Raw genomic sequence first — 142797 nt, 5'->3', positions numbered from 1 at the left:
ATTCTAGCAAAGACGAGCAGAGGAACAATGGACTGGTGCGACTCATAAGAGGCCCCTACATGTTCAGGGTCAATGTCTCTCCATCAGGTCGCAGCAGAAGGAACCTCCAAAAATGAGAGCGATCGCTATCCCACCAAGATAATTTTACCCAATTTTGAGATACCCGCAGCATCCTCGGTGACTTAAAACTCTTCTCTGTTACCATGGAAAGAGGGAGAAATGGTCACACCAAGGATATAGAATCAACGTACCCCGAAATGCCCTTTGGCCCTTAGTTTCCTAAGTGAAGCTAGACCAGGAAAATACATCTCTCTGCCCTGTCTCCCCTTTCTGCTCACTCCTGCTCCCGACGACTGACAGTTCCGAAGTCCGCACTCGGAGCACGTGGACCGGGTCTCTCTGCTGAAAGGACCCGCTGGAGCTGTTCCGCTGGTTCGACGCGGTTTTCCCGGTCACTGTGCTCTTCGTTCTGTCGCCTCTGTCTTTGACCTTGACACGTAATGGATAAGAACTGCACAAGATGGTTAGAGGCAAATAGAACAGTGCCATCGGAGGCTGAAAAACACAGCATCCCAGCTGAAGACAGATATGATTTCTCCAGATATTCCCCGCAGACCTACGGCGATGGCAAGGCTGTCCTCGACACTACACTGCCGATCAGCTTGCTTTTTAATTTTGGTTCTTTCTAGAGGTCTCGACCACGCCAAGCTTGTTGTGGAGTTATATATGGTATTTTCCAAGTATTTCTTTCTGTCAGTATGCAATGACTCTGCACTTCATCTGTCATCTAGAGAACTCTGTCTTGGGGTTAATTTTGCATGATACTCTTCATCACGTGTAGAAGAGACTGTAAAAGTTTGAGGTAATTTTTTTACATAGAGTAAATCCTTGAAACTTTTTTTTCCAATGTGCTGTTATGAAAACACTCAGAATGTGTCCATTCCCGTGCCAATAAGAATATTAACTCTCTGGCAGTTATTGAATACAGTCTCTGAAGAATTGTATCTATTCTATGTAGTTATTAAGCAACTTCCAAATATAATTTAATAAATGATGGGGTGATCCAAATACAAAACACTTCATGTCGAATGTCGGTCGATTGGCATTTGTCAATCAGGAAAGCTTCGTTGTTCGACCAACCCGCTTCTCTGGGGAATGCTCGACACGGAATTTAAACGTCCACGTCTCGTTCAGTACCATTACAAACACACTTAAGACCGTCGAAGCGCTTGCAAGAGTTCATTATAAATTTATGGTACAGCTGTGTTGCCAAAGGTGGAGAGTGAGCGGATAGACCAGAGTGGTCCCCAGGTCGGAACCTAATTTATAGAGTTTTCCAGAAGGACAACCCTCTGCAGTGGGGAAAATGAGCCAGGGATTCTGAAACACATGGGGGCTACTCAGTCACTGGTTAACCCTTCACACAGTGGGAAGTCCTTGACTCTCAAGGTCACGTGCTTTCTTGTGCCTTCTGACGTGCCTGGAGAGACAGCAGACAGCTATGACTCAAAGCATCGAGAGCTCTGTGCAATTTGAGTTTCTGCGTTTTCTTTTCTGCTCAGTTTTGTTTGGCCTCAGTGACCCAGATGTCACCAAGCACTAGCTTTCAAATCTCATTTTAAAATGTTCTCCATCCATCCATCCACCCATCCACCCATCCATCAAACATTAGTTGGCACCGCTCTGTTTAAGCCACTGTGTGTTAGGTGTTATAGATTTTACCATAATGTAGGAGACCGCTGAAGAGAGTATAATTCTTAGTTTACAAACTCAAATAAAAAAATTTAAAGTTGTATTCCCTTATTCTCTTTAAAGCCTTCATCCCCTCAAGCTAAAAGATAATTCGGCTTCAGTCATTCCTAGCTACGACACAGAGGGGAAGTTGGAGAAAACGTCTTACTGTGTTTTATTACATGGTCTAACAGACTTTTCGTAGCCAAACCTCATATTATTTTTTGGTACTCCGTATATAGAATGCTTGAATGCCAACTTTGGTGGTTGTCCTATGGAGCTAAATGAAGTACAGGAGACAGCAAACTAAGAAATCAAAGATTTGATTACTAACCACTCCATGACACATTTCATTTATTTGCCATTCGCTGGGCACAGAAAATACAAAGATAAAATAAACATCCCTCCGAGAACCCGAGGCCGCATTCTTGTCACTGATGGAGCTTCTGTCATCACAGTTATTAAATATTTTCTGAACACTTCTGTGTGCCTCTTGCAATTGAAGCAAATGAAAATGTTCAAAGGTTTCTCAAATTCTTGTAGTCTCAACTCTTAAAAACCTGACATCATTACAACAGCTCTGACCACTTCTCAACTATGTCAAATAAAAGTAAATTTACGGACAGAAAACATGCATCCACCTACAATTTTCCTAAGGATATATAGTTATTATTTTATTCCTTATATATTTCTGAGTTTTCCAAGTGTTCTATAATAAACATTCATTCGGACAAAAATATTTAAACTAGATTAGATATATTTAATTACTTTTAAAAAGGAGAAAGCACCTTTAATAAAATGGGCTCTTATTCAGACTTTCCAATGGGCCATTCTTAGGAAGTGGTGTTAATTGGAGCTTAAAGGCAGGAACCTGGCTTTCTTGCGACCTACACCCCGAAATGGCATGAACCAATTCGGTAGCCTTAAGCTCTTCCCTCAACCTTTTATTTCATTCTTTGTAAAGAGAGGATAATAGCCAGTCTTGGGGAATTACATAGGCAAATTAGCTTAGGTTTGTGAAGTGTTTCAAAGATGAGTTCCTGTATTAAATTGCTTTGTGATTTTTGGTATGATTTAAAGAAATAATGAGGATGGTAATTAATTAAGAGTCGATATTCTTTTGGTAAAAGAAAATAGAACTTAATATATAGACTAACAGCTTGGATGGAGGCAAAATGGCGTGGTGCCTAAGAGCGGGCATGATTGAAAATAAAAGCCTGTTGAAAATAGCGATGTGTCTTTTCTCCAGGCCCCACACGGTTGGTTGGTTCTTTTAAAAAAAAAAAACTGTTTTAATGTGTTTTTGAGGTTGAATGGGAATTGGGGAATCTCAGATGAAAAACAATAGTTTTTGCAATATTAAATAAAATGTGAATAGGATGGAGGAAAAATCCTAGAAAATCGAGAAACGATTTTAATGTAAGCCTCTTCCACGTGAGGTAGCAAACCGACAGCGTAACGTCATTTAAGTAAGTGTCTTTCTGCAGATCGAAAATAAAATTCCCCAAACCTGACTCAACCTAAATTTAACTGAGTGAAAGTGATGGTATTTTTGTAATTTCCGAGGCTTGAGAAATTAATGGACTAGACTGAAATACCGATTCAAGTCGAATGATTTTAAAATAACTTCTAGAAGCAAGTGTTACCGATTTTTATCTTTAAAAATTATTTGCTTGTAGCAGTTGAAGAGAGTACGGTCCTATCACAATCCTATGTAATTTGAAAATATATTAGAGAAAAAAAACATGATTTTTGCATCATCTAAAGTAAACGCAAAGAAACAATACGGAGCTGGGGAAGGAGGCGGGTAGCTCCTCTTTAAGGGTAGAGGGGCCTTCTGAAATGCTGACAAAAGGCCTGTTTAATTGTTTAAGAAAGTAGATGATGTCTTTGATTTCTTTTGAGGAACCCAAGTTCGAAACCAGTAGTGAACATGTGGTTTGTGTTGAGTTTATGTCAATGTGATTCGTTCCAGGTCTTATATCTCTAACTGCCCTATTCCTATCAACGCCAGACGGTGAGGGGGATAAAGTCAGAAGCTCGGCCTGTCACAGTAGAATGTAGTACACAGGACGTTCTGTGACCTTGCCCGTGCCCCGCCGTGATACCATGTCCTTGCCTTAATCCTCATCCCTCCTAATGTGCAAGTGAACTTGTCTCGGGCTGAGCTATTGCTGTAGAAGTACAGAGCTGTCAAAGGCAATTTTTATAAAGCCGAGTGTCACCTTCCAGACCCAAACCCTGAGACTCGGCCCCAAACTGGCCCCGCATTTTCACATGCTCCCACCTGCACCGAAAGAGACTTGCTGCTCATTAGAAAGGATCAGGGAGGGTCTGCCTTGCAACTTCTGGCTCTAATTTTGTTCTTTTGGACTTTAGCTTGACCCTTCCAGGAGTTCCTTCCAGTTTTACAATTTTTTTGACCTTGCTCTGCCATTTTAATGAACAGTGAGTGGAAACATAACTCGGTGTTAGGAAGTGTTATTCACATGTTTGCTGAAGATACTACTTACGTTGCTCTTTTAGCTATGTCAGAAAAGAACACAGTTTTTCAAAGGTCACAGTGCATGTCGAGAGCGTCTGCTTCATTTCAAGAACGTGAACCAGATACTCCTTGTTTGATGTTCTCTGTCAGCAATGTCCCCGTCAATGAAAATAAAAGAAAAATGTAAGTATGGGAGAAAAGTTCGTTTCCATGATTTCTTGTAGTTCTTGCTACCGAGTGCCTGTCTAGGATATAGACTTTTGGTCAGCTACTCATTAAAGAACGGGTCATTATTAGGTAATGGATATTGATAATAGTAAAAGATTAAGTGTTGAGATAATATTAGGGAGCAGGAGGAGGTGTATTTTAATAACCTAACATCTTTAACACTTAAGCATTTATGCTAAAGAGCTTGACCATCTGAGATTTCTGTCTTATCTTCCTCAGAGTATTTTTTTATATGTTTTCCATAAGCAAATGAATTTGAATAGCAAGTTAAAACTGAATCGAACTCTGGAAATTATTCGCACTTTTTTTAAATCACTAACTCTCACAAACTAATAGACTCCCTAGGAAGTTGGTTGTGAAGTTGAAGAGTATAATGGTTCAGTTGCCTGAGTAAAATTCAGAGAGGACTAGGGGCCCTCAGTGTTAACGTTAGCTCTCGGTTTCAGAAGAGAAAGCTCACTTACAATAGCTCAAAGACACGATCCTTTAGACTCTACCATGCACCTTATGAAATCCTTTAATGTCATGATCACATAGTCCTACAAATGCATCCACTGGCTACAGATGGCAAAAGAGTTGAGATTCTGGGGCTTTCCATTTAATTTAGCTTCAGGAAGCATTTTTTAAAGCCAAACTAAGCATTGTGCCTTACCTGTCCTGAGCACACTCGTTGAAGTGTTGACCACAAGTCTGGAGGCCGTACACTTCTCTTTGTCTTCTGCAAAAGAAGGATTAGCGTATGCCCACCAAACTTTTATCCACACCTAAGAAAAGCTGACCTTGGCAAGGGGGACTGCATAGAGTTTACATTTGTCATTTTAGTGCCATAGTTACCCATGTGCATTATTGCATATTACTAACATTTGCCTCTGTCTCCATTGACTTCCAGCCACGTGACCCTTCTCTCCCTCTCTCCCTCCCCGTGTAACTCGTAGTGGACAAACTACGAATAAAGTGAGAGGCTGCCCATGATTAAAGTCTTCGAGATTTTTCCCAAGTAAACAGTATGAACCATTCTTGGAGAAAGTACAGTACTATCACAAACATATACAATCTGAAAAGATATGTGCACCCCTGTGTTCACTGCAGTATTTACCTACAATAGCCAAGATATAGAGGCAACCTGGGTATTTACTGACAGATGAAAGCATAGAGAAGATATGGCACATACATGCAAGGGAATACTACTCAGCCATGAAAAGGGTGAAATCTTACCATTTGCAACAACGTGGAAGGACCTTGAGGGTATTATGCTAAGTGAGTCAGATGGAGAAAGACAAATACCGTAGGATTTCACTTATGCGTGGAATCTTAAAAACAAACAAACAAACAAATGAATAAACAAAATAAAACAGAAGTATTCCCATATATACAGAGAACAAGCTGAGATTTGCCAAAAGGGCGGGGGTGGGTGAATTTTTTTTTATAAAAAGCACAGGCTGATGTACTGTTGCCTCAGGGAGCTGCGGAGAAGGCTGTAGCTCCAACCTCCACTCCCCAAAAGAAAGAATGTGGGGAGAAGGCAGCTCGAGTAGTACGGGAGCTTCTATGGAAGAGAAGAGGTTAAAAAAAACAGAACCAAATTCTAGTTAGAGTGAGCTGTTCCTCAGAGATCTCTACACTTTACTCGTGAACGACTGTGCGACATCTATCTAATTCTTGTTCAAAACGCTCTTTGTTCATGGAAATCGCTTCGTGCAGTCAAAGCAGAGTGGCGACACTGCGTTCGCTGCTCAGCAGCCGCTTTCATGTTAAAGCCACTTGCGCATAACGGGGGAGACGTGGTCTGATGCATCGAGGAGACCTCCGGTTTGGATGTAAAGGTGACACAGAGGACGCGTCCAGATTGAGGGATTCAGAGGGGCAAAGACAGGAAGGAAGGAACGAAGACCCACGAAGACCCACGACCCACGTGAGCCCAGGAGCAGATGCCCCTGAGGGAAGCAGAAGGTGCGGGAGGGCCACTTAGACCCAGCGCCAGAAGGGCTGTGGCTCCAGGCACAGCAACGCGTGAACGCTTCGAAGGGCCTTCCCGTCCGGTGTTTCTAATCACCGTTTGTGAGAGTCGAATCGAAGGATGGATGGAAGAAGCGCTTGCCATCTATCTACTGGATGAAGAGACCGCTGGGACAGATGAGCCCCCCTCGCTGTTCCGTTCCCCTGACGTTCTTACGCTCGACCGTGAGGAAGCTGTGCTCCCTCAGCTTCTGAGAAGTTTATTGGGTCTCATCGAGCAGGAAGGCAAAGCGCAATTCCAGAAGACGTGGTGTCTGGGGGGAGAAACCTGATGACAGCCAGGAAGAAGGGTAGACGAGGAGATGCAAACCCATTACATCAAGTACTGTAGTTACTGAAATTGCTTCCTATTGCCTGGAGGGAAAATGGGAGAGAATTTACTTTTAAAGCGATAAAAAAAAAACTTGCCTAAATCTGGTTTTAATTACCCGATCTAATGAATGATTTACCTCTGAAAGACCATTCCCATTGGCTCACCGTGGAATCAAACATAACAAAAAAGTCTAATCACTGCTTTTCTACATGATCGAGCAATATTTATTGGATCGAAGTAAATACAGAAGAACACAAAACGGCATAATAAACATTTTCCAGAGTGTGTCACTTCATCTAGTGAGGAACAATTTGTCTACTCCAATAGTAAGAAATAGTTGACTGTCATGTTTTTACAGAAGGAGAGGTTCCACTTTGGTGTTTTAACACTTTTAGAGATCAAGAGTTTGAAGGTGAGTGACAGAGAAAGCAAGACAAATTATTAGTAGCTTTGCACAGAATTAATAGAACCTTAGGTCACCTCTTTACCGGTGCAGGATGGAAGAGAATTTTAAACTCATCGTACACTTTACATTTTGCGAGGTTTTAATTAGCAAAGAAACTCAGCTTCGAAACTTTCTTCAGCAAGTTAAGTATACCGTTAATTATGAACTAGAAAAACAGATGTGGACGGTGGTTTTTAAATGTCTAGTCGATATCTTTTATGGGTGCTGTGATTTGTGTAATTTAATACAGGAATAAGACACATTTATTGAAAATTACGCTATTCGAATAAGCGTCTATGCGATTTTACACCTATAGTCCTTCAAATCGAGGGTACTTTTAGACCAAAAAAGTCAATATGCACGTACCTGGTTAGTAAAACCGAATATTGAGTTGTATATTTGTGCACGTGAAAGTATATATTTTACATTTTACGAACTTCTTTGAAACCAGGTGACTTAATAAAGACAGCCCGAGGGAATGCCGGCAGCTTGGCGGCCGGCTGCGACCGAGGACAGAACCCTGCTTGTGTGGAGTTTGGCAAGGAAGCGCCTCCCGGTTTCCCCTGCGAAGGCGGAGAGCAGAGGTGGGGACTGGGGTAGGATGTGCGAAGCCGGCAAGATTTAAGGAAGAGCAGCCCCGAGACGCACGTGAGGCCCCGGAGTCTGGACCAGTAGGGATCCGCTGACTTCTGTACCTGTTTCATTTAGTTTCTGTGGCACCTCAAAATTCCTAGGGAGGTTTATTTTGAGACTCCGACTGTTTGACTATGAACGCAGAATTTCCTTTTCCTAAGAAAACACCGTCGATCTGTCCAGCGTTCAGCAAGAGTTTCACGCCACTTCCTGAATTTGACATCAAAATTTGCCGGCATCTCTGCAAAGTTTGGGGGAGCACTGGCAGACACGGCAGGAGTCTTGGCTGGGTTTCTCTAGGTTTAGAACTTAATGTGGATTTATTAAATCCACAAGCTTAAAGATGGGCTTCGGCAATTTAGAAAAGAGATGAAAGATGGAAGTTATATTATTCTGACGATAGCTTTATTAAAAATCCATCAATGTTAACATTTATTACATGAGAAATGTACTCATGCAGTGTGTTTGGTTTAAATCCTTTCTCGAATCTTTATTACCAGATTAACTCCACAAAGATATTGCATTTTACAAATTCCAAGAGATTAAAAGGAGGCCATCAGACTGGAGAAAGAAATGCAATATAACTTGACACTTGTTTTTCCTAGAGGATCAGATTTTCAAAGGGATCTTTTTGGTTAAGTATCATTAGTTACTTAGGCTTAATATCAGGATCCATATTACTAGCCACATTATGATGGCCTGAAAGAGTTAATATGTCTTTGAAACGCAAATAGTTCAGTGCCTTTTTATTGGCAGCGCCTGATAAATGGTCCCCAGTGGGCTTTAAAATCTTATTATATTGTTCTCACCACATTCTTTGGAGACAGGTGATTATGGCCCACTGTCAATTATACTTAAGCGATGGAAGGCGAGGGTAGCGGGAAACTGAGGTTCTGAGTTGTATGGCAGCCGCAGCAAACTAATACAATGAGGGAAAGAATTAAAATAGAGACATAAAAACTTCCTGATTCCAGCAATGTGCTGGAGTTACTGATTTTTCGAATCCAAGGGTATCTTAGAGGTGAACGAGCCCAATTCCCTCGCTCTGCCACTGAGGACACGGAGCTGCAGAGAAAAATCTGCAGCGCACAGGAGGCACGTCCAAGACCCGCCCGTCCCCAGCCCACTGCCCTCCATCACTTCCCAAGCTGGAGGAGAGAAAGTAGCCATCACCAGAGTCCCGGAAAACCGCAAGTAAAACAGACAAGATAGATGAGTGTGTCTGATGTTCAGATGAGAGAAAGATCAAGAAGAGCATCGGAGAGGAAGGAGGGTGTGTGCATGTGCGTGTGATTTTATCTGTTTTGCTTTATTTTGGGGGGTTTGAAGGATAAACAAAACTGGTAGGTAGAGTGGTGAGAGGAAGTGCGGCCAGGCCAGCGGGAGCACCCTGGGAGGAGGCGCGAAAGGTATGCTTGGAAAAGGGGAGGGATCCGTTTGATTGACGGATAGGGTTCCTGTGGAGGTTTTGCAGTCAGTGAATCTGGAAAGGTGGCAGAGGCCACGCTGTCAAGACTCAGAGCTCGGGGAAGGCGGGCCACGCTGCACGCTAAGTGACATTAGGCCTTGCTGGTTGGGGGAATTTGTTTGATTTGGGGCCCAGGTGTCCCATCCGCCAGGACTCATCACTCTGGTCCCCGGCAGGAGGTATGCGCTGCCGGGCACTTCAGATTCGATCATAACGGCATCTGGGAACCACCTCATTTTCTGCTCACTTTTCATTCCTCCAACCTTGCTGTTTGAGTGACTGCGTGTGTGCTTACACACACACGTGCAAGAAGCCCCCAAGGGTTACGCATTCGTTCAAAAAGTGTCAGTCTGCTCGAGCTGCCCTCATGCTTCTCTGAGCACTGGCATGCCATGAAAACCGCCACAGGAAAGTGAACCACAGTTCTCAAGGCGACATGTTTTTTTGACACAGCATTTGTCACTTCCATCACTCCCCAGAGGTAGATGGGTTCTTGAAGGGGACTGTATCTACTTACCCCCGTACTTCTCTAAGGGGAAAGTCTTCAAATACGTTTTACATTGTGCAAATGCTCATTAACAGCCATTTTTACTGCATGTGCATTAAGAGTTTTTGCAATGTTAATGCACAAATTTTATGCTTAGCGTACTGTCCTCGCAAGCCTTCCTTACAAGCCATTTAGACCAGGCGGCAGTTTCTGCAGAATGACGGAGCCTTATTTTTTTATTTATCTGTGTAGGGTTATCACAAGATGAGGTGTTAACAACTTTATGGTACTTTAAGTTGCTGTGTGAGGAAAATGACTCATTTCTGAACCAAAGGCTAACCAACTTGAGGTAAAGCAATGACATTTGCTCTTTAAAAATTACTACTCGGTCCTGCCTCCCACCTCCCTAACCCCAAGTTGTCAAAGATTTCACAGATATATTATTTCATTCTCATTTTTTTCCCAGACTTTTATAGTAATTTTTTTTAAAGAAAATACACGGATCAACTTAAACCGAAAAATTTAATCTTGTGTCAATAATTGCATTTGAACATACAGTTCTTAAGGCCAAATAGTTTTCTAGACGTATTATCTCCATTGTGACTTGCACACTAGTGCATGATGTTTTTAAGGATCCTATTATTGCTCTGTGGAGTTATGTGCCCCTAGTACTTGCATCTAATTCAAATTAAAATAGTTCACGAATAACTGAGAATCGATTTAGTCCCAAATGTTTATCTTTAAGTTACAGATGTTTTCTTTCTTCATTTTTTTCTGCCTTAAATGTATTAGATTCCTTTTTAACTTTACAATCGGAGTTAAATAAATCAACGATTCCATTGGGAAAATTGTGGACTTTCACCAGCTGCAAGCTTCACTGCGTCAGTAAATTTATGTTTATTCTGTAGTAAAACAATAGTGCATGGCCCTGGCCTGAATTCACAGCTAAAATGTGATCTGTTTAATTGGGCAAGTTCAGCCTGAGGTCCTTCTGCCCTGCACAAAATGGTGCTCTGGCAGCGTATGGTTCTAACAGACCTCCGAGAGTGAGTTATGGTTCTGTGCTCAAACTGGGAATATCCACAAGATTGTCGGGAAAGTAATACCCCAATTGGGGGCACTTTATCTTTTTACAATGGGATATTTAATTTTACTGGCCTACGACTATTTGTCAAAGAGGCAAAAAAAAAAAAATGGTTTTTTTCAAAATGGTCCTTTGCTCTTGTTTTCCAAGGTAATTAGTGTAATAACGCTTCAGTTTCTTTGGGTAGAAGTGATTTAAAACTGTCAGAGGAGTTTTAAAGAAAGTTAAGGCTATATTCAGGTTAACGAATCATGTTTGTGTTGGGGGCTTGGGTTCTCTCCCATGCTCTCGGTCAAGTGTTTCTCAGATAGATTGAATATAGAACGTGGACTTACAAATTAGGCACACCCTCTTTAAAAGGCTTTAAGCACCAAGTGTATATGTTTCGTTTGCATTGACTAGAAAGAGAAAGGAACTGACGTTTTTTGGAGCACCCGCTATAAACAGACACGGTACTCCATGTTACAAATACTAACTCATTCAATGTTCTTTCTCTATATCTCTCTATTTTATAAATACATATATGTATATATCCCCATTTAGTAAAAGAGGAAACCGATGTTCAGACGTCAAATAATTTTTCAATGTGGAACTGGAAGCTAAAGCAAATTCTTCCTGGCTCCAAAGTCTATCCTTTTTTTCTTTCATTTTTATTTTTTTAAGTTATATGAGTAATAAAAAAGCCATTCTTCTCGTAAAAATCTAGAATCTTCTGGCTAAAGCAAAAGCCTCTGTAAAAACCACCTTTGATCCTGGGCCCTCCATCCCTCCTCTGAGATACACAGATCGTATGCATTTAATGTGTTTTTTTTTCAGATCTTTAAAATCTTTTACTTACGTGTATGTACCAATAAAAATGTATAGCATCATTTGGTGCGTTTTATTACTTTTCACATAAGTAATACGTTGCCCACATCTATGTTCAAGTCGCTTCTCTCACTCAACATCCTGTATCTGAGATACTCATCTTGAGACACACGGATCTAGGTCATTCATTTTAACTGCTCTCTCCATCTGCGACGTGATCATATTTGAATGTGTTACTGCAATTCCAGTGAACATTGCAACAACATTTTTTCACAATTATCCTCGAGCGTACGTGCTAGTGTTTCCGTAGGGGTGGGAACCTCTAAGCAGAACTGCTGGGTTAAAGAGTAGGTAGGTGCATCTTAGGTTAAACAGATATGGTTCGATTTCTCCCCAAAGTGCACCCCCTAGTTTATCCTTGCACAAACAGTGTGTGAGAGCACCCATCTCCCCATACCTCACCAACTCTGGGGACTGGGTCCAGCTTTAGAATTTTTTGCCTAACTGATGGGATTTAAAATGCTAGCTCACTGTCGCTTCAATCTGTCTTTCTCTCATTACTATGGAAGGTGACCATCCTTCCAATGGCCACTTGTATTTTTACTCCTATTATTTACGTTTTCATTTTTGTCCATTTTTCTTTTAGGTATTTGTCTTTTTTCTTAATGATATGTTGTCTGTTACCTATATTGCAAATAGTTTTCTTTGGCCATAGTTTGTCTTTTAATCTCGTAAGGATTTCTTGAGTTGTTTAGAAATTTTCAATTCTAATGAGGTCCATCGTATCAATGTTTTACATAAAAAATTTATTCTTCGAGAAGGGTTTCTCCACTCCAAGGTCATGGAGATATCTTTTATATTTTCTCCTAGTAATTTTAAAGTTTTTGTTTTTATACATAACGTTAAATGATGGTACAAAGTACTGACTGAAATCTTTCCTGTCTCTTGAGGTGAGCAAATCCAGCAAGGCTAGCAGTGGAGACAGATCCTTGTTGAGAGCGAAGTTACTAATTTCTCCAAGGCTGAGTTCAAAGAGGTTCTGGTCCTTGGTGTAAGATTCTCAGCCTGAGCCCAGGTGCCAGTAGAGCTAACCTGCGTGGACAGCCTTTAACGAGAGAAAGGAGGGGGAATTCGTAAAGGTAGAGTCTCTGCTGCAAAGTGTTCCGCATGCTCACAAGTATGCCATTTTGTTTTTGTGGAAAAAGAGATGTCTACTGGATTTTAAGGGTGTGCTTTAACGTAAAAACGAGAGCCAATTTCTTGTCCACAGACTTCCCATTTGCCACGTCAATATCTAGAATTACAGGTATAAATCGATATTTTAAATGACTTTTGAAGTTTTATAAACCGGAATGTTGTAAAGTTATTAATTTTGGTTTGTCATTGTTTACTGTATCATCGCTGCAACCTAGTTTTACTTCTCTCCTTCCTGGATTACATCTTTCAGATCCTTTTGGAGTCTGGGGAATAATAAATCCAGGTATTGCGAATCCACATATTTTTGAAAATATCATTATTGGCTTTCCGGTTTGAGTGATAGTTGGGTTGCATATAAAATTCTATGTTCATTTCTCTGTTGTTTTCCTTTACTGGTTATTGGTTTTAAGATTTTGCTTCTTTGCCTTGCTTTGTCCAGTGTCTCTAATGAGAGGACTCGTGAGCATCTGATTCCTTACCTTGGAGTTTTGTCTTCTGTTCCTCTCAGTAGTTTTCCTTTGTTGATTGCCTCCTGAGTCTAACTGTGACATGTGGAGGTGCTAAACGGGCCTTTTCAATCTGACATTTTATGGCATTCAGAAGATCGTCTTATTAGCTACTGACCAAATAGCTCTCTTTACTGAGGCTCTTTATGGTAATAATATGGGGAAGAAGATTTTAGAGGTTTCATTTTAAAATTTTAGTCATGAGACAGGTACAATAATACAAGACTTGCTACTTTACAAATAAAGGACAATTGAATCCAAATTGTGTTTCTGGGAGATGGAGTAGGTTATGGTTACCTGCTCAGATGGCCAAAGCTTTTTACTAATATTTATCAAGACTTTGATTTTACATTTGTCCTAGTTTCCAAATAGCTCCTTTCCTCCCCCTTCTGTTGAGAATCATCTCCCTAAAGTTGGCCTTTCCAAGAGATGGCTCTCAGGTCCCAGAGAAGACATAATAGGGAAATTATCTCAAAGGTGCAGAGAAGGGATGTAAGTTTTCTCCAGGAAGGAGTTTTGGTACATAGTTGCCTATTATTAGAAGTCTGGGGTAATTACTATGTAAATGTTCCTTCTTTTTCTTAAGCGCAAGAGAGTTCTATTTCCAACGTCTTGATCTTTCACAATCTCTGAAGTCTGAATGATGTCAAGTGGCCAAGTTGCCCACCAACTGCGTTTTCTTCAATGTGCTTCTTCACACCCGGGAGAAGATTTCCAACTACGACTGAAATAAAAAGATTCCTATATTCTAGATTTAGAGCTGAGTGTCTTTGGCTTCAGAATGTTTTCTTTCCTTCTGGGTACATAGTTTCTTTTTAGTTTAGGAGAGAAAGCCTCTTCTACCCCAAAAGTATCTACCAGGTTCTGAACATCAGCTTCTAATTAGGCTGACTTCTGAACTTGGTGCTCCTTAAAAACTTGTCCTTTCAAATATCTTATTATCAGTTTTCAGCAAGGATAAACAGAAAATACCCCTGGCAGTACTGAACTCCTTTTTAAATTATTTTTTTTTCTTTTTTCTTTTAAACCAAAGGTATATATCTATTCAGTGACTTGAGACCAAAACAATAATCCTTTTATGACTTATTCATGGATGCAAGAGGTATACCCAAAGAGGGTATAAAAATGCAGTCCTCCCAAGATCCAGAGCTGCTCCCAAGGATGAAAAGGCAAAAAAAGGCAATCTCACTAAGAGCCGTTGGGAATTGGTAGGACACTAGCCTCAAAAGGGGTTCAACCTACATCGCTGTCTGGACACATTTTGGTTGAGCCACCTGTACACGTAAGAACCAACAACCTGCAAAGCCTGAGGGGCAGAAAGCCAAGCCAAGTTCTCAGAACGCAAAACGAGACAAACAGAATGGCAATAGCTGTTCCTGGGAGGGAAAAGATCGATGACCGATGGACACCCCTACCCTGAATTCACAAGAGTCACAATTCAAATAAGTAATTCTTACAAGTGTTATTCTCCAGCTCATCTGAATTTGGAAATGAAAGGGCAAAGTGAAATTTTACCTCCGTCTCACAACTGGGCACTACAGACAGCGGTCCGGGGGAGCTGACTTTGGTAAAAGTTCTTACCCTTCATCGGCTTCTGCCGGCTCTTTCAAGACCCCACTGTGAAATGAATTAGACGAGGAGGCCGTGAGACTGAGGTGGCTTTAATGCCCTGGCAGTCTACGTAAGCGAACCCAAATCGAAGCCTGTAAATGCATCTAGGTTATAAAATCAAAGCGCTAAGGACAAGTAGTCACAAATAGCCAACTAGGCTTTAACTAAAGCCATAGCGAATTTTCTCACTTTGCTTCTGCCTTCGCTCTATACGTCTCTCCCTAGCTGCTATCGGTGGGGCGTTCCCCCGCACTTCCGGTTTGGTGCTGCCTAATTTGAATCCACTTTTGCTCAAACTCTTAAACATTTTAATATGCCTCAGTTTATCTTTTAACCCCGTCTGCAGACTTATGAGCTATTGGGGTATCCCATGAAGTCCCTTCCTTGTCACTGAAATTGTAGGAGAGGAAAAATAGTTTTCCTCTGCCCTTCTGAATTCTTGGCTGAGACCTCTAAAAATAAAAGATAGATTAAGAAGAGAGAGAGAGAGAAAAAAAAACAAAACAAGTTTATTCACATGCATACCTGATGTACACATGGGAGACTTCCAGGAAGACCAAATAACTCTCCAGATGGCCCAAGCCTCCCCTTAAATACCATTTTCAGCTAAAGACAAAAGAAAAATGCTAAAGGAGGGAGAAGCCAGTTATGGGAGGTGCCCAGGAAAAGTGGGGTAAAGAGTAGGGTTTGTAATGCACATTCAAGTCACTGCCTTCTCTGCTAATAAGTTCCTCGTGGCTTAGAGTCACCCTTTTCTTCGTGGCACCAAGAGGGAGACATCTTACAAATGGAGACACCCTTTATAAATATAAATCTCCTCTGCAGAAGCGTAACTTCTACTGTGTCGGAGCTTCTCGAGTCTTCTGTTTCTCAACAACAATCAGCTCAAAATAATTCTTTATGCCAAAAAGGCATATCTGGGGGTGGCATATTCCGCTGCCCTTCAGTGGTAAAAAGTCAAAGGCAGCTGTGAACTACTGAGAAATCGTCGTCATAAATCATTAGAGAAATGACACGAGAATGGTAGAAATCGTGCATCAGCATCCAGTCTATGCCGTCTGCAAGCGGACTGCGTGTACGGCCATGCAAGAAGGGCGCAGCTCAGCCCAGAGGGCGCCACGCGGTTGCACTGATGGAGACGTGACTGAGGTCCATGGCGGGGGTGGAATGCATGACCTGCCTCCCCCTGCACTGCAGCGCTATCCTAGATAAATAAAGATATAAAATGTAAGACACAGTATCTGCCTTCAAAGGCCTTAAAATCTAATTAGGTCGATATAAGAAACACACACACATGCACACACACCCCCCTAACAATGTAAGCTAGTGACTGTTAAGTGCCAAATGAATGAACAGATGACAAAAACTATGGCTATATACAAATATAAAAGCAGGAGGCATCACTTCCAGCTGTGGCGATCAGAAATGGCTTCGTGGAAAAGTCGGTCGATAGGTAGGACTGTGAAGGACAGTAACGTTAAATCAGAAAGCAGTGAAGACGGCATCTTAGGCGGTGTAAGCATATTTGGGGGTGGCATATTACACGTGGAACGTGTAAGCGCAATGCTGAGTCAGGTATGAATGAGTTGGAGGGAAGAGAGAGTAAGTGAATTTGATCGAATGGGAGATCCTAAAAGAATAATGGGCGGGGGGTGGAAACAGGTTGTGGATGACCTTTGACTTTGGGATGAGGATTTCGGAATATCCAACTGGTATGTGGACTTATTCAAGCTATTGGAAAAAGGGACTGAGGGACTATATTAATCCAGCAGTGATGTCTGCGAAGCAGTCAAGCGAGGAGAAGCTAGTGTGGTGACACTATACACATATCGTGATGGTCAGATGAGGGGCTACACTGTGCATGGTGCCAGCGATATGGGAAGAGGCAGGACAAGAATGAAACACATCTAAGTCCAAGGCATCTGGCAGGCAGGCCGGCCGCATTTCAGGGGCAGGTGCTGGCAGAATTCCTCTCACCATGAGAAAGCCAGAGCGATGAACTATATTGGAGTTGTGTCAACAAAGGTCTAAAGTAAACTTTTGGCTCATGCACTCAGTGAAAAAAAAAATAAAGCCAGTTTTTCTTTTAGTTCAATTTAGTTACTTTCTATTTGTCTCCTGTCTATTCTTAGAGCCAGTGGTAGAATCATACAATTGCAACTAAATATATTACATGGGTCAAAAAGACTCTTAATATAGGCAATATAGCTTTTTCAGATTTTACATTAGAGCTGATTGTCACTTGGAATATTATTAGGTTAGGAAATATTTATTCTTTGAAAAAAATGATATTGGTATGAATAGTTTTGAATGAATAAAGCACCCTATTGGATGTATTCTTTAAAATAAGTTAAAACCCTACAAAGCTAGTTGAATAACGACTTTTTTTTTAATTGAATTTGCTATATTATGGTTTTTAATGTCTTCCTTTTAAAAGTTTCACGGCTGCTATGTAATCATAAGCATAAGAAATATTTTGCTTATCCTACAATCATTTTTAATTTCATGGGCCAAATTCTCCCCTCAGATGTATTTTTTATAACTCCCACTGAAGTGGAAATCTAGTTAGACTATGTGAGGGCAAATATTAGAATCGCATTTGCAAAGATATTGACTTTTCCTGATTCACGTTTTATTGAGAAATGGGTCATTTAAATTGGCTGGGATTATTTGTAATAAGTATTTGAACTTGACGCCATTTAAGACATATTGGGAAAAAGAAGAAAAATAATGTTTTACTGCAAGTTGCCACTTTTCAAATTTTGACTTTTATTTCCTGTGAAAAAAATGTAAAACCGGAGAATTAAACACCTCCACATTTTCCCCTACTGAGCTCGAAAGTTAAAAGCATTACAACTGCATGAGTAAAATATTTTTTACAGCACATAATAACACTGAGCTGCAGGAGGCTGGCAGGAAAAGGGAAGGAAGAGAGAGGGGCGAAAGAGGGAAATATCTGTGAAATATCGGGCCCAGGAATCCACAATAAATGAACCAAATAGTTTTAAGATTAACTCATAGTATTTCATCTCTACATTCTCCTTGTGAAAACTCTTACGAAGATTTCAAACGGTTCTGTTTTTTGGGTGTTGACGTTAATGATCTTTTCTAAATTTTAGAATAATAGAGTGTATGTACCCAGACAAAATTCAGTCCCGTGTAGACACAGTTCTGCAGGGGACACGCTTATTGTGTGTTGTCCACTTTGGGCACCAGACATACGATAGCAAAGCGCAGGTCGAGATCATTCACTTCTGCTGTTGAGGTTTCATTAATTTTGGAGGAACTCTTTTAGTATCGAATGAAAGATTTGTTTCAGATGACATTTGTTTCAGTGTCATCTTCTCAGTGAGGACCTCTGCAGCGTATTCCTCGTACCGGCCTAGGATTCGCTGTGTCCGATGTACCTCGTCCCCCACGGGTGCTGGGTTCCAGTGCTTGTCCCAGTCCCTGACCCGGTGTGTGAAGAATCAGAGTTCCGGCCCTCGGAACTCCTCTTCGGTGTCTGCCAGGTTTCGTGTGTTCCTCAGAACGGTTCTTTCAGGAACCCCAGGCCCGACCCTGCTTAGCTTCCGAGATCAGACGGGATCGGGCTTGTTCAGGGTGGTGTGGCTGTAGACATATGTGATTTTTTAAAAAGTCTTTTTGCTTCCTTCTGGTCTAAGGTTCTTTATGGTAAAATTTTGCACAAACGTTCAGAACTGATGACTCGAGGAACTTGCAGAATGCCAATTTTTTCTTCACAGCTACATAGTGACTTTCAATAAAGAGAGACTAATAATCGAATTCCTCAAAGAGAACAGCGATGCACGGGCTAGCTGGATTATAATTTACAGAGGAAACGTCTGACCCGCTGGTATAAGAGAATCCGTTATTTTTGCCATATTTGATTATTCAATATTTTTAGTATCTTTTCTCCAGAGAATACACCTGTCACACAGCCAAAAGTTTTCCAATTTGGTTTCTCAGGTTTGACAAGTTTCTTATAACAAAAGATTTAAGATACCTTCAGGGCGCTCAGTAACTTTCAGAAAAATATATCGTTTCTTATTTTGGTCATATATGTGATTTAAATACTACACTTCACAAGTTAGGTTTGGATATAAAAGCTTGAGATCTATAGACCTATTTCAGTGACAGAAAATTTCGTTGGTGTGTTAGAAATAAGTGACATCATACTGTTGCTTAAGTACAAAGACTTTTAAAATAAAGTAAATCAGTGTTAGGGAACATAATTTTCTCAAACTTGCCTTAGAGGCCGACTAAAAATCAACATTCTTCATTTATATGTCAAATTCTATTAATAGGGTACTTGCTTACAACTGGAAATAATAGAGACATTCTAAAATTAATGATCTTCAAACAATGATAATTTGCTACAATTATACACTCGGCATAATGGGATGGAGTGAGGAGCTTCTCTTTCTGATGATGAAATACTGCGTGAAACTTCAAGCTGCCCAACATACAAAGGAAGAAGCAGTTGGTAGAGAGGAAGACCCCCGTTCGACAGGGAATTACATCGTTGGTTGTGTGTGTGCCCCTTTTCATTGAAAGGTCACCAAGAATCAGCACTTAAGTGTCGTATTTACTTGAAATAACACTTTCTAAGGAAAAATGCTGGTTCTTGCCTCTATGCTAAATAATTAGTAGCACATAATAATTATTATTATTTTAGTTTAAATAATAATAATGAATAATTAGTAGCACATAATAATTATTATTATTTTAGTTTTGGAGTATAGAGGAAATGCTCACTTAAGATTATTCCTTACTCATTTGGAATAGTGTATTAAGAAGGTGCTTTAAAAAAAATAATAGTTAAGTTCTGTAGTCACCAATAGAATAAACTGTGAGCTTTTGGCAACATAGGAATATTGGTATTGCTTTTGGTTAATTACTGATTTTTTTTTAACGTTATCATTTCTGTAAATGAAAAGTCTGAGGAGAAGCGTAGCTGTGGTTATAAGTAGGCCAAGCCGTGAACTATCTGCCAGATTCAGAGACACGTTCTGGAAAGGCAGGGCCTGATCTTACAGCCCCTCTAGATAGCCTCGGAGGATCGCATGAGGCCGTCTTCTCTTAGACACAGTTGATGGACTAAACTGGAGCATCTGACCATGACCTTGGCTAATCAAATTTTCTTCCCAGTTTTACAGGAGGAATTGGAGAGAGGGGGAGAGAGCAGGAGAGCTCCATCTGTCCTGGAGCCACCGCTAAGCCTCAAGGGAAGTGTCACTGGGAAGTAAGCCCGTCTGAGTCAGCTGGATCTCGAATCAAGGGCAGTTGGGCTCAGCCAGCCCCGAGCGTGAATTACCCCCATCACTTCGTGGCTGTATGAAATTGCCTATGATCAAGCGCGTCTCTGAGACCGTGCCCTTGTGTGTAAAATGGGGCTGAGAAATCGTACTTAACAGGGCCGTTATGGGAGGACTGTCAGGGTTTTAAGATAATAGGTCCCAAGAATCCTGACCGGTTTCTGGAATATGCGAGGCTCAATACACATAACTATTACCTTTGTCTCCTCCTCTAGCTTCCTGTTACCCCGGAGTCAGAGCTGTACGGACGGAGCTGACCCTGGGGTGAGGCGACCGCTGATTTCTACCTCGGCTTTCCTTGTTATAACATTACTCACTCCGGTCTCAACAACTTGTAGGTTCCTTCTCACTAAAGGCTGTTACAACTCTTCTCTGGTTCTGCAGACAAGCCTTTGGTGGCATCTCTTAACACCAAGAGACTAAGGAAGACTGAACGTGCAGACTTTTTCAGGTTTCGGGGGCACCTTTTCATGCTATTGTGGAATCCTCGCTAAAGAGAGGTGGTTTCAGAGCCAAAATCCAACTCTCAATTTTATTTTCAAGGATTTATCTCTTTTTTTAGTCACATCAAATAAATCTTTATTCTTTTATGTTCAGGAAAGTTGGTTTTATATTCATCTACTACCAAATCCTTCTCACTCTCAGGAAACTAAAGACAAATAAACCTGTTTTTTTTTTTTTTCCTATTGGGCTTTTTATTCTACCATGCCAGCTGGAAAGAGTTATTGATAAGAGTTATTAGAAATAAGAGTTATTAGAAATCGACAGTATACGTGGTAAAATAATTAATACAGAATTATAACTCAAATCTTACCTGTAATGAAAAAACCAGGTCTGTATCAGTACACGGATTTGAATTCGATAATTACAGTTTGCTTTAGGCATATCAATCACAAATATTGCCTCCAAAAGTAAATTTAAAAGTAAGGAGAAATGTGTTTGGAGTCATTTCTCTACGTCAAGACAGTGCAATGTTTTCTAGAATATGTAACTCGGGTGCATGGTAATACTTTAATGTCAATATTTCGATTTTCTTACTTATTTTTTAAGACTGGTTTTAAACTCTTGATATAAAGCAGACTTTTAATTTCCCATTTTTCAGAGATAATATTGAGCTTTTGGCAACATAGGAATATAGGTCCAACAGAGATAATAGGTCACTTTCTAGCTTTTCAAGTTTTAAGAGATGACTCATTACATCGCCACTGTCTTACAGGCTTCAAAATCAAATTTCCGGTCACTGTAGCATTTTGATTTGGCAAACACATATCCGTTTTTTATGTGTTGTAACAGAGATTATTATTAAGAGCTTTTTATTACTGGTTGCCACGTTTTCGGTAGATATTCAGCACACTCCATCAAAGAGATAAAAAGAACATTGCATGCTTTAATAAAACATACTGTTTGCTTCATAGCAAAATCTGACAGAGATTCATAAAAGATCTAGAAAGTTTCTCTGCTTATTACTTTCAGATTTATCTTACAAACTTATTTTTTACTGTTTCCTCATTGATAAAGATGTCTACATTCAGAAAGATGAGCATTCTCAAGCTGGTCACTTTGCTCCCCAGAAACACAGCACACAACCAAAAAGGAGATATGCCACAGCAAGGGTCACCAGTGAAGGGGGACCATGTCAGGAAACATTGCTTTCTCTTTCTAGAGACCAAAAGTGGTGGGAACTTCTGTTCTCAAAGAGACATGGCAGACTGAGAAGACATTTGACTGAGAAGCCAGTGTGGCTTGAGGGCCACAGCCGAAAGACCAAGTCTGACAAAAGACTGAGTCCCCTGGGGAGGATGCCCTGGGTCACCCTCCGGATAGTGGTCTGGTTCCGGCTGGGCCCAGCGTTCTGGTCTGGCTTGCTTTTAGCACTGGAAAATTTTTGAGACACACAAGTGAATTCTAGGCTCATCATTGACTAGTTTGAAAATCTCAGCTTCAAAATTGACTTTTAATCAGTAAATATTTATTGAAAACCTACTATGTGTTTTGAGGTCATCTAATTTCAAATTCACCCAAACTTTGTGTTTTTGTATTGATTCATTTCCCCTGACAAGAAAGTTGCATTAATATCTTCAGTGGTGAGTCAAGATACAAAAACTCAGAATGATTAAGGCATTGTTCCTCTCACCCCTGGCAAAGCCTCCCTTAAATATTTCAGAAAGCAGATCATTTATTCTATTCTTTAAAATCTCCAAATATTGCTATGATATGATTTTCTTCACAGTGCTTTTTTAAAAAACAAAACAAACAAACAAACCAAAAAACAACAAAAAAAACTTTTTTCAAACTTTAATAAAGTTCCTCTACTTATGAAATTAGCAACTATTTGTCTCCAGGCTTTCCTTAACCCTAAAGAAACAAGAATCATTTCCATGGTGTTTGTGTGTTGTTAAAAACAGGACAGGCGCAAAATGGAATCACTTCTGCTGAGCCCCACAGAGACTACTTAATATGGCTTCAGCTCTCCTGAAAGCGAATCTTAAACCAGTCCGTCAGGATTGTCTGATCAGCACCAGAGAGGTCAATTGCCTGATAGACCCTTGCCATACCCTAAAGGAAAGTAACCTTGCAGTAACTTGCTGCCTAGTATAACCTCCTTGTTCCGCTCCCTTCTTCCCGTAAAGTCTTTCATTTCGTAAAGTTCCCCTGAGCTCCTTTCTGTCTGCTGGACTAGAAGCTGCCTGATTCATGGATGGTTGAATAAAGCCAGTAAGATCTGAAAAATTTATTCAAGTTAAATCTTTTTAAAGTGTGGACTTTAATTTTGCCAAAATTACTATTATTATTTTAGGAGTTTATATAGAACATTAAATATTTATCATCAATGGTTTCCAAGAAAAGACCCCGGATAGAAAATTATCAAGAGGAAGAGTAGAAAGCTCGCGGTCGTCGTGAAGGATGAAACAGCCTTTAAGTTCCTTAGAGGACACTGCAATACCTACTAACACAGTTAAAACCACTGAAACAAGACGTGGCATTTTTTTCACCGCTGTGATAGTGGATTCCATTGTTTGGTTGTTCCCTCCCACGTCCCCCGCCTCCACTGCGGAATGTTGGAAAACTCTATAATCTGATGATTTTCATGCAGGAGAGGACTAAGGAAGAGTGTGTTTTGGGACTTGTAAGAACTTCCCAGGGTTGGCACCATAAAAGAACTAGTTTCTACTCCACTTAAATAGGACTGAAATAGTTCTCGATAAAGTTTGAAACGACTAGGACTGGATTAGTCGCACGGGGCGGACACCCCTTTTCTCTGAACTTTAGACAACAAACTTATGGTCCCCTGTGACTTCAGTCCTCTGTCAGAGAGGCATGGAAGCGGCAACGTTGCATAACTCAGAAGCGAGGGGACCCGCATTCCCAGCCCCGGGCCGTTCCCAGCGGCGGGCAGCGAGCCTGCTTTCCAGCCTGCAACTTGGCGGACGCCCCGAGCTGTGTCCACCCGGTTCGCCTGCGAGGAGCGAAATCCCGGCCTGGGACTCGCAGGCGGGGACAGGGCTGGGGCCGAGGGGCCCGGCCGGGGGTCCGCCTGCCCGGGGCTGCGCGCCGGGGCGCGGGTCCGAGCCCCGACCCTGAGCCCGAACCCCGACCCGGGGCCTATCAGCGCGCGGCGGCCCGGGCGGCTCCGGGCCGGGCCGGGGCCGGGCCGGGACGAGGAGGGGCTGAGCCGCGGGGGATCCGGAATCGGCGGGAGGCGGGGATTCCGGGAGCAGAGCTCCATTTCCTCCTTCCCGCCGGCCTCGCCCCTCGGCCGGCACCCCGATCCCGATGGGCCGCGTCGCGGGGCGCTGAGCGGGAGGATGCTGGGCATGTACGTGCCCGACAGGTTCTCCCTGAAGTCGTCCCGCGTGCAGGACGGGATGGGGCTCTACACGGCCCGCAGAGTCACGAAGGTGGGTGACCGGGGCGCCCCTCGCGCCAGCCGCTCCCGCGGGGGGCGGGGGGCCGGACTCTGCGGGGTGGCCTGCGCCCCGGCGACAGCGCCACGTCAGGACCGGCCTGCGCCCCGGTCCCGGCGCTCCCCGCACCACCCCCTCCACCCGCAGGAAGCGGCCCTGGAGAGCCCTGCTCCATGATGGGGGGCCGGGCGGCGGGGTCCCCCACCGCCTGCTTCTCCCCCACCCCGCCCCCGTGGGGACGAAGTAACGTGGCTGCGTCGCCTCGCCGGCCCTGCGGGCGGGGACGGCCCAGCGCGAGGCTCCGCGCCGGCCTCGGCGTCCCCTTCCTCCCTCTTGGGATTCTGGGAGGTGCCACCTTGACGATCTTTGCCCTCTCCTCTCGAGAAGCCTCTGGACTTTCCACCTGCCCAGGTCTCTCCTTCCAGACAGTCAGAAGCAGGGGAGCAGGGAGCACGTGGCGCGAACGGCCTGCAGGCGCTGGATGCTGAGAGCAAAGGCCTAGGAGGAGAGATGCCTAAAACACTCCAAACTCCGGGATCTGATGAGCGTCGCGTTGAGGGCTTTCTCGGGATAGTACACTCTGGCATCACGGAGGCCTCGGTGTGGGGCTGCTGCGGGGCTGCGGGAGTGGGGTGGCGGGTGGGGGGCGGGAGCCGCTGTTTCCTGGGCAGGTGCTTTGCGCAGGGTGGTCCTTGGTACCTCACCTACACTAGTGTCGTGAGCACGCCACCCCCCCCATGCCCCTGAGAACAGTGCTAATCCTCGTGCAAGAAAGAGATGCAGAGACCGAAGTGCTGCAAACTCCAGTTTCCTGCCGACTTAGTGAGTCAGGCTTCAAACCCGTGGCTTCTGGGTCCAAAGCTGGCGCGTTCTTTCCAGCTTCCCAGCGCCCATGCCCACCCCACTCCCTTAACAGATACTTTTAAAAATGGAGCTTTGGACAAGAGCAGGCTTGTGAAGTAACGTATGCTGTGAAGAGGGTCACGGGATGCACCAGAGACAGCAGGATGCCTTTCCTCTGATTGTAAATCTCCCCTCGTGAAAGAGGGGGCTGGACAAGGGCCTCAGAGGGCTTCATGGACAACCTGACCTATCAGCAGCCCCTGGGGCAAAACTGGAAAATGCAAGCCCCTTGTTCACTTTCAGAGGGGAGTCTGGAAGAATGCTCAGAGGTGCACACCAAGCATAAGGACTTTATCTGAGTTGGAGGTGTTCCGAACAGATGCTTTTGCCAAATGGATAAATGTTAAACTCAACATTTCTTTCAAAGCAGGAGTTGAAATGCTGCTCTTGATTCTTTCTCACAAGACACGAAAATTCCCAAGTGGATTTTTCTCGCAGGTCTCAGGCCTAAATGTAATTACTTAAAAATTAAGCAGAGTTCTTAAACGCCACTTTGCTTAATGTTATTAAAAGTAATACTGTAAAAAGTTGTACAAATATTAGAATTATTACAGAATTCCTATCTTTGTCCCTGTATTTAGGTTTTTAGAAACAGCTGGCCAGTGTACTTTCTTTTTATATATTTATTAATTCCAACTTATTCCCCCATATTTGATTATTTGGAAGTTTTTATTATTTGGGGGCAAAGAATAAACAGCTTCCAAAATAATACATTATTGCATCTTCCTATTGCCAGACTAAATAGCCACTTATCTTTTCCTAGCTCCTGTAACTTCAATATTTAAAACATTTTCATCCGCATCACATCTGGCACGCCTACCTATATTTCAGGTGAAAATGCAGATGTGCGCAGAAAATCCAAATGACATTCTATGAGTGAGTGACACAGTTATGATCACACGATACTCAATCATAAGGCTGCTGATCTATGACCTTGAAGTCGGTTTCGGCTGCTGTGCCTTCCAGAGGCCGAGGACAAAACTGAAGGTGGATCCAGCGTTTAGCTGAATGGTTAGGCTAACGCTGAGTATCCCCAGGCATCCATGTGTCCCCTACCTGTTTGCATAGTGTCTTGATCCTTAACTATTTCCCTAAATTGCCATAAATCAAGAGGTCTGAGAAGAGAGTATTTCAGCAGTTAAATCAAGGGCCTTACTTAAAAATTTTCACGTTCTCCATCCTAAACAGATTTGGGACTATATCACTTTAGATATATGTTGGACATCACCAATGTTTCCTCGCACTTTTAAAACACGCGTGTTCGTATAGCACTTGCTTAAAAAACGATCGCAATTCGAGCCATCTGTTGATTTCGAACACAGAGAATCTAATCCAGACTCGCACAGAGGCTGGGGGATCTTGCTAGAAACTCCACTCCCGCTATGCTCACCACGTTGATTTAGGGTTTCCTTACCAATGGGATGCCTGAAATCCTTCTGTGCAGCTTTCCCCAGAGTTGGGTCCTGGCAGCAGAATTGCTGAATTCCTAGACTCCACTTAGTCCTACGAAGCTCTTCTTGGCCGTTATCCTTTTTTGCAGACTTGTTGCCTCTCATTTGGGGGTGGGGCGGTATAAAATCCACATAGAGACGAGAAGAAAAGAAAAAGGCTTCCTCTTCTTTTGTTGCCATTATGGAAATTAGAGGTTGGATGAGGAGGGTCATCTGGTAGCTATTTCTGGACGAGCCCTGAGTTGTTCTCAGGAGAGAGAGTGGATGCGAATCTGTTGGGAAGCCCTTGAGCTGAAGAGGGAGGCCTGCGTCCATTCACAGTGATACACGTTGCAATTTGCTAGTGAAAAGAATAATAAAATGGACACTTTTCATGCCATGTGCCAGGCCCTTTGCCATGTGTTCTCTCTTGAACGCAGTGTAACGAATGCCTCGAATGCCTTGATAAAGACCTGGAATTCTAGGGTACAAAGTATTATGCAGATTCAAAGAATATTAGTTACTCAGAGCTAGAGTAGGCTCCCTTATCCATGGGGGGGTATGGTTCCCAGACGCCCCAAGGATGCGGATGCCTGAAATCTCGGATTTTACTGAACCTCGTACATACTATGTTTTTTCCTGCACATACCTATGATCAAGTTTAATTGATAAATTAAGCGATTTCACAGATAGAAGATTTGTTCTTACCGTAGGGGAGATCTCAGCAACCTTAGCATCGGACTTTCCTCCGTACTGAGTGGCGAACTCTCACCTTTCACTTGAAGGAGCTTCCGGCTTCTCTTTGGCACGTCCGAAGCGCCAGCGTCACCACGCTCGTGCTTTGGGGCCGTCGTGAAGTAAAATGACGGTGCCTTGACCACAAACCCCCCACACCCCACAGTCCACCCGATCCCCCAGACGCTGCTACGTGGCTCTGGGCGGGGAGCGTGCGCAGCGTGGGCAGCGTGGACACAGTGGAGAAAGGGAGGAGTCACTTCCGGGGCGGGGCAGGGGAGGACTCGCGAGATTTCACCACGCTCCTCAGAATGGCGCGGATTTAAAAATGTAGGATTTGTTTATTTCTGGAATTTTCCATTTCGTGGCAGGAAAACGAAACCAAGGATGAGGGGGACTACTGACGACTGCTCGGTGGGTGGCGGTGTTTGACACTGATCTTGAACCCGGAAGGTGGAAAGGTAAACCGGGAGGTTCTTCGAGGCTCCCAGATCCTGTGACTTTGTGGAAAGCGTTCAGGCGGGAAACGTGCTTTGATCACGGTCTTCCCTCCCTTCGGCTGAATCACAGGCCGTTGGCTCTTCTCTCTGACTTCTAGTCATACGTGGCAGGCGCTGTGCGGGGCTCTGCGGCCCCCCTGGTGAGCAAAACTGGCAGTGAGCAAGTCAAAAAGGAGGATTTCCAAGATCATTTAGGCACCTATATATGGGTTGACTTCGCTAGGCACCACATTGGGTGAGGGAATTGCAGAATTTCAGTGATGTTTGCCTGGTCGGAGAGGCTGGCCAGTGTGACATATCAAGGCACTGCTGGGGTGACGAAGAAGAAGCAGGGACCAGCGACGATGCCGACTTCAGGGAGCCTGTGCTGTTAATCAGGTCGGATGGAGTGGAATGGTTTGTAGGTAGCATCTTTGGCAGTGGAACAGAAGCAAGGCTTTAAGGGCCAGCCCTTGGGACAGACCTTCCTTCAGACCAGGGAGTTTTTTAGACATTTCCACCTCGAGCAGAGGAGTCCATGGGCAGCCCGGAACTGTCACATGCGGCCGGTCGCACGTATGAAGGCTGGGCTTTCTCTTCACTCTGCGTATGTTACTCACTCATAGATGTTATTTTACCGTACGAGGGCCTTCGAAGGTTTATTGTTAGCCCCAGTTTACAGATTACGCACTTGCTCCGTTATTATGTCTCGTCAAAATTTTGCCACGGCCTTTGTGTCGACCTTTCAGATCTTTCTGCTTTGCAGTTCATTCTTCCTTAGCTGGCCAAAACCTTAGCTGAACTTCAGATACTCAGTTATCTTCCTGTATCTCTAGAAGCCCTTTAACTTGTATACCCTGCGACTAAAAGGAAAGCTAAAGAAAGCTAAAAAGGAGGTAACTAAATATAAATGAAATAAGATATTATGTCTCTCCCAGATTTCTGGCCCCCTAATCCCAGCGGAAGTAGCAGAGGGGCATTGCTAAGGCCCAGGTGAACTGAACCGGATACATATCCCAGCTACAGTGAGCTGACCCCTTTGGGTCTGCTCTGTTCCTGGCCCCCTTCCCTCTCAACCCTGTGCTTTTTGCCCATGGGGCTCCCGAGTGATGCCCTGTGTCGATGAGCCCTCGAACAGCACCCTACTCTCTGCTCTTCTCATGAGCAAATGCAGGTTTCTGGTTCTGACTGGCCAGATATTCTAGATCTTATCCACAGCTGCTTGTCAGGCGCGACTTACTGACTGCACAGGGTATGAGTTTCCTGTTACTGCTGTAACGAATTATTACAAGCTTAGTGGCCTATAACAACACAAATTTGTTATATTATGGTTCTGGAGAATATAAATCTGACACGGAGTGGGCAGGCTGGTTCCTCCTGGAGGCTCTAAAGAGAGTTTACGTCTTTGCTTTTCCCAGTGTCCCGGACGCTGCCCGTGTTCCTTGCTCATGGTCCCACATCGCTCCAGTATCACTCACACCTCCTTCTCTGACCCTGACCCTCCTGCCTCCTCTTCCAAAGACCCTTGTGAGGACTTTGGGTCCACCCACATCATCCATCCAGGGTAATCTCAAAATCCCTAATGTAATCCCATCCGCAAAGTCTCTTTTACCTCTTAAGGTGATACACCCGCAAGTTCTGGGGATTAGAATGTGACCTTTTTTTGGAAGGCTGCTATTCATCCCACCAGGCCTCCAAAGTCAAATTCTTCCTTGCCTGGAGCACGTGAGACATTTTACGATGACCACCTGGGGTGAGTCCTTGCTCATATACTGGTCCCGATAAAATGGACCCACTGCTTCCATATCGACGAACTTCTGCCCTGCTTTTAGTATTGATTCTGGCCCTATTCATGCAGTAAAGCCCGGGCGAGCTGTTCCTTAACAAAGAGGAAGAGAAAGTGTGCATGCGAGACCTAGAATAGGGAGGAGTAGATCCTGATAGTGTTCTCAGTGGCGCTGTTGAAAAGACCTTCGGGAGTAATCTAATTTGCACACTCGTTCTACACGTGAAGACACTGAAGCCCAGTGAATCTTTGCGGGAGTCTTGCAGCTAATAATCCCTCAATTCCGACTCCCTCTCTTGCAAACCAAGGCAGACACCTTGATGAGGGGTTCGTAGTCAAAACATTTGCTGAGGCAAAATCTCAAGTGAAAACACCTGAAATAAAGAGTTAAGTCTGAGTTTGTGAAAATACAATAAACAAAAAAAAAAAAGAAAAAAAGAAAAAAGGCAGGATGGGTAGAGTTAGAAAAACATGGGAGAGAGGAAACCTAAAAAGAAAAGTCAGTAAAAACAGAGGAAAACTCATACAGTATGTATAAATGTAATGCCAGAAGACTCGATTTGGGGGAATAAGGCGTTTTGTTGGTCAGCTTAGAAAGTGACTCATGAAGAAACAATGGCTGTTTGTGCTAGGGCTGAAATTCTGATGTTTGCTTGTAATTCCTGGTGGGCGATGATAACTAATCTAGAAACATAATCAGAGGGAGGGTAGTGACCGTCGGAGCCTGCCACATGTGCTCTCTCTTTTCTGTGTTCACACGTTTACACTCGATGCAGCTTTGTACATCCTGGTGTTACTACTGATTTTAAAAAGATGTATAACTATTTCGCCTAAATTAATTGTTCTTCAGAAACTTCATATTTGGGGGTGTGTGTATGTGAGAGAGAGAGATAATAACAGCTACAGTTAATTCTTTAAAGTAATATTTATTGAACAACTAGACTTGTTAGGCACTGGGCTAGTTGCTAGTGACAGCGGGGTCAGTGACATTGGTGACAGCCACTGGGTGCATTGCACGGTCCGTATTTAAGCCCTACCGCAAGCCTGCGAGGGGGCCATTGTTATCCTTGTTTTATAGATGAGAGAACTAATTTTGAGGAAGGTTAGATCAGTAAGAAGCGGACGAATCAGAATTGGAACTCAGATCATTCCATCAATCCTTTTCACTGCAAACCCAACAGATTCTTTTCTCTATGCTGATAAAATGCTGTATCTATATGCTCATATATCACAGATAGAGACACCCACTTATGCACTTTGAAAAAATTATTTTACAAAAATGAGAAAAGAGTAAACTCATTTCGTCACCTAGCATTTCTCATTTGACAGTGTCTTGTGGAAATCCCTCAGGGTAATTTACTTTGGCTCAATTTATTATCTTTAGAGACTGAGTATATTCCGTGCTGTGGTTATGTGTAATTTTTCTTTATTCAAGTCTTGTTGCACCCAGTTCTTCAGTAGGTGGCCCTGTCCATCCCGACCAAGCAGGGGAGGTCTAGGCAGTGACTCAAAGGGTGGGAGGCAAGTAGCCTTGCATTTTTGCGGGGCAAGAACCTTCTAGGCAGCAGCCAGAGCAAAGGCCCTAGGATGGATGGGCTTTGCCTTTTGCGGTCCAGGACAAGGAGGCCGGCGAGGCTGGAATGGGGTGAACGAGGGGGCTGAGTCCAGGGGAGGGGGTGGGAGAAGAGCCACAGGTCCTGGGGCCTTTCTGGCCACCGTGAAGACGTGAGCGTTGCTGGGAGTGAGTGGGGAGCCGTGGCAGGGCTTCGTGCGTAGGAGTGTCGGCTCTGACTTGACTTTATCGAGGACCACTCTGACTGGGGCACGTGTTCACGCTGGGAGGCTTGGCAGGGTCCTGCTGCAGCGTTTCAAGTGAGAGACGGTGCCAGCCTTTATCAGGGTGGTGGCAATGCTGGCGGCGTACTGTGACCACAGCGGGGACAGAATATGCTGCTGCGATGTGGGCGAAGAGAGGATAGGATGAAGGATATTCCGAGGATGTTAGTTTGAGAAATTGGAAGGATGAGATTTTCCGGTTGATGACTCGGCCCGTCGGAGAGGCAGCCTCACCCCACCCACTTGCCTGCACGGGACGGTAGGTCGCTTTGCTGGAGTAGCTGAGGGTTGAGTTTAAGGGGAGAAGATGCTGCATTCGGGTCACGATATGCCCGGAATCTCTTCTTCTTTGCAACCCTCATGCATTTCCCTTTTCAAATTTATTTTATTCGCGATGCATTTCATAAAGAGCAATTCTGTCATATCCTGGGCACGCACGTACTTCTTTTAACCTCCAACATCTGTCGTATCAGCTGAGAGTCATAGAGACACTTGCAGTGATTAAACCTTGGGAATCATCTTTTCCCTATAACGGGAAGTTAGCAGGTGGGCATTGGCTGCTATCAGTTCAATGGTCGGAAAGGTCTGGATGGAAGTCTGCAATTTTCTTGGCCTCAGGATGGCTGCGTTAGCTCCGGCTCACATGCTGTTCTTCCAGGTGGAGCGCAAGGGGGAGTAATCGAGGCATTAGGGTGTGCCTACCAGCCGCCTTGGCGCTCAGCTCGGAGCTTTTGTGGTGGATCCGCAGTACGGTGATTTCTGCCTGCGGGTTCTTAGCTGTCTTTTCTGCCTTCACGAGAGCGGGTAAAGGTAGTTTTCTAGCTGGATACGTTAGCACTCTGGACAAAGTCGGTGTCTAGCACTAAGGAGGATGGACGTAGGGACGCAGCGTGTCTCTGCTGGGCAGTCACAGTAGGGAAGGAAGATTGGGTATTTTTTCAGAGCTGCATGTTTTCAGAAAAGTACTTTCTCGAAGGCCTGATTGTGCCGCAAGAGCGCACGTATGCCCAGCAGTTTAATGCTGGGATGTAATTGTGTTCTAAGCGGGACTCCAGCCTCCTTCTGTGAAAAACCATCCTCGCTTCACATACAGATGACTCAACTGCAGATCGATTCACTTTAACATAATTTATTTCATCTCTATGTATATTTTTTATTTGCTGAACCATTTCAAAGTAAATTATAGACTTTATGACAATTCACTTCTCGATATTTCAGCATAAGGACATTCTCCTAAACAGCCATCATATCGTAAGGTCCGACAGAAATCACGGTAATTCCCTAATGTCTTCCAATTCCAGCCCGCATTCACGTTATTGCGATGGCCTCCAGCACGTTGTTATAGCTGTTTGGTTTTGAACCAGGATCCCATCATGGGCCACCTATCACGTTTGGTTACGTCTGTTAAATCTCTTTCAATGGCCTCCCTCATCCCATTCCCTTTTCTAGAGTAACAGATTTTCTACAGCGATCAGATGGTTGTAGAGTGTCTCACAATCTGATTGTTTCCTCGTGGCTTTTATATTTAATGTGTTTCTCTATCTTCTGCATTTCTTTTAACCTGGAAGTTAGATACAGGTTATCTAACTTTTTAAAAAAAATTGTTTTTACGCACTGACACTGTGCATTAAACATTTCTCCTCATCCTCGGAATACGTTCTACCTGGAAGTGGATCATGCAGTTTTAGTAGTGGGAACAGGCAGGAACGCAGGGGGCAAACGCCACCTGTGCTTTTGCAGGCGGCGCTGATGCCCCAGGTGCTGGGTGAGAGCCGGGCCTGGGGAAGAGGTCCGTGCATGCTGGCCCGCCCCTCCGCCTCTGGGGAGTTCTGCAAATGCTCCTCACCCTCTCTGGAAGACCTTGGGGCACAAAGGCCGAGGATGGTTTACTCCACACTGCCTCTTAGCAGGGGTACAGCCTACCTGGTCTCCCCACCGTTCCCAAAGCCAGCACTGTTGGGTGTGCCTTTCCCACTGTCAGGGTGCTTTGTGCTTAACCGCCCACCTGTGAGCTGACGTCGAGTGAGTATCTGCTTCGCCGTATCAGCCTTTTGCCTAATGGTTTCAGCATCCGTGGAGAATCCTTGCCCGAGACAGTTATATCGTTAGGGTCTTCGAAATGGCGATTTCACTCAGATAGTCCTCCGTTTCTTTTAAGCTAGCACGCCTCTGTAGAGAGGACTCTTGCTGCTGTCTGCTATCCCAAACTCGGGCTCTGAGGAGAAGGTGGGACCCAGACTAACTTCTTCCTCTTTACTGGTTTCACTAAGCTGTTATCTTCTAGTGATGGCGAGTGAGGTTTTTGAAAACAAAATTTTCTTCTCACCCTGTCTGACTATCATTCTGGACTTAAGAATTTGCTAATGTGTTTCCATCCATTACGCTCTTATTCTCTTTGCTTCTCAAATTGTTCTAAGTTTGGTCCGTGGGAAGAAATCTTAGACATCGACGAATCCCAATCCCTAAGTTTTACAGGTGAGGAGACTAAAGTTCAGCCATTGGCGACAGCCTAATCGTCACAGCTAATTCACGGCAGTGCGAGGGTCGGGATCCAGATCTCTCGAGGCCTCGGCCGGTGCTTTCCCACTCTTCCGAGAGAGATTTGCAGTAAATCTTGCTTTCAACTTCTCACTATTAATATTTAGCAAAATGAGAGAAAATGGCCCATGTTCGCAGCCGTTCATCTTGTTATTGTTGTTTATTAGAAGTTATCGTCTAACAGTGGGCGGCAAATCGAACGGATTTTGTTTCGTGCGGAGACGGCGAAGAAGCCCCACTGCAGACCGGGCATCCCGCTGGCCTGAGAGCGGAGTGTGGCTTGGACAGTTCGGTGTCTGCAGGTGGAATTTGTCTTGGAGTCACTTTTTGTTTGACCTGCTCAGAAATCTGAAAACTAGGACGTCATTGCCCATAGAGAACAGTCACGCTCTCGCACCGTAACCTGAGTCGTTGGCCTCCCTGAAATGCCTGCAGCTGCCCGGCAGCGTTCAGGCGGGGTGAAAACCTGTGTAAGCCGGCGTGCGCGTCCCCCGCCCAGCCCGCCTCCAGCCCGCTCCCCGACGTGTCCCTCACGCATCTGTTGCGGGATGTCTGGTGTCATGCTGCTTCCTGCCTAACTGGGACGCATTTGAGCGTGTGGCCCTGGGGAGGGTCCTGCCATGAAACCACAGACCGAGGCGCTAGCACTAAGGTGGGCACACGTGAAAGGCGAGGAGACGGTAGAGCCCGCTGTGCTCCCGCTGCTGTGAGGTTTGAGGTCCTCTGCAGCTTCATCACAGGAAGTGAAACCCGCGATGGCAGGAAGTCAGCTGGAAAGTTTTGGAATTTGAGGTATCGGTTCCCTCCCTATCATGAATTATGAACCTCACCTTAGTTGTTCAATATGTTTATTACACACGTGTACGTGTAATTTATATTGTAATCATGAAAGTTTTTCATTTTCGTAGGCCCAAAATGGTCGAATATAGACAATTTCATATGGTTCAACTGAAAGAAAAATATTATACATATATGTATATATAAAATATATATATGATACGTGCTTCAGGTTTTCCTTTCGTATGGATGTTACCAGAACAGATTCGAAGCCCCCAAGGCAGAAGACGCTTATCGTCAGGTTAGAACTTCCACAGGAAGTGGTTAGTGAACAGAGCAGTGTGTACAACACAACTCTAATTGTAAGGAAGTGCAGTTTGCGTAGTAGGAGCCACAGTGAACACAGGTTTGGAGGAGGGCGTGGGGCGGGTAGCGGGACCTGGGGCTCTGAGGGGCAGCCTCAGCGAGAGCGGGTCTAGTGGGTATAAAATCGTCGTCTAAAGCCAAACATAAATTGCTTTCATCATGCTCAGCGTTTCTTACCGCAAATGCTGTGGGCAATTAGGAGTCGGCGCTTCACATTTTTGTAATCTTGCAGCCACAGAAACTCAGATTTGTTCGATCGGCTTATTCTGACACACTCACGAGTGTGCTGCGGCGGAGGGCCAGGTGTGCCTGTGCGTTTGCCTCTCCGTGTGTGTTTTCAAGTCAGTGGTTTTCACACTGGGTGGCAACCCATGGGCGCACAGCAAAATTAACTTATTGGGTCAAAACCAGTATCTTAAAATGAGCGATTAAGATGGAGTAGAAAATATGGAGGTGCATCGTCCAGAGAAAGGGTCGTATTGTTTCAGGAAATTTATATTTTAGTTTTATACGTGTGCATTCCTGTGTGTAAACGTGACTATGCTAGGCTGAGATGCGAAATGCGTTTCTTACTCTGGGTTGAGGAAAAAAATGGAAAGTTGGATTTCTTAATAGTTTGGTAGTTTGACTTTATGGCAGAGTGATCGGTCTCTGTGAATAACGAGGCTTTACAGCCGCCGTGCTGGTTTCTCATTCTGGACCCTCAAAGCCGTGAGTCCTCTGTGATCTCACCAGGCCCGCGTCCAAGCGGGCATCTGTGCGGATCCTGGGGCACTCATTTGGGTTTCTAGCTCTTCTTTTTCAGTCCTTGGAACACCGCCCAGTTGATCGCTTTGTTTTTTCCCTCCAAGTTTGCGCTGACCAGCGGGGCAGGTCAGTCGCGTTGGAACTCGTGTGCTCAGATCGTTACCTTCTGCAGTCGTGGATAAAGGCCGAAACGGGGCCGAGCACAGTGAAAAGCTGACCCGCGTGCGTCAGCATCGGGCCCTCGAGTTCACTGCCGGAAGCACCTGTTCCCTGCCGTGTCTCCCGGGTTGGCTTTGACACCAGGGTGTCGGGTTCTTCATTCCGTCCAGCGGTCCGTGTGGGGAGTGGCCGCTGGAAGCGTGGCACGGCTGGCGACGTGACTAAAGGTTGTCAGCAGGAAGTGAGGAGACAATCGTGTGCCCGCCTGGCCCTGCGTCCCGCGGTCATTCGTCAGGGTTTCGAGTGGCCTCGCGGGGAAGGGGACAGTGCCCACGCTCTGCACTCAGAACGAGCCACTGGTCCCCCGTCCTTTCTCTGGTCTTTGCTAGGTGACCGACCTCAATTCAGTCAATAATTAAATCTCTCGGAGTCCCAGTTTCCCTCACTGTGAAGTGGGGACATCCTCACATCAGATGACTTGGAGCGTGGCACAGAGGAGTTGAGTAAATACTCCCTTCCCGCTTCCTTCGTCCTCAGCAGCTTTCGTGACCTGCCGTCCGATACTGAGAAGGCCCCACGTTGATGTGAGAAGTGACTCCCTTTGTTGTGGCTTTGGGGGCATCTTGGGGGCTGTCGTGTCTGCGTGGGGAGTGACTCTGAGAGCCCAGTGTCAGCACGAAGCGGCTGGTGACGCCTGGAGGGATCCAGAAGCAGAGCCGGCCTCCACCCTCTCTGAAATCTGCTCCCTGAGCTTGGTTCCGGTGCCTCTGCGCTACTGTGAGCGGCGGCCTCCCTGCCTCTCTCGCATGCTGGTGCTGGGGTGTGGGTGATGATCTGGACCCGAGCCATCTCTGGAGTGTCTTCTGCCCCCGAGTTAACATCGAAGACCAGATCTTGTGGCTCTGCCATTATCCCTGGCCCCTCAGAGCCTCTTCTCCTCATCTGTAGGATGGGGGGCTGGGTGAGCTCCTTGTAATTCCTTTAAGCTTTCCCAGTTTTCCGTTCCCAGGAGCTGGGTTTTCCGTTATTCATTAAGTAATTTATTTTCCTCGTAAGGTTCTAGAAGTAACATGGTGTTCATCAAAAGTCCCCTGGGGATTGGGTGGCTTCGGCGGCATCTTCAGTGGCTCCCCCACCTCCTCGTGATGGGAAGGTGCTACTGAAGGCCCGGCGTGGCCAGCTGGGAGAGCGCTGGCCGGGGCCGGCTCCCTCGCACACACTTCTGCAGAACGCCTGGCCACGCAGACGGACCCCACTCGACCTGCTGTCTCTCCAGCCCCTGTGGCGGTGGCCTTGGTGAGAAAGGTGTCGCCTCTCCCTTCGCCCTGCCTCAGGGGTTCCCGTGGGGCCAACTGCAGGGGACAGCCCCGCCTGCAATACAGACACCAGCGGTCCTCACCTGGGCACTCGTGGAATGTGCAACACCCCACGTCCCCCTGCCAAAGTCTGATGTTGCTAAGTCCAGGATTCCGAATTTGAAATTCTCCTGCAGGCGGGCTGCAGAGCGGGCACCTTGAGAGAGGCTGGTCTCCAGTGTGCCCCCTCGGCCGTGTGAACCATTGGCAGCAGAATTTAAATGTTATTTATGAACGGTCTTCCTCTGACAAGGGCACGCTACTTTTGTGTTCATCTCTGGGAGGGATTATGATTTGTATGGGAACCAGATGGTTTTTAGCCTGGTGGGCTTGTCTCTCAAGCCAGGCAGAACTCGATGCTTGTCATTTTAGGACCACTCGCTAGAGATGGCAGTGGGTCGAAACCTGTCAGTACGCTGTTTAGAGCCCTGTCGGAATCTGAGCAATAAGCCATTTCATCCTTGGGCTCTTTAATTCTGGATTCAGGCTCTTAGGCTAAAAGCAGATTAGGTTGGATGTTAACTATGTAAATATTTTGTGTTGTATCAATTCGTTGATATTTTAAATGTGTCTCAATTATTGGGCATGATAATTTAGAGGAAAAAAATTTTCCAGAAGAGAAATAACAGTTTATTTTGGTGACTTTGTTGTGGTCCTAACCCTTTTTCAATATAATCATCGCTTCCCAGGGTGAAAAGTTTGGACCGTTTGCTGGAGAGAAGAGGAAGCCCGAAGACTTGGATGAAAACGTGGATTACAGGCTGATGTGGGAGGTGAGGGCGCGATTGCCATTTTACGTATTGAAAATGTGTCTCGTGATACCATTTAGTGCTTTTACAAGACGCGTTAATACATATTGATTCCAGTTGACTCTTTAAGCATCGACATCTTTCCATTTTAAGGAACCAGAATAACTTGAAAGGTTAGCATCCAAAAAAAATAGTGTTGAAATATCTTCCTAGTCAATTCTTCTAGAACTCTAAAGTTTATATAGTTTATCACTGAAAAAGAAGTTTTTCATACATAAGGATGTTTGGATTGCAAAATAAGCATGTTCTTTTACTGGACTGAGAATTTCAATTTCTGTGAATGAAATTATACTTTACCTTTTATTTCTCAATTGTAGTTTTCATTATTTAAAAAATAATTAATTGTAGTTTTAATTATTTAAAAAAATAAAACTACATATTTAAAAATGTAGTTTTAATTGTAGTTTTAATTCCTCTTAAGGAGGTGTGGTCTTGTAAGGTTCTAGAAGTAACATGGTGTGAGACACACAAAGTGAGTTGAGGGCAGTCTGCTTTACCTGCCTGACCCTGACTTAATGGCATCTAAAAAGTTTTACATTTGTGTTTCTAAATCTATCCCCTTGAAGGCTCATGAGGAAAACTGTTTTTTTGTTTGTTTGTTTGTTTGTTTTTACATAAGGCAGTGGAATTACCAGGGCGGGTGGTCATTATAACCTACCAGATAGCTGCATATTACAAATGTGCAATATCAAATTATTATACTTTATTTTTGTCAGCGGAAAAGATTTTGAACTTCTGGGTAAATAACATGTTTTCAGAAATATAGCTACTAAAATATATGATGAGATGATGTGTAGGTGTTTTTGTATGAATTGTGAAATCTCCTACAGTTATAGTAAGTTATTGTTTCAAAATAAATGAACATGTGTACATTTACCATGATATTGAACTAGGTGAGTTGGGGCCCCTTATGTAATTGGACTTTAAAAACAGTCCATATAGATTGTTTTGGGAAACTTCCTTTCCAGCCCCCAGTCCCCAGGTCGCTTACACCCTGGCGATGCTTCCTAGTTAATAACTCCTCTCTCCTGGGTTCTCACCAAGGCGGGACAGGTAGGAGCCAGGTGAAGATTCAAATGTCTGCCTCGTGTTTCGAGCATACCGTAGCTCTGCAAGTTCATGGCTCCAGAAAAGCTGGATTGGAGGATGTGACAGATCCTAGGCCAGAATGCGGGCCTCCCACGCCGCTCCTTAACTCTTGACCTTTGTCCCTTGTGTGGCAAGAGTTGGGTCTGTAGAGTGGATTCTGGATAGATTTGCACGTCAACTGCGTAGAAAATTATGGCCTGACTTACTTGGAGGACACCAGAGGTGAGCCTGGAGAGGGGTCTGGGGAGGGACCTGGGGAGGGAGGGACCAATGGTGTTGGGTGAAAACAGTATTCTTAAGAGAAAAAAAAAAAATTTTGACCCCTAACTCATCTCATATATAAAAAATTACTTTAATCATTGTAAATGTACACATGTAAGATAAAAACAATAATAAACCTTTAGGAGAAAACGTAGGAGAATAATACCTTCATGATCTTAGAATGGGTGGAGGGTTCTTTAATAATAAGCAGTCAGCGCTGTAAAGGGGAAAACAATACACTGGAGACCTGACTGTTCATCGGAACATACCACGAAAGGGATGAGAAGCGAGCGGCAGAGCGGAAAGGCGTTCGTAACACCCTTGTCTGAAAAAGGGTTTGTATCCGAAATAAATTAAGAACTATGAAGCGATAGAAGAAAAGGAAAGAAAAACGGGCAAAACACGCGAACAGGCGCGTCACACCAGAAGACGTCCGCACGGCCGATGACCACGAAGGACGCTCAGCTTCGTCACCTGGGAAATGCAGACCAGCGGCCGAAGGCCATCGAAGGGACTCTGCAGCCTGCTGGGCTGTGCTCACCCCTGGAGGAGAGCCCTGAGCATGCCGGGTGGAGAGCAGGCTGCGGGAGGCGGGCGTCGCGTCCGGCCCGTGCTCCAGGAGCGATTCGGTGGTGGCCTGAGCCGTGGGGTTGGTGACAATGGCTGGCTTCTGCTCGTATGTCATGGGCAGTAACTCACACCAGTGGGGCTTGCCGATGGATTGTGTGTTGAAAGAGACAAGTCCAGAATGGCTGAAATGTCTGGCCTGGGTGGCAGGTGGTGACGTTTCTGAGACAGGGCAGTTGGAGAGAGAGCGAAGGGGGTGGCAGACCGGGGTGGGGGACCACTTCCTCCGCAGCGACCTTTTGGAGGCAAGGCGTGGTCAAACTCATTGTCACTCCTCAGGTCTTAGCACCGTATCTAGAACGTAAATATAATCGGATAATAGTACGGTTCATTTCAGACTCCATATTTAATAACCCACTCATACTCAGTAAACACACTGCGTATATGTATGTTATTTTTACCTCTGGCATTCTTAGGACATATGTAATTTAAAGGTTCAAAAAAAGAGAAAACTTATCAGTTCCCTTAGTATTTTAATACCTTGGGGTTTTTCTGCTTCGTAGACGTTTTTCTTTGTCGTGAAGATGGTGATTTGACTGGAATTTGGTTTTCAGAGAAGCTGATTGGTTGGATATCACACTGGACGTTTTCTTTAGCTGTTTCCCTCTCTTTTTGCAGTTCTGTGATTACAGCTCTTCTGCTCTTTGGGAACTTGATTCAGCCCCAAGTTTCCAATGTGTTTTATTTTTGGAAGAAATGTTTCCAATTGTTTAAAACCTTTTATTTCCCTTGACTGTTTATGGAAGTCCTTTTAGGTGTTTGCAACAAAGAAGTCTCTTCACCAAATGTTTCTCTTTCGCAGATGATAACGTTTTGTTTTAGTTTCCAAATGGAATCACTTAGTGTAGACACACGATAGTGGAAAAGTACCACCTAGGAAGCCCGGTGGAACGCCGGGAACCCTAACGCCACGTCACGGTCCACCCTCCTGGCTCTAGACCTCTAGCCGGGGCTGAAGCAAAGCAGTTGAACGTCACCTGTCTTTTGGAAGTTCTGCTTTGGGTATGTGGTTGTCTTTCCTCTGCTTTTCACAGAGCGGGCTCCTACCTGAGTGTGTCAGCCAACTCCTGGCCATTCAGCCAAACCTCAGATATGCTTCCAAGCATGTTAGGAATCCAGGCTCACTAAGTTGGTTAGGAAAAAGGAAAACCAACAGTATCAGCAGTATCGGAGCGCTTCACCACGTTTGTGGTTCTGGTCAGAGCTTACGGCGCTGTAGGAATTTTATCAAATAGCTGCATTTGGCTGCAAACAATGGCAACTCCAACTCACTTACAGAATGAGGACATTATGTCAAATAAGAGGAAATTCAACAGTCGGGCAGGCTTCAGGGATGGTTGTTTAGTTAGCGTGGTGACATTACCCCATGCTCTTTCCACCTCTCTGCTCTGCCAGCCGTGGTAGTGGCCTAGTCCTCAAGCCGGTGGCAGGCAGCGGGCAGGGTCGGACAAGTAGTGTCCACAGCGCACACGGACTCCCCCTTCTGTAGCAGAAATCCCCTCGCATGTCACATAGTCATTTTTGAACTGGCTGACGATGAGGTTGCTTTGCCCAGGCGGGATCATTAAATGGTTAAAAATTAAGTACATACTGCGAAAGATATGTCGATTTACCTTTAAAAAGCTCTGAAATTGGCTCGTGGAAATACCTGTCGGAAGGGTTGCGACTCGTGAGTTCTTACGAAGTGGCGATGGCGGGGGTTGTCTGGAGTTGGGCGGAGGGTTGTGGCACCTGAAGTGGATCGCTGTGTCTCTCAGCACGCGTGAGCCGGGGAAGCTGGGAGGTCCTCGGGGTGCGGGGTGCGTGGCCCTCCGTGCGCCCTGTTCAGCGGATGCTGTCTCCTGCGTTCACCTCGTGCTCTGGGAGACAGAACCGCACAAGCAAACACTTCGTGTTATGTCCTTGTGTATCGGTCACATTAGAACCAACTGACATTTGGAAACAAGGGTAGCAGAAGAAACTATACGCGTTTGGAATAGTGATGGGTTTTTAGCTTTACGAAATAGCGCTTTAAAAACATCTTGGCTTTGATCACTTATCCAGCGCAGCATGGTGCCTGCCCGTTAAGTGACTGTTCTCTGCAAAAGGAAATGTCGGGAAGCATTATCCTGTCTAAGGAGTAGCTCCCAAGATGTTCGCCCGGTGTCCCCTGCCCCTTCTCCCCTTCTTACTGACCGCTTCGTCCGGCCACTCCCCCTGCCCTTCCACTCCTCACATCCCTACCTTTTTCTTTGGGATCTAATGTCGGCTCTGCCCCAGAGACCCCGCCGGCGCCCCACAGCTGCTCTGCCGGGGCCTGGAGAGGACGGATGGTTTCAGGGTCGGCCTCCGAGGCGTTTGACGAGCTGTGACTGGCTGACTCTGGCTTGGAAGGAGCCCCGCTCTCTAATTCCATACCCGCCGAGGGCTGCAGGCCCTGTGCAGCCGCGGTCACCCTCAGCACGGTGCCCCTGCAGTGTCTGGCTACGGGGCAGGAAAGGGGGGGGTCCATGCTAATCATTGGGGCGATGGCTAGGATTTCAGAACCGTATGAAATAATAACAGTAGTAATAAGCAATCGTGTCTTCTTCCTGATTTTAATATCGTGCGTATGTGTTTCAGCTTTAAATATATTGGCTTTGATTTACATTGCCTATGGTTTTCACATTAAAACGATATCTTTTTTTTTTATTTTTAGTGAGCTGAGAGTTTTTATCAGGAAGGGGGTTGAGAAGTGACACCAGTCAAATAGGCTTAAAATGAGGTTTCGTCTGCTTTTTCCTTCTCTTGTGAATCTGAAGCAGAAATCCCATTTTAAATTGTACACATTTAATCTAGTTCATCTAAAAAGTAAAGGCAGAAAGAACAGATAACATTTCACTTCTGCTTCCTGCTCCCACTTGGTCGATATGGGATTAAGTCATCATTATAGACTTCACTTAATCATCCGCTTCAATAATAGCATTTTTACTATTGGGATTTTTGAGTTCCCGATTTTGATTACTTGGTCCATTGATTGGGAAAAATCTTCATTAATGAAAATGACCTTCAATCCGGGTAAAACTTTTATAAAGTGTATAACATTGTATATAGCATACATCATAGCCTGAGATGCCCAAGTTGCTAATAAAAAAGCATCTATTTAATTTAGTTCATCTCTCCAGTCCCAGAAAAGTATATACTTGGGTGCTGGAAAAAAAAAAAATAGCTGTTCTTGCAGAAACTGTGCGTTACATTTTTGAGACATTTGGAAAGGCTGCAAACGCTGGATGCTCGTGGGGAAAGCAGTTTGAGTTCTGTCCAACACGCTTTCAATGGTTATTTAAGCCCAGGAGGGTCCCGTGGACATAGCAGGTGTGATTTGGGTGAAACGTTTGACAGTGGCTGTCATAACTTAGTGCATGAGATGGAGAAATGACGGCTGAGGCGTTATATAGTTATATAGTAAATGCAGTTAAACGGATTGACGGGTGGTTGCCCACTTATAGCCAGAGTGTTGTTGGATTTTAATTAAAACGTAAGGTCTCTCTTGGCTCTTCTTGTTAAACATATTTATCAAAGATTCATGAAAATCGAGTACATACTTAATTGAACCCAAGGTACATAAGAGCTGGGGTTGGAGTCAGGCATAGGTAATATTTTTTTTCCACTTTTTTTATTGTGGTAAAAAAACATTTAAAAATTGACCATCTTAATCTTTTTTGAAGGGTACAGTTTAGTAGTGTTAAGCATATTCACCTTGTTTTGAAGCAGATCTCCAGAATTTTTTCATCTTGCAAATCTGAAACTACACCCCTTGAACAAAACTCTTTTCCCCCGTTAAGTCCCAGAGCTGTTTAACCACCAATCCGCTTCTGTTGCTGTGGATTTGACGACTCCAGACTCCTCGTGTCCACGTATATGACCGACGTTAGACCATAGCCAGGTCCACACACTGAACACTTAACATACAGAAGAAGTGTCCGTCCCTGGCTGCCCACGCTCCCTGCGCCGGGACAGAGCGAATCAGTCTCCCCTCGGGAAGAGTCTGGAACTCTAGCTGTCCTGACTGCCGGGAAGCCACGTGGGAGAATTCTCATGAGCTGCACTCGCTTTCCAGAGTGTCACCAACTGTCGCAAGATCTGACCTCTCTACCTTTCTCCCCTAACCCTTCTGTAGTTTACACGTCGCCCCCACTGTGTGCCTTTGCTCTGTTTGCTCGTCACGTCACTTGCTCCGTCCAGTCCCCTCCTTCCTCCCCTAGATTCACCCTCTCTTCCTGTCCTTGCTCGCTCCCCCTGCCCCCCAAACTGTGCCATCTCCCCGCACAGCGCTCCTGTGCAGAGCGCGGCCGGCCTTTTCTGCCCGGTAGCCCGTGCTTCGCGTAGCCGAGCTCGAGCGTTTGCCACGACCTCAGAAGCATCGGTCCCACAGATTCCAGGTCTCATGGTGTTGACACGAGGGATTTTTTTTTTTAAATAGGGCAAAGACGTTCTGACATACCTTGTTCTGTCTCCACATTTACTTGCCTTTTATTTACTTGCCTTTTAGGTGGGTTTTTTTTTTTTTTTTTGTATTTATGCTAGTCTCCTGATGCCAACCATCTGTGGATTCTCTAATATAGCAACACAGGCTGTGTTTGTATTCAGGGTAGTTTACATTTTTGTTTGCCAAGACCTTTTCCTGTTATTATGCAGTAAATTAAACGTGAGAAAAACAGGCCGGCTGGAAGTCTTGGAGCAGCTTGATTTGTTTGTATGAGTCTATGAGCTGTTGCGTGGTTGCTTAGTTTTTGGTCTGTTTTAGTAACAAATTGGAGTGCTAATTTATGTTTAATATAAAAAATTGCATTTAATGAATTTTTTTCTAAATTTCGATCTGGTATTTTCTGCAAGTCAGAAAACCCTGGCATGCGTGTCTCTGCTTTATGCACACTGGAGGCTTTCCAAACTCTGCCGAAAACGTGCATGAAGTCCTACCTGAGGAACTCCGCGTTTTTATTTTATGTAAAGATTAATCTTCACGGACTTGCATAAATCCTGTTTAACGATTTGGCCTATAATTTTCTTACTGTATGATAAATGAGTACTCTGAAAGTACTTTATTCTTGGAAGAATTTTTGGGACAGCTTAGATAATTAATGTTTTGATGTGCATATTTGTTTACCTTTTAACTTTTGGTTAATGAATCATTTTTTTTTTTTTAAATCTTCCCTTCTGACAGGCCTTAGAGATTGAGTGATACACACACATATACTTTTGTCGGTACTTAAGATGGTAATTTTGTGTTTTACAAATCTCAGACATTTTAAAACCCATAGGAGGGCTGCGTGGACCTACTGTCCAGGGCGTTGCGTGTTGTCTCCAGTTTGCGTAGCCATGTGTAGGTTGCAGGTGGCCTGAAGAGGAATATGTTGTATTATGTGTGGGAGAGGCTGCACATCTTAGTGTCACATGCCCTGTTTTGAATCTGCGGGCTTCACTTCCAGGTCAGAGAGTGTGGGAGTACTTCTCCATGGGGCACACCGTCTCCGTAGGCACTGTGTGCTGGGAGGCGCTTCAGAGAGTGCCTGCTGTCATGCACGGTAAGGATGTCTGCAGCAGGTAAATTAGCACGTTTGTCTTGAATTCCGTGGCATTGCACTTTTTCTGGGTACCATTGCCAGAGTACCTGCCATCATTCTAATAAACATATCTCCTCTCTCTGGAGAGAAAAGACTCTAATAGGTTGTCTGATTGCTCGTTTTAACCTTTACAGTCACAGACACTCACCTGGAAATCTGAAATCCTCAAAGCTCAGAAAACCAAATTTCTTTTTTTTTTTTCTTTTTTAATAACTTATTTAGCAGCAAAACCTGACTTGAACTTAGGTGAGGCTATTTGTAGCCTTTTGCTTTTATCCCACTTAGCACAATTATTCGTACACCGAGTTACAGAAATACGATGTATTATGGGATGGCGTTCCAAGCCCTGTAGAAATGTTCTGTAAACACCGTATGTGCACCACATTTCACTTCTAAAATTTAAAAAACGTCAGCTTCCCAAAACATCTGGTTACAGAATTGTGATATTTTATAGGAATACTTCCAACGCTTGTTTAGGAAAACGCCGAAGAACTATAGATATTTCCGTAGGAGAGAACCGTTAAAGATCAAGGTGATAGGGTAATGAAGCATGAGCAAAGCTGGAGGTTTTAGGGTCAGCAAGGGGCTCTGTGGATAAAGTGAAACATCAAGTACGTTCACGAGTCACGCCCGGTAACACCTACGTGCACAAGTGGTCCCGCCGCCCAGGAGGTCATTACCGCGGAGTCTCAGCCTTGCGTGCCTGTCAGCCAGCCAATGCCTTTGGGAGGCAAAGTCATGGGGCCAGTGAGCTGGCAATGGTACCCAATATTGGGGTCTTCGTATGTGTACAGGGCAAGTTTTTCTTACTCTTGTGCTAACAGCTGCCAGTAAAGTGAGACCAAAGAAGGTGTTTCTGTCACTTGTAATCTTAGATGACTTATCTTAAAAGGCAGTTTGTTGCAAAATTAAAAACACTCCTTCAGGGAAAGCCCTAGATTTGTCAGCACACTTTCAAGAACTCAAACCGATATTACCTAATACCTTTTGAGTGTCAATTTCCCTGCCTTCTCTCTATTGTGTTCTACATCTGTATTTTCAATGCCTTCTTATGCCTTTATGAGGTGAAAAAGCAATCGGAAAATATTTATGGTCAATAGTTTCCTTATGTGTTAAATTCTTGATATAAGTTCGATATCTCTATACACTAGTGAACGTATACTTAGGCAGCTCTGTAATAAATGCAAAAAAATTATAAGACGTAATTTAAGGTTTAAGATTTAGAGAAAACTGATGAAAAGAGAAAGGTAGAAACATTTTTTTAAATTTTATAAGGAGAACTGATTGTCTCTGTAACCCAAGATTTAGAATTAAAAATTAAGAAGAATATGTATTAGGTGCCTTTCCTATTCTTTTCCTCCCTTTCCTTCATTGAATATGAGACTAAATTCCTTAGGTGAAACATACGTTTATGTTATATTTAAGGACATTTGCGGTTTTTAAACGTAATTAACATGATTTAGGTTACAAATCGTCATTCGTCATCTCATGTAAAGTGACAGAAGCGAGACGTGAGGACCCCCCGGTTCTGTGGCTTCGAGGGGCTGGGATTTGTCATAACCCAGAGGAGCTCGGAAGCAGATTCCCACGCAGAGCCCGCCCCATAACCCGAAGCAGAGAACCCGGTCAGGCTGTCCAGACGTCCCACCTGACCCATGACGAGATAGGAAGCGGTATCATTTCAAGGTGTTCTGTTTGTGCTAACTTTTGTCAAAACCTAACCTTGGTCTTGGTGCAAGGAGTGGGGTATTAACTGTCCGCTGTCGCCCGTGACAAATTACCACAAACTTAGTGGCTCAGGACAACACCCTTGTTCCATAAGCTGTAGCGGGCCGTCCGGGTGGGTTGGCTGCTTATAGGTCTTACAGGTTGTAGGTCTTACTGCTTATAGGTCTTACTGCTTATAGGTCTTACAGGTGCTGGCGGGCTGGAGTCTTATCTGGAGGCCTTGAGGGTCAGTTTGCTTCCAGGCTCCTTCCAATGGTTGGTTGAATTCAATTCCTTGAGGCTGTAGGACTGACGTCCTCGTTCTACTGGTGGCTGTTGGACAGAAACTGCTTCAGTCCCTAAGTCCCCGGGGGCCCCTGCCAGGCTGCCTGTGGCCATCCATCTCCGCGGTGTCGAACCCCCCTCATGTCAGGCCCTCCTTGGTGCTTTGCAGCTGTCTGACCTCTGCTCACGGGCCGGAGAAAACTCAGCTTCTAAACAGTGTGCATGACTAATTAGTCTCCCCAAGAATAATCTCCCTTTACACCGGGATGGCAGGGGTGACATTATGTCATGCTCAGAGGCTCTACCCAATCAAACAGGAGGGCATTCCACGAGGGCTAGTCTCAGAAACCTGCTCACTGGTGGCTCCTAGCGCCCGAGGGGGACAGTGTGGTGGCTCTGGGATCCGATCATCTTGGTTCGAAGCCTTGCTCCAATACCGATCTAGCCGTGAGACCTCAGATACGTCATTTATTCCGTTTGTGCCTCCGTTTCCTTATCTCTTAAAGGTGGTTACCATGTCGCACTTTGTTTTGAGGAGTGAATTATATAACATGTGTAAAGGTGCTTCTTCGTAAAGTGTGCCCAACGTGCAATAATCAGTAACGTTGGCTGTTATTACTATTATCATTTGTTCTTTAAAGCAAAATTCTTTTCTTTGATGCTCCCGCTTTCGTAGAATGAGACGAAATGGGAAGCCCGTGTTCGGGGAAGGGAACGCGACGCCGACCTGCAAGGCCGCCTCTCGCCCCGATGGAATCGGGCTCCTGGGCGCTGGCCAGCCCGCCCGAGGGCCGGGAAAATTCCCTGCCTTCTTTTTCGCTTGCCTGTAACCTAAATATTCTTTAAATTTCGTGTCTGTGTTCCTTCCTCTAGTTCCCTTAAATGGGCCCCTCCGTCCGGCTGCGTGTGCCTTGGAGCCGTACCTTCCACAGGTTGCTCTGTGTGATTTTTCTCCTTCGATTCCCTACTTTTCAGATATTATGCACCAACTTCAGAGCAAGGCTTCTGAGTCAACCCTTCTCACCCTCATCTTTCATCTTCTCCTTAACTCTGTTTTTCGATTTAATTTAAAAGGACTTTTCTTTTTAGATTTCCTCGTGTCTGTCGGGAGCTTTTTATAACTTCCGTGACGGTCACTTTTTACTCCGGTCCCTCCTCAGGGACGGGCACCGTTCGCTGCTTTGCCCCCTGTGCGCTAAATGCATTTGAAATGAACGCACTTCGCGGTGTACCCACTTGACAATCATCATGCATTGCTTTGTGGGGTTGCTTGGTTTGTGTTTTTTTTTTTTAAGAAAATTGTGTTTTCTGTTTCTTCTTGACTACTGAAGATGATCAGTCAAGGGACTGCATGCTAGAATTTCCTCTGTAGCTTTTCGGGGTACATTTTTCAGTAACTCATACAGATGTTTGGTACATGTTCAGCGGAAGTTAACTGACAGCTCGTGATGGCATTGAGAGTCCTTCACCACAGGCCTGTGATTTTGGGTGGTTTTGAGAAGGGAAAGGGTAAGCCTTACTCCTTGGCAAATATTTGGTTGCTTCGGGGGCATTCTTAGCCCAAGGTAACCCATTCGTTCCTGTGTGGAGGTACATACATTTTGAAGCTGTGAATGAGGAGGATACAATTAATTTAACTGGGTTGGTCAGATTCCATCTTAATAGCTGTATAAAAACTCCGTATTAAGGAAAAATCTGAAAACACAGTGCTGACAGCAGTGGAATTTGGGTTAGAACAAAGGAAAAGTGGATTTCTAAGAAATTTTTTTCTTCCCTGTGGACTGTCCAGTGATTCGTTATTCAGAGTTTCTGTAACTTTTGCCCAGAAGTTTTCAGGTACAAGGCACCTGCTTTTAAAAACACCATTGAAACCTTGATCTTTGGATTTTGGAGATTATTATTATATATATTATATAATTTAATATATAATTATATATTATATAATTTAATATATAATATAATTATATATATTTTTATATCTTATTGCTTTATATGTATATATATGATCAACTCTCAAAAGATTTCATATCATGACTCTTATAGAAATTTGAAGGGCTATCAGTGGAATAGAAATTAAAACTACTTAAGAGGACAGAGCTGGAGTTGATGGCATTCGTCACAGAGCAACACGTTTGAATTTGGCAGAAGGGACAGTGTCTGTTCAGCTGAAAGGGCCCCTGGATTGGCCCCCGCCTTGTCAGGCGCCTGTTCCCAGCAGCAGGTGTTCCAGCAGAGGCCATTTGCCTCTGTGTCTGGATTTGAATAGCGGTGTTTAGGTGGCCTTCATGTTTGTTCCTTGAAAGAGTCGACGTGGCGGACAAACGGTGCGTGTGTTCCCAGCCGTGCCGCTGGAAGCGGTGTTCGTCTTTCGGGAGACTGGTGGCCACTGGGAGCCCCGGTTTCCCCAGATTTTAGGTCTGTTGAAGGAGCAGCAACCAGGGCACGAAGCCGAACCAGCAGGAGCCACGGAGGACGTGGTGGGCACTTTCTGTCGGACAGATCGCGACATAAAGAACTGTCATCTTATTCCATTTGATGCTTGCACGGTTTCTGCGAGGTCACGGGGCAGAGACCCTCATCCCCATGGGAGAGGTCAAGAGACCGGGGCCAAGCTCAGGGAGAGGACACAGGTCACCCAAAGTGGTACAGTCAGGGCTGGGGTGACCTCTGGCTTTTCGATTCTAGTGCAGCATTTTAGCCACTCCGGAGTGTAGTCCTGGGGTCCTTGCAGCTTGAGACGCTTAGGGCACTAATTGTTTGTAATGAGAAAGAGACTGTTTTCTCTTCAGTCCTTTAAAGTTATTTCACCTCGTGTGTATTATGTAATGGTTGCTATTCAGTAAAGAGACAGGAATCTGTAAAAACCCGTCTTCTCTCGTCTGCCTTCCCCTCTGAAGATGGGCGAATCCATGGGTCGGAATTATTACGGAGTATGGGGGCAGATAATAGACATGCTCGTGGTGTGTGTGTGTGTGTGTGTGTGTGTGTGTGTGTGTGTGTGTGTTTGTAAGCAGCAAAGCAACAAGAATTTTAGACAGAATCCTTTGAAAAATCAACAGGAATAAACCACGCCCTTCGCTTAGAAAACACAGGTCCCAACAGTTCCGAGGGCTGGTCCTTGCTGTTTTCTGAAAGTGTGCCTCTCTCTGGTTTAAATCTGACAGCGCCAAGCTGTGAGACTCGCTTACTGGAGTTTCTGTGCTCCTGAAGATATTCCGGAGTCTGGTTAATCACACACCGAGCCTGGGCATCTGGCCTCAAGTCAGTTAAAAACAGTTGCAGAAAGAATGCCTGTAGTTTAAATATGAAAATATGATGATTTATTCTCTAAACACATCTATACTCTAAGTCAGTTAAAACGTGATTAAAACTACTTTCTTTGAAAAGCTTTGTTGGCAGAAAGGGAAATATATTTTCTTTAATAAGTAGATCATGCAACATAACATATTGTGACTTCTCATTATGGACATCACTGCTACATTTTTTGGAACTGACTATATTTCTCTACCATTCAGTTTTACCGTATGTTAAATAAAATTCTGTGGGGTACATTTCGCCATGTCTGGGGACAAATCTGGTGGATTGGCTTTGCCCCCGGAACCCCAATGGCCTGTAGGTAGTGAGTGAAAGATTGCTCAGGCCTTCGAAATAATGGAAGGAAAATAACAAAGTAACAGCATATACCCTTCTCCTGTGAACTTAACATCCAAATATGAACTTCTCTGTCTCTCTGTCCATCCAATTGAATGAGGAAAATGTTTACATTTAAGAACATTTGTATCGATTACCTATTTCCATTTCTTCCCTTTCATTTACCTTCAAACTGTCCAGCAACAGGGCTGAGGCAGAGGAAAGGGCTCTCCAGCTCTCCGCAGAGGCCAGTTATCCTTCAGGGAGAGTAAATAAAGTCACGATGCACGTTCGGGGTTCCCCGGCAGCCACAGTCACAAACTGTTTCTATGGACAAGCGGAGCAGGCAGCAGTGCCACGAGAAAGAACAATTTCTCAGAACTGAAATTTAAAACCTGGAGCTGTCGCGGGAGTCCACGCAGTCCCCGGGACCTGCCGTCGGGGAAGACGGTGACGGGTTAACCCGCGGAGCCCCTCGGTGGGAGCGGATGGCATCCCTTCTCCTGCCCAGCCGAGGCCGCCGAAGCCGGGCGTTCGCTACCCAGTGTCAAGGTCTCCGGTGTGTCTGACGCTGGGAAGTCTTTCTCCAGAGATGTGAAACGCGACGGAGGTTTCTCTGTGACGTGTCGTGGCAGCCACGGTTGACCGGGGCACGCGTGTTTGTTCCCTGCGTGTTCCCGCTTCTCCCCAGGCCCTGCAGCCCCAGCCGTTTCGATTGCTCAGTATTAGTCTGTGCCTCGCTCTCCTGTCCTGCCCAGGAGACCTGTGCACTTTCTGGTAGCCTGTTACCTTCTCACACCTTGTTCCGGCCTAGGAGACGTGCGCCATCTTATACTAAAACTCTCACGGCATCTGTCATCTCTCACGCATCCCGATTTGCATGCTGTGTTCTCATGACAGCACTGCCGCCGGCAGTGGTATACTGTGCGTTAATTTTTTTTTTTTAAGTATTTTGTTCATGAACAGAGCCGCTGCCCATTTATTTTATTCCGAACACTTTTACCCAAATGACTTTCAAGTTCCTGCACGGCCTTTGCTGGTGCCTGTTTTCTCCATGTTCAGGTGGCTGGTCGCCTCCCCGACTACAGCATTTCGCTGAAGCTGTCGGATTATCTGCTCACAGGCCTGGTATCTCCCTACCCTGACCTCAGCATCCTCCTCACGGAAATGTCTGGAAGAGACGCCCAGAGATAACCTAACCCACCCTTTCTCTCTCCAGAGAGACCACATCCAAAAACGCCAGACAGATGGCTATTATTAAGTCTCCATTTATCTGTTTTATTATGATACCCAACCCCGAGGTAATAAGTGGAACATTTTTAAAGTCTCGCGAATAAAGAAGATTCAAAATTCCTCTTAGCAACGTGTTCCAGCAACTAACTAACCTTTGCCGCCAAAGTGTATTTTTTGGTTCCTGTTTCTTATGTGGGAAATTCTTGCCTTCCAAATACCATCTTCTTGTATTTGAATTTTTGTGGAAACGATGTGTATTGGTTACTGTCTACTGAGAATCTCTTCCGCACGCCTGGGCCTGTGATGCAGTCAGACCGCCTCAGTTCCAAACTTTGTCTGATCTGCACAGGCTTCCTAAGCCAGTTCCACAAAAAATGTCACCTACGGTGGGAAAGCAAAAGAAACCCTCATGTGACGATGAAAACCATCACGCATCGATGTAGCCATTCACATTGCTGTGACTCTGCCACTTTATATTAGATGGCAGTTATCACTGTATAGGCACTCGGCAGGTTCTAGTCTCTGGCAAATGCTACCGACATCACTTTTCACGTGTCCAGGACAATGTGTGACCATGGATCTGTCCCTTTTTCCAGACTGAAGATGAATAGTATAGACTATAAGTCACTGCTGATTTTATTTTGATCCTGAACCCTGAGGTATTTGTTGAGCGAACGCATGATTGTCCAGATATTTCATGAAAATAGATACCTTATGGGGCCGGTCGTGCTTTATTTTATAAAATAAAATTTTGGAAATCTGAACTTTGTTTTTCCCGTACCCCAGGTCTGCCAGGTGCATTTAGAGTCTTTACCTTTGCGATACTGGCATTGGAGATCTGGAGAGCTAACCAGTCATTGCCTTCCTGGGTTCAAGACGAATATCGACACGAAACGAGTATTGGGTGCAGACTGGCAGATGTTCCATTAAACGGAGCAGGTGCCCGGTGCCCTGCCAGGCAGGGGTTTGGAGAAGCCGGGTCTGAAGCACCGCCTGCTCCTTCAGTGGTGTCCCCTCCCTCTAGTTGGGGGTTGAGTAGATCTGACCACGAGGGCCCAGGGCGTGAAACCAAGACTGAGAGCCCACTGTCTTTCTCAGCAAGCCACGGGCAGGCCGAGAAGAGGCAAGATGGAAGTTGTTATATTCATCCACTAGGTACACATGTGAAGTTACGGCCCAATAGATGTCAGATTCCACTGCCTGGGCCAGCAGATTCTCACGTGGAAACACTTCAGCGAGCAGGTGGTGGGGGAGTAGATCAAAAAGGTTGTTCTGGCTCCACCCCCCTTCCCCACTGGGGCACCAGACAGTACCAGCATCTTCAGTGGGAAAAAGAGCATGGACGGGCTGCAATTAGGGTTTTCCCCTGAACGATTGTAGTCGTGACACATACGTGTTAAGATTTACCTACACAGAAATAATCTTGACCAGAAAAGGGCTGTCAACACAGAACGTTTCTGAGAGTCGATGGCAGTTGTGAGTCATCGACACATCTGCCAAATGGAACAGTCGGCTCTGTACGTGTGTTTTCAGGGAAGAAGGGGTGTCTATTCGACACTCCTTAAGAAGAAAGGTCTATGCTTACAGAAAAACGCCGTGTTTAACCTCGATGTCATTCGTGCGGCAGGTCCTGCCTTCGCGGGTGGACTCAGAGCCCTTTGCCTTCCAGGTCCGTGGCAGCGAAGGGGAAGTGCTGTACATTCTGGATGCCACCAACCCACGACACTCCAACTGGCTGCGCTTCGTCCACGAGGCCCCGTCGCAGGAGCAGAAGAACTTGGCAGCCATCCAGGTGGGTCCTTCGCTTCCTGCTGGTGCTGTGCTCCGTGAGGGGAGTGAACCAACTTCTAACCGTACTCCCTGTTTTGACATCGGCTCCCTGATGACCTGCTTCAAAAGCAGTGACCAACTCATCAAAGCAGAGACATCGTATCTCGGTGGCCTACGCAGGCCAGGGCAAGCCTTGCGATAAAGTGACACCAGATCGCTCGCTCTGTGAGAGTTCTCGAGGGGATGGCTTACGTGGCCTGATATTGTCTTTGGCAGGTCTATGTGTCAGGCACTTTTAATTCATCCTGTGACTGTTTATTGATAGTTTTTTAATTTGATGGGTTACTTGGCTCCTAGTGCAATATTCTAGTGTTATGATTTGGGAGCAGCTTTGTGGAGAAAGTTTACTGGGGTACATTCCCACAGCTGAACTTTGAGCTTCTTGAGGGTAGTGTCTTAGTCAGGGTTCCCCAGAGAAACAGAACCAGTAGGATGTCTCTCTGTCTGTCTGTCTGTCTACCTGCCTGCCTAGAGACAGAGAGACACCCAGAGAGATTTATCACAGGGGATTGGCTAATGCAGTTTGGAGGCTGGCAAGTCCCAAAACTGCAGGCGGCTATGGAACCAGGAAAGGCTAACGGCCCTCTTCAAACGTTGTCAGGCCAGAAAAACAGATGTTCCAGCTGGAAGGCCATCAGGCAGGAGAATCCTCACCTACTCAGGGTCACACTTCATTCTGTTTTTGTCTTCACCTGTTTGGACAAGGCCCACCACATGGCTGTACCCCAGGCATCTGTTTAAACGTTAAACTCATGCACAAACACCCTCACGGAAACACCCTCTGTAATCCTGGAACAGCTACCTGGGCTCCCTGTGGCCTCGTCAAATTGTCTCGTTTGGTCAGGATGAATGAAAGCTGACTCTTTCTTCTTTCTTCTTTTTTAATGTGTAGACATTCATTTTTTCAAGTACTTCGTATTTTTGTCACTTCCTGAGGCCTGCTCATCTCACAGGCTCTTGAGTTATGTCATAATTTGAATTCACAGACTCAGTTTAAGTGTTTCTTTGTAAACGTTACTGGTATCGGATTTGCCTAGAGCGCTGTGGCGTTTGCTTTGGCCCTCCGTTTTGTGGGTTCTTTATTTTCGTGTCTCAGAGAATATTATTATATTTAAACTCGATTCTTTCCTCCTCAGGCACAAGTCACGCGTTCCGGCTTTTCTCAAGTTCCTTTAGTTTGAGAAGTGTCTTCCTGTTGGCTGTTGTTTCTGGAGCGTCAACTGCTCTGTCCACTGCCCCAGACTTTCTGGGCGTCGAGTGCTGAGCTCTGAGTTTCCCTCAGGCTCCCTCGGGTTGCCCTTGTTTATGAGTTTTCTTTGTGCGTTTTGCTTGTGATGACCCCCTTAGAGAGCGGGATGCTGTGTCAGGAAGTGTTCGTCTCCATCTTTGATCAACCGCATTGGGTCCTCTCTGCTTTTTTTTTTTTTTTAATTCATTATATGGCAGCCTCCAACACGTCTCTCCTTTTTAGTGACCACAGTCCTTAAGACTTAAGCAGATGACGTTCATTCAGCACGCCCAGTGCCATACTTTTCTTCCTCTATATCAACTGCATTTCTTTCTTTGAAAGAAAATAGGCATCTACAGAAGACAAGGGATGCATCTTTGATGCTTTAAGAGATTATTGTTTGATTGTTTGACCCAAGGGGGTGGGGCAGTGGCATGAGGACAGGCTCCATAAATGAGTTAGAGGCTCAGTGAAGTTTCTCATTCAAATTCGAGTGGAATCTCCGTCTGCTGGGAGGTGCTGCCAGAGGCTTGGGGCGGAAGCCAGCACCGGAGTGTCTAGCCCTTTGCTAGGAGAGGGGTGGCGCTCTCGGTGGCCGTGATCCCGCACCGAGCACACCGTGGGTCTCTGTGAGCTCCCTCAAGGTACCATTTTTCGTACCTGCACAGTAGCCGGAGTAGCGGATTGCTCAGGGTTCAGACATCACAGCTGACCCTGGGGGCAGAGAGCACAATGCTTGAGTCGCATGGCGGACTGTGGTCGGGCCTCGGATCGACGAGGACGATCTCCGGAGGATCCTGCTCCAGAGACACCGAGCTGGTCAGAGGAGGCCGCAGTGTTTCCCGCATCTCGTTAGGAGTCGCTCGCAGTCCAAATGGCCTCTGAAGTTTGGGGCATCAGGAAATTTTTTATTTGAGCCGTCTGTCCCAAGAGTGGAGTAAATGAGAACCATTTGTGGCTATGTGGCTTTCTTGGTGGAAAACGTCGATACTGGGTCCAATTTTTTTATTTGGACGAGGGATTAAGAATTTGAGGTCTGTTTTGGCAGAGGATCGCAACTCCTTTTTGGAGACTCGATTAGATTTCTAGTTCTGCAACTTATTTGGTTTTGGAAAATTTGCTTTGGAAACGATGCTTTAAGTATCTGAATTATCGAAGAAGGATCTCGTAAGCGAACAGTTGTTCCTGCAGGCACACAGTTCAGAATAATCGGGCGAACTTCTAAAAACTACTTCGACCTCAATCAGAAAATTCTAAATTCAATGTGGCTTAAAATTTAAATTCGATGTGAATGATGTGGCTTAAAACCCAAATAATCTTTAAGTTCTATGAGAAATGGGTGATTCTTATTACATGTTCATTTTGCTACAGTGAAGGAAAAATGTACATGTAATATTCGAAAAGATATTTGATCCCAGTGTTTCGCAGGCTTCCAAAAGTTTCTGGTCTTTTGTGATAGGAAACTATTCGTTTAAATACAGAATTTTGTCACTTAAATTTGGAACTGAGTTCTTTGGACATTTCGGGGACAGAGTGTGACATCTCATGTTCTTGAGGGTATTTTTCCAGATGTGACTTCTCTGGGGATTTTTGCAAAATATCATCGGCGTGAATGAAAAGGTGGCTTGGTGTTCTAAGGAAAAGGACCAGATGGAAGAACAGTTGAGTCATCGTCCACCTCATTAGCGGGGTCAGGCTGTGGGATGGTCTAAAGCCGAGAGGGTCCTGGGCCCTGGGCCCTGGGCCGGGCTCGTGGCATCCACACAGCTCCGCCCCAGTGCCGAGTCGGTTTGGGCCCCCGCTGCCGGGAAAGCTCTTTTATTGCGTGTCATTTGCTCTCCCCGCGGTGTCTCCTGCGAGGACAGGGCCTTAGGCCGTTTTTCCCGGAGTCTTCCCTGGCGACACGACATTTCGGTTTGGCTCCAAAGAGAGCTGCGGTGTTTCTGAGCAGGACGGGACTTTCTCCATCTTCGTCCTGGATCCACAGACTTATCGAATAGCGTTAACGCAGAATGCAGATGGTGGTGGTGCCGACCCATCGAACGACAAAAGAAACGGCAGAAGGATTTTTCACTTTGCCCCAAATTAGAAATAGTTTTCTCTCATTCTGCTGGTTTCTTCTTATTGGGTTTATACAAGTGGTATTTCTACGATATTTTCTAGAATCTGTCTCTTATAGAATCGTAAGCTACAACTGTCTAGTGATTTTCTTCGATAATTCTATAAAAATATCAGTTAAATAACTTGTGGATCCATCTTTCAATGGGTTACCTTCCAGTAAAGTACGTATTTGTCTTTTATTAGGGTAAAAGTTTAAAGTAAAATTATAAGCATTTGGTCCTAGGAGGTTTTAAATACGAGTCTTATTGTGGCCATGCGTCCCTGTGGGGAGTAGAGCGTTTGATTATTTATCAGTCTATTATTTTTATTCAGGTTGTAGTTTATTGGCAAATGTGTAAGTATAGAAATAAACTCTTACTGGTTTATAGCCACAAAGATTTATTTCTCGTTCACACCAGCATGGGCCACCGAAGGCTGCAACCCTTTTCCCAGCTGATGTCTGAGCCAGGTGATGTCTGAAGGAGCAGATCTGATCAAGGGACGTGCATTTCCCTGGCAGAGCGGGGAAGAGCGGTGGCCCAAACGTGTGGCGACTCTTACGGCTTCCCCTTAGACGTGGTTCGCTTTGCTTCTCGTCGCGTCCTGTGGGTCAGGGGTGGCACTCGGAGCCAGGTGGCAGCTCGGACAGCCCTCCGGCTGGGAGGGGGCGGGTCCGCTGGGATGTGCTCTGACGTTCCAGCTATGGGTCGTGTTCAAGAGCCTTGGTTTTATTGTTGGGATAATATTAATAGGGATCCATCCGTGTACCATACTGCGGAATGACGTTTTTCCCGATTATCGGCTTTGTCTTTTGAGCGCTGTAGATGTTGACATACATGTCGGGACTGATTCAGGGTTTTCGTAAAGAAGAGTTAAGTGAGAGGTTATTACATATGAAACTCTTACTTGCTATTTCAATGTATTTTCTTTTCTCTAATTCATCATTCGTCTCCTTCTTCTGTCGAGTATCGAGTGGGAACCCAAACCCCTCCCCACCCCGACACTGGTCTGGATTGTTTGAGTTTCTAAGCCCAGCAACTGCTTTGAAGATGGTCTCCTTTTGTGTTGATTACCAATTCGTCATTGCAGTCAGACAGGCTGGAATTTTTTTTTTTTGCAATTTACTACCTGTTCAATACAATGAATTGTGCCTTTGCCAATTTCACAGTCGTGGTTTTTCTTACATCATCCACATGTGGACAACAGCCTGCTAACAACTAAAGAAAAACTAAGTTTTGTGTGTCAACGGTAATTGGAAAATAAAAGTATATATATTAAAAACAAAAACAAAAACCTGTTATGGACAGACGAAGCTGAAATGCCAAATCACTCATGGCCTCTTCTGGAGTTATATTTATTTGCACACAGAGTCGGTTAGTATTTTTTTGTAAAACAAGAGACAGTTACTTCTCCTGTTTTGAAATATCGGTACTGAATGAACCTCCATTGTGTGAGCTCGTGCAATCCACCTTAGCTGAGGCGTAGTCGTTGAGAAGGGACACGGGACCAATCGTCAGAGAAAGCTGTGCTTTGGAAGTGACGCTGGATGTCGAAGGTCGCTGGGAAGTTTAAAAAACAGACACACCTCCTAGATATCCTGGGGCAGATGTTTTAAGATAGTGCAGATTCAGAAAGGTTTGCGTGGCTGCATTTGGTCCTGACCTTGCCCCAGTGCAGAAGCAGTCCCGTGGATAAAATCTCACCAGCGACGGCTTACCTTATTCTCCGTCATTCTCTTTCAGAGAAGAGGCCCTGGAACAGGGCTGGGAAGGAAAGCCATGAGCACATCAGCCTGTGTGTGTCCCTCCCTTCAGACGTGTAAGCCAGGCTCTCTGACGAGGACGAGTTAGGCTCACTCGTGATTGAATCCAGCTCTGGAAGGAATGAGATAACACAGCCCAAGTCCGTGGCTTTACAGACGAAATACAAGTTCCAGAGACGATAAGAGACTTGGCCAAGGTGACGGAGCCCAAGAGTGAGACAACCAAAGCCAGGAGAGCACTGTCCGACTCCTCATTGCCCTTCCCCTCGCATGTTAGCTGTGAGTGGCTGCTCTGAGATGAACGCCAGCTGCAGAGTCACTGGACTTTTAAGTTGCCCCCGTGTGAGGTCGAGGCAGCCTAGTAAATAATAGGGCCGAAAAAAGGAAATTATTTTGTGAGTCACTGGAAAGTAAATAGAAAGAATAAAAAATTACATGGAGACACATTCCCTTTCAGCTTGTAGATGCATTGGGTTCTTTTAGGCTCATTTGGAAAATATGTTAGTAAAATTGAACTTGTAGCTGCGTAGAATTCTCCTTCGTTTCTGACTTAGCCGTGCGGGTTCTTCTCGTGGTTCTAGTTCTGGCCTCGGGTATCGGACTGGCTCGAGGGTTTGTTGTGTGCGATCTCTACAATTTGCTTATCATCTCTGAGCCTCAGTTTCCCCATGCGTAAAACGTGGGCTGGTCAGAGGGGTTCTCGCCGAGGGTGGGCCCCACTGCTAACCGTCTCCCGTGGGCCTGCTGTCTACTAGGCGTGCCCTATATATTCGGTATTATTTCACCCTCAGGAGACTCTTCGACGTAGGTGCTACTGACCCCATTTGAGAGACAGGGTAACTGGGACTCAGAGAACGTAAGGTGACCTTTCCCAAGGATACGTAGCTATGATGCGTGTGCTTGGGTCCCAGTCAAGTCTGTCTGACTCCACGTACCTGAGATTTCCATCCACACCTGGGGCGTTGCCATGGAGGTCTGATAATGGTACGCGAAACACGTTTAGCAAAACGCAGAGTGCAACATCGATGAGATTCGTTATTTCTCCTCAGTGTTCTTGGCCCTTTGTTAGAAATTAGCAATACGGTCCAAGGCATGACTGAGTCTAGGGATATTGTATTTTCTGCCTTGTGGATGAGGAGACTGAGCCTCCAGAGATAAGGAAGATGCCCACGTAGGCAGAGCTCTGCCAGCTCTAGACTGGTTCTAGCGCCCGCCTCCCGGCTGCCTCTGCCTATCGCTCCCCGGGCCCGGATCCCCGCCCAGGTGCAGGGGTTGGGGTTCCAGGGCCCACGGACTGATTCTCCACCAGTGCGTAAGGGACCCTGGTGAGCTAAGATTAGGTTAGTGGTGTGGGAGGAGATCGTGAGGTTGATGATAGTATTTTTTAAGGCCATTTACGTAAAGTTAGCCACTCCAGATCCATGACGGTTGCATACGACTGTACTCATGTGGCAGCCCTTCTACGCTCCCGGTGTTCAGAAACGGTTGTTTTGGTGCCTACGAGTTTTGGCGGAGCCTCTGCCTCAGGGTGCTGCTCTCTGGTGGCCGTCCCACACGGCACGGCCTCCCACGCTCCTGTGAACCATGCCAGCTGGATTACTGCTTTTTCTCCCAGATTTGTTTATCTTTATTCCATAAATTTGTTTGGAAAACCCTGATAAGATATTCAGTGAAGCTCTTGTGTTTATAAATGCGCCTGTAAATCTGAATTTCATAACATGCGACGTTACCAGAATGATGAGTCTAATAAAATCTAAGTCACTCCACTTTTTCCCAGCTTTATTTAAAGAAACAGATCAGAATTCTACGATGCTTTCCTTATCAGCATGCACTGGCTATCCAAAGGAGGAGCTCTGCAAGTATTTTATGATCTAAAATAACTTTTTTTGAGGAGTTGGGATTATGAGCGAGTCTGATTTTGCAGATTGGTTTGAGAATAGTAATTAACTTTAAAAAAATGGTGAGTCGACTGGTATTCTTGGGCACCTGAGTGAAGACCAACCCCTAAAACATAAATGCAGATTGACACTTTTACGAAGGATCTGTGCTCACTAACCCACGAACCCAACGACCGACTCGGAATGTTAAAATAGACATCCAGGCTGGAGTGTGTCAGGTCGTTGGTAGCAAGCTAAGGACAACAGGGACTTGATGACTGGTCCAAGTGTTAGGTCAAAGGGCTGGAGGCGGGCTGGGATGAGCCTGCAGGTGGGGCCAGTCATTGCAGAGGGGTCCAGAGACTATGAATCTGTCAGGTTGTGACATGGGGAGGTTTTGAAGAAGGAGAATGATATAAGGAAGAATGCTGGGCGATTATATCGGGTAAGCGTTGGCAACGAACTATTGTGGTAGCAAATGAAAAGGAAGAGACTCTGGCTCTGGGTGGCAGTAGGAATTACATGTCGAAAGATGTCTAGATAGCTCCCTTAAATAAATAGATTGGAGTAATGTGTAATGACACGCCCCTTATCACATTTGTGGCGTGTAGATAAAGCATGTAGTTGGTCCTTGGACCCCACGATGCTGTCATTACTTTTAGCAAATTGAAGCTTTAACTGGTATATTAAAATTTTCTTTTCTTATAGAGCCCTTAAATAGGCATTCTGTGATTGTAGTTTAAGTTAATGTCATGTTTTAAAATTAAAACTTGCTGTCTTTTCCTGGTGCTATGAGGCCTTCGCAAAATTATTGGCTAATAATGCTAGAAAGATGTTTCAGTGAACTTTCTCGGATATTGATCAGATAAGTACTAAGATGTATGGTTGCATTCTGAAATCCTCATTCGCTGAGTTCCTTGCTGCTCTGGGCCACTCTCTCAGCAGGCGGTGTGCAAACCCTGGGGAGTAACCGCTTCTGAGTGATTTAAAAGGAGAGCCCTTCTTCGCGGAGTGTCTGCATGGCGTTTTCTTTGTTTTGTTGTATGGATCGTGGAGATGTCGATTCAGGGTTCTTAATTAGACAGGACATCATGAGTTTCTGAGGGATGAGATTCAAAAACTTCCAGGAATGCTCTAAATATTTCGGGAATCTCCTCGAATGAACTGTCGCCAATGGCTAGATTTGCTTCAGAGCTTTGAACTTCTGAATCAGGCCTCCCTGACGTGGTGTTTGATGAACATGATGATCGTTTCTGTTTCTTCCATGGAATTTTCTAGTATATGTTTTTAAAATTACCAAGTAATCTGTTTGTTGGGGGGAAAAAAGTCTAAAACAGTATCGAATATAGCCTATCCCTTCTCCCAGCCTCAAAACGGGGACCGCGTAACCGTTCGATGCGTGTTTTTCCCGTTTTTCCCGGGAGCTGTGCTCGCGTGTGCACGCATCACGCATGCACACACTTGTTTCGCATTCGTTACCCTTTGTCTGAGCCCCCCTTTACCTCGTCTCACCTCGTCGCCCTCCCCCGTCTCCCCGTCCTTAACACGAGAGCCGAAGAGGCAGAGAGGCTGTGTGCCGCGTGCCGGGCGTGACTGCATCCCGGGCCCGGCGGAGCTCGCGGTCCGTGTCCTTGCCCGGGTTCAGCGATCCAGGCTTCGCTTGCCTTTGTCCTCGGCAGCCACACTTGGAGTCCGCCCGTAACAGGTCCTCGGCGACGTGGGAGATGGCAGTTGTGGGTGTTTCTGCGGGACGGTCGCTAGCAGCCCCAGTTCTGGCTGCCCCAGGGCTTGGCCTCAGCCCACAGGGACTTTCCGTGCCAGATGATTCCGAGAGCGAAGTCCCCGGTGTCCTTGGGAAGAAGCACCCCTCTTCCGTGTCGGCGATGGGTCGAGTTCTTCTGCATTAGTTATCTATCAGCAACCCTATCTGCTATCTACCGTCTAGAATTTTCTGAAATGTTTTGGTGTGTTGGCGGAATTTTTCTTTCCTTCTCTCTCCTGTTATTTTACTGGGATTTAGGTGCCTGTGATGATGTAGTCAGTGCCGTGAGTCGCCTGGATGTCTAGTCCAACTCTTTCTTTTTTTGGTCCAGCTTTTGAGAACTTCTTTCAAGGTTCATTTGCAGTTTCTTTGGTTTCTACTGTAACTCGAAAGTTCTTTTTTTCTTCCAGTCTCGCATTTAATGTTATTCACAATGACATTGTTAGTATCTCATTGCTCTCTAGTTGTGGAAGCGACGACACTCTTTCTTGACAAAGCACTTTTCGACCGTATTTGTGGGCCTTGAGATGTGACTACATTTAGGCCAATTAGTGATGCGAGAGTCACCTTTAGAAATTTAAATAATTATTGTTATTTGATACGTGTAAGTGTCATTGTCTATAATATCTATTTGTTAGTTTCCTTTTTCAGTATCCAGGCTGGTTGGACATGTACAAAAAGTAACAGTGACTTTTTATGGGCGCGTGGTCCTGACAGTATCTTAAAGTGACTTCTTAATTCTTATCAGGAATAAATGAATGGTTCAGCAGTTTTTTTTAATTATCAACATATATTCATCATACAATCTTTTTTTTTTTTTTAATTTTGCCTCAGGAAGGAGAAAACATTTTCTATTTGGCGGTCGACGACATAGAGACAGATACGGAGCTGCTGATCGGCTGCCTGGACAGCGACATGGAGGCCGAGGAGGACGAGCAGCCAACGACGACGGCGAAGGGAGAAGAGGAAGGTAAAGGTGCTCGAGGACCGTCCACACCTGGCAGTGCAGGTGCTCCCTCCCGTCGGGGAGCTGAGGGCGCGGGAGCCGCAGGAGCGTGTCGTTTGAGCTGTAGTCGCGTTTAGGGCTTCTCCCAGAGCTGGCTTCGTCAGCACCGCTGTCAGAGGGGGTCCAGCGATGTGCCCACCTTTCTTCCAGCGGGATGAGTGTGCTGGGCATGGGCGGCAGGTGTGCCCCCCGCGACTGCCAAGGTCACAGGCAGCTCCTCGCTCTCTGTAGGGCAGCGGGTGGAGCTGGTGTGAGGGCTTTTCCGCTAGCCCTGAATCTGCCTTGCGACGGGGCCTGGGGCCTGTCGCTGCCTCTGAGACTGTGCCTGCTCGCCGGCACGTGGGGAGGCAGGGCGGAGCCTGTCTCGCACTGCTGCTGGGCCTCTCTCTTGTCTGAGACTCTTGGAGAACCTGGAGCTTCTGGAAGTCTTTCTGTTCTGAGCACAGAGGCCTGGCGGATTTCTGGATTGTCCTAGGTAGGGAGTGATGAACTGACGAGGGCCACAGGTCGGACCTGCTTACACCAGTCCTGTGATCCAGGAGACAGATCGCCCTCGTTTGTCGTCCGCTGGGGAGTAATCCATCGTCACTGTGCCCCAGCTCTGTTCCGTTGTGTTTTACTCCTGATGGGGAATGTGATGTCATAGGTCTCCACCTACTGTAACAGGCCGATACTTACTTCGGGGTGTTTTCGCACTTTGGTTAGCAAGGCCACTTCGAAAGTGACGCCGGTTTCCTTACTCACCATGCTGGTAATGTTTTTTTGTATGAATTTCCTCTTCTGACTGTACGTCCTTGGCGGGAAAGAGTGAGCAGCCTCAGCCCTGCCGTCCGGTGCTTCTGTTTCTTGATTTTCGCTGGATCGTTGAAGGGGACGATGAGGGCAGCTGTCTGTCCTGTTTTTCACATACGCATGACACTGGGACGTCAGATATTGCGTGATGGGCATTGTTTTTGTGTTTTTCTGTGTTTTCTTTGTTTTCGTGTTTATTTTTTCCTCTCCAGGGCATTGTTGTTGTCCATTATTTTAGCTTAAAATTTCCTACTTATTACCACCCCGGTTTTTCTTTAGTTAACAAAATATCAATTTCCAATGTTTTCGTAAAAAGAATCCACAGAAGCTTAAATACATTTTAAAACATACAATTTAGGTACCTACATTGGTGCTATTTTTGTTTTAGAATTTGGGATTTTGTTTATGAAAACAAGAAACGAAACCCAAAACCAAAACCACCTAAAAACCAGCAAAAGAAAACGGGAAGCCCCAGAACAATGGAGAGTTTTGTTAAATGAGTTACGGCGCCTAAAGGTTTTTTTTTTTGTTTGTTTTTTGTTTAAACATTTGACTCGAGACAATGTTAAATGGAAAAAAAGGGCAGCGAGTAACATTGCATGCGAGTGTGATCACAGAAGTAGCTCTTCCGTGGCTGAGCACGTGTGCATGCACGAAGCACAGGCCGGGGGCCGCCGGAGGACGGCCGTGGTTGCTTCATTATGGGGTTGCGGGTGATTTTTACTTTTTTTCATATTTTCTGCATTTTCAAAATCGAATCGTATTCGATAATCAGGAAGAAAATACGTCATTTAAATAGCACGCGGGGTAATCTGGGGAGAGCCGTGACAGTCCGGCTGGGGCGGGGGGCCTCCCCACACCGGCCGCCCTGAGCGCGGACCCGGGTCTTTTCTCGCACTTACATGACAACCCCCCGATGATTCGATACAGTTCTCCCAGGCTGCTTTTGCCTCTTCGTGCTGCCAAAAGTGAACTTAAGGCGACCCATTTCAGGGAAAATTTTTGCTTTCCAGTTTGACATTTGTAAAAGCTCATTGAAGTGAAGACTTAACTTTATAAGGTAGATTAAAAATAGATTTTGTATTAATTTGGTAGGACACAAGTGAAATGATTTAAAAAATAATGTATTTCTCTCTAATAACACTTCCTATTTTTTTTTTTATAGAGAACACTATTAATATCGTAGAGACAGTAAGAATTTACTTACCTGATACCATTACACACAAGTCATTTGATTTTAAAACGAGGAGAAAACTGAGCAGTTCGTGGCTCTTAACTTTTGTCTCATGGGTCTGTGTCCTGTTAAATGTGCAGATGGCTTTGGCTGTGATGAGGACTACGCCTGTCCGCAGTGCGAGTGCAGCTTTACCAGCGAGGAGATCCTTGCCGAGCACCTTCAGACGCTGCACCAGACGCCCACCGAGGAGAAGGGGTTCAAGTGCAAGCACTGTGGGAAGAAGTTCCCGGTGAAGCAGGCTTTGCAGAGACAGTGCGTGCAGTAAAGAACGTCTTTAACGTTATGAGCTAACATTCTGTTTAACGATCGCATTTGGTTTCTAACCCGTGTATGTGAGGCAGTCACGGACGGAAGGTTCAAGCGTCTACGCTTTTCATTGCCATTAACTCTTCTGTTCTTCGTAAAGCATGCCGGCTTTTGAAACATTCCGAGGAGCCGTTTAACAATTAAACATGGCTCATGCTAATCAGTCATTGTCCCCTTGATAACTTGCTGTTAAATATCAAGCCCATTGGTTTACTGATCTGAAATTCAGATATGCATCATTTAGCGGGTGCTTCGAGGTGACAGATCGAGTTTCAGCTGTCATGTCATAGTCCCTCGGAAATCAGTGAAAGGAAAGTTTAGGAGATGGAGGGTGTTCCGGGTATAAGGAACCGGGGCCGTGTTGAGAGGCACTGTTTACTTCACAGCAGTGTTGGAGGAGTCGTTTAAAGATGCATGTGTCTAGGATGTGACGATAAGGTGCAGTAAACGATCCCACGCGTTGCTCTGTGCCCTGTGTTATTTAAGTATTTATGTTAACAATACATAGTATTCTTTTATTGAAGCACCTCACAGGATCATGAATTATTCAAAGCAAGAAATCTGTAAACGTATTTTTAACAGAATGTCACTTCGCGTATGAGCAAGAAGTCTTTAACACAGACTTAATGTTACGTTTTTGATTCATTAAAGGTTCCGAAATACGTGAAATCTCATATTGAGACTTTTGCCACATGTTATATACATCTACTTTTGCTTGTGAAATTGGAGAGGAAAAATTTCTGCTCAAAACTTAAAAATGTTTAATTTTTATAACAACGAGCGATTGAACGTTTGGAAATTCTATCGTAGGCTCTTAAAACAAGCAAGGGCTATATACTCTTTAGTGAATAGGCTTCGGAACTACACTCCGGTCAGCTTTTATTGAATTTAATACGATATATTCTGCACCGAAGATACTTTCGCTGAGCCAGGTCTTGCAGTTAAGTTAGGTAACTACTAAAACGTGTAAAGGGCGAGAGAGGGAATGAAGAGAGAGGTCACGAGCACGACTTCATTCCACGTGAGACGTTTTCGGACGTTTTCCTCTCGGGTCTCCAGCCTCCCTTCCCTTTCTTCCGTTTCCCCAGCGTCCTCCAGTGCCCGGCGAAAACCGGTCGGCAGGATTCCTCGTGGAGCTCGCAGCGCTCCGCGTGCAGCTCCCCCTTCAGTTCCGCGTCCAGGTGTGGCATCGCGTGTTTGGATGGCAGTTATGTGACAGTGGGTCCCGTGGGGGCAGGCATGCTTTCGGGCTCCTTGGTTGGTTTCGCGTCCCTGGCTGCAGGACGCGAATGCTTTCCTCCGCACCTGCCCAGGTAACGCACGCGGGACCCTGACTCCTCAGCAGGGAGCGTGCGTTACGAAAGCCCGCCGGGCAGCGACGCCAGAGCCTCCTCGGTGCGTCTTCACCTGCCTCCCCCTGTCCCCTTCTCCCTGCCGCCCTGTAGCTGCGAGCAGCATCAGGAGGCCGGCCGGAGCAGAGCCAGGTTCGTGTGCAAGGCCGACAGCTGCGGGAAGAGGCTGAAGAGCAAGGACGCCCTGAGGAGACACCAGGAAAACGTCCACGCAGGTGAGACATCGCTGCGGGTCGCGGGCGGGCTCCCCGCCCCCAGGCTGCGGCATGGGTTCCCTTCTTGCTGGTGGGGACGGGGGGAGGCACGTGCCTCCCCACCGCAGCCGCGCGCGTGAGCGGGCCGGGCGGCGTCCTTCCTCTGAGCACCGCCGCGACGTCCGGGGGCTTCCCGCAGCATCCGTCGTTTCCCTGGCTGTGGGTTCACCGTGACCGCAGGCCCGAGCCGGAATCTGGTTGCGCTTGGTCGTCAGGTGCACGAAGAACGAATGTTTTTACATAATAAGTTTAATGTTTCGGCATATGAAATTTCCCTGCCAGTCGCTGCATTCGAAAACTACGAAGGGACGGCCTTCTGCCTTGATATTTTTACAGTAAGAGTCTATTTCTTAATGCTTATATTTCTCCTATATTGGAGAAAATTACTGGCTACTTTTTGACCTAGGAATTGAATGTTTGGATTAATAAAGCAGATACTAATTGAATTCTTTTTATGGCTGGATGGACAGTTCAACAAACAAAATGTGGCTGCCATTTCGACTTCATCTGGTTGGCACGTGGTCAACGTATTTTAGTTTAGGGAGCGAAGCCGTTGCACAGAGGTGAACAGATGGCTGTGTTGACAGAGCTGGCTTTTTATTTCCTCCGAGTCTTTTCCTTCAAGGAGGTGGGGTTCACAGAGCGCCCACCCCCTCCTGTAGCAATACTCTCCTCGTGTGGTTCCCTTGCCCTCGGCTTCTGGGGAATGGGGGGAACCGTGTCTCTCTGGATACGAGAAAAGCGGATTTATTTTTCTCTCATCTCGTTTATTCTCACGTTCAGAAGGAAAAGATAATTGATCCTCAGCTTCTGTATTCCGTGTTTGACCATTGTCCCCAAAGTGCCTACTTTCATGCTAACGTGACAGGAGCCGGTATAGCGCGACCGCTGGTCCCACTTCGCGCAGCGGGTTCGGGCTGCCCGTTTAGCGTGACAGCTCTGGGTGTGGAAGGCATGGCCCCGGGAAACGCGGCTTCAGGCTGGCGCCCGACCCTCGGACTTGACTGTGTTCTGATTTCTCCCTTTCCTTTTGGAGAACGTTTGGCCGATTTAGGGAAGGTGGCGTTTTTGTGTGTTAATTGTACGTGGGCCTCCCCTGTGCTGGCCAAGATCAGGCATAACTTCTTGACAGACCCGTCTTCATCGTTTCTTTTTTAAGCTGTTATGTCTAAAACGCTGTTCTTCATTTTCTCTGCCTTTGTCTGCAGTGTCTTGTAACAGATCTGTCGTGTCATTTTTAAAGTTAACTTTGCTGCACTAAGTGAAAACCCAGATGCTCGCTGAAGCTGTCTCTGGAAACCTGCATTCTCGCTCGCTGGGTTTGTGGACGTCAGGCTGTGCTCTGAGCATCAAGAAGCATCGAGGCTTCTTGTAGTTGGCCGTGGATATTGTGATGTTACTCATTCTGGAAGCTCATGGTGATTTTGTAGGAAATAATTGAAGGAAGTTTCTTATTTTTCTGCGGTGTGGATTATATAACGTGTGAAGCTTACCGCTCTCGGCCAGTCCCACGCCTGTCGCTGGGGTTCCACACAATCTATCTCTGTTCGTCACCGCTTTCTGGCTTCTCCCTTTCCTCGGGGACCTGCACAGCCTTCGGGGAGGGAATGGTCCGCATTCAGAAGAGCGACGTTCACACATGTGGCTGCGGAACCGTTTATAAGGTATTCTGGGAAAGAGAAGGTCTCGCTTTCCCACCGACGATGACGCATGTGCCCAGTTAGTGGTGTGAATCGATAGTGCTGAGGAGAGAGAGGCCGAATTTTTAGATGCACGGCACATTTTCCCGTCGAAACTGAGTGACACGTGTTGCGTAGGTTTTCCGAGCAGCTCCGGGTTGTCCTTCACCCGCGGTGTGCTGGGACGCACGGTGTCCGAGTGACTACATTTTCAGAACAGCTGTGTCGTCTCCTGCATCACCTCCCTTTCTTTGTAAGTTATGTGTCCCGCATATTTTCGAGGGTCGAATCTGAAAGTCAAATATCAGATCGCCCTGAATATAGAAAACTAAATTAGTATAAAGTCTAGTTATGGCTTTGGCGGTGCCGTTGTTCTTGAACTTGGGGAACCTTCACAGTTACACAGGACGCAGAGCGAAGGGACCGACTTCCTGAACCCACTTCCCATCTTTCCCGTTTGCTTGGATTCTGTGGACGCTGACTGCGAGGTTTTGTATTTCCGGGAAATCGCATTTATGTGCGTTCTCAGGGGATGATCATCAACTCTCCCCCTATTTCCTCTCTGAGGAGCTAGGGCTCCAGTTCCAGGATGAAGAACAGAAGATGGGAGGAGGAGAGAAACACCTAGAAACACTGAATCTGAAATGCTGTATCTCCTCTTAAGATTCTCATTTAAATCATGGTGGCGTTTCGTTTCTGTTTCAGGAGATCCGAAGAGAAAGCTGGTATGCTCGGTGTGCAGTAAGGAGTGTTCTTCGCCATCGAGCCTGCAGGAACATAGAAAGGTCAGTAAGGTAAAGGCGGAGCTGCTTTCAGTCATTTATGGTGTCTGCCACGTAAATGTTTAGCAGATTTTTTATATTGTAAAGAAAGGCCTTTGTCATTAATTTAAATACGAACGTACTCTAAAATGCAAGACTGATACGGAGAAGAATAAACTCTTGCAAAAGAATGTTTTGTGTTATTGTTTACAGTTAGTGGAAATATTTCTTCGAGGCAAAGGGTCACCTAAGTGCTTCACCTGCAACACCTCACCTGGTTTCGAGCTTGCCGTTTGCTCAGGAAGTATCAGTCAGTGAGGAAACCATGTATTTTTGTGTGTTTGTAATATGCTCTACAGTGGCATTTAGCTATTAACATGGATGCAGGTAATAGCTAACTCTGGTGAAACAGACAAAGCTCTATTATTCTAAAGAGCTAAATGAGATGTCCAGGTATGTCAGAGTGTTAATAGCAGAAACAAATTATTATATTGGGAGACGATAAACTTGGTATATTTTATAACAAGTATAAAACTTACTAAGTAATTATTTTAATGTGAAAAGTAAATATGAAAAGTAAATGGCAATTATTAACTCTAAAAACATTAGCAACTGGTTAATAGAATTTACAGTAGTATAGAATTGAAATAGAATTTAGATTTTCATTCATGTCATGGCAGAGTCCAAAGTAATTCATACTACATTATTACATTATTTCGACAAAGATGATATATAATACATAAATGATTATTTCCTACTTCTACATATTGTTTTTTCAGAGTATCTAGGAGCATGCAGTGTTTTCTTTTAGTGATTTAATACCAAAGGTACTAGTGAAAGTCAAATTTCACTTTTGTCGTGTTTTGTAAAATGAATTTTGTCCCTTTATTTGTATGTCAATGTATTCCAAAGTAACTCGACAGGTCTTAAAATTCATGTCATAGTCAGTCTAATAGCTCTAGCCATGTGCTGTGGACTTATCGCATACCATGCGGAACAGTTACACGGCTGTGTTAAGGTGTCTGTGGTTGTCTCCTGATGTTGAGGGATTTTGATATTTAGCACTAGACTGAGAGTCAGGATAGCGGGTGTCTTCCTGTCCCTAGCCCTCCATGTAATATTGGGCCTCTGTTTGTTTTCTCACTTATTTATTTATTTTTCTTTTTAAAATTATTATTTTATTTTTCAGTTGCAGTTGGCATACAATATCATATTAGTTTCAGGCGTACAACACAGTGATTAGACATTTATATAACTTACCCTGATAAATCTAGTACCTGTCCGACACCAAACATGGTTATTACAATATTACTGACTATATTCCCTCTGCTGTACTTTACATCCCCAGGACTACCTTGTAACTACCAATTTCTAGTTCTTCATCCCTTCCCCTTTTCCACCCCCCCAACTTCTAAATTGCTGATTCAATTATCTACTTCATCTAACCTACTGTTGATTCCCTCTAATATAGTCTTTATTTCAGTTACTGTAGTCTTCATTTCTGACTTGTTCTTTTTTATGTTTTCTATCTATCTCCATTTTTATATTGCCTGTTTGTTGAAGTTTTCACTGAGATCATTAAGTGTCCTTATAACCTTGAACTCTGTATCTGGTAGGTTGCTTGTCTCCATTTTGTTTAGTTCTTTTTCTGGAGCTTTGTTCTGTTCTTTCATTTCAGACATGTTTTTGGTCTTCCCATTTTGGCTACCTTCCTGTGTGTGTTTCTATGTATTAGGTCTCCCAGTCTTAGTAGAGTGGCCTTATGTAGTAGGTGTCCTGTGGGACCCAGTGGTACAGTATCCCTGGTCACCTGAGCCATGTGCTCCAGGTGTGTCCCTCATGTGGGTTGTGTGTGCCCTCCTGTTGTAGTTGGGCCTTGTTTGCTGTTTGCACATCAGTGGGAGGGACTGACCCCCAGGCTGATTGGTTGTGAGAACTTTCTGGTGGAGCCTTTGTGCAAGGGGTGACCCTGTGGAGCAGGCTTTGCTTTAGCAGGGCTCTGGGGCCTGCCCAGTCTGCCCTTTGGATGTGTCATCCTTGGACGAGGCCCCGGATGGTGCTCTGGCTTGGTCCAAAACCAGCCACTGAGCGTGCAGGCCCTAGGGGCTCCTGGGAGGGGCCCCACCACAGGCCAAGTTCAGCTGCAGCTTGTGGCTCCCCTGGGGCCAACTGGCATGAGCCACCAAGCAATCCGCAGATGGCTGCCACCTGCGCTGGGTCTAGAAGTGCCTGGGAGAGGCTAAGCTGCCAACCAAGGCCAGCTGCCACGAGTGCTGGGCTTGGTGCTGCTCAGCAAGTGGCACGGGCACGCCAAAGCCAGATGCTGCCTGTTTGGGGTTTGTGAACATTTGAGAGATTTTAGGAAAGTCCACAGTATGAGCCAAGACAAGTTATTTCTATGGAAAAGCCACTGGAAGTGGCTCAGGTGGGCCTGCAGGTTGGGTACGGTGGGGTCTCAGAGAATCATTAGGGCAATACAACCCGTGTCAGCCAGGTCGATGGAGACTCAGATATGGCGGCTGCCTGGGTCTTCCCACTGGGAGGTGGGAGGGCTCAACAAAGGAGTGATGGGCTCCACTAGCATTTCTCTCTGGGAGGAAGCCACCCCTCCAGCCCTGGCCATGCAGCCGGACCACTCAATTCTTCCCCGTGTGTCCCTGGCACCTTCGAGCTGCCGCCCCAGCCCTGGAGCTCGGAGCAAGTGAGTCTGTCAGCAGTAAGTCCATGCACGGGCCCTTGAAGAGGAGCATCTGGGACTCCAGCCTCCCTCCATTTCTCTCAGCCGCCATCCCCACTGTTTTTAACAGCTAGAAGTTGTAGGGACATTTCTTCCTGGCACTAGAACCCTGGACTGGGGAGCCCAGTGTAGGGTGGGACCCCTCTCTCAGAAGGGACCTCTGCAGCTGAGATAGCCGTCCTGATTTTTAACCGCCACACGTGGATGTGGGACTAGCTCATTCTGCATCTCTGCCCCTCCTATCAGTCTTGAGGTGGCCTCTTCTGCATGTCCTCAGCTGTAGAACTTCGGTTCAGCTACACTTCAGTTTATTCTCGATGATAGTTTACTTGTAATGCTGATGTGGTTGTGAGAGGAGGCAAGCACAGTGTTTTGCTACTTCTCCATCTTGACCAGAAATCTTGTTTTCTCATTTATTAAATGTGACATTGAACTGACCAGTGCTTTTTTATTTCTTCTCTGTCATGCAACTCTTTTTTTTTTCCAGTTTCCAAATGGTTATTTTATAAAATCGTTTAAAAATATGGAATACGTCAACAATTTGCGTGTAATTCTTGCGTGGGGGCCATGCTAATTTTCTCTGTATAAATCCAGCTTTAGTACATGTGCTGTGGAAAGTATCCTCTTTTCCATTTATTTTCTTAGTAATATACGACCTTTTTTTTCTCGGTAGATCTAAATCCTACCTGGTGGTGGTGGAGCGTGGCACCTAAGTTGTCTCTGCATAATATTAACAACTGATTTGCTCACGCCGTCTAGTCATATACATCTAATGTCTAATAGAGTTTGGTTGCAGTATTTCATCTTGCCAGTAGATGGTGCTTTATGACGATGACAGATTACATTATAGTCTAGCATAGAATCCTACATTATTATGTACTAGCCTACATTCTAGTACCATATATTATGATACTTCTTGGAAATTATTTAATTTGGGGCTTCAAATTTAAGTTATTACCCTCCAGATCAATGTATAAAGCTGGACATTTTACAAAATGTGCTTCACTTAGCATTAAGCTTAAGTAAATATAGTATTACCTATCATTTTCATTTTATTCTGATTGATTTATTAAACCTTTTTAGGAGTTTTGAAAATAGCTTCATCTTGGTTATTCATTATAAATAAGATATTTGGTGCAAAAATGCTTTCGTGCCCAGTAAATGCTGTATCTTATAATTTAGGGAGTATCCATTCACTTCGACCTTTAAATATTTCATGTTTCAGAAGCCATGAGAGTTAGGGAGTGAACAAATATGAATACTATTCTGCAGTATTTTATTTAACAGTTGCCATTTTGCCTACGTATCAATAATTTTAAAAATTATATACGCTGATTAAAATTTAATATTAAAAATGAAAAAAGTGAAATGCGTTTCATTTATGTGTGGCTGAGAAGGCCTATTATCTTTTCTAGAGTATCTTGTTATAAAAGTTATGTATTAGGTATTACAAAAACAGAGTTTAAGAACATAAACCTGTTCTTACTATCTTTAAATGAACATCGCACGTCATGCCATTGTTCCTCCAGTGTAGGTATTCAGCCGAAGCCACCGTGAGGGTCTTTGATGATTAAAAAGGCTGCCTTTAAATTGCCTCAGGCTGACGACAGTCTTTCTTCAGCCCCGCGTGGTACTTGCCTTCTGAGTGCTTGTGCGGATCCCACGGGCTTCCCGTGGGACTATGGGAACTCAGGACTCCACATATCCCTGATCACAAGAGATCCACTGCCGCTGGGCAGGGGTGTGAGTGCCATGAGGGGAAGGATGTCTTTCTGCTTCTGCCCTGTTTGTCTACCTTTCTCCTGCTTTTGGCGGCTGAGTTTACAGACTCACCAGGAGTCAGCTCTGACTCAGGCAGAAGGCAGGTCGGCAGCCCCTCACCCACCATTAGGCTGGGCATAGAACTGAGGCACAGACTGCTCACCTGGGTGCCGTCAGCCTCGCAGCAGGTTCTGTTTCCCTGTCCGGTCCCCTCTTTTCGTGGTCACTTAGATCAAGGGGCTACTTACCAGGAGACAGCCCTGTCTCCCCCTCGTTGCCCATCCCCACTGCTGTCCCAGGCCGGGCCTTCTGCCTTGGCCTGTCACTGTGTAAGGGCCCGAGTTGTTCTTCTGTTCGCCGTGGGTAGCCTCAGCGTCCTGGCTCCCCGCAGATGGGCCTTTGCTGGTCTGCGATTTAGTGTTGTTAGCTCTACGTTTAACGAGGTCGAAGCAAAAAACAGGACTTCACCAAAGCCATTTTTAAATCTTCAGCAAAACAGTGTGATGCTCTTGTTCCTTGGGGCGATCGGTGCCTCTAAAGCAGGGCTTCAGGCGGGACGATCCTCTGGGGACGCTGTGCATTGATTTCGCTGTACACCGGCCTCACACTTCTCATGCCGCCTCTCCAGTTTCCCAGATGTCATGTCTGGGAGGGAAAGAACCAAACTTAAGATTCAGTTCTAATTTTTATATTAGCCAGTTCTTTGCTAAAGTTATCCTCCCCTTATTCTGTTTGTTTGTTTGTTTGTTTATTTTCTTTTTGTCATGTTCCTGTTGTGTTAGAGGTTTACTGTGAGCTAAGTGTTTTTTAGGATCACGTATCTTCTTTTATTTAATGTTTTGTTCTGTACTATGTACAGTTAAGTTTAAGATACTATCGAAAGGAACATTATTACCTGTAGCTTACATATTTCCACTTCTATAAATGTGTGTGTAACAGAAAATATGAATGTATACTAGTATAATTTTTTAGAGTACGAATTTAATATGTACTAAATAAGTCAGCAGTATTATATATTTCAACTGTGCAGTCATATATTTTTAAATATGTTTTTCACTAGGTAACTTATGTTTATTGCAACTTCACTTCATATAGAATAGTATGAACAAATTAGGGCTGAATTATAATATATAGGTTGCATAGTGCAATAACAACTTTCCACATGTTAATACTTTTACTCTGAGCTCTGATTTATTTGGCTTTGACAGCCAATTTAACTGTCAATTTAACTTTTTTGCAGATTCATGAGATATTTGATTGTCAAGAATGTATGAAGAAATTTATTTCCGCCAATCAGCTCAAACGTCACATGATCACCCACTCAGGTAAAATGCACTTTTTTTTCATTTATATTGAAGTCACTACAAAAGATTCACTTTGTCATTTTCAGGAGCTCTCAGAGTAGTTATCAGGAGACCTGGCTATTAATTTTAGCTTGGCCGTTAACTAGCTGTGTGATTTCAAATAAGTTACTTAACAGTGTATTTATTAAAGAGCAAAGGTGTCCGGACTAAATAATTTAGAAGATTTTCAAAGCCAAGTTTCCTTTCAAGCTCCTCCTTGAGCCTCAGTTTCTGTATTCTTAATCTGTGAAATCGGATACCGGTTCCTACCCTTCAAAACTGCTGCGAAGGTTAAATGAGCTCATTTATGTGCTGTTTCAGCAGAGGCTCTGACACTGAGTTGGGGTCTACAGTTACAGCGCCTGCATTCTGGGTGCTTTTACGTGTCAGTAAGGTACTGATAAACGTTAGTGAGAAGTTTATAAATACGTTTTGAAAACGTAAATTTTTAAAACCATAGTTTCATTTTAAGAAATAGGTCTGTTATACAGATTTAAAAAGAAAACAGCTCTGAAAATAATTTCTGCTTTATGCTCTCTTTTAGAGTTTAGCATGTCTATAATTTGAGGCCATTGAAGTCAGAATGTTTTCGAATATCCATTTTGGTTGGTGATAGATAATAGATATTTTGGCAAATGAAAATAGGAAGTCAAAACAGGCAGCCTGCAGATAAGCTTTGCTTGAAACAAACAGTATTTTTTTTAATCTAGTTGTCAGCGTTACATGAATGTTGTATAAATGTGGGTTTGACACAATGACTAAGTGTGTAGTTTCTGCAGATAATTGGACGTCTGCCTGTGTGGGGTCCACTCGACTGAGCAGGGGGCAGGTCTGTCGTTCACGTCTGTCCCCGTGGGGCCACTCTTGGCGTTCAGAGTTGCGACCCTGACATAAGCTCACCCCTATCGGTCCCTAAAGAACAAGCTCGCATTTCCTTCGTGACTAAGCTCACACACCTAACATAGACGGCTTGGGCAGGAGATGTTTTCAGTTGTTTCTGAATGTTTTAGTCGACTTATCCATAAGAAGCAACATGAGGTAGGGCCGTTTCTCTTTATCCTTCACTTTATATAGATATGAGATTGTCTCCACTCATTTTTCACAGAGAAACGACCCTATAATTGTGAGATTTGTAATAAATCTTTCAAGAGGCTCGACCAAGTGGGCGCCCACAAAGTCATACACAGCGAAGACAAACCTTACAAATGCAAGCTCTGTGGGAAGGGCTTTGCCCACAGAAACGTGTACAAGAATCACAAGAAGGTAAAAGCTTATGAATATTGTCACTTTTTCCCCCTGCTGATTTGCTGACTTGATTTCCAATTGTTTACCTTTTAAGGAAGTTTCCATCCATCTGGGCAGGTTGTACCTGGGAGAATTACAGAAGATCTTGCTCTGACTTTGACCCCTCCCTCAGGCCATGACCCCGCGGCCCTCTGTCCACCATGCTCTGTGAAAACCGCCCTCCTCACAGGCCGAGTGCCACGTAGTGTTCCCAGCACCGTGTGGCTGCGGGCTTTATTCTCTTCCTTCTCTCTGTGAAGTTTGACACACTCGTTCACGTTCCATTTTGGAAATTCTCTTCATCTGTGGTGTCACTGCAGTTGGCAGTGCTGGATCTCCTGCCAGTGCCTCTGGACACTTGGGTGCCCCACCCCACCAGGAGTTTTATCCCGGATGCTGTGGCCGGACCACGTCCGTGTTCTCTGTGTCAACTGTATCCTCGCGGATGCTGTGGCCGGACCACGTCCGTGTTCTCTGTCAACTGCATCCATGACTTTTGCTGTCAACTCTACTGATGAATTCTCAGTGATTTATTCTTTTTAATCTCAAGTTTCAGATCCACATTTATTACTCATTTGATACATAACGCAGCATCATTTTGTCCTGATGAATTTAGCAGGTCCCACAATGGCCTTTCATTCTTTTTTGCCCCAGATAATCTGTCTCCTGGAGTTTCCTATTTCTGTTAATGACCAGACCACAGAATGATGCCTGCTTCTCTCTGAGGTCTGGGCTCCTTTCTGAAACTGGAAAGTAGTTCTCGGAGATCCTGCGCTCCTCATCGCCACTGTCACAGTCCCCATCCTGCTGACTGTTCATCTTCGTCACGTTGATACCCATCTGGCGAGGCTGCTGGTTTCTTGTCATTTCCCACTTCAGTCCCTCCTACCAGATAAACAGCCCCCAAACACAACTCCAGTGCCGCTCTCGTGTCTAATATCATGAGCGGGTTTTCAATGCCCGCGCGAGTCGTGGTAAGCACGCCTCACCCCGTCTGCAGAGTCTCTGCACCGCGACCTCTACCCGCCCTTCAGGTTTCCGCCCTTCCGTCCATTCTGTGTCGCCTCACGCAGCTGGACATCTGCCTTCATGCGGGTGGCCTCCGTACTTCCCCTTCCTCTTTTCTCCTAGGACTCTCTTCAAGGCATCTCTTCGTCTTCCCTATGGTTTCCGTTTGCATTTCCTACGCGTTACCTTTACTCCGGCTCTTGTGTTAGTTTTTATCTTACCTACTTTGAGTATGTAAAATGTCTGAGTCAAATTCATAAATTCTGTCCACAGAGATTCAGCCTCTTAGAGATATATGTTAAAATGTATGTGTGATGCGATAAATGTTTTCTTATTAATTTTGGTTGACACGTTTTCGCATGCTATTAAGTAACATGTATATAAAATCTTATAAAATAACTTGTTTTCTTACATGGACTATTCCACTGGAATTATAGTCATTTCAATATTTGTTGGGGCTTTTCAGAGACAACTCTTTTGAAATCATTTAAAAAGTTAGGATATCGATTTTGGATTCAGTCTAAAATGGGGGAGGAAAAAGGCGGATTTACCAAAGAATGGACAGGGTGGACTGCTACCGTCTCGAGTCGCCTCTGCCCGGTTTCTTGCTGGCCTCCCCTGCGTCTAACCCAAGCATCGTGTGTTCGGGGCGCGCTCACTGCTGCCGCGTGGGACCGCTCGGCTGTGAACTGCCCTGGCTGGCTTCCTGCTCCGTCCTTGCAACAATCTCGCTTCTTTCTTTGAGGAAACTGATCTGCCCACGTTTCCGAGTTTTTCGCAGTTTGGCTTAGGTGATGCGCCACGTGGGAATGTGGCACAGGGATTTTGCACCATCTCTCACACTTCGGGCCATAAATCATATGAAAGTAATAACGATGTCTTGGGAAGGATGGAAATAGCGGTGCCCATAATTTCCAAAGTGGAAAGCGCATTCAATCCTTCTCCTTAGACAGATGTGCTGCTGACTGTGTGAGGAGCCCAGCGTGTGTCTGGTATGGTTACGGGAAAGGTCCGAAATGGTCTCTAAGGGTTATGTGAAAGAAAGCCAATCAACTTGTTTTTCTGTCATTATTCATTAATGGCCAGTTAGGGATACGTAAGGAAATCGGAAGAAAACCACCGAGAGTCAGACTGATCTTTAGCATGACCAGAGGTTGTTATTTTAAATAAATCAATTTCAGTTCTTTTTTTTGTTTTTTGATTATGTAACTTAGGCATTTTGATTATACTGATTTGATTTATTTGGGGGTCAATTCTTTTGATGTTTAGATTCGCTTGATAAGGGAATACTATTTTTTTATTGCGATTATCTCATATGTGAAATTTTAAAAGAGCGCTTTCTGTTTCTAAAACTTAATTCCTTGTTTCATCCCTTTGCCAGTTATATAGGCTCAAAAGGTCAAAATTAGTTTTCCTTCTCCCCAGTCCTTTCTGACAATTATTTGACCAGATCGGTAGTTCTTTTTAGGATCTAGCTAAAATAAAAATTGGGTATGCGGATCCGAGTAGACTTCGATGCTTTAAATCACAGTTGGACAGACGTTTCAGAACCACAGAGACAGAAACGGCTCAGTTAGTCTCCGCCCTCCACTCGGTGTCCTGTCGGATCTAACGCAAAGCCCAGCTGAGGTGAAGTGTGCCTCCTGCTGCAGGCGGCAGGTCGAGATGGCCTGACCCGTCCTGGATTCCGGGGCTGGCAATGCTCGCTTGATGGCGGAAGCGAGTACAGAGGGCTTTTGTCCTGACAAAGTCATAAGCCAGCTCCTGGGGAACAGAGGTGTGTCTATTCAAATAAAGAACTCTTTTTTTTTGACCCTTTACACGACCTTCCAGAGGCAAACTTTAAAGACCTACGAGGCACTGCAGTCACAGCCTGTCCTGGAATGGTCCCACTGCGCTTCCTGTGTCAGCAGCTCACCCAGCGACTTCCACAGCCTGGGCCGTGGCTGCCTTATGGGTCTGAAGTCAATTTATGGGGTCATGCACAGCTATTAAGAATAGAGCAGAAAGTGTAAGAATAAGGGCCATTTAATGAAATAATGCGGGTCCGTGTGTATTTGTGTGCGTACACACGTGTTGGATTTTGTTGTAAAACGTATTTCTTTGGTCATGGTCCAACAATTTGAAAGACACTGCAGGACAGACTTTGACCAGGTGAAATTTTATTAGACCTTAAAAGAAAGGACAGACCTTTCTCTAAGTAAATCATGGATTAAGTTCTAAACCATAATATATGGCATGAGTTTTACAGAGTAAAAAAAAAAAAAAAAAGAAGTCCTTGAAAATCTCTTAGGAAGGTGCCAATTTGGAGTCTAAAAGACAGTCATGCAATAATTCCATCGCAGACACTTTTTCCTTCAAATTTGCATCAGCTTTCACTTCTACGCTCTAGGTGAAGCAGTAGGTGGTTCCTTGAAGGTGCCGTGTTCAGAATCACTTATCTCTGTATTCTAGAAGCACATTCGCAGCGGTGAGATGCTCACTTTTCAGTGGCAGACATCTTCTGAGTAGATAAATCCATGAAAAGATTATCCCCCCAGAATAAGATTTCAGGTTCTTCGTTAAACAGCGGTCGTGACGTGAGAAAGGGTCGCTTCTGAATCTGCGTCTGCGGTGTCCGCGGCCACATTCGCAGTCCTGCTTTGTCACGCTTGCTTTCCTGACTTCGTGACGGTGTTAGTGATCAGGGGTGCACTGGCAAATCACCGCATCCTTTCCGCACCAACCCAGTGGATTAGCCTGAGAGAGCTAAGTGCTTATGTAAAACTTATTCGAACACACTGCATTGTTCTCATATTCTACTATTCTGAACGCTTTCCTGGCTCCAAGACGAATGTTTGGCTTGGAGCTCGCTGCCAGGTCAGAAATTCCCTCTCATTCTCTGACTAATAGAGGAGCCTCCCTCCCAGCTCCCTCCTGCCCGCCCCCCATGCCGCCCACCCCCAAATACGAATTCCAGAGCCATGGCAAAGAATGTACCTCTTGGTGTTTGTCTGAACCACGTGGCTGCTTCAGAGCCCCCTTCATGCCCAGCCTGTTGGCACAGGCCTGGCCCCCAACGCTCTCGCCTCTAAATCTTGCTCTCTGCCTTAGCGCTTCAGCCCCGAGCTCTGCTCCCAGCCCACCGGGCATGGAACTTCTCCTTTGCCCTCCTGACTGGGGTTCCCGCCCGGCCCGGGGTTTCCGAAGCCACTCACGTCACCGGCCCGGTGGAGCGCGCACCCCCGGCTCTCACAGCCGCGAAGGGAAATGTTGGAAGAGAGGGAGGGGAGGTCTCTTTATTTTTAATTTAATTACAGTTTTTTGGCTTTTTTTTTTCCTTTGCGTAGACATAAGAATAAATCCTGAAAATCACACAGGAACACATGGTAATCAGTTATGCAGCCGAGGTTACAATCCCTGTCACTGGCCACTGTCTCCGTCCTGCCACAGGTCCAGTCCCCTCCCCCGGGAATACTCTGGGCTTTCTCGAATGCATTAGAAACTGGGCACGTTATTTGTCCAAATAATTTGGTTAATTATTACCACATCGACCACTGCATTCAAAGGCTGGCCACCCCGGTACCCAGAGGGTATTGTCATCCTCTGCAGGGCCTTTGGCATCGTCACTGTGAGGAATGGGTTGGAGCAGGGAGGTGAGAAATGAGAAGCTGAGGGCAGAGGTTGCTGGCAGAGCTGGGTAGGTGGGGGTGGGAACCGGGGAAGGTGACCCCTGGAAAGGGAGCGTGAGAGAGAGTCCAAAGTGTGGGACCCAAGGGGAATTTTCCGTGTGAAATGCTGCAGCTTTCGAGGTACCTCCTTCATGGCCCTAGGAAAGTCTCCCGGAGCTCCCGCCCCTCGCCCTGATTCTGTGTGAGAGGAAGTTCTTTTGGGTGGAGCCGGGAGAGAAGTACAAGGTTTCACCTGCCCGTCCCGGAGTTAAGGATATTCAGATGTACGGGGTTGTGTGACTCAAGTGTCCTTCAGGAAGGAACGTCTCTGCTTTGACGTCGTGACTTGGAGACTTACGTTCCGCCTGAGACGTGCTCGTGGGTGCTTGCTGTCCGTTTTTCTGTTGGACTGTTTAGACGTTCCCTCACTTATTTCTAGGAGCTCTGTAGATATTATGAATATTAATTCTGTGCTATTTTCGTTTCTGGTATTTGCCCCGTCTATCAACTTGCATCTTTTGAATAAAGAAGTTTTACATTTTTATGTTTTCAGATATGAGGTGAATTAGGAGTTTTGTGGCCCCCGAGTCTTGGCTTCTGAGTTTTTCTTGTTCCAAGATTAGGTAGATATTCATCAATGTTTTCAAAAGTCACATGAGTTTCTTTTTTTTTAATTAGTATTTTAATCCATCAAGAATTTATTTTGGGGTATGGAATGAGATACCGTTTCATAAAACCACGGCTATCACATTGTTGAATTTCTCTCATAGAAATCTGTTTTTGGACTCCATTCTGTTCCATTTAATTTCTGTTCCCTTGCAATATCACACTCTTTTAATATTTGCAGTTCGTAGTATGTTTTAATATCTGTGGGTTAAGGCCTCCTTTGTAGTTTGACTCAAGTGTTTTACATGGCGTTTTAGGCAAATTAACGTTAGCAAGTAGACTGTTTACCTCTGCTTCCTTTATGTTGTCTTGAGATCAATATCATATATTAAAAAACATCCCTTCGTCACAAAAGTTCTTAAAAATACTTAATGTAAATACTTGATTTCATTCAGACATATTTTGTTCTTTCCCCCTTTATTTCGTAGAAAGAGCAGGAAACAAAAACGTAGATCATTTTCCTCTAGAATCATTAAATCAATTCTCTAGTTTGATTATATTTCACATTTTTCATATATTAAAACATTTAGTTGTAACATGGAAATTTTAAATGATGTCCGCCATCTTAGCGAGTAGGCCATAGAAATTTGGAAGCTGAGTTAAAATAAATGGATAATTATTGCATTTTTGAAAAAAAGACACTCCTCTCTCTTCTATAACAATTTGTACCGTACTAGAAAATGCCACAAACGCGAAACAATGAAAGCGAGAAATGTATGAATGAGAACTTTAAAATTACAATATGCTGAAGTGCAGTATTTTCAGTAGAATATAAGCTTTGAACCTGGTATCCTGTCTTGTATGTTTTATACTTAAAATAAGAAACTGACTCTAATCTTTCATCTTTTGGTTTTAGTTTACATCTGTATTATGTTGAAAAATGGATTAGTTTTCACGAAGTTTCATTGAGAATATGTCCTCTGGTGATGTTGACACTTAGATATTTAGGTGGTGGCTTTATCTATCTATCATCTATCTATCTATCTATCATCTATCTATCTCTATCATCTATCTCTCTACCATGTATCTATCTGGCCTGACCAAATATTTAGAATCCTATTATCTGTTAATTTCTAGAGACTTATACTATAAGAAAACTATTTCCTATTCAAGAACTGGCATGAATTTTTAGAGAGCGTATTTTTTGATAGGAGTGGAATTGTTCCATTGTTGTTTGGTTTTCTGTTTGTATTTTAGGAATCTGTATTTGTTTCTCTTTGGAGGGCACATAAAGTTCAGTGTAGAATTACCAGTCGATTTAGCCATCGTGCCTAGCAAATTATCTGCCAGAGAAGCTGGCATAGTTATGATTTATGATGTTATCGAGGTTAAGATGCCTATTTTTATGCAGAAAATGCTGCTTTCCAAATACTGTGATGTATCTGCTATCTTCACATATATGCGCATTCCCTGTGCCCTGGTCAGGGTTAATCGAGGCTGTGGGATTTCGTGGTTGGCTCCGGGATCACGGCTTCGTGCTAATGGAGTCGTGGCTTTCAGGCAGTGAAAAGGTCGGGCTCGGCCAGGCAGAGCGGACGTTCTCCGCGGGCATCACCTGCGTGTCATAATCGTGCTTCCTTCTGAGAAACGAACCACCTTCTCTCGTTCTGAGCTTAAAGAAACTGGTTTCTTCCATCTCTCTCCGGTTTCCATTCATTTTCGTGAGAAGGAGGCCTTTTAAAGAAGCCAGTTACAAAGCTCACAGTAACAAAATTATTTCACAGACCCTGTAATCAGCCTGATGACACATTTTCTGTGGCTTTAGGTTTATTGTGTGATCCAGTGTGACAGTGATACGCTTATGATATGCAGATATCCTTTTTGAAAAAGAATAGTTCTAACCACATATCTCTGGGATATTTTCTCCAAATTTTTTCTTTTTTTAATCTCTCTGTATTTTTCCTGAATTTCATGAAAGTGTTCTTGCTTTGTACTTGACCCAAAGAAGAATACCATTTCCAGTAAATCTGTCACTGTGGAGCAATATATATTACTGACAGTCGAGGTTATCGTTTTTAATTGTGAATGGCCCTGGTGAAAATTTTATTCTTCTCTCATGAAATTAATATTTGGTCTGTAGGGCTAGAAATGTGCTAATTTGGTAGTTATTACATAAAAATTATGCTGTAAACCTAGGCAGCATTTTGAGACATTTTATTAGGTGTTATAAGTAGTGCAACAAATTTCCTGACGTGTTTTCTACATCTGCAACAGTGATCAGACTCGGTGCGTAAGAAGACACGTACGAGCTCATGGACGAGTTCATGTGTTATGTCAGCCGGTGTCGGCGTCATCGGTGACTTGGCATTTAAATGGGAGGGTGTGCTATAGCTCACAGATGATGCGATTCAGTGAACAGCTTGTCTTCCTTTAGAGAAGAAAACTGGAAGGCCGAGTCCCCTTTAAAAAAACTTAATTTCATCTGGTGCTTGTAAAATCTACCTCGGAGACAGAGTCCTCTGCCCACACGTGCCAGCGTGTTCCTGGCACCTCACTCAGATGAGATGGACTCTGAGGGTCTTGAGCACGATGGGACGGGTGGGGGCCTCTGCTGAGATGGTCACGTCATGCTGTTGCAACTCGGCGGTGTTGCCGTCTTTGTGACAAAAGCATTCGCTCCCCTGGCTACGCACTGACGGCTCCTACTTAGAACACGCTGTCGACTTCAGGCCCGTGTCTCGATGCCGTGGCTTTGGTTGGGTTAGCCTGGCTGCAAAGCATGTCGCTGTCCAGGTTCTTTCACAGTGAAGCTGTTAAGCATGTCCACAAGTTCATTTGTTTGTTTCATCCTGGGTTTGGATCAAAAGGAGGCAGGCGTCGGGGCGGGGTACGGGCCCCCCGGAACGCCCTGAGCGGCGGTGTCTCTGGTCCGCAGACGCACTCGGAGGAGCGGCCGTTCCAGTGCGAGGCCTGCAGGGCGCTGTTCCGGACCCCCTTCTCCTTGCAGAGGCACCTGCTCACCCACAACAGTAAGTCCGGCGCGGGCGGCGGGGTCGTCCAAGGCCCCTCTCGTCTCGGGGGGCGGGCGTCCCTCGGGCGTCCCGCGGGCGTCCCCTCCAGCGGAGCTCTCATCTGCCTTCCCTCACGCCTTCCTCCACCCCCGCCTCGTTCTCCCGCCGTGAGAGGGATCGTTTGATGAGACATACGATAAGTATGTCATCATTTAAAGTTTGTGTATAAAAAAACATTTCCTGTGTTCGGTAAGGTATCTTCGAAATTTGTTCTAAAAACGGACCTTTTGGTCCTGTCTCGATGCAACGATCGACATCCCGGGGTGCTGGAAATGTTTTCTGTTTCGGTCCGAGCGGCAGTTATGGGGGTGCCCTTGCTGCACACTCGTCGACATACGTGCAGTTCACAGCACGATAGATGTCCGGACCGCGGGGACACGCCGGGCTCCCTGCAATGTGGCGGGGTTCGATGAGTTGCATAGGATCAGGGTGCACACCTAACCCGGGCTCCAGCTTAGTGGGGGAACAGAGAAGGCCCAGACGCTGAGACCGGAGGGGCCCTCGGGCCGGGGGGCCGGCAGCGGCCTCCCTTCCCTGGCAGTGGCCGCGTTTGTCCTTTGGTTTAAGTCATGCACATCACACCGAAACCGTCCGCGTGGCCCTCACACCCAGGGCTCTCTTTAGAATACCGCGGTTGATAGTCGGACCCCCCCATTTCAGAGAAGATGTCACTGCTGAGCCGAATTTTATTTTATTTTATTTTGCAACCCTTGGTTGACCTCACAGATTGCAAGGACCTTGTGAGCTTACAATCCCTTATTTTTTATTTTCTACGCCTACAGCACCTGGTCTTCCTAGGTGGTCTCCCATCCAAGTACTAACCAGGCCCGACCCTGCTTAGCTTGAGCCGAATTTCAAAGTGAGTCTCTGCTCAGACGTCGAAGTAACCAGAGAGTCACTGCACTGCCGTGCCGACAGTCAAAGTCATATTTATATTTCTTGTTTTCAGTCGAGTTGTTTAGTGAGTAGAACATCCTCTGCACACAAAGTTTCTACTGCTGATTAAAATTTTAATATTTCTGAGGAAAGCAAAATAATTAATCAGTCTCGACGATGGGTTGTACAGATAAGATAGTACCCTAGAAGTAATTTTCCCTGATTGAGTATCTCAACTTCAAAATAATAAAGAGATTACGGCTCTTATGAATGCCGAGTGGGAAGTTATAATGAAATTCCTCTTTGCCCATAGAAAAGACAGTGTCGCGATCTCTTGTCTTTCCTCCGTCACCTTTCGACTCTGCAGAGGTTCTCGGTGTGATTTTCTGTTTTCCGTATGGAAACAGCTTCGCGCCTGAGGAACCGAGGTTTCCATGCAGCAGGGGGAACCTCATTCTACTGCACGACCATTTCCTCGAAAACAAATCGCCGTGACGAGATGAGGGATGTTAGCACGGGGGTTTAGACCCGGGAGCCTTCTCATTCGTACTCTTGACTTTTGAACTTGGCCCGATGCGCAGGAAATTTTTCTTCTGGTAGACGAAATTTTACTTCTAGTGGCAGCAGGGGGTTTTTGGTGGGAAGAATCCGACGCTTTTGGTGTCAGCCGACCGGCTCTCGTCCAGGCGAGGCGCGGGCTGAGGCGGCCGCGCTGGACGGTGCATGCCCGCGTCGTAGTCACCGTGCCGTCCTCGGCACGCTGACCGAGGCTTTCCGAAGCTGCTCCAAGACGCGAGGCTCGGAAAACCGCCTCTGTAGCCGAGTAAGAGTGACTCAGGCTGAGGCTGGGGAGCGAAATGGACGGGAGAGCCAGAAGTCCTGACTCACTCGAGTCCGCGGCGGCCCCTCCCCAGCTGGCCAGGCCACCTGCACGCCGTCCACCAAAGGGACCGTGGTTGGACTCGGGGGCATTAGGAGGGCCCCAGAGCCCTCTCACTCTGCTCGATATGGTCCTTTTGTCACGAAAGAGCCTTCTTCCCTCAGACCCTACCACTGCCCTAGAAACTTACTTTTAAGGAAAGTTCGTGGCACTAATTCAGGCCCCACATTTTCCAGCTGAAGAGACTGAGCTTATGGGAAGATTAAAGGTCGTCCCCGTGGTCACAAATATGGATCCAAAATTTGTTGTGAAAAATTCCCTTTTATGGTCATGATAATTTGTTAAAGCTAGAAAGCCAACTTCCTTGGGGGAAAGCAAGACTAAATCTGGAATACCCGAGGGGGGAGTTAGCAGGACCCCGTTACAGGGCATCTTATTTTTCTCTTATTTGACTTTGTAATTTTCTAAGGCGAGAGGACTTTCAAGTGTCATCACTGTGAGTCTACCTTTAAAAGGAAGGACACCTTAAACGTTCACGTCCAGGTGGTCCACGAGAGGCACAAGAAGTACAGATGCGAACTGTGCAACAAGGCGTTCGTGACGCCCTCCGTGCTCCGAAGCCATAAGAAGGTGAGCGAGGCCGGCTGGGAGTGTGCGTGGACGGCACGGCTAAGCGCTGTGGGCGTATCTGTTACTCACCACGCGATGGTCAGTTTTACGTTAACTTACCAACATGTTTACTCAAAAGGCATGATTTATATCAACTGTTCAGAAAACGTCTGTTCTTCATTTTTTTTTTTTCAGAAAAAAAAAATATGTTTTTTTACATGAAAACAAACGTGGAGTTCGGTTATGACTCCACACCGCCCTGACCTCTGCCGACAGATGGTCAAAGTACTAGCCAGTGGGAGCTTATCAATTTTTATAGATTTTTGGGTTAACACTGGTCTTTTTTTTTTTTTAAGGGAATTTGAATGGTGTCTTAATAATTTTATTTTTCAAAGCTAATTCAGATGTCGATCGCCACTTGTAGCCGAACTCTTCCTGGACTGAAGGGTCCTCCATCTCCAACCTCTAGGACCCAGGAAGGTCCCCAGCAGGCCCTTTGTGAGTTTTTGCTCAACTCAACCCAAACGACGTTCCTGGTTTGGATATTGTCCTTTTTGTTCTCTATTAGTTACCTCAAGCAAATCCGCAGGTTATTTTCGTTTGTTAAATATGTACATTGTAGGTACATTTTTAAGAGAGCAAAATTCTTACTGTAACGAACACAGCGAAAGGTTTTAATGCGGACTTTAGAAATGAGTGCAACGAGGTGGTTTCCTGCTCCCCACGTGGGCTGCCGAGCGACGTGAGACCGCGCTGCCACTTCGGGGTGCGTGTTGAGGGGGTGGGGGCCTGGCCTCCACACGCCTGTTTGAAAAGGAGTGAACGGAGCGACCGTCTCTTCCCGCAGCTTTAAGGCCCAGTGATCACGCCATCATCTTCCCCTCTCAAACCTCAGAGGAGTCTTCCAACTCTCTTTGCTCGAATCACCTTTTCTTTGCATGAATGTAACGAACGTCCCTTGTGTTTCAATCAATGAGGGAGAAGTATAGTGAGCTTTCAGGAGAGACGCTGTCGTCGTCCGCAGTAACGGGACGTCGAGTAGACTTCCCAGGGCATGGTTCATGTCGTCTCGCTCATCGACACTGTTTTCAGTGGTCTGTCTCCATGCTTTCTTAGCCATTTTAAGATTTTTAGTATTATACCTTCAGCGTCTGTTAGAACCAGCTAACCAAATTCTGCATCTAATAAGATATACGTTTTTTTAATTAAAGGCACATTTTAATTCTTCTCATTGATATAGCTTTAATGTCCTTTATCTACTCCTGGCAGGTAAGTTAGGTCACATAAGTGAACAATGAAATACTTACATAGCAGCAAAAGAAATCATGTTATAAAGACAAATGAAGGTATTTATTGCAGTTGCCTGGTTGGAATAATCCAGTGTCGTAGTAATAGATACCTAGAATTTCTGAACGACTTTACACTATTAAAGAATTGCTGCGTTTTGCCCTTTCTGTCAGGGAATGAGAACAGCATAGGTCTGTGGTGTGTTAAAATGTTGCGACATTGACTTTAAGTGGAGCCACAGTGTGGCGATGGCTGTCACTGGTGTGAAGAATGTGCGGCCGTTTCGTGTAAGAACTTGTAGCGAAAGTAGACGTTTTGGTGCCTGCCACGTGAAGACGCAAGGGGACATCTGTGGTGGAGAGTGGCCTGGGCCGGTGTGGCAGCTGATTAGACAATAGTTCTCGAACCTGAGTCTTATAGAAGCCCCTTTCAAAGGCAAAACAACGTAAAGGACACTGGTGTCGACCGATGTATTTACTTCATGGCTCTTTAAAAAATTACAAATGCGATGGTAACATCTAAATACAAGAGTATGACTCAAATGTGAAAACTTACAAATTAAATACCAGTAAGGCTACAACACCAGTTACATTACGTTTAACAATCAAGTTAATATGGAACATGAAAATGTTGTGCTGATCGGTGCTTCTTGGAGGTGTCAGGTGGTGAGGTGATTCCCCCCACTTTTTTCCCTCTGGGAAAGTGTCATTAAAAAAAAATCTCCTATTCTTTGCCAGTCACTTGCATAAAAACAGATGCAAACACAGGCCCCAGGAACTCTGTTCGGTGATGTCCCCTCAGATGACCCCGCTGCTTTGCTCGATGTTAAATCATCATTGAAATTAGAAAATTCTAAACCCGTTTCCCGGAGAATGCAGGATGCCGGAAGTAACTGTCTTCCTCTCCTTTCTTTTCCCCTTTTCCCGAGTTGGAAAGCCGTGGGGCTTGAAGGGGCTCCGACCCTCGTTTCTGGAACGGCCTGCGTGGGTGTGAGACAAGCTTGCAACGCTCGATCTGTCTCCTCTTTCTGGAGAGGTCGTTGGGCTTTCCTTGAACTCTCTAACATTTTATCGAAAATCGCTTTAAAAAAATCCTTTCACTCTAAAAGTTGCAGATGTGTGGCGTTTTAATTGAACATTGTGTATTTACAAAGGGGTCACCACCACAAGTCTGGTTACCCTGTGTCACCATACAGGTCACCCCTTCGCCCACTCCGACGCCCCAGCCCCCTGAACACCACCGCTCTGTTCTCTGTATCTATGACGAGCTTGTTTTCATTTTTTTGCTTTGTTTGATCATTTGTTTTCCAGATTCCACATATGAGTGGATTTTATGGTATTTGTTGTTCTCTGACTTATTTCACTCAGCATAAGTCCCTCCAGGTCCATCTGTGTTGTCACAAAATGGCAAGATTTTATTTTTTGTTTCTCAGTAGTAATCCATTGTACGTATCAGCACATCTTCTCCATCTGTTCCTCTGTTGATGGATATTTAAGTGGTTTCCTTATCTTTGTTATTGTAAATAATATCGACACAAGAGTAGGGGTAGCTTCGGTTTGTGTCGTTCTATTTCTAACTTTTCGAGGAGCCTCCACACCCGTTTTCACGGTGGCCGCCCCAGATTACATCCCACCGACGGCGCACGTGGGCTGCATCTTGCCACGTTCTCGCCAGCACTTGGGATTTCATGTCTGACGACATCCATCCTAACAGGTGCGAGGCGTCAAAGCTCGCTTTCGATGACACTCATTTATCTGTCCTTATGTCGTTGTTGTTGTGGTTGTTGTTGTTTATGCCCAGATAAAAGATATGTTCAGGGCAGGAATGTTCTTTCAAATCGATTGCTCAATTAGTAGCTTCTGATATCGAAGGTCAGATCGGATTTATATTCCTCGTTGCAGCAAAATTAGCCCAGTCGGACAATCACAGTGCAAGTAGCAGATGACTTTATCAAGGTTAATTCTGTCCTCAAGAGTTAAATGCACCCAAAGAATGTGAAAATGCCCCTCAGGAAACGTGTCTTGGCAGCAGTAAACCAGCAGCTGTCGCCTTGTTCTGATTATGTGGTTTTGCTAGCGTACACTGGTTTTGAAAATTTAATCGTTTTGAGATGGGGGCTCTATAAAGGCTTAAAAAGTAAACCGCAGAATTATTTTCAAATTAACGCAAATGTACAATTTTAAGGTTTGGTTTTTTTAAACCAGCGGGAATACCCATGATAAATGGTTTAAAATCTCACTGTGATATTAAATCATTTTAAGGCAACATAATCCTGGAAGAAAGGATTTGGTCAGAGGCACTTAATCATGCTGACCTAACTCTTTCTATGTCTCTACAACCCCCTTCACCTCGCCCCACCCAGACGCACACGGGAGAGAAGGAGAAAACCTGCCCATACTGTGGCCAGAGGTTCGCCAGCAGCGGGACGCTGAGGGTTCACATCCGCAGCCACACAGGTAGGCAGTCACACAGGCGGGCGGCCACGCAGGTGGGTGGGCACGCAGGTGGGCGGGCATGCAGGTAGGCGGCCACGCAGGTGGGCAGCCGTGCAGGTGGGTGGCCACGTAGGTGGGTGGGCACGCAGGTGGGCGGGCCACACAGGTGGGCGGGCCACGACTGGCGACGAAACCAGTTTGGAGGAGTCAGGTGCTCCCAAGGAGACCCTGTGCCACAGAGCATCTCCCAGATTCAGGATTAATCTTGGCTTTTTTCTGTGGAGTTTTACAAAATCCAATTTCTTAGTCTAGACACCTTGTGAATGTGTAAACTTTCTCAAACCAAGTCAAGTATCTAAAGTGGGAACGGCGTGGTGAGTGGTTGCGACAGAGCTGTGATTTCATTCGCACGCGAGTCTGCCGGATGCAGTGGGGGGCGGCCCTTCGCTTTTGCAGGAGGCCGGGGGGGGTCTCCTCTTACAGGTGCCTAGTGGGAACCTGACAAAGCGCCGTCCTCTGGAACCTAAAACCGTCTCGGTGAACGTCTCCTGCTCCGTTACTCTGAAATCCGTCGGCGGGTCCGGGTCGCCCAGCGCCACTGCCCGTGTGTGATGGGCGCAGGTCATCGGCACGCACCGCCGCGTGCTGAGGTTTTGTAGAGGTCGCGCCGTCCGCTCCCTGTCTTCCCGTGACGGCGAAGGAGTCGGCTTCGTTTTGTTTTCATAGTCCTCCAACTGCCCGTCCGCGTTTTGGGGAGCGAATTCTCTTTTTTAGCATCGGCGGACAGACCCGAAGGTTCACGGAGAGGAGATGCGGCGCCGGCTGGCACGCCCTCCTCCCTTTGCCACGCGGGGTCCTTCGCCCCCTCCCGCCTCCGGGCCCACGGCGCAGCTTGTGTGGCGTTGCAGGCAGTTTCCTTCATGCGACTTTCTCAGGTCGGGTCTGTCACTGGGTCGGGACTGACGGTCATAAGCCAGTGCCGGCTTAGCCGTTGGGCCACTGCTGCCCGTCTGTCAGTTCTGGGCCGAATCGCACTGTCTCCGTCTCGGCTGAGATTTCTTGCTAATAGTGTTTAACGAAAACATGTCAGACATTCCTCTGGCTCCTTCGCATTCCGGTCGGTTTTCTCCTTCACGGCTTCACATAACCGATCGGTCGTATCCTCGCTTCCTCTTTCTTCTCTGTCCCCTCCGTCTTCTCTGTCCCCGTCCCCACTCTCCTGTCCTGCGAGGGTGACGTCTGACAAAACTCTGGGGGTTCCATTAACTTTGAAAAGATTCTCTTTCATAAACTTTGTATCCACTCATTCTCCGTATTTAGGTGATTAGAACAAAGGCACTGCACAGCGAGCGTGCGTAAGACATCTGCTTATTTTATTAGGTTATTAAAATAAAGTATTCTTGACTTTTAGAACAGGAAGGAGTTTCAGAAGGTTTCTCGTTCAAGCCTCTTACTTGAGCTAACGCCCAGCAAAATACGATGGGTTGCTGAGGTTCCAACTTGTATGCGGTTCGTCGAGAACGAAAGCGAGGCTTCAGCCGTTCCCAGGGCTGGTATTTTTATTTCTTATTCTCTAACGTGCCTCCCAACCCTGACTGTTGCTCTTGAATGTACCACGGGATTGCGCGCATGCCTTCCATAACATTCGGCAATATTATCTCGATACATCGGCCGATCGAGGGTAATTACCTCGACTTGGGAGCTCGTGGGGCTGCGGTTTGCTACTTCCAGTCTCACCGAGGATGTCACTCTACACGTGAGGACTCGCCCAGCCCCAAACCCACCGTCCGTAGCACCTGTCACTGAATGCCTGGTCCGTATGTAGCACGTGGACCCTGCAGGCAGCTGACAGGCTCCGTGACTCCATTTTATTTACTGTCTCCCTGTGTGAGCTTTGGTAAATGGCTCAATCTCTTTGAAGCTCAGTTTCCTCATCTGAAAACCGGGGGTGACGATAGATAGCCCCAGCTTCCTGGCGGCGTGTCCGGAAACGCATGGGGGTGCTGCAGAGCGCGCGAGCCGCGGCCGCCGTTGCTGCCCGCGTCGCTGTTTTGTTTTGTTGCTCCCGCCTGTGTTTAATCAGGGTACTCGTGCCCCTGGACGTACGGGCTGACCCTCTATCCCCAGCGTCACCGTCACCGTCATCGTCTCTTTCGATAACCTTTAGCAACAGCATGTCGATCACGCATAAAACATCGGTGGGGATTCGCCATCACACGGCTGGTTGGGGGTGAGTGAGGGTGCACGCTGTCGCCGTCAGTGATGCCGAGCGTGCCGTCTGTGCCTGGCGGGCCGCCCTGCAATTCATCATCCGGTTCCCTATGCCAGCGTGACAGGGGTGGCACTCTGCCGGCAGCTGCAATAGGAGTGTGCATTCTCCTCCTGGTTTACAGCGCCTCGGGGTCAGTGAGAGCTGGGGTTAATTCCACAAGGGAATCCACGGGCTGTGACATGAATTCCATCAGTCGTTCATAAATTATGAAAGAAATTCTAGGAATTGCTTTTGGGGTTTTAAAGCCCGAGGCCAGAAGGTTAATTACCTGCCTACAGCTCCAACCAACTTTCTGTGTTAACAGACACCGGCTGTGTAGGTCCATCTGCTCTAGGCTTGCGTGCACAGTTATTTGAATGTAGTAATAAATCACTGTCCTAGGAAACTTTTAGCGTTTTTCGTAAATACCTGCGATCGGCTTAGAAAATGAAGGATCGGGATGTAATAATTGGACTGCGCCTGGATTTTCTTTCTTGTCTTTCTTCTCTGATTGTCTCTCTTCTCGAATACTTTTTCCAAAGGAATTTATTCATTTTAGAAAATTTGTTCACAGTTTTAAAAATAGTTTTAATTATAAATAACTATAGGGCAATATGACAGTGATTAACATAAAAATAGAAAATTAAAGTAATTATAAAATGAAAATATAAAGCATGTTTTTCACATTTTTATAAGACTTGGATAACCTTCATATGATGAAAGGGAATTTATTTTGCTGTATTTATTTCCTAAGTGGTTAATTACTAACATTAGGCCAAATCGAAGGTTCTCTTAACTGAGATAATCTCAGCTTTAACAGAGTCGTTGCGAGTCAGATGTGCATAGAAATACATGATTTCATCAGCGTCCCACTTGGGGACCCTCAGATTTCCCCTAAGATGTCTTATTCATAAGTAAAGTCTGAAATGATTATTTTTCCTCTGCGTTACTTTGACACTTCAAATAATTTCTGATCACTGAGCATATCAGAGGAATGCACGATTTCTTCCTCTTTTTTTTTTTTTCTGTCCTCAGCTGCTCCCAGTTGCTCCCAGTGGATTTTGGGTTTGACAAAAATATATAACAACTCAGGAGAGACAGACGTCAGTTTTGACTTTCATTGGTAGTGTGATTATCTTGCTTTTCTCTCATCAAAAATATCAAACACCCTTATTTTTTTTAATGCAAAAATTATAGTGCTTCTGTGAAAGCGTGTCGTAGGCTGGGCTGTGAGGCACAGGGGGCAGATTAAGGGAGCGACATTGTCTTGGAATATCGTGTTATGAGCAGTCACCAAATGAATTGATAAGATAGTCACTGGACCCTCATAAGATGGATAATTTAAAATATCCCATTGTTCACATAACTCTTTTTACCATTCATTTTTTAAAAATATATTGGGACCCTCAAATACGGAAGTGGCCTCAGCAACAGGTTTCGTGGCTGCATTTAAGCAGCTTTAGGATCTGTTGGTAAGTTATTAGGTAGTTTACTCACAGTGTCCTCTGTTAAACCTGGAACAGCCCCGTTTTCCGTTTTCCATTTGCTCTCGTCCGACGCGTGCTTTCTCCTGCCTTTCCCCGCGAGAACAGCGAGCGCCCCGTGTGTTTTTCTGCAGCTCTGAACTGTGCTTCGGGCTGAGCGAGGTTTTTTAGCTCCTCGTGTGTCGAGTGTCTCGCTGCTCGGAGTCACGTGCTCTGAGTCTTCCTCGCCGGCTGTACTCGCGGGGGGCCCCTCTGGGGCTGGTACCCAGGTTTCACTGCCTCATCACAAGCCGTGCTCGGAGGCACCGGGTCGGATAAGACTCCTGAAAACGGGGCAGTGCTGGGTGAGAGTGTGGATGTTCCCAGCCAAGCCAAGCCCATCGTCGCCCGACCTGACCTCGCTTTCCTGCCCGACTGCGAAGTGTCCCTTCTCATAGCCGCGGATCTGGGACTCTTCCTCGGTCAGAACCTTCAAACTCTGCCGGTATCCGGGTCGTCCCGGTGTTTCTCCTGGCTGCGTGACAGTCCCCGTGGCTTCCGGCAGCACCCGCATCAGGGACCTCACGTGGGAGTCCTGCCCACTTCAGGAGAATCTCAGGCGACGGGCGTCATTGGTACCCTGGGCTGGCCAAGGCCAGACTGTCCTGCGTTGTTACTTTCTCTCCCTAGGTAATGACATTTTTAAGTTCTTCGCTAACTCTTGTGCTTCTCCGTTATGCATCTTATCCTGTGATCCATTCGCATCAGCAGAATTCTGCAACCCATAAACAGGTCTGGCTCTTTATTCTTTGAGATGAGGAAGATGAGCACGTGGCCGTCCAGCGCCTGCTCCCCGGTGAGCTGCACCCCGTTTGGCATGGCTTCAGAATGAGGGGGGTCCTGCAGCTGTAAGGCCGCTGGGGAAGAGGCTGCATCTTTAACTTTTTTATAGCTCTCTCCATAAACCTTGCAAAAAATAAAAAATAAAAATCAGACTCGATTTGTTTTGACTTGTGTGTTAAAAGTATTCGGAGACGTAAAGATCTTGTTCAGTCACTTTCTGATTTTTATATTTTATGGCCCATTTCCTTATGATAGTAAACTCTGGAAACTTTTTAAAAGTAGAGTATCTCTCTAAATATTCCAGGAGTAAACGTCAAGTTCGGATTTCTGTTCTCTTTCTTTCAAAGATGGTGTCGTCGGGTTTAACTTCTCTAGGTCAAATGAGATTGCGCAGGGTTAACTCATGGGAGCTTTCCGAGAGCGATAGTGTGGGGGGTCTTGGGGCTCTTTGTGCTTCGTGAAGAAAAGGGCATCTCAGTTGATAGAGAGGTGCCAAGAATGAGCTGGAGTCACCCCCATTCGCCAGTGGAGCGTCTCGCATCCCTCTGTGGTCTACTGCTAACCTGTTAGGTGCCTGGAAGTTGAGGGGGTTGGAACGGTAGAATTGGGAAGCAATTGGGTGTTGCACAATTATGTTTTTTTTTTAATATAATTTTATTTACAGTGAGTCACTTTGATGTTTGTAACAATTTCTTTAGTTCACAAAAGCAAAGTAAGCCAGTCCCATGATAACTTTGGAAAACAAATATAAAGTTCTTTCAAAGAATTCCCATGCAATATGTATATTTCAAAGTTCAACCACTTGGAACAAGCTTAGAGTGTTTTTCTTGAAACATATACCATTGAGGTTTGCTTTTCCGTTTGGAATTTGCCATCTCTAAGATGGATTTTTTGTTAGAAAACTCAGAGTAAAAAGTAAAACGATAGCTCACAAATCTTTAAACATAATTTAATTATTTAAACATTATTTAATTTGGATTTATCGAAAGTAAGAGTTTGACTTTATTTCGTCTTAAATTACATTTTCTGTGTTTACATCTTTTCATCTTTTCAGGGAATTATGAGAGTCCTCTGAAATCTACATAGCTTTTAAAAATATGCTGTCTGACAAAATGAAAGTTAAAATTATTAAAATGATTTCTGAAAACAATTCATTTTAATCAAAATCTCCTAAAATGCGTACATTATATATTAAGCTCTCTTGCTCGTATAAAAAAGCAAAGCATAGGGCTCATTCGCTATATACTTTCCTTTTTGAATTGTGATAAAGTGTTTGCAAGTACATACAACACAACATTTATTTCAACCATTTTGAACACTTTTTAATCTTCAGGACTGATCATAGCCATTATTACTAGATCTGTTGCATTCGACGTATTTAGTAGCGTGAAATAAAATTTGATCTCTGAGCCCTCGGACCAAGTGGTCAGTTCATTTTTCTTTTCTTTTTAAATTGAATCCATGGCCTAATTTAAGAATATCAAGGTTTTCCAGATCTTCCTTCACCAGTGGCATGTCATGCAAACATAGATCTGTAGAAAGGACCCGTGTCGGGCCGTGGACACCGAGGTGCTTGCGTAGCAGTGGACGGGCGGGCGGTCCGCGGTGAGCAGTGCCGGGCGCCTGCTCGTGAACGCGTGTGCAGCTGCCACGCTCTCGGTGACTGAGGTGCTTCCTCAGAGTCGGTGTGCTCGTCCCTCAGTGAGGGCCAGGTCCTCCCGATGTCATTTATTAACATGACCCTGCAAAAATAATGGCGACGCCAACAGATGGTGATCCTCATGGCGACGCCAACAGATGGTGACCCTCATGGCGACGCCAACAGATGGTGATCCTCATGGCGTGCATCCAGCCAGAATCTGGTTTTCCCCTAGTGTTTGGAGCCATACTCGCCATGCTTGCTCATTGTCAGTCGTGGATTTTCTTTGTTAAAGACTCGAGGGGACTTGTTCGGGGACCAGCTTAGACTCTGGCGAGGCGTTCCGGGTGGCAGCCAGATGTCCCTCTTCGTTACCACGGGCCGCCTTGGGAAGGCCGGTGTGCAGTTTTCCGGGGCTACCTCTGGGTGCTCTCCCACCAGCAGTCCCGTCGACATGTCGGGTTTCTGAGCTGCTTCCACCCCAGGTGTGCCAGCAGAGAGAATTCGGAGGCCCTTATTTCAAGCGCAGAAAGATGAACTAATTCCGACTCAAAGACGACGAGCTGCAGAATGCGTGCTTGAAGAACATTACGCTGGGCGCGGGGAGCTGCGCTTGTCTGGTCCCCCGGCCTTTTTCTGGTGCCCTTGGCCGGATCCGTCTCCTGCCTGCTCTCGCGGACGGCGGAGCCCGTCTCTGGGATCTTCATCAAACTCATCGGCGCCTGCGATTATCGCGTGTTTGCTCTTTAACTTTTTCTTGTCTTTCTCATCACACGAGTGAAACAGAAGAGACGGTAATTTTGTGAATCTCTTTGACACTCCGTCCCCACAGCCCAGGTCGGTAACCAGAAGGCGGTCGATGCTCGGAAAATATCTGGTTGATGAACTAGTTTGTTCATTCGAGAAGTATCCACTTTTTGGCACCTTTGAAGTCCCCTGGAAATCAACCCTTTACAAAAGTTGCCCTTTTCGTGTTTCTGTTTGTTCCTGGGTGTGTCTGAAGAAAACACAAGAGGGTTTTAAGGTTACTTGGTGTCGGAACATCATTTTAAGAAAGAGTCTGTTTTCCTCAGTCAGGTGGAAAGTGTTTTCGCTGCGCTGGCCACGTCACTACCGTTCGCTCCTCCCCTCGCTCGGCCTGACTACCGGTAGCTGATCTCAGTGCGGCTGTGACCTTGGCCAGCGTCACGGTCCCTTCTCGGGGTCAGGGGCGATTGCCTAGATGTGGTTCTCCAGGCGCAGCTGCATGTCACGTCGGGATTTACATTCACGTGGGACCCGCCGTGAGACAGAACACACATTCCGAACCCGCCCCTGTGCTTTCCCCGCGGGAGCTAGGACAGCGCCCCCGTCCCCCAGCCGGAGGGGCCTGGTCAGTGTCAGCTGTCACTGCGAGAAGCAGAGTGACTTCAGGAAGTCCACCCTAACTTACGCGAAATACGAGCTGGAGCGTCAGTTGACGTGATGGCGCAGAGCTAAGGGCCGCGGGTTGGATTCTGATTTCTCCGTTCCGTGGCGGAGTCACCCTGAGAAGCTGCGTGTCCTTTCTGCGCCGTACTTTCTTCATTTGTAAACGAGGCCCCCGGATGCCTGCTGCGGCAGGGGCTGAGCCTGCTGCCGTGGGCCGAGCACGGCGGACGGCGGCACAGTGGCCGGCAGTGGCCGCTCCGGATGTTTCAGCCGTGGTCATTTCCGTTTAGGGCGGTTTTTAGCTCCATTTTATTAGCTAATTTTCAGCTTGACTCATGCTCACGCTCGTCAGAATTTGGACATTGTGATTGAAGACAGTGTCTCAATCTACCAGTGATGTTACCAAATGCAGTTTTGGGGTTTGCATCACATTGCATGTCAGTCAGAACAGGGGACTACAGGGAAGCGGTGAGTGGGGAGAAGGATCTGTATTCTGAGAGTTCATGCAGACTGAAGGTTCGTTCCTCTTTATCCGAGGATAATTTCTGTGCAGACAAATCTATTTCCTTAGACTGCACTCATCACAATAACTGTAGATGATGAAGGAGAGGAGCGTGTGTCTAATGTGGGGGAGGGGGGAACCCAGGAATCACAGTTGTCTGCAACCCGCGTTAGCAGGTGACGTTAATCGTTATTTGTACAGGTCATGTCAGCTTCAGGGCGTGAGGGACAGCGGATGGCTTCGTCCTCAGAGTCTAAGTGAGACAGGAGTGCCCTAAACGTGCCCTATCTGGAAGGGTGGAGAGGGCCCCAGTGGCCAGAGAGGCTGGCCTGGTTTTCCAGTACATTCCGTGTATCGAAGTCATTTAGTGATATCCTCTAAAACCAGAGTTCTGCTCTGGGGCAGTGGCATGAACGGATGGTGTTGAAGGCACCTGGTTCCCTGGACGTGCCAGCCAGGGGTCGCTGGGTGTCAGGCTGCAGGGGTGGGGGAGGGGCAGAGACGCCAGTCGTCCAGATGAACTAGTTTCTAGTCCGAGTGTCTGCGCAGGGCTCATGGACACAGCTACACAGACACGGGTGACAGCAACTGCCAGCGTGTGAGGAGGGGGACCGTGTCACCTGGGGCTGCTGTCACCGAGAACCACACACTGAATGTCTTCAGCGGTAGCACTTTGCTGCCTGCCGGTCCTGGAGGCTGGACGTCTGGGACCGGAGGGCGTTGGCAGGGCCACCGGCCCTCTGCAGGTCTCCACTTGCCATGAGATCTCCCTGTGTCCTGGTCTTCACCTGGCCATCTTCCTGCGAAGACACGGCCCTACCAGATGAGGGGCCCTCCCCACTCCAGTAACGTGTGCGAGGGCCCCCTCGCCAAGTAAGGTCACGTTCTGAGGAGCTGGGGCTCAGGCCCAACATGTGGATTGTGGGGGAGCACATTCAATCCATAATAGGTGATCGTGTATTTTTATCGTCCTCCTTGGGACTCTTGTGAGAGGGAACACTATTAATACTTGTTCCAGGCCCGGCAGCATCAGCAGACGGCCCGAGGCACACCTGAGTATGTGCTCACTGGGGCTATGAGACAGGCATGGCTCCCCTCATCTTTAGAGGTTTGGAGAGGTCGAATGACTTCCCCGGAGCTACGGTGAGAAAGACGAGCAGTATTCAGATTCCTGGGGACACTCCGATTCTAAAAAGGGAGAAAAGGCTGTGTTTTCAAAAGAAGTTAACCTTGTCATGTCTATAGAGAAAGCTTAGCCATTACGAAAGAAAATAGCACCGGAGTACGTTATGTTAGGTTTAATCAGCACATAATTGGCCTGATGGCTGCCCGTCTTGTGCCTCGGTTTGCTGGCTCTTCTCCCTGAGCTGGAGCTGGAGAGCAGGACCACACACAAAGCTCCGTGGAGAAAGCGGGTGGCCGCGAATGTTCAGCGACTTCGGGACTGCCAGATTTTTTTGAAGTCACTTTTTCTAAGTGTAAACCGCTTTACGGTTCTTAGCAGGCTTTATCCATAATCTAGATTTGATTTCTTGGTTGAGTTGATTGTCAATAGATAAGTAAGAAGGCAAATATTTTTAGCATTCTTCATTATCTGACTCGGAATATCTGAAAAAAAAAATGCCTTTGCTTTTCGTACTTTATGAAGAAAGAAGGAACTAGCAGTTGCCTGCAATTCTGCGACGCGAAGTCGTCACCGCGATGCCCGCGTTTTGCTGTCCCCTCCGGTCCCTCCTGTCCTTCGCGTGCGCGTGGCCGAGGGTTAGCTGGGTGAGAGCTCCGAGCGACAGTTCCCGCCCCTGCTCCCTCGAGCGCTGCTGATGCCGTCAGCACCTGTGCTGTTCGTGCTGTTTTCATTTTGGCCGTCGCCGCTGAGGAGGACTCCGGGAATATGGGAGAGGGGAAATCAGCATGAGTTAGAGACCGGACAGAGCGAGAAGTGAGCGAAAAGGGGGAGTCTTGGGCGGCCCCGACATTTCTTCCTGGGCATCCGGCCGAGCGTGGGGTAACGGGTCAGGACAGGAGATACAGGCCATGCCGGATTCGAGGATGAAGTTCGAGGATGAAGCCGGATTCACGAATCCGCAACCGCGAGGCTGAGTTTGACTTGTCTGTGACGTACGCCTGGTGGACAGGTGGGCATCTCAAGACCAGAGCTCAACAGAGAGATCTGGAATTCAGATGAACACGGGTCATCAGCTCATGGTGAAAATAAGATGATGTTTTCAGCGTCGCTCCAGTAAATTGGACCCTAAGCTTTTTCCTTCCAGCCGTGAAAAGTCACCCCTTCCTGGGGTCGTGCATGGAACGAGGTGAGGGTCCAGGCCCACCTACCTGCCCCGGAGGCTGAGTTTGTCTCAGGGAGGAAGGCGAAGGTCTGGGTAGCTCGGCAGACGCTCCCCTGCGGTGGCACTGCCGGATTTAGTTTTGAGTGTAGTTTTGAGTTCCTGGTTGGCTGGTTGGTTTTCGTCTGTGCAGGTGGCCGTCATCCTCTCCCAGTGCCCAGCTCAGTGGGAGCGTCCCGCGTGCCTGTCCTGGGGGAGGGGCTGGGGAAGCCTCCGTGACGGTGGCTCTGCCGCGTGGCCTCCACGAGATGTCACTGCCAACGCGTGTGCGGATGACGGAGCGTAGCCGCGGGCCCGGGGTCTCACACCCGGGGCTGGTACTATCGTCTCCGGAAGCTGTGGGGAGGGGTCCGGGCGCGACCTGAAGAAAAGGGACCGTTGGACTGAGCCGCAGGCCTCTGCTGGACCTGCCCGTGGCAGGTCACCGGAGTTGTGACCCCACCGAAGGGGCCGGAACCTGCTGGGACAGGAGGGGACTGGGGGGCGGGCACGTGCTGCTCGTCGGGGGCCCCGGCCCTGGCGGGGAAGGCGACCGAGGTTTGGTCTTTGCCGATGGCAGCCAGGTCCAACATCGGCCGCGTGTCACGTGGGCGAGTGGGAGTGTGAGTGGGCTGGCCATTTCCTCTGTTTTCTGGTTAGGCTCTGGCCAGAGGCAGCGTCAGTCGCCTGCTGGGATTAAATTCCATCATTCTTGCCATTTCACGGTAGAAGTTCTTTGAAATGTGATGTGCGTACGTGCACGTGCTGGTTTCACAAAATGGCCTGTTTCGTAAATAACTTCTAGGCGGGAGGCACTCTGTTTCATCACAAAGCAGGGTCACCTGCCACCTGGTTTAACTACCCGTGGCTCTGTTGAACACGGGCCAGTCCCGCGAAAGGCTTTTGAGACGCGTCGCCCTGCGATAGACCGTGAAGTCTTCCAGGAAGACGGTCCGAGACCCTCGCAGCGAGCAGCACAGTGACAGAACAGACCGATTCACATAAAAACTTTTTAACCAGCTCGTAAAAGCGGGAGGGTTCATTTGGGTCCAGCTGCGGGAAGGAAAAAGCACCCAGCCTGCTGCCCGCGAGTCACTGGCGTCTGCGAGCTGGACGCGCTCCCGGCTCAGTCCCTGTCCGCGGGAGGGGACGGGGCCACCACCTGGCGTGGGGGGCAGGGTGGGGAGGTCTCGAGCGGGCTCGCTTTTCTGACGTGACGCCTTCCTCCACTCCGCAGGTGAGCGGCCCTATCACTGCCCCTACTGCGAAAAAGGATTCAGCAAAAACGACGGGCTGAAGATGCACATCCGGACGCACACGAGGGTAGGCCGCGCCCCGGCCCGTTCCTCCCGCTCCCGGGAACCTGCTTGCTTAAAACGTCTTCGGCTTTGCGTGGGGCAGGAAAATGAGGCGCCAGGTTATATGTTTATATTTATGAGGGGACACCGTCTGGGTGTAAGCTTTTCTTGTTTTTAAAGACAAAATGGTGAAAGAAACAAAAAAACCCACACCCCCAAGGGTCCCCATGCTTCGAACCGTGACTCAGGTTTTGGGAACGGCGGCCGTTATAAATGACAAGCTGCCGAGGGAATGGACTGTAACATTTTAATACTAAAAAACAAAGAGTTGCTGCCTCGCAGAGTATTTGCCAGTAATAGGAACGTCCTAGAATAGAGGTGAGCCTGTCAGCACGAGGTCATTCATACGTATGAACATGAACACGTGTATTTGCAAGAAAGACGCGGAACGTGACGGAAGTTCCTGGGGGAGGCGGAAGGCCAGGACGGGCAGCTGACTGCTGTCCAGCGGGAGCCCGTCTCTGTTTCCCGGGGGGCCCTTTGCCCTCTGCCCTCTGCCCTCTGCCGTGCTCACCTCTGCCTGCACCGCGGTCAGCGCCTGACAGACGGCTCTTCCAGACCCAGGCGTCGGCCTCACGTGATGAGGAACGTGAGCAGCTCGCCCGCACCCCGCTCGTTTCCGAGCCCGCTCGCCGGTTTGGGGCACGGCGAGATCCTCTATGCCCATGTGAGCGTCAGGCGCTGTTCCGAATGGCTCCTCTCGAGCTCGCTCCGTCCGCCTGTACATTGTGTCGCCTGCTCACAGCCCCTCCGAAGTCTGGCCTTCGCGTGCTCACGGTCTGTGTGTAAACGACTCGCTTTTTCAAGTTGTAAGAGCAACTCGAATTTCGGCCTCCTCTGGATTTTACGTTTACCTTAGCTGTAAAATAAAACCTGTAGAGAAAACATAATAATAATAACATCCTTTCCAGTATCACAAAGCTCGGGCCCTCACTCTGGTTCTGTTGGAAAAGGATTCTTTGGCTTTCATGGAGGAGAGAGGGGACGTGTCCGCTCAGGAAACCAGACCCATAATATCCTGCTCCCTTTACCTGCTCACTAGGAACTGGGCTACTTTCTAAATACAAAATTACGACAGACGGCTAGACAAATGTCACTGCTCAGAGTAATACGTCAGTGTACGGATTCGGAATATTTATTTCACAGTGAGCCTTATTTGGGAGGCGCCAGTAACGCGTCTCGAAGGTGCTGACCCACAGGCGAGGAGGTCCCGGTCCCTCTTACCGAAACTGGCTGTGTCACGGAGTCTGGGCAGAAGGTCGCATGCCGCACCGTTTCCCAGGCTCCCTGGGGACATGGCTCCCCACAGGAGACGCTGCAGGAAAAGAATACCTTTCGGGTTTTCCAAGTGCCTTGTTTCTAATGTGACGAATTTGTTTTTTACTTTGTTTTCATATAAAGTTTGTTAACGAGAACGATACAAGTAGTTGAAACAGATACAGAGACCACCAGTTCCGAGCGGCTCCTAGTCCAGGCCTCCGCATGGATGCATTAATTCATTTAAGCCTCACGGCAGCTCACGTGTGCCTTTAACAGCTCGCCGAAGCCTCCGCGAGGTAGGTGTGGTTGGGATCCCTCTTTGAAAGATGAGAAACTGAGGCACGCGAACGAGGAGCAGAATGGAGCTGGGACCCAGGCCGACGGGCTGCAGAGACCACCCTCTGGCCTGCGACAGACTTGCCTTGCATTCGGTTAAATAGTCTCGGATCCTGCGGACTTGGATCTACTTTCCTGTGTGTTTCAGACTAAACAAACTGCAGTAATGACCCCGAATGTATAAGTTTCATGTTCGTTTGAAAATCCGAGCCCTGACTCCAGGGTCCCTAAGCTGCCTCAAGGTGTCCAGGTGCAGGCAGCCCGTTTGCAGCTGCTCTCGAACATGCACCGCATGGAAAGAAGGGCCCCAGGCCTGCCTCCGGGTCCCTGGGGCCTGGCTCCTCCGCCGGGGTTCCAGACAGAGCCCCGCATGGTCAGCGGGGAGGACCAGCAAGCACAGGGTCCCAGAAGCACGCCTGTGGGCCTCGCCTCCAACACGTCTTTAATTTCCCTTTTTTCGGTGTGTTATTTATATTTGATCGCAGACAGCTTTAGTTTTGAAATCCTGTTTCCTCAACTGCGGATGAATACAGAGAATCTTGGCTTTTCAAAAGCAAAGGAAGATTACGAGCCATCAAATTCATACTAAGGACCAAAAAAGACTTTTTAAAAAAAGTCCTAGAGGAACAATCTCTGCAAGTTCATATTTTCTCAGTATTATTTGGGTTTTCTCAGCCCCAGAAAGACACCATTCCGTTTGGACCATAACACACGCAGTGTCCACTTTGTGTTCACGCTGCTTTACTATTCAGACAGCTCTAATTCAAGACCTTTTTGGTCTCATTTCAGGAGCTAACTTTAATTCCATTGCCACAGTAACAGAAACTATCATTCGGCGAGTTACGTCTTTAAGAAGCCTTGGGGAGCCCGCGCCCCCGCATCCCCGGATTTGCATTCTGCGGTGACTGCCTGGGTGCCACAGGGAAGGAACCCAAAGTCCTGTCTCTCCGCGTGTGGTTTATGGGGCGCAGCCAGGGCCCCCAGGAGGGAGACAGTTCTGCTGAAATCCTAGTTTTGCTAAAAGGCTGAACAGCGATTCGGTCTTTCGTGGAGAGGCCCGGGCTGGCGATTCCTGCGTTTCGTCAGCGTGTCGGCCGCATTTTCGGTTTTCCGGGGGTGTCGTGCGGGCGTCGCCTCCGCCTGTGCTCTGTTACTGGTTCGCAGGTCTCGTCTCGGGGTGTCTCCCCGGCTGCCGCAGCCGCCTCGTCCTCGGGGCTGACGGACCAGACGGTCCCTGTGCTCCGTCTCTGCGACGTTCAGGTCAGCTGCCGGTCCGGTGACCTCGGCACGTCTCCTGCCGTGACGCGGGCTCCCGGCCTTGCTGCTGGTCGGGAGGGGTGACGTCCTCTGCGGCCCCCCGCGGCCCCCGCATCCCAAGAGCAGAGCCGCATTCTCCCGGTTTGCTGGGCCCTCCTCCTCTGCTTCGTGGCTGTGGGTTCATTTTCCGCTCGGGAGGAGATGAAGATGGAAACCCGTGCCCTCCGCATCCGGGGGGCACCTCCATTCATCCGGGGGCACCCCGCATGCAGGCCGCGTGTAGTCAGCCCCGCGTGTGTGTCTGGGGGGGCAGGCGGCCGGCTCCGCATGCTCCCCCCGGCCTGCGGGGTGAGCGTCGCCCGGGCTCCCCCGTCTGCCTTTTCCCTCCCGTGATGCAGGACGCGGCCTCCGAGAAGCAGGGCCTCTCAGGGGCACTTTTCACGCCGTGGCCCCTGTGGCTTGAGGCCAAGACGTTTTAAAACAACCTCAGGAGGGAACGTGAGTTTTCCCAGGGATTTGAGGCTGGGAAACGCCCCTGGCGGATCCGCTCCCCTCCGGTCCCTGTCATCTCGTCCGAGGGTGCCGCCGGACCTCCCACGTCTGTCCGAGGCTTGTGTGCCAGTGGCTTCTCGCTATGTGGCAAGTCTCAAGGCCACTGGGTGTGCTGCGGGCAGGGGGGTCGGTCCTCTGGGGACCACGGGCCTCCGGCTTTGCCGTCCGAGACGCCGAGCCCCAGCACTCGCCGTGGGTGAGGTGGGGCCTGCTCATGGACACCCATTTTGTACACGTTGTTTCTGAAGCAGTGGTCACGTGTGACCCCTTGTCACAGAAAGCATCACGTCTCACTTAATCACTTTGGATTTTCAACATGAAAAACACCTGGACCCATTAGAAAGTTATTTCAGAAACTCCGCTGTTTGAACCCCGCTTGAAAAACCCGAACAGCTTACACGAGTCTGAGGGGTCCAAGTTCACAGCTGTCTCTCCGGCCTGGTCTGCAGGAAGAGCCAGGTTAGTTCTTACAAATATAAAAATGAAACTAATCGCCACCAATGGTGGAAAGTGGCAGCCAGCCTTTTATGCTCACTTCCATCTCAGTACTTTTTTAAAAAATGAAACTTCCTGTGCCCGATTCCCAGGTGGCTCGGGTTGTGGGTGGGTTTGAGAGACGCGTGTGCATCCCCCTGACACCGCACGCGAGCCCGGGGCCTCCAGCCCAGACCGCAGAGGGTGTCACGGAGTTTGTAGCCGGCACCGCCGGGTTTAGCCGGAGGCTACGGGTGGGGTACTGATGGAGCGATCTGAAAACTATGCAAAACAGACAGACAGACAGACAAATACACACCTGACCAGAGTGTGAATCGTGGGTGCCACAGAAGCACCACGTTGCAGGAGAAAGAGTTGTCAGTACCGGCGAAGGTGCTGGAGGGCGGGGAGGGGGCGCGGATGCCAGGCGAAGACGCGGAAGTTCTCGAGCCGCGTGGGCATCGCGTGCGATTTCCGCGGCTTGGCTAAGCATGGCGAAGGGTCTGGTAAGGGGAGGATCAGCTCGGTGCCCATGAGCGCGCGTGAGGCCGGCGTGAAGAACGCGGTCGGAGGCAGAAGCCGGTCTCGAACCGGCCGGGGCGTGGCGGGTCGACTGCGGGAAATGCTAGGGCGGGGGTGGTATCTGAGGTGGGCTTGGAGGGATGCGGGGAGGACCTGCTCGGGGTCCGGAACCCCGCGGGCAGCGTGGCAGAGGTGCCCGACGCTGTGGGCACGGTGGCCCGTCCACGGCCGCTCGGTCTGAGGATGCGTGTCGGAGTCTGAGCCCGAGGCGTCGGTATGAGTTCTGGAAGCGTGTTTTGTCTTGCACGACGTGTTTCAGGAGCGTGGCACGACCAGCCGTCTTTTGGGAAGGTGGCTGTGACGTCATGCTCGAGCGGGCACCGAAGGGCGGGACGGGAGGCAGGGACACCAGCCAGGAGGCTCGCTGCAGCCCGGTCCGGGGAGCCAGCAGGGAGCCTCTCCTGGCGGGGCACGGGGCCGTGTGGCGAGGCTGTGTGGTGGGCGCCTGGGTGGCCACACGCTCAGCTGCTGCTGTTCGCACATCTAAATGAGAGGAAGAGATTGAAAACACACTTCTTAACTTGTAAAACAGTTTTATGGTTTCAGAGAAAACTTCTGGATTTGTTTTCACCTTTCGTTTCTCTAAACGTCATCAACCTTTGTTCTGTGTGGACGAAAGGAGATGGCACATGGCCAGTATCTGAAAACGTCTTTGATTTGGTCTCATCGTTTCTGGAACCCACATACTTCTTGGGGAATTGTATATGCTCCGTGAATGAGTCACTTAAGATAAATGGCTTTAAGGTTCCATCGTATTTTATTTGGCTCAGAATATAGACTTGTCTGAAATCGAACATTCTTAGTCGATCAGGGCAAGCGGCCCTTCCTTTGTCAAAGGGAGCATCACAGCACTTGAGAAAGAACTTTCTTCTCAGGGACCGACAGCACCCTGCTCTCCCTTTCCCCTTCCGTTCGTCACGTCTGTGAAAATTCTTTTCCGTGGTCGTCGCCCACTTGGCCGAGCGCCTCCTCTTCTCACCTGTCCGTGACCCACGAGCGAGTCCCGCCTTCTAAAGTCACCATGCGGCAGTTCTTTGTGGCCCACGAGATGATGTCCCTGGGCCGCTGGTCCAGGCATTCTGCATCATGAGCTCTCCCCCGAGATTGCCAAGGCTTTGGAAGTAAGAGGTGAAAACTCGAAATGAATTGAGTTTCGTGCCCTTGACCGTGTACCCCGTGGGAGAGCAGCCGAGTCTCTCTGTGCAGTGAGAATCTGTCCCGCCGCATGTCAGCTTGCAAGGCAGAGTCACGCCGATGTGAGCGCGTGAACGGCCCCTGGGTGCGGCGTGGGGTTCCCGCAGCTAATGGCATTTTCATTTCCATTCAGTATTTCTGCGCCTAGTTTGACCTGGGGAGGAGGGGGGACGAAAGCCATTCCCGCCGACCGAAAACATAAGGGGCCTGAGCTGGGATGTGGTGTGGCGAGGCGGCCCCTCCCCCCGCGGGGCACGCCCGCCCTGGACCGCAGCGATGGGCGGGCCCCTCCCTTCAGCTGGCCTCAGTGACCAGCCTGGCCACAGCACGCCCCGGAAGTGGCATTCTGGGGTTCAGGGTTAAGGTCCTGAGAAGCCTGCAGCGTTCACTTCCTCTCGTGGACCGGCCCGTGCGTGAGGTCCCCACGTCACATGGAGAGGCCGCAGGCAGGCGCTCCAGGCGGCCGCGGCATGGCCCGCCCACCGCCTGAGTGAGCCATCCGGGCACCGAACCCCGTCCAGCCTCACGATTTGAGCTGCAGCTGCAGCCGCCCAGCACCACTGCGGGACGGGCTGCGGGCGAGGACCCTCAAAGCCTGGGAAACAGTAAGTCGCTTTAGGTCGCTAAGCTTGGGGTGGCTGCATTTGGAGGGGTCCACTGCTCGCTCAGCAGCAGGTAACCGGTACAGGTGTGAAACGCTGCACAGCCGGACAGGTGCCGTTCTAATAGTGACCACGCCTTTGAAGCGATGGACCCCTTCCTGCTCCCGCAGCGTCATAGATGTGCCTCGTTAGTCCTCATCTGTCACGTGACCCTTGGAGACTGCCACCACGGCTGAGATCTGCGTGACGGAGCAGGTGCCCGTGAGGCTTTGAGCTCGTTTCCATCTGAGCTGATGAGTACCGTCAAATCGACACAGGGTCTCACCTGTAGGGCTCTTTATGGAATGTCTGCTTAACTGATTTAGGTGGCTGTTACGGGACTAAATCAGATCCCTGTGTTGTAACTTGTAAATACTTATGACGTGTGGTTTTCTTGATCGGCTGACACAATATCTAAAAACTTAAACACAAAAGAACGTGCGTTAGGGATGCTGACGTCCTGAACTTCACTTAGCGACGGCTCAGATGTTGCCTAAGCACAGACCCCTGACTGAAGGGACTTTCTTTGACTGATGTGATGTGTGTCCAACTGGGTCCTGTAGGATAGGGAGGGCTCGCTTAGGCTCCTTTGGCCAAGTGAATGTTATGGAGTCAACTTCTGTGACACGTGGTGTGATTTGAAGGAAGGGCGAAGGAAAGGGTCCAGCCCCTCAGGGTCCTGGGGGACGAACTGATCAGATGAAGCATGGAGAGAAGTGTCCAGGGGTGCTGTGAACCCCACAGGGGAGCCTAGCTCGCATGCGGGGGGCTGAAGGAGCAGCCGGAGCAGACGGGACCCGCCCAGGCCGGGGTGGGGCATGTCTGGGGACACTACCTCGCCATCCCGGGGTCCCCCGCTCCAGAAGCAAGTGGCGGGTTCTGATAAGCCCAGCAGAGAAGGTCATTGTTGTGCTTTGTTTAACCAGAATTTGCCAAGGTGATTTGAGCAAAGCGAGCGAGAATGTGTGTTTACGTGTGTGTTGTGTGCTGCGCATGTTGTATACGTGTGTGTGTGTGCGCTCTGTGTGCGTGTGTCCGTGCCATCCCCCACCGAACACCCTCTGAGGGGTCCTGCTCCACCCACCCACGTCCGGGTTCACTGATCTGACAGAGCGGACGCCCCTTTGCCGCCCCGCCCAGCCCTCCAGGGCCGGAGCCCGAGGCGTGTGCTGGGTGGGACGGAGCCGAGGGTCCCCGGGGGGCCGGGCAGGCCCCAGAGACCGAGGAGCCTTCAGAGCAGGTGCGGGACGGCGGGTTGGGTCTGTAGGTGGCCGGGAGTCGCCTCGGGCTTCTGTCCGCTTCCTGGCGAGGGACGAGGGGAAGGGATGAGTGATAACCTTAGGTGTGCGTGCTTCTTAGAAAAACAGACTGGGAAGCAAAGATGAACATCCACTCCAAGCAACTCTATGCCCCAAGATAACGTTTTTTCACTTTTTATGTTTTTTTTTTTTTTATCATTACAAAACTGCCTTGCAGGTTAAGACTAGTGAAATTATGACTGAATGGCTAAGTCTGTAGTTACTACGATGACCCCCATGAGAATGAAAGGCAGCGCACACACACTTCTAAAATCTCTTCCTAGTCTGTGACTTGTTTTGAGTATTTGTTGACCTGACTATAAAGCGTCAGTTAATAGTAAGTGAAAATCGCGGGACTTTAAGTGGGTGGCATTTCGGTCTCGGCGCCCGCCGTGGAAAGCCAACACGCTGCCTCGGTGGCCCTGCTCTGCGGCTGAGTGGTGACAGAGAACCGTGCCCGTGACTCGGGCAGCCCCGTCTGGAGTGACAAGGTTCCTTCCCGAACCCCTCCGTGAGCTGGATCTCAGCAAGGAGTAGGTGGGCAGCAGTTTGCAGATTTAGCTAAAATAAAACCATAAACATTAGCGCGTACGCTGGTTGGCTTTGCCACACGGTGCTATCTTTAGACTTTAATAACAGACTCCGGGCGTCAAAGGGGAGTGCCTGCTGTCTGGAGCGCATGAGGAGACCCTCCTTTGTTTCTAAGATAAGCAGCATACAATTAACTTTTGTAAGAAGTGAGACCGTTACCCTTAGACAAGTGATACATTTTCTATACTGTTTTCTCTGCGAAACAGAATTTGCACTCTATTCAGGGTTTTAATTGCTAAAGTATCACAGAATCTTGAAATAAAGGACCATCTGTTTGCACAAACGTCCCGTGAATGGGTTTCAAGAACAATGCGATATCGAGAGAGTCATACATAATGTCCTTTCTTCATGAAATCACCCCATTTATATTTTCATAAGTGTGCCTTTTTCAGTTTTGAATTATATTGTTCACGTGCTTATGTTGATAATAGATGGAAGAAAGCTTGTTAATATAATACATTAAATACTCTTGCGGAAAGTTTATTATGGGCTGAGCGTTATGATAAGCAAATCAACGATACAGGTATCATACCTCATGTTACCAGCGACGGCAGAGGGGCTCAGAGGGGCCAGTGGCTTGTCCAGAGCCCTATGCCTAGTAATGGGGGCACGAAGACTGGAGATTGGGTCTCTTCGTTGCTGGAGGCCTTGTCCTTGATCACTGTGTGTGTAGCCATGAAGATGCTCAGAAGGACTGTGTTCAATACTGTATGAGCCAACTTTTCACAAAAATTCTAAAAAAAAACTGGTGTTGACTTCTCATTCAGCTCAGAAACGGCCTGTGGTGACTGGACTGCCTCCTCCCTCCCCGCTGCTCCCCGACTCACTGCGAGGAACCGTGTTCTGATGACTGTCACGAAGACGCTCTCGTAGGCAGTTGTCCAGCAGTGCCGTGTGACCTCTGCAGGCCGTGTCTCTTCGCCTGCACTGTTTAAGCTATTCTCGGTAAAATATTGTTGGTATTTTGAGAGCTGCCAGGGACGGACAGTTCATGCCCCTCGTGATCCATTTTAATAAGCGAAATGTCGGTGCAGAAAGATTACAGCCTCGTGTTTGACCTAAATTCCTCATATTGCAGTTTTAAAACAGCATTTTCGGGGGAAGAACCTTGCAGGTCTGTGCCGACGGCTGTGGCAGGTCGAACGCTCTCCCAGGAAGACGCGTCTGGGCCAGGGGTGACTCACGGTGGGTCACAGGCAGGCGGATGTCAAGGCTGGTGGTCGGGCCGAGGGCAGCACAGTGTCGAAGGGCCCCCCGGGCCTGTCAGCCGAGCAGCCTGACTCTCTCGGGGGCGGCAGATCGTTTTAAATGCTTCGCTATTTCATTGTATCCATGCGTCATTGTGAAATGTACTCTTAAAGTCGTGAAGGAAAGAGGGGGCCTTGAGGAAACTCGTCGGGTATTTCGGTTGAAGTTTCAATCCGTCGTGGACGGTCCCTTTTCCTCCGTGAAACAGGAAGTCTTCGATTTCCTTAGCCTTCCCTCTCCCAGAGGCAGGTGGTAGTTCTAAGGACATGAATGTCATTAGCCGCCTGACCGACCCGAACCTCACGCGCGCCAAGGGGAAGTCGGGTGGCCCTGCCCCCTCCTCCGCTCTGTGCCGAGCCCCGAACCCTCGGTAGGGGGAGGCCTGGGGTCCTGGGCTCCCCGATTCCCAGCCTCTCGGCCGGGGGTGCCACAGCTTCTGGAAAAATTCCATTTTTTACCTTCAGTTCTGTGCACAATTGCAGATGACCTTTCTTTTGTCACCGATTAGGGCACTGTCCAGTCAAATCGCACTTCTCGGGGGTCCTCGCCGTTTGGTTCGTTTACCTCCTCGTGGGGGATCAGCACGCGACGCCCCCATTTCCGTGATTCGCGCCCTTCTAGAAAGCACTGAGGGATGAGTGTCACAAGGCCGACGCTGTGCCTCCCGTGCAGCAGGAGGCAGAGCGTGGGCTCGGGGCGGATGCCGTCCGGCGGGAAAGTGAAGGATGGGAATTTGTCCGAAAGGACCGAGGATACCGAGCCGCGACTGTCGCGCCCTCGCGGGGCACGGCGGGCGTTCCCAGAGAAGAGCCGGCCGTCGGCCTCCGTTTGCGTGAGCGTCGGAAACCAGCATGGTGTCAAATCAGAACCAGAAAGAATATATATGTACACATAATACTATAAATAATATAAACATACCAGTACATGATACGTCATAAAATACAGAAACTAAATGTATAAAATTATACATAATTTTATAATTTTATAAATACGTAAAATATAGAAATAAGAAATAAACAGGATGTCTATATAGGAGACTTATATATAGTTACATAGTTTTTAAATTTACTTTCCTATATCATTTTATGCTCAAGATTATAAACATAAATAATAGGAATTAGAATTGGGAGCAATTTCTCAAATACGTTTTTATTACTTAATGTTAGGTCTTTGAAGTATAAATAGATATCAGACAGATGGATTTCCTTCTTATTTTTCTTTTCTTTCATAAAACTCCGGCTTACGGAGATTGTGACGGTGCTGACTGCTCGTGGCCTCGATGCTGGATTGTGCATGACGCACAGGAGAGGTGGCTGGTGTGAGATCTGGTGATCTGGAGGTTGGGTGGTGGGGGCGGTGGCAAGGGGCCTTGGGGACTGGAAACCAGGTCTGAGCCCTGAGCCCGGGGTCAGTGGCTGAGCGAGGCAGGCGTGAGTGACACGGAACACTCATCCCAGGACCGGTGCTTGTCGCTGTGGAAAACCAGGGTCCGAGACGCCTCCATGCGAAGTACGTTCTGCTTCAGCAGAAGGGACCTGTTTGAGACCCTCTGTAAGCTTTGGGCTGGCCCTTGAGGCTCCCGGAGTGCCCGGCCACCCAGCCCTGGAGCCGGCGGCCCTGGACTTGACCCAGGTCACGATGTCGCGGAGTGTCCGTGCCAGATGCCGGCTGGGTCCCAGGACGAGTGCAGCGTGCGTTACCCTTAATTAATTTGAGTTCATTCCGTTTAACGCAAACCTTTGTCATTGTCGTATACGTCACACCGTGTGTGCGGGGCGGACACCTTTCTCATGTACGTGTTTTGCTGGTTCAGCTGCCTCTTCTATCGCATGGGTGGAGGTCCTTGGTCCGCTGTGCCAGGAGAGGTTAAAGTGGCATTTTGCTGGAGTGCGATGTGCCTGACAGCCGGAGATGTGTCATGTATATCGGCTTTGCAGAGAGACGGAAGTAAAGGAACTAAACTGACACGTGTTTTCAGACGGGCAAGCAGTGTGCCAAGTCACTGCCAAAGAAATGACGTCCCAGCTACGACAGAGTCTGACGTGAGGGACAGTTAATCGCCAACGTGTGACGCGCTGGCTGGAGTTAAGTGCCGGATTCTGTTGCTCTTTCTCCGCTGGCAGGACGTGGGTGGTTCCCCGACATCTGTCCTGCCACCGAGCTGTGGCCACCGCACGTCTGTCTCTTTTCTGTCCCTTTTCATGCAGTCCCCGGCCCGAGCCCCAGGACCTCCCATCCTCCCCCTGGTGACCCCGTAGGTTCCTCCATCCTGTCTGGACGGGGGGCTTTGCAGACGGTGTCCTAGGCGAGGGACACATGCACTCAGAAACTCCGGGCACCTGGGCCTCGCGGTGGCTTAGTCCTCGGTGTGCGAAACAGGGATCGTGGCAACGGACTCTGCTGCCACGTGCGTCATTTACGTCGCTTTGACTTAGGGGATATCTGGCTGCTGGCAGAAAAGCCACTGCCCCTGCAGTCCTAAGGAGAGAACGAACTTCTAAGGCTGTCCTGGCTCTGTTAGCTGGCTCTGCGGGGACTTGTGTATCTAAACCCAGGAACCAATGTCCCGAATTAAAGCAATTAAACGGGACCATTTCGGCATGCAAAGGACTGGTTCAAAATTGAAATCTGTGATTCCATCGGGGTCTCTGCCTCAGAATTTAACCAAAACAAGAGAATTGCCTCAATTTAGTCTTTTCTTTTACCAAACGTATTCCGAGAGAAAGACTTGGACACTTTCCGAGTGACTCGGACAGTTCACAGGTCAGTGTTCTTTTCAGCAGAACGGGGAACGCAGACCGGGCCCCTCCGCCCTGGTGCCGCTTGTCCAGCCCTCGTCCTGGGCCTCGGTCCTCCTAGCTCGCCGGGTGGGATGGAAGCCACTGTCCTCACTGGGGTGGTCAGCCCTTGTCCCTGGTAGCTGTTTCTTCCCACCTGTGACCGCTTACCCACGGGGCGAGGGGACGGGGGACAGGGCACGGCGTCTGCAGTCTGTCCTCTCTCGCACGGTCCCCTACCAGCTGGCGGCTGAGGGACTCTACAGGGACGGTGCGGACAGCCGCCCGGGTGGGACACTACAGGGGGCTGTCACTCCCGACTTCAGGCAGTGCATAGAGAAACCGCCTGGCCCTTTGCCTCACACTGAGGGGCTTCCTGGGGGTGGAACCTGACGGACAAGGGGCCACACCAGTCATGGCTCTTGAAGCAAAACAACGGCAAATCCCTTCTCAAGGGCCCACCGAACCCCGAACGCTCAGAGGCTAGTCGGTAGACAGTCACCATTATTTTTTTTTAAGAAAGATTTGATTCGTTATTGGGTCCCGCTCACGATTGTAGGTCATGTTATTGGGGAAAGGACAGGAGCTTTGCAGAAGGTGTGACGTATACGCCAGTCCTGCTGGGCTGTGTGCAGCACCACCAGAAATTACGGTTTTCACCAAAACTCACCCATTTGTGAGAGGAGATTGAGCTCAGATTTACTTGCAGAAAAAACCTACAGCAGAGGAGAAGCGTGAAGAATGAAGAGGCTAATTTTATGCTTAATGTTCTGCAGGTACCTTTGGGATTAAAAATTGTCGATAATAGTCAAACTTGGAACACGGATTTCCCCGCTTACCCCAGGAATCCGGCATCTGTCCGGCCGCCGGGCTGTGCCATCATTTTCTTCTTTTTTCAACCTTGAAATGACTGATTTTTTTTGGTCAAAACATTTTCTGGCTGGAGCGCATCTGCACCGAGCACGGTCTCTGCCAGAGCAGCTCCGCCACCCTCACCTGTGCGAATAGGCGGGCGGGTTTTATTTCCTCCCCCCGGCATTTGTGAGGTGTGAAAGGAACGGTCTACGCGGCTAGCTCCCTGCCGTCTGCGCGGCGTGCTGACTCAGAGGTGTGCTTTGTATGGATCGACCGATTTCCTCTGCCGTCTGCCCGCTCCGTGACAGCTTTGTTCCACCTGTCGACGTGAACTTGGCCGCAGGGCACGCCGTCTTCGCCGGGGGTGAATTAGTTGCCCGTGTGAAAGCACCTTTCTGCTGTGTTCTTATTTTCAAAATCGCGTCAGGGCATAAGTATGTCATTTCTCCGGAATTCGATATCCTTTTTCTAAGGCTTTGCATTCACAGAATTCCTTTCTCCTGCAGACCTTGGCATAAACTTCACGGTTTTGTTCAAGGAAGGATTACACCTGCCACCATGACGTCAGAAAAGCATGCTTGTTACTCTCGGAGGCAGGGAGGTTGAGTTAGGTCGGTCCTCTGCGGACGGGTGGGACCTGCCTCCTGCCTCTTAAACGCAGGAGTCCTCACTTCGCCCGTCTCCGTACCCCGCACGAAGCCCGCCTCGCCGGGGGTGTTCGCAGTGCACCCCGGGCCCTGCGTGCCGCCGGAGCTCAGGCCGACGGCGGGCGAGCACCTGGTCGGCTCTACCTGCCTCGTCTTCGCTTCGCAAGTCACTCGGGCTTTTCCCGGCGATGGGAACCCCGTCTTCCACCTCGTGTCTCCCACAGTTCTCAACGCAGCGTCTTGCTCGGCACGCGGAGCCTCTGCTGTGAACTTGCCCCGGCTGCACCGCCGCCAGGCGTGGGGGCTGCCTCGAGGGCTGTCGGCTCCCTTGTCCCTGGGCTTGGGACAGCTAAACTGGATTGTAAGCCGAAAGTACTAGGTCAAGTCCAGCGAAGGACCTCCTTAGAGGATGCGATGAATATTTCCCTTCCTGCGCCTGTCTTGGCGGGCGGGTCGCTGCGTCTGAGACTGTACGTTTTTCAGGAAAATTTCATTGGTAAATGGAGCTCCCTGCAACGTGCAAAAAAAAAAGGGGTGGGCTGTCTTAAACTTATAAGACTTACTTTGATTTTCATTAGCTGGTTTTTAGGATACAACCAACAAAAATGCGGGAGCGTTTGACGAGAGGGGTGGCGTGGCCACCTGAGCTCTACCAGCTGACAGCGCCTTTGCAATCTGCCTCCGTTTGGGTTATTATTTGAAACTCAACATTTTTGCCTTGGACGTGATGTGTGTGTGTCCGTGTGTCCGTGTGTGTGTTTTAATCTTGCCCTTATAGCCTCGATATTTTTTATTATATTTATTTTTTTCTATTTCTTTCCCGTACCTTATATTTTCATTATAACTTGCATTTATATTTCGAAGTTTGAGTTATAATTTTTTAAGATGGTGAGCATCCTTTTTTCCTTATAAAATTTTCCTGTTCGTATGATTAGTGTTCTTTTGTAAGATTTTCGAGAAAAGGAAAAATCTCAACAATCGGTTATTACGCAGAGAGTTCCCCTTAGATGATTTAAGTAGCAACGGTCTCTCCCGGGATTACGAAGAGCATCCTCCGCGATGCACAGACCTCACGTCGTTCTCGGGGTTCTCACCAGCGGAGGTGTCCCGAGTTCCTTTTGAACTCCCTCCACGTGTACAAGGGACGTCGCTGTCCCCGAGGACACTCGCCCGCTTTCGGAGTGCGGCTTCCTACACCGTGTGCGCATCTCGTTTTTCATAGCGGCCACCAACTTGAGCTTCCGATTCCCTGTTATCATGTCATGCGTCACCCCGAGCTAGAAGTAGTCGTCTCTGCCACCAGCTTAGGGCCCTGGGCTCTGCCGTGATGGCTGGGAAGACACAGACACTAGAACGCTTTCATGCCCAGGTAACGGAGAGCCTGACCCAACGGGGCCTCAGCGACGGCACACCAGCCACGGGACAGGAGAGGGCCGTCCCGTGGCAGGTCAGTGCAGGGGCCGCCCGGGCCTGCAGCGTCGGGTCCTCGGCCAGCTCCGCCCGTGCTCACCCACCGCCATGCGCGCCCGGCCTCAGCAGCAGGAGGCCCCGCAGACGGTCCTCTGCTCCATGGCCACCGTCAAGTCCCCTGCTCCCATCTACACCCGTCGCTGCGAAGGAGGTGGGCGGACCTTGCTGGCTTGGCCCAGGGGCTCCCGCGTGCCTGCATATCCGAACCACCTGGGGGTCCTGTCAAAGTCCGAAGCTCAGGGCCATGGGTTCAAACTCAAGGGCGGGGTGCGCCTTCGGCACCAACACCACGACCGCCACTAGAGGGCCTGCTGGAGCAAGCTGGCTGCCCCCACTGCGCCACATCCAGCCCAGGCGCATCGGGCTTTGGGTCCGGCCTGGGCAGAGTGTTTATAAAGACTCCTGGGTGACTAACATGTGCAGGCAGGGAAAGAGTCCCGTGGGCAAGAGAATAAGAGTTTATGAGGGTTAAGTCCAGGGTGGTCAGTTTACCCGGCTGTCCCAGATGGGCCAAGTCGAGTCACTCCTGCCCCCCAGGAAAACAAGGTCTCTGAGCTGGTTTGGCTGGTTCTTTGCTCGCTCTATGCCAGGCGAGCTCTTCAGTCACCTCTATGCGAGTGACAGGGCTTTCTCCACGTTGTCCTCGGAAGCGGATTCATTAAAAGGGGACCGAGCGCCCACCTGTCTCTGTTTAAAGCCTGCATACCCTACTCGAAGATAGAAATTGTATTCTATTTGCTGTGCTTATTTTTCGTTTTCTATACGTGAGCTGTGCGATTCATTTTCCTAGAAAGTGCGTTTTCCATTAACTACGATGCAAAAGCCATCACGGGTGTGTCGTGCAGAAATGCTTCAGCTAGTCTAGCTTTCTGTCCCCCCACCCCCGCCCCCCGCCGGGAGGCAGAGCTCGTAGGTGCATTGCTTATGAGGCCGCGGGTACGTTTTGTCACACGTTGAAAGATCACAACCGGCTATAAAAATAAGACGGTGAATGAGACACCGCAAACGCCGTCCACATCTGTGAAAGGCGTTTTCGAGGCCAGGCTTCTCGTTAGAGGGGCACGCGGAGCATTCTGATTGTGAGCAGCTGGAGGCACGCGCACCCCCAGGGACCGTTAGGGTACGGCACGCTGTCCCCTTGGCTGCGTGCAGTCGTCACCGGGGGGGCCACTAAGTCCCACCTGCAGCCCTGCTGTGAACTGTGATAGTTCGTATGATTGGGAGTCATCGCTTGGCCATGAGGCCCGTGTCACTAAGAGAGTGAGCTGGCCCCTGGGACGGCGGAAAAATCTGGAAATCTCGGTATGGGCTTCTGCCACGCTCAGGAGCACACGGCTGAGCTCCGGTCTGTGGTCAGGGCCACCGCAGGACGCTGCCCGGAGTGCTCTTATTCTCGGAAGATCTGTCACGTGAGGGACACATGCTGACCTATTAAACAGGTGACCCCGTTACACGGAGCCCAGAAACAGCCCGCTCTTGCACGCGTCTGCGTGAACGGCCGGGCGTGCTGGGCAGGGCGTGGCGGGGGCTGGCGCTCAGAACCGCGTGTCTGGTGTGTCCGGTGACAGCGGGGCCAGCCCCTGGAGCCCCGTGGCATCCCCGAACGGGCATTTCTGAGACCGTGTTTCTGACTCTGATGGTGAAAGTCTCCACGCTCCGTCTTCCTGATTCCAGAACGGATCCTGAAATAAGGCGAGATCTTCGAAGCGAGGGAGGTTTAAGCTTTAGAGTAACATGAAAGCAATTTCGAAAATTCCTTTTACCATTTTGTGAAGAACATTTTGGACCTGCAGCCGGGTTTAACAAGTGTTCACCCTTTTTCCACCTATAACTTTCCCAACCAAAAAACCTGGAATTTTTTATATGTAATATGAAAATGATATTTAATTCAAGGGTTAGTTGTCATTCCGATGGGAGGGCCCCTTTGTGTAAGGCGCATTACTGAGTTCGTTCACCAGGAGGATGACAAGCTTGAGTCATGACCATGCTGTGGGCAAAGTCGTGTTTGTTTGAGACCAGTGCTCTTTGAAGTGTGGCTCAGAGGACAGTCCCAGCCTGAAACTCTGTTTCTGGTCTACATAGGTCTGGAAATTGTGGGGAAGTGTTTGCAGCTTTTACCATATGTGGGCATTGCTGCCCATCTAAGTGCACGGCCGTTTTTTATTATACTTTTATTATCTTTTAGATAGTGTATCGGTCAGCAACACACTGGGGAACAGAGTCTGTCACTGCAGATAGCGTGAGAAGTGCTCTCTGTACCGAGCATCTGTGATACTGCCCCTCAGGACATTTGTCCAGAGACAGTTTGAGTCATCACAACTTGGGGGGAAGTGAGGTGTGCTGCTGACATCTAGTGGGTGCACAGGACAGCTCCCCAAGACAAAGAGCGAGCTGTCCCCAAATGTGGCGCTAAGGCTGAGAACCCGTCCTGGGCCACATCGGGGGACACTCTGTAGGCTGCTCTGTGCCTTGTCCAAGGATGGTGTCACATGGGTCCCACCAGAGTGCAGGCTGGGGAGGGTCCAAGACTTCTGATGTGAGCTTTCCTTATACTTGAGGCTCGATGTTCCACTTTGGGAATTGAGAGATGTTCTGCAGATGGAAAAATTGGGGGGTTAAATGACTTCACCCCAAATTCTTGGAAACTATAACACAGCCCTTTTAGTCAGAAGCCGCCTATTTCAACTTTGCCAAAATTTGTCACGTGTCCGGCCGAGAAGATCAGCCACTTGGCAGCTGAGAAAATGGGAAACTAGAAATTAAAAAACAAAAAAAGTTTCTGTTTATTTAGAAATTTTATATTTGAGAAATTCATACCAAATCTCTGGTTCGCGAGGTTTTTAAGATTTTCTTTTAAATTTAGAAACAGGAAACGATCGTCCAGCCAAAGCCATCGTTCTTGTGAACTCCAGTAAATATTAATAGCTGTAAATACGTTAAGCTAGAGAAAGTAACCCCATGAAATTAATTTGGAAGCGAAGATCATTTCTATACCTAACACGCTTGTGCGTGTCTGTGACAGAGAGCGACAGAGAGGCCTGTTCCTGCATGTTTCCTGCTTCGCGCGTTTCTTCTCTCGAGCTGTATTTGACATCCAGTGGCTCGCGCGGAAGCTGTTTCATGACCAGCGAGGACACCCTGGCCTGTTACAGCTTTGAGCAAGACAGAGAAGGGTTTGTCCACCACGCTGGCTCACATAAGACACCAGCGGAGAAGCCTGTGTTTCGCCCACAAATCGAACCTGCTCTTTAGCGAACTGTTTATTCAAACTACCGAGGGCTCTGGCAGCGCTCGCCAGGCTCACCTGAGCCCGCTTTCTTTTTGTGGATTATGAATTTTCCTTAATTCTTTTGGGCTCGGACCGGCACTGTCGTGCCTGTTTATTAAGCATCATTCTGCGACTTCCTGATGCCACTGGCCTTGAGCGCTGACAGCACCTGGAGAAGCTCATTCGTTAGGTCCCCTGTGTCCATGTGATTGTGGCCTGATGTGAAAAGAACCACGGTGGCCGCGAGGCCCGCGGTGCGGAGATGCCCCACCCCCCCGCCCCCGTGACCGTCCTCGGCTGCGGGAGTCTGTGCGGTGACCGGCAAGCTTCTTTTCCTCCTGGCACACTGTCGTTAGCTAAACTAAGAGGAAGCCTCCGAAAAGTTTCTATTTCAAGGAACCTCGACATTTCAGACTCTCTGAGATTGATAAAAAATGTGGCTGATTCTACAGAACCCGCTAAAATGATGTTGAGATTTATTCATTCAGTTTACATTGGCAAAGATATAACATTTGGAGTCAGTTCTTTTGTATAGATGGGCATTAACAGCACAAAAATATGACTTTTTATTTGTTACCTCAGAAACCTACGGGGCGTAGGGCTCCATAAATCCTACCTTCTGAATGAATTCCACCAAATGCTGTTTAATTAAAGTTGGACTGATTAGACACTGATTAACTCCGCCTTTGACAGATTACACGGTTTAACTGACATAGAGATTGCCTCCATTTGGTGACGAGTCCCCAGTTACGATGACAAAGGACAAGCTATTTGTCAGTTAAACTGTGTAATCATTCAGAAATAGCATTAATCAAGAACCTAATCATTTTGTCTCTAGTTAGATCCAGCTAATGAGTTAAAACATGTAATTTCTAGTACATGCTGTACTCCGAAACAGTGTCACATAAACAATGTCCATGACGCCTGACCAAATCGGATCTGGCGCCCGTATGAACGATTTGCCATGGAGGGAAAATTAGACATGATCAGCGCTGAAGCAACGACAGGGTGTGAGTCCTCTGTGGGGGGCCGTGGGGGGGTGTTGGGGGGTCAGTGGAATCCAGACTCCTGCATGCGCCTCGTGCCCCGTCCCTGGGCTCACGGTGTCTCCGTTGCCTGCAGGAGAAGCCGTACACGTGCTCGGAGTGCGGCAAGGCCTTCAGCCAGAAGCGCGGCCTGGAGGAGCACAGGAGGACGCACACCGGAGAGAAGCCGTTCCAGTGCGACGTGAGTGGCCCCCGCGCCTTTCCCGGGGTCCTCTGTGCCCCTCATGCCTGTGCCCTTTGCAGCCTTTGATGCACGATCGGTGTGAACGCGCCGTCGTAATTGCATCCGTCCTGGTTAACTGGCAGCACGTCAGCTCCGATTTTCTCGAAGACGTGCCGGCAGCCCGTCTAACGCACCTGAGTTCTTCCAAGGCGTGATGAGTGCAGGCCATGCGAGGCTGCGCCCCGCCGTCTGCCCGGGCCCCTGACGGGCCACAGACAGTTAAACTCGAGAGGTGGCTGCTCATAGGTTTTATTTATTCTGTTAAAGCCAAACAGTGAATTTCTAAAACATGCATGAACGCCTTCATTTACATGACATTACTGTTAATCTTTTATATTTTAAGTTTAGGACATCTGAATGGAAACTATTGAAGTAGTTGTTTACATTATTTATGAAAGGAGAAAATACTATTTTCAGAAAAATAAACCTGAGCGTTGATTAACTCAGGGAACAAATTGGTTTCTCAATGAACAGTGTCACCATTCCCCTGTGGAATGGTGACAATTGATAGAAAATTGACACAGGCGTTTGGGAAAACCCTCGGGTGCTTATTCTAAAACGAATAGAGCGAAGAGCGCTAATGTCCTCGGCGTAGGGGACCTCAGAGCCGCGACATGTGGCCACATGGCACAGAATTTGCACGTTGCCGGAGACCCTGGTCGTCAGCCCCACTGCCGTATCCCAAGGGACAAAGTATGGGGCGAGCCGTCCACGCGAAAGGAAGCTCGGCACACAGGATGTGCTCCTTGTCCCTCCGCGAAGCTTCTGTGGGGAGGCCAAGGCCACAGCGGCTTGCTCAGGACAGGGCCCTCGTCGAGCTGCTCGGAGGGGCGGACATGTGCGGGGCGGCTCCATCCACGACCGCAGAGCCGCTGCTTGTCATCGCCACCTCCCTGTCCGCCAGGCATGAAGCACGCAGTGGAAAACGAGTGACTGAGTCGCTCACGTCCGGACTGATTCTGGCTTGGAGGGGACAGTAGTTCTGGCCTCCCTGACTCCGGTTCCACACTCTCTTGCTCGCCGACTAAATACTTTAGTTCAGTCTCTACGTTGGGTCCTTTATGTCACCCCCGCCACCTGCAGAGTGTACTCCCAGTTTCTTACTGTGATCGCCAGGGTCCCCGGGATGGGGCCCAGCCTTTCCCAGTAGCTGGGGGACGGGAGGGCGGTTGGGGTGCAGGGACACACGTTACACGCAAATAACTCTCGGAGAGTATAGTTAATTTTCTGTACCCTTTCGTCGGGATGTTAGATTCCATTCGTATCCAGAGCAGCTTCTGTTCTTGGGCCTGTCGGTGCGTCCTCGAGGACAGGGCCGGGTGCGGTGTCCGTCGCGGAATGGTGAGTGGGTTTCAGTGGGATCTGACTGGAACCTCTGGGTCTTTTCCAGGTTTGCGACTTGGCCTTTAGCCTGAAGAAGATGCTGATCCGACACAAGATGACCCATAACCCCAATCGTCCGCTGGCAGAATGTCAGTTTTGCCACAAGAAGTTCACGAGGAGTGACTACCTCAAGGTGCACATGGACAACGTCCACGGCGAGGCCGGCAGCTGACCGCTCTGGGGAGCCCGGAGCCCGGGGTCCTCTCCTCCTGCCCGGGCGGCACACGGCGGCATCCCAGTCTCTCTGGTCCCGCTGCTCTTCTCTGCCTGCTTTAGAGTCTGTAGGTCCAGATGCGAAAAGAAAAAGCAATTAACAATCCCACTTTTACCAAGAAATGGTACGGATGGAAAAAAACGAACATCGTAGCCTTGCAGGTGCTTCTCGCACAGTCTCGCAGGAACGGACAGGGCCGGACTCCCCTGGGCCGTCTGTCTGCACCCGAGTTTAGTAATGGTATCTTTTTCGGGCCTTTTCATTTCGTTGTTATCGTGCATGCTTGTGTGTGCGCACACGCTGGTCACTGTGACTGGTCGTCACCGATGAGGCCGTGAAGAGATTCACGTATCCTGATATCTCACCGATATCTCGAGCACGAGAACAGCATCGAACTTGCTGTTTTGTGAAACGGACCGAAAGCTGACCTTATTTAACGGCTCCCCGCAATAAGTCGGTTTAAAATAAAGCAATATGTAGGAACTGAAACACCTATTAAGGTATCGCTCGTTTTCGATAGTTCTTAGGAAGCATTACTTGCTTTCACCCTTCAGACGCAGACATTCAGGGTCAGGAAAAGGTTTTTAAGATCTACCCCAAAGTGACCATAACACTTAGATATTTACCAGACTGATCCTGCCGAGTCGATACTAGTCTTTGGAAATTTGCAACATACGAGGACATAGCGCTGGAAACGGAAGCAGGCCAGGCACGGCGGTGACATTGCGATGGGAGTCGTGACGAACCCAGCCCCTCCCCCGTCGTCCCACAGAGTACACGGGACGTGTTGGTGCCAACAGAACACAGTCCCCAGAGCAGTCGCGTTCTGTTTGCAAGAGACGGTTTCCAGAATCGTGTCAGTAGCTGACGCCGAAACGCTTTCAAAGCACCCTCAGTTATCCCGAATAAAAAAACGCAGACCCGCCCACCGTTAGGATTGAAATCATCACTGATGCTTAAGGGAAATTGAAGCAAGAAGCATAATTTCTTCCTTTAGCTTACATTTCATTAAAATATTTGGGGCGACATAGAATGAATAGCTTGTTTTGGGAGAAGATATGAGAAAATGTGACGGTGATGTCAAGTCACATAGAGGAACCCCAAAAACAAAAAAATGAAAGTGAAGCCTCTAAATAAACTGTCCTATTTGGAGCCCACCCCAGACAGAGGTGCAATTCCGAGAAGTTACTTGGTTCTAATGATTTAGGGAGAGGTTATCTGGAGACACAGTTCTTTGAAGCCAGGAATTGCATTTTAGAATTACATTCATGCTTCAGTTAAAACAAAACAAAACAAAACAAACCATAAAGATTCAATATAGGTATTTAAACTCTGTAAAAAATACCAAATTTGAAACGCACCAGAGATAACTTTAAAAAATATAAATCCCCAGATTTTGATTTAGAAGGTATCTGGTTATATGTAGCATTTTGTATGTGAAATTACAGACGGTGTTTTATAAGAATGGATCTGGGTCTTGTTTCTCATTGTGTCATCTGTTTCAGCGGTTTATTTTTAGATCTAAAGTGTTTTCGGGGTAACTCGTGCCTTCTATCCTTTGAATATAAAAGGACAGCTGTTCAGTGTGGTGGGCGCGTTATTCAAATCCGTCCGCTCTCCTTCCTTCTCTAGATGGGACGCTTCACATCCCGCTCGTGGGATGAATGTGAAACTTGAGAGGAAGCCAAACTCCACTTTTGTGTGGTCTCTGACTCAGAATGGACAGGGCTGCTGGAGAAATCATCCCCGAAACCACATGGTCACCGTGCTGCGGAGTAAGGTGGCCAGGAGTGGGTGCTGGGCCTCCTCGGCCGCGGGTTTGTGACGCAGGAAACCGGGAAGAGGCTGTGGAGGGCTCGCGGGCACGCACGGCATCCTGTCTTCAAGGCACTGACACCAGAACAGGTCTTCAGATGACCCGTGTGCTCGCCTTCCAGACAGGTGTTCCCTTCCGGGCATTTCGTGTGCATGCGTGTGTGTGTGCGTGTGTGTGTGTGTGTGTGCGCACCGCACCTTTTCGATCCCATAGCGATAACAAAAACGATTTTGGGGTTTGATTGAGAAATTAAGAGCATAAATAGTCATGGAGAGAAAGCTTACGGGCAAGCGGGGTACAGGCACCCACTACGAAAGGGGCTGGCTCAGTGCCTTCCTGGGAAAAGTGTGAACTCGTGGGGACCCATGAAGTCAGAGCTAAGTGACTGAAGAGGCATCGGACGCCTTCCACAATGATTAGCTGTGAATGTTAACATTCGGGGCCTTTGCGTACACTGAATTCTTGTTTCGCAGTCACGGGCTTATGTCATTGTCCTTCCCTTTCCTCCTCCTCCTCCTCCTCCTCCTCCTCTTCTAGTCGCCGGCTACAGAGAGCCCTTCACTGATTCATTCTGACCAGTAGCTATACTACAGCACGAGCGTGCTCATCGGCGATGTGTTTTTGGGATTGCGGGGGACGGTTAAAATGTTGCTCTTAAGAAACACAGCCTATACTGTGTGTGTGCGTGCGTGTGTGTGTGTGTGTGTGTGCATGTGTGCAGAACGCGACGCACGCCGCTGCAGTGTGTCTGCAGAGGGTCACGTTCGCGTCGATGCTTATCCGGGCAGGCGCATTGCTTTGCTCCAAACTCCTGTGACCGCGGCAGCCGACGCGAGTCAGTGAGCTCGGACCTCAGAGGTCTGACGGCCGAGTTTGCGCGGCCGCCTCTCCCAGACCTGGAGGGGTGGCAGGGACGGGCGGCAGCCGCCGGAAACACTCATCTTCTCCTTCGCGAGTCTGAACGTTCCTTGTGAAAACGCGTCTGGGGGTGTGAGTCTGTGGAGTCGAGTAGGGGGAGGCGCGTCTTTAACGCTGTCATTTTACCCTTAATGTTGAGGTTTCTTCGCTCGTGCATCAATGTAGCATTTGCGAGCACAGCGGCCCCGCCACAGTCTGTGAGGAGTCCGTGTAAACCACTGTCTCAGTCGGCGTCGGCATCGTATTTTACCATAGAATTAAAGCTGGCACGGGTCTGCGATCAAGTCCAAGTGAACGTTTCAAAGTTGTTTCGGATGAAAGGAGATAAATATAATTGCCATTACTCCCAGGCCTCGTGCTTTTATAATTTACTTCTAAGCATTTCTAGATGGGAAATTTCCTAAAGTTTGGCCAAGTTGGTCTCGGGGCGATAGGAGGGAACTTCTGGTTTACAGCTCATCTCATTCCTGGCGACAAATAAACAGCGCGTGAAAAGGACCATCATTGAAAATGAGCTTCTCCGAGCAAGAACGCCGGCGTTCGCCAGCATCGTTGAGGGCGACAGGGTGTTTCACGCGCTGCTTTTCCTTAGCGGCGTGTCATCATCTTGGCCTTGGCCCGATCTTGTGAGGCGTCCCTGATTCAATAAGTCATCATCGCGAGCCTCTAAGGAACAGATCTGGAAGCGACGCCTTCATTTAACTGACCTCTCGGAATCAGAAGAGGCACAAGGTGTTTGGAGCCGACCTCACAGCACTGACTACCTCGGCTCAGCATGATTTTATGATCCAGGTTGTTAATTTGCTGTGTGGCAGAATAAAAAATTAACTGTGGAGTCTTCGGTCTGGGCCACGTGAGAATACTCTAGATTTCCGAGGCCCGTCAACTCGTTCAGACTGTAGCAGGCTCTTTTACTAAAATGGTGCTGCTGATCCAGTATCCAAGTTCATTGTCTTCCTTTAAAAGATTCCCAAGATGATACTGTGAAACAAATGTTTATATTTGTTACTGAATAAGCTACCTAACTGTTTGATGGCACACTTAACTTCCCAATTCTGTCAATACTGAGGCGATGAGAATAAGTTTTTAGTCCTTGGGCCCATGCCAACTTGGCATATTACATAGTAGGAGAAAACGAAGATTTTAAGTAATGTTGATAATTTATATACTGAAAATTGAGAAAAGATGTAGAACCACTGGAACCTGGCCCTCCGAATTAATATGAAATATCGCTGTTTCCGACAACACTGTAGACTTACTGGGAGATAATTACGCTTACAAAGCACACACACACACACACACACACACACACGCAGCACACACATGCACACACACACACACATCCATTAAGCCTCTGCTATATGGGATGAAAACAGAGTCCCAGCTCACGGTAGACACTGGAATGGCTTCGTTATCCAATTTTGTCTCGGAGAACGTCAAACAACGCTCTTCGCTCCGGTCCTCAGAGTTAACTTTTCCTGGTATCTTTTTCATAAGGTTTGACTTGCATATCTCCCCCCGGCTTTCTCCTATGAACACATCTGTAAACGTGTAAACTTCACGTGTGTTTCTAATTAACAGCCTATGGTAAGATCTGACATCTTCAGTCCCGGGTGACAGTGCTGGGTGCTTGTCAGTCCGTGGTAGGTGGTGGGTACGTCCTACCATTCCTCAGTGCCACCCAACCTCTGTGTGGGTGGCCGACGGGCATCTGTACAGGTTCAGAGACCAATATGTTCATTACCCCGAACACGTGACAGTCATCACCGACGTGCAAGTCTGATTAAGGACTGACACTGCGGACACAACCCAAGGCCCTTTGTGTGGCTCTCTCTGACCAGAGGCAGCTGCTGACACACAACTTAATGCAAGAGACAGTCCTCAAAAAGTACCGCAGAGGCCTGGGCCCCGCGGACGCACGCACGGCTGCTGAAATCGGGCTGAAGGCACGGATGTTGCTGGATGTCATTCCTGACACTGTATGTCCTCCGTTGGTTCTCGATGCTTGATAAAGCGACCCATCAACAAGAAGGCACATTGTCCCCCAACCCTATTTTTTCCCTTTCTAAAGTAAGTATTAGCCTCCTGGGACCTGAAATTGCCTTGGATGGACAAAGGAGGTCTGAAATGAACTTTTACGGAATCGAAGCAGACCGTAGAGTTCCTGTGCTAAGCAGGGGACGCGAAAGCATGGCGCCAGGGAGCGACACCACATTTAACTGATCCTAAAACTTTTATTTAAATTGCAAATGGACGAGTCTTATGGAATATATGTAGTAATTGAGAATCCTGAAGAATTAGATTGTGTGGAAATGAGCTGATGGCTTCCTCTGTGTTCAGGCCATCGTTATCACTGCAAAGCGGGAAGTCCTCTCCCGACCTTCTCGGTGATCACGTGCCACTAAGTAGCCGCCGCAGCCCACGGCCGCCCCGCCGGGCAGAGTGCGGGAGGAGCAAGGCCGCCTCCAGCCTTGCCCGCCATCACGTGGCGCTCGCTCCTCCTGCCGGCCCACGTCCCCACACCTCTGTGTGACCTCCACGCTCACCTCCAGCTGGGTTTTGAGAGTGACAAGTTGGCATTGCTCCCGGCCTCAAACTATGACGTGTGGGATGTTAGGTTCTATCCTTTCTGCTCTGAGTGTAAAACGTGAAGTTGGGGCAGACGACTTTAGTTGATGAGGGTATGAGCAGACTACGTATTTGAGCTGAGCCAATTGGCTTTGTACCGAGAAAAAGGACCCCCTAATTTCCCGAGCTGCAGGTCTCACCCCAACCTCAGCAACCCCGTGAAGGGTGTGTGGTCTCCTGCTGACTGCAGATCTCAAGGACAGGCGGCCCCAAGTCGTGAGGACGGGAAGAGGACCTCAAAACGCGTGTCCCCCAGACGGGAGTACAGCAGCACCCTCCGAAAAAAACGGATAAGTGGGAATTCAAATTTCAGATAAGAGAACGTATTGCAAGGTAAGAGCTCAGGTCCCTTTCTAAGGCTGACACGGCACAGCCAGATTTCAGGCTGACCCCTTGTCTCCCGAGCTCTGTATCGCTCCTCAATGCATTGACCACATCACGCGTGACACCAGTTCTGAGTCTGAACTGGATGCATACGCGTCTGGACAAGGATGTGCCCTTCTAAACATCCGGTACGTTCAGCGCCCCTTTAAAGGAGGGATTTATAACTTGGGTGTAAGAACATATGATGGTGCATAACAGTCATATTCACTGAGTAATTTAAAACTACTGTTTGATTACACCAAAATTAGCTGAGTCAGAAAAATAAGTACAATGTATTTAGGGAGGGGGTGGGTAACGGTTACCAACTTTAACCAAAGTCACTGGCTTTGAGATGAGTGTTATATCAACTTAATGATCAAAGATAAATCTTCGATTATTGAAATATCTAATTAATAGTACATTTCCACATTTTGCCTCCTTTATAAATAACATTGTAGCTTGTTTCCCAGATGATCTGTTGCAAATACACACATATATCATGTGGTATTTTAAATATACATACAAATTTGAAATGAACAGCACATAACCAAATTTCATGTTTCAATCAGACATAAGATAATCAGTTATAGGCACAAAATGTCCTATGCACTATTGCTGATTATCTTCCGGGGGAGTACTCTGACAAAAGTACAGGGTAACAAATCACTGAGAATTTAGTCACAGAATATACTTTACCTGAAACTCGAAGCTCTGTAAGTTTGCAATTCTCTCGTACTCGGAAAGAAGGAAGTAAGGAAAAAGGAAAGGCGAACGGAAGAGAGAAAAGATAAGAAGAAAGGAATTAAACCTATTTTAAGCATGAAAAAGTCAAGAGGCGGAAGCTATGTTTTCCCATTTATCGAAAGGGAAGGATCAGCATAAGAAAAAGGGAAAGACCATGAACGTGGATAGGTGAGACACCTGGACCATCGTTGACCAGCTGAATGATGTCGAGTTCCTCAATAACGAAATGGACTTGATACTATCTACTGTTTGTTTTGTGCGAAATAAATCAGAAAATGCACATAATTCTGCAAATGATCCTTTTTCTAATTGCTTCTGGTAGAAGCTTAAAATACTGATCTGAGATGTTTCTCTAAGAGCATTTAATGCTGTAAACTCCCCCTTGAATACGCCTTAGCTGCATCTCACGCATTTTGATGTTTTATTTTTAATTCGGTTCAAAATACCTGCTAATTTTCCTTGAGACTTACTTTTGAAGCCCGTGGATTATTTAGAAGTGTATTGATTCCTTTCTAAGTACTTGAAGATTTTCTTGTTATCTTTCTGTCGTTTTCTTGTTTAATTCTATCATGGCCAGAAAAATACTTTTCGTGATTTCGATTTATAAAAATAATGTTTGTTTTATGATCCAGGAGATGATCTACCTTGAAGCATGTTCCATGTGCACCGTGTTTCGAAGGTCCGTTGTCGAGTGCATCCTCGTTTAGAATGTTCCATGTCGAATGGACTCATTTTATGAGTGATGCCCTTCTTTATTTCTTAGAACTCTACCACCAGCTTTTCTGCGTCTCCAGTTTGCAGACAGCGGATTGTGGGACTTCTCAGCAAATGTAATGAATACACGCAATAAAAAATCTAACGCATATAATAAATCTAACAGATCTCTTAGATCTCTCTCTCTCTCTCTCACACACACACACACCGATTTCCTCTTGGTTCCGTTTCTCTAGAGACCCCCGGTTAATGCGCGTTCCGGTCCTTTGCGGAGAACCCCGTTTCCATGGTTTCGGCGGTGTTCACGACTCCCTGCCGTGGGAGGCTCCCACGTCCGTGTCACTTGGCATCGGCATCGGTTTGCTTTCTCTTCTCTCGTGAGCTGAGCTTCTCCTGGTTCTTTGTCTTGTAATTTGGGATCGTCTCCTGGACATTTTGAACGTTATGAGGCTTTGGGTCTTGCTTCGCTCCTGCGGAGAGGCCGACATTTTTGCCTCCGCGGGGAAAGACAGGGGTCGGCTGCGTTCAGGCCACACGCTCTGGTCTCCTGTTGGCTGCAAGTCCAGTGTCAGCCCCGATCCGGCGTCAGGCCCTTTGCGGCGTCTCCGCGGGGCCGCGCGGCTCCATCCCGCACGCGCGGCTCCATCCCGCACGCGCGGCTCCATCCCGCACGCGCGGCCCCGGTGGTCGGTCCAGGGCCTTGGCGGTTCGCGTGTCGCCAGTTTGGTTCTTGGCATCGTCGGCGTGCCAGGCAGGGCGGGATGGACACGCGTAGGGGTCGGGGCGGCCCGGCGCCCGGCAGCGGCTCTGTCTGGTCCCGCGCCCTCCCTCTCCGCAGCCTCCCTGTCTCTCTCCGGGTCCCTAGAGCCCCTCGTTTCGCTCCCTCGGCTCAGTGGCGCCCTGCTCTGCGGTCCGCTTCTGCCAGTCACCTGCCCCGCGGTCGGTCAGCAGGACAGGGAAAGGCGGGGTGCGGGTGGGACCGCGCGGTTGGTCCGCAGCCCCACGGGGCAGGGAGCACACCCCGTTTCTGGCCGCGTCTCATCGCCATGGGCTGGATGGCTCGGGAGAGGATGGAGAAAAGAAAGGGGCGAAGGGGGTGTCCGTGCCCCTCTGACTCGGGCGCGTTTCTTTCCTGCTCCCTGCCCCGGGCCGGCCGGCCTCTGTGGGCCCCCTCACGCCCCCTGGGGGTTTGCTGGGGGTCCCGGAGGGAGACAGGTGGCAGCCGTTCATGGATTCGTTCAGACTTGGGCTCTGACCTTCTTCCCCAGTCCCTCTGCCGCTGTGCGTTGCTCAGGTGTCTTGAATAAGCCGCTCCGTGGCCAAGCCATGCCCCTCCCGGCCCGTTTTCCCAGAAACAGAGCCCCACCCCACCCCGCTCTCGAAGGGGAGCATCCTCCGCAGCGGCCTGTCCCCACTCGCCACGATACACTGGGTTAATGGGAGCAGATAACGCGTCTTTTTATTTGTATCTCTGGATAAAGAAGGCTGCATCTTGGGGATCCCCAAGCGCCCCTGGGCCCCATGCCAACCACAAAGTTACGGGCGGGAAACCTGAGGCCGGGCTAGGCCGAGGCCCTGGAGCGCTGCTGGGGAGGGGGCGTGTTTTCACATGGAGGGAACACGGATCGCTGGGGGCCGTGGCAGCTGTGACCACGCAGTACTCAGAGCCGCTGTGGGAGCACAGCAGCTGGTGGCTCTAGCTACTGTCCCCAAGGGTCCCCCAGTGCGTGCATGCCGAGGCCATGCCGCTGGGATGAATCTAATAAAAGACGTGCAGGGTCTGAAAACTACCACATGATGAGAGAAGTTGTGCCAGACCTGAGTAAATGAAGAGATGCGCTTTGTTCACGGGTTCGAGACTCGATATTACTAACATGACGGTTTTCTCCAAACTGATCTACAGATTCGAAACAATCCAGACAAATTTCAGTAGGCGTTCCCCCCCCTCCCCCAGAAATCAACAAGATGAATCTAAAATTCATACAGAAATGGGAATGGTCGAGAATAGCTGAACCGGTTTGAAAAAGAGACGAACACGGAGGACTCTGTCTCAGGTCACCGTAGCCGAGACAACACAGTGACATCGGTATTAGACAAAAGATCAACAGGATGAAGTAGAACATCCAGGAATAGAAGCCCCCACACGGCGACAGTCGGTTTCTGACAGTGGCCCCAAGGAACTCGGGGAGAGAGAGGGTCGTGTGGGCCCAGCAGCGCCGGGCCGGCCGGAGCCCCGTGGGAGGGGGCGTGAGTGCCCCCCACCCCAGGGCAGGCGGATCCGGGGGTGCCGTGCCGTGAGTGGAAGCACAGCCGCCCTGCTAGGATTTTGGATAACGGCGAGTGACTCCTGGAAACTTCCAAACAAATAAAGAGCAAAGCACAACGAAGCAGTCACGCCTCAAGCGGGGACGTTCCTAGAAAATCCGGCATATACTAAAATGACGCAAAAATGATCTCCGTTTCTATGTGAGATGAAACGCATCGTCACGCAGAGCAGTCGGGCTGCTTTCCGGCCCTGCCCCCGCCCCGCCTTTGCCACGCTAATGTTAAACTCTCCCCAAGGCTGCCAAACCAGAGAGTTCCACACTTCACGTCACACTCATTTATACGGGGGTACGTTTTCCTCTGCGAAATTCAACTGAACGTCCCCAGCCCTGCAGACCCATCTCCCTGCGGGCGGACACGGTGTCGCTCCCACGCCAGAGCAACCGAAGCCGTCCGAGGACCGAGCCGTAGGGCCCAGCTCACCGAGTCACTGGTTTTCACTGTGATCGACCCGCTCACGAATGGCCCCAGTTTGTCCCGAGCCTTTTCTGGGCACTGGCCCCCCGTCCCGTGCAATTCGTTCGGCTGCTCCTGCGGGAGTCAGGCTGAGTCGCTGTGTCACCTCGGGGGGCTGTTTCAGATGACCTTCCCCTTGGAGGCCAACTGCGTCGACTTGCACATTCCCTGGAATCATTCTGATCACCTTATTCTCCACCCGGAAACTCTCTGAGGCCTGGTTTCACGATTTCTTTGCCTTTCAGAAGAACGACCAGATTCGAGCAAACAAAATGCACGAAAATCCTGAGACGCGAGTTGTATCATGGAGCAGTCTGTTTGTGACATCTTACGGGGGGCACCGCCAATTCAGAAACGCCACAAACACCTGGTGAAACCCAACGGCGCCCAGGACGGGGGGTCCCCAGGCCCGGGGCGTGGGGGGGCCCAGGACTCCGGGCAACGGGGAACATGCGGAGCGTAGCATCTTTATTTTTTATAAACCTTCCACTGTCCAGCCAGGATTTGGGTGGCTTAGAAAGGATTTTATTGACGGGGACGTTTGATGGAAGGTCATTAAGAGTATTAAGTGGCGGGAGATCCTCCGAAGCCTGGGATGACCCACGGTTCACGCGTCATCTGCTGTGAAATGTGGGATTTTCATTTTTCAAAAAGATTAGAATAAAAAGGTCCCGTTCTAAGAGGCTTCGCATCAGAGAGTAACCCGCTGTTAATTTCCTCCACGTATCGACTCCTAATTTTCACAATTTTCCTATGCTGTTTGGTCAACAATTGTCAGTTTCTTTTCAAGATCAAGCCAGCTGCTTCCAGAGGGACAGCGCTCGGGACTTAGGCACAAATCAGCTCCAGCCAGCAGACCTTGGCGTTTTACACGTCACTGAGGACAGCAGGGCTTCACCGGCCCGCCTTCTGCATACTTCCCATTTGTCTCTACGAAATCCCTGTGTGTGCCGCTTGCTTATGTGTCATTGTCTCTAATCTTCAGCATTTCTCTCCAATCCACGGGGGGACATTCCTCCAGCCTCGATGAGGGACAGGAAGTAACACTTGTTGGTCAACACTCTGAACAAAACAGACGGGCGAGCAAAGAAGCGTGTGACACAAGACAGGCAGAAATTTGGGCCTCTCCCATTAATCATGGTTCGCAGCTGACAAAAAGTGACAGTCATTGATGTGGCCCTTTGAGAAACAATCTGGAACCTCAGCGCCCCGGGAGATCGCGTTCAGTGACGACGGAATTAATGTGTGTCATCGAGGGCTACTTGGAGGGGCGCTCCGTAAGCCAGAGTTTCTGGGACAAATCCACACCAAAGTCACCCGTTTTTCTGGCTTCTTACCATGCGGTTTCGTGTCACCTCATATAACAAGCACCGTCCCCGGATAAAAGATGAGAGTGCCCATTCGTGTGCAGTGTATTTTGCCAGGGTAGAGAGCTTCATTCCTCAGGTAGATCCTGGGAGACATGCAGCCCTTCTTCTTAGATGTGGGCTCGGTGTCAGTGACCTCCCCTCAAAAGACGGCGTAAAGATCAGACGCGCATTTTTCTTCTGATAAGGGGCGGGCGCTGGCACGCAGCGCAGGCTCCACGGCTGAGAAGGGCGCAGATCCAGCACGGATGACGGACGCTCGACCCGCCGAGGATGCGAGAACGTAGCACAGTGACACAGATAGTAGATTCTGGACGGTAAGGAAGAATAAGCCTGATTCACTTTCGATACGGAGATAGACACCAGTCTCCTCCCTCTGGCCACGTATCAGAAGGTCACACGTCACATGAAGCGAGACTGGACTGCACCAGGCAGGCAAATGAACTGTACGTCTGCCTTCGGCACGTCGGCAGGCGCTGGAGTCCAACAGGTCGACCGACTGTTATTTAGTTTTGATTATCGCGCCTCCCAAAATAAACACGTGGCCTAAAAACTCTCAGTAAATAAACCGCGGATTCACCATCATACCAATAATGCGAGTAAAAACAACCGGGAAGGAAGCGGTGACGCTGACTCCTGTTACCACCGCCGTCTCTGTCGGCCGCAGCACAGGACGCGATGACGGTGACCGCCTCGGACCCCCCGAGACAATGGCCACTGCACTTTGGGACGATGATTCAGGAAGACTATTCGAAATCAGGATTTACATCCACTGACATTAACTATAGTTAATTAATGCTTAAATACTGTATTTCAAATTTAACACCTCTCCTTAAGATTCAGTTTTGTATGTTCTATAATGGATATAATACGTTGATGAGGCAGGATACGTGTTTTGTGAATCAATGAGTATTTATCGAGGATACATATTCAAACTATTTGAGATATTGAGGACACATTCAAATATAGATTTCTTTCATATTCAAAATAAATAAGCTGCAGTGGAGTATGAAGAATGGGTGAGATGCTAAGTACATGGCTCTGAAGTTATGTATTCTCAGTAAGACTTTGAACCTGACTACAATAATTGCATGTTGTTGTTTTTATTTTTCCGTCCTGGAGCGCTAAGGGGCCACACGAGAGTCACAGTCAGACGAGGCGTAGTGTCCACCAGCGAGGGGTCTTAACAGGGACGTAGGAACTCGTCCACGAGTGGAGCGGACCCCAGTTCATGCAAAAACCTCACATCATGCAGACCCAAACCAACCCCCAAACCGTAACCAACCAAACCGGAAAACCGAGACGGACTTGCTGTGAACTTAGGCGGACATGCTCTAGGAATGGAGTGAGGTCCAGTGTGGCGTGGACCATCGCCCTGATGTCACCAGGAGGAAATGACGGCACCGTCACCCACGAGCAGGCCGTATGACGCAGGTGAGTGGCAGCGGAGTTTGTGAGTCCCGCGCGCATCCTTCGGGCTCAAGCCCAATTTTCCAGACAAGGACGTGGACGTCACTGTGCCCACGATCCGGTCGAGGCAACCGAGGCGTAAAGCGTCACAGGAATTCCACGAGCGGACAGATGGCAGCTCGGACACGGAGTCCGTATTAGAAATTTGGTTTCATCAGAAGCAGAATCAGGTGTGAAATTCAGAGAAACAAATATTCCTTTAATATTATAAAGAGTTTAAAAGAACTGGGTCTGTCAGCCGTTTGAATGGCTTCTCTCTCTCTGGGGAGGATGACAGAGTGGCCCCGTTCTGTGATTTCATGGAGGAGGGGTCAGATGCCAGGCAGGGCTTGGGAGCGGAGATTGTCTTTCACTGTCTTTACTCTGTGACGCCACAATTTTAGCCCACAAAACCTTTTTTTGAGGTTTCAAAGTTTTCAGAAGCCAAGGGGATTATATTTATTATTATTACATATATTATTATCACTCACACCAATACACCGCATCATTTCGAGATAAGCAAAAACAGGCCAAGACTTAAAATCGTGATTAATTTGCTAACGCACAATTTAAAGGGCCATTTATTTGCTATGTGATTTTGACAAGAAAGGTCCACCGTTTCCTTCTCCTCGCTGCTCGGGAACTAGTTATCGCTGTGACTGCTGGTCAGGAGGAGTGTGCCTGCAGAAGGCCAACTGTTTCTTTAAAATAATCGAATGTGATTCTGAGTTCTGCCTGTACAAACAAACAGCATTTGATTTGGAAGGGGGCACATGGCGGTGCTCGTGACAGTCATCTGGCCCTGGATCCCGGGACGGCCAAACGGAACGCTAAGGCACGTCAGCCGTGTGGACTTTTCCGCATCTCGTTTCCTGGGAAGCACGTGGGTGGCATTCAGAGGTCGCTCGGACACATCTGGCAGCGGAGAGCATCGCGACCGACTTGCATCTGCATCACTCGGTGCCTGAGAGCCGTTCCGCCAACCTGCCTCCCCGGCCCCCACAGAAGGCTGAGTAATGGAGCATTAAATACCAACAATCTGGCTATCACACGGCCTTAATCTCTTTAAGCCCCGCGGGGATCTGGGCGGGCATCAGAATGAGCACACCAAATGTGACTTCCATCGCCTCGGCAGAAGAGGCGAACACGCCAGTGAGCGCGTATGAGGCTCAAGGCTGCTTGTCTTGTAAATGGCATATTAAGACATCTTCCTCTAAGGCAGCAACATGGGGACCCACGCCAGTGTCCCCTCCAGGCTGCCATGCCCTCCCTCAGCACCAGCAGATGGAGAACTACACAGAACTAGAGTTTGAAACGCCCACATTCCACGAATTCATCCAGGACTTTACAGAGATCTAGATGTACATGTTTTTAGTTTCCGCGTACACTGTAGTCCTGTGATGTTTTTAAAAGTACTGTTTTACTGAGCTGCACATCGTGGCGGCAGCTGGGTGCTCAGGGGCACCCTTAGTTTTTCAATTCTCATGGCCTCTGATCATGGCCCGGAGTCCAGTGGAGGGAGCTAAGTTCTGAATCGTCCAGGGTTTGCGTGCCGATTCTAGGCGAGCTCCTTCACCGGTCTGACCATCACCCTGCCCGCTCGTGAGTACGGATAATTGATTATTCGTGCAGGACTGTTGGGAAGACTTGGGGACAGAGCACATTTCAAACACTGTGTATGGCATGTGACAGAGTTGACACTGGAGATAGCTTTGTGGGCGGTGGCCCAACTCCCAAGCGCTGCTCTTTGGGTGAGTTTGGGCCACGCATTCTGCGGGGCTGGAGGACTGCGTGTCACCGGCCACGCCAGCTACGTGCTCCGAGTGCCCGACTCAGCCCACACTCGGGGAAAACGGCAGCTGGAAAAACCCACCGGACGGGCTTCCTCCCCGGCAGCAATGAACTTGAGCGCGGTGCTGCGTTCATGTCTCTATCTCTGCGTGGGGGGTGCAGTCATTGGAGAGGACAGCCGGGGTGCCCCAGGTGGGGGAGACGCAGAGGGGAATGTGCTGACGAGGCCGGTCTCTGCGAGGTGCCCGGTGCCGGAGGCCAGCGGCCGGGCGCGTGCGTGTGCGTGATTAGCAAAGGGGCTTTAATGTGGGCAGGATCGCCAGATGCCCCGCACGGCCCGCCCACGTTCCCTGCAAACTAAACAGAGCCACGTCTGGGGCTGGCCTGTCTTTCTCTTCCCACCCACAGCCGGTTCCGGCTCTTCACGGAGCCAAAGGCGTCCGCAAACTCATCTTGCATGGTCCCCCGCGCCTGCCGCTTTAAGAATCTGGCTTTGTTCGCATCATAGCTGCTCTTTGTGTTTCATTCTAAATCCCCATGTGGGAAAAACATGTTTAGATGCGGCTTATTGGACATGTTTTCTAAAGAGGCATTAATAAGACAAACGTGGTTAACACGTGTGAGCGCTGCGCATTCAGGAGATGGTACCGATTAACGTAAGTACAAATCCTACACGTGTTCTGTGGCCGGAAAACGTATTTCACCATTTGATCCTGAATTATTATGACATTCGGTTCACTTTTCTCAAATTCTGGAGGTAAAATAGGAAGTAAAATTTTTAAAGAAATGAATGCTATGTAACAATATTGATATTTCAATAATCGCCTCTGAAGATATATTTAAAATATATATTGTTAAATTTTTTCTTCACCTAAAACGAGTACAGCTGCATCAAACGAGGAAATATTTTCAGTATGTGTTTTCTTTATCCGACGGCCAAATGTATTTCGATGCCTCGCGCTCAGTCTGTGCTTTGCAGGACATTTGGCTCTGTCCAAAATGTCCGTGGAGACACTCGGTCCGCCCGACCCGCCCACCTACCCCACGTGCCACGACCAGCCAGGCTGCCAGGGCGAGGAGGATGATTATTGCCAATACAGCCATAATACAATGATCGGACCAAGCAAACATGATACCATTTTTTACGTATTCATTCTGTAAACAAAAGTAGAAATAACGTTATGAGCTATTTGAGCCCGAGGACATTTCCTAAGCATGGACTTTTTGAAAGGAGCAAATATAAAGGCCTTTTGGCACGCACCGATGTCCCCACGGTCATTCTGGATAGGACCAAATGTCTGCTCATCGGTCTGTGTCAGAAGATGAATCAAGGAATGGGCATCCGGAATAACGGTTAATACGCGACTGCTGCCTATTCATCTACCAAACGACCCACGCCACGTAGAACACGCCCTCGTGTGGGGCATCCTCTGCGGCTCCCTGCGGTTTTGTTTGGGACGGTGTAACTTCATGGTGCGTCCACATCGTTTTGCCCCATCTTCTTCCTTTCCTTACTTACTTCTTCGTTCCCTCGTCCGTCCGTCTGTCCTTCCCTAGGTTTGGGCCTGTCGCCCTCCCTCGTCTCTACCACACTCTCTGGGGAAGTCAGCCGCCGTGGTGTCAGGACGCTCCAGCAATCCTGTGGGCAGGTCGAGGCGGAGAGGAGCTGGGGCCTCCTGCCAACAGCCACTGAGTAAGTCGCTCTGACCGTGGGTCCTCCAAGCCCCGCCCAGCCTTAAGAGGACTGCGGGACCTCAAGCCCAAACCATCCACCCAAGTTGCTCCCAAACTTCTGACTCGCAGAAACCCTGAGAGACGAGACATAATTTCTTTAAGGCACTAAGTGTTAGAGTAATTTGTTACACAGCGTAGGTCGGCTTTATGGGTTGAATTGTATCCTCCCAAATCCATGTGTTGAAGTCTTAACCCACGACTTCCAAGGGTGACTTTATTTGGAGACGGGGTCTTCGCAGATGTGACCGAGTTAAAATGAGGTCGTTAGGGTGGGCCCTCGTCCAATAAGACTGCTCTCCTTATCAGAAGGGGAGGCTTGGAGACGAACACGTCCCCAGGGAGGATGCCATGTAATGACAAAGGCAGAGATTAGGGTGCTGCTTCTACAAGCCAAGGACGCCAAAGGTCGCCAGCAAACCGGGAGACGCCAGGTGAGAGGCACGGCCAGGTTCCCTGTCACAGTCCTCAGAGGGGAGCCGCCCTGCCAGCACCTCGAAGCCAGATTTTTAGACTCCAGAACTGTGAGGCAATAACTTTCTGTTCTCTGATCAAAAAAAAACCTGACACTGGGCCAAATATTACGTCTCGAGACTCACATCCTCATCTTTTAAAACCCTCCCTGTACTGAAGGGGCGCAGAGCCTGGAAATCACATTTCCCAGACTCCCTGGCGACCAGGTTCCGTCAGTTTCTGCCGAGAGGCGCTCAGGCTGGTCTGCCGAGCAGGTGGGGAGGATAGGTCGTGATTTTCCAAGTGGCATCGCAGTCAGCGGCGCAGGCTGTGGCATGTGGCTTAGGTGGGCGCATGGCATTTGGGCGTCTTCCTGGGAAGCGCCCACTTTGAGGCTACAGGCTGTTAAGGTCACTGGTGCTGGCATGGCCGTGGGCTCTGCTTTCAACACAGGGGCACGATTCCTCCCCACTTTCTTTCCCTGGCTCCTAAGATTCTTCTTCTGGTTTTGATTGCTGCCGGCCATCAGTAATAAACCGTCATTATTGTCATCCCTGCTAACGAATATTCTGAATGGTCTGTACGTAAGACCTTGCAAAAATCACACACAGTTTTTGTTGTGAAACGCACGAGTACCTGTTTAACCACGACTGAGCGACCTTCTCGAATTAACACTCTTGTTAGTACGGGCGGTATAGTTCTAAATGAAACGCCGTCCCTAACTTAGCCTTTCTGTTTCTGTTGTTGTAGAGGATTCGACTAGAATGGGAGTCAGTTATGTGGAATGGCATTGGGGTACCCCAAAAACATGTCTCAGAGCATTGACCACAGAGCGACGTGAGTGTGAAACGCCGACCGGTCAGTGACTCACTGTT

At 47.7% G+C, this 142797-nt stretch overlaps 2 protein-coding genes, 2 long non-coding RNA genes and 1 other non-coding gene across 17 annotated transcripts in view; 4 read left to right on the top strand and 1 right to left on the bottom strand.

The window, feature by feature from the left end:
* The window catches only part of NDNF (neuron derived neurotrophic factor), a 48252-nt gene extending 43848 nt beyond the window's left edge, over window positions 1-4404 (top strand). Inside the window, exon 4 of the mRNA XM_039879533.1 lies at window positions 4258-4404. Within this exon, the coding sequence (XP_039735467.1) occupies window positions 4258-4403 (146 nt within the window). The 3' untranslated portion in view covers window position 4404. The remainder of the gene's footprint in view (window positions 1-4257) is intronic.
* Window positions 4405-24007: 19603 nt separating this feature from the next.
* On the top strand, window positions 24008-126636 carry PRDM5 (PR/SET domain 5). Of its 13 annotated transcripts, none has more exons than XM_039879519.1 (16): window positions 24008-24228; window positions 38035-38118; window positions 54238-54360; window positions 63962-64097; window positions 66240-66414; window positions 67557-67649; window positions 67914-68035; window positions 70459-70547; window positions 76253-76337; window positions 77461-77618; window positions 85839-85932; window positions 88200-88360; window positions 91989-92082; window positions 103731-103816; window positions 123424-123528; window positions 124961-126636. In XM_039879519.1, the coding sequence occupies exons 1-16, from the start codon at window positions 24136-24138 to the stop codon at window positions 125123-125125; spliced, it is 1863 nt and encodes a 620-aa protein (XP_039735453.1). In that variant the 5' UTR covers window positions 24008-24135; the 3' UTR covers window positions 125126-126636. The 13 variants fall into 13 exon arrangements, 12 of the variants coding, with proteins under 12 accessions (XP_039735453.1, XP_039735458.1, XP_039735459.1 ...); XR_005656524.1 differs by lacking the exon at window positions 124961-126636 and adding an exon at window positions 122056-123311 and having other exon boundaries at window positions 24013-24228; window positions 63962-64136; XM_039879517.1 differs by having other exon boundaries at window positions 24013-24228; window positions 63962-64136.
* LOC120616211 (uncharacterized) lies at window positions 24868-25666 on the top strand. The gene is made up of 2 exons (XR_005656525.1): window positions 24868-25056; window positions 25151-25666. It is a non-coding gene; the product is annotated as an uncharacterized LOC120616211 (long non-coding RNA).
* LOC120616287 (U6 spliceosomal RNA) lies at window positions 73769-73872 on the bottom strand. The gene has a single exon (XR_005656571.1). It is a non-coding gene; the product is annotated as a U6 spliceosomal RNA (small nuclear RNA).
* A 2573-nt stretch (window positions 126637-129209) lies between the features above and the next one.
* Window positions 129210-132508, top strand: LOC120616209 (uncharacterized). The gene is made up of 2 exons (XR_005656523.1): window positions 129210-132315; window positions 132400-132508. It is a non-coding gene; the product is annotated as an uncharacterized LOC120616209 (long non-coding RNA).
* Window positions 132509-142797: the final 10289 nt, after the last annotated feature.

This window comes from Pteropus medius, unplaced genomic scaffold (assembly GCF_902729225.1).
Source record: "Pteropus medius unplaced genomic scaffold, Ma_sr-lr_union100, whole genome shotgun sequence".
Taxonomy (NCBI): Eukaryota; Metazoa; Chordata; class Mammalia; order Chiroptera; family Pteropodidae; genus Pteropus; species Pteropus medius.
This window is presented reverse-complemented; position numbering and strand designations above follow the sequence as displayed.

Coding starts and splice junctions, on each gene's coding strand:
- PRDM5 (XM_039879517.1), top strand. CDS start 24,136: ATGCTGGGCATGTACGTGCCCGACAGGTTCTCCCTGAAGTCGTCCCGC. Junction 54,361..63,961: donor AGAACTTGGCAGCCATCCAG/GTGGGTCCTTCG, acceptor ATTTTGCCTCAG/GAAGGAGAAAACATTTTCTA. Junction 76,338..77,460: donor TCACATGATCACCCACTCAG/GTAAAATGCACT, acceptor CATTTTTCACAG/AGAAACGACCCTATAATTGT.